General features: G+C 35.9%; 3 protein-coding genes across 3 annotated transcripts; 1 reads left to right on the top strand and 2 right to left on the bottom strand.

Moving 5' to 3' along the window:
• Positions 1–32,389: 32,389 nt before the first annotated feature.
• On the bottom strand, positions 32,390–92,172 carry Nmt (N-myristoyl transferase). The gene is made up of 12 exons (XM_089093581.1): positions 92,019–92,172; positions 82,783–82,885; positions 66,176–66,293; positions 54,694–54,818; positions 52,321–52,412; positions 49,742–49,858; positions 49,124–49,294; positions 44,453–44,633; positions 40,916–41,033; positions 38,905–39,050; positions 38,294–38,431; positions 32,390–32,500 (listed from the first exon to the last, which is right to left on the bottom strand). Exons 1-12 carry the CDS (start codon positions 92,090–92,092, stop codon positions 32,480–32,482), a joined length of 1,404 nt encoding a protein of 467 aa, XP_088949707.1. The 5' UTR covers positions 92,093–92,172; the 3' UTR covers positions 32,390–32,479.
• On the top strand, positions 92,101–93,654 carry LOC148949550 (calmodulin-lysine N-methyltransferase). The gene has a single exon (XM_089093582.1). The coding sequence runs from the start codon at positions 92,232–92,234 to the stop codon at positions 93,072–93,074; it is 843 nt and encodes a 280-aa protein (XP_088949708.1). The 5' UTR covers positions 92,101–92,231; the 3' UTR covers positions 93,075–93,654.
• A 1,039-nt stretch (positions 93,655–94,693) lies between these two features.
• On the bottom strand, positions 94,694–129,359 carry Nubp2 (NUBP iron-sulfur cluster assembly factor 2). The gene is made up of 5 exons (XM_089093009.1): positions 129,165–129,359; positions 111,092–111,180; positions 109,957–110,066; positions 107,955–108,220; positions 94,694–95,994 (listed from the first exon to the last, which is right to left on the bottom strand). The coding sequence occupies exons 1-5, from the start codon at positions 129,273–129,275 to the stop codon at positions 95,797–95,799; spliced, it is 774 nt and encodes a 257-aa protein (XP_088949135.1). The 5' UTR covers positions 129,276–129,359; the 3' UTR covers positions 94,694–95,796.
• Between the last annotated feature and the right edge of the window lie 14,820 nt (positions 129,360–144,179).

The following is a 144,179-nucleotide window of genomic DNA, read 5'->3' as shown; positions in this document are numbered from 1 at the left end:
GTCGAAAACATGTTTGTTATCGTTAATGATTTCCAGAGATGTAAGAAAATTATAGAAAATACAATTCTCTGGTTCAAATCTGAAACTTTAGTCTGTTTTTAGATCAAAAAATAAAATTATTTCTGTTACATTTGAGCTAATTAAGATTTTTGACCGTAAACGCTAGTTTCTTGTAGTAAAAGTACGAGAAATACGATGCAATCGAGTCTCTCAAACCCCGTAAAGCCATTTTAAAAGATACAAAAACTACATATCTAACACAAAAATTTCGTTTTTAATGGGCACCAAGTAAAGAAAAACCACACGGAATCAGGCAACCGAGTTTCTCAAACCCCTTAAAGCTCTTTTAACAGATACAAGAACTACTTATTTAACACAAAAACTTCGTTTTTAATGAACGCTAAGTAAAGAAAAGCCACACGGAATCGGGCAACTGAGTCTCTCAAACCCCTTAAAGCTCTTTTAAAAGATACAAAATCTACTTATTAACACAAAAATTTCGTTTTTAATGGGCACCAAGTAAAGAAAAACCACACGGAATCAGTCAACCGAGTCTCTCAAACCCCGCAAAGCTCTTTTAAAAGATACAAGAACTGCTTATTTAACACAAAAATTTCGTTTTTAATGGGCACCAAGTAAAGAAAAACCACACGGAATCAGGCAACCGAGTCTCTCAAACCCCGTAAAGCTCTTTTAAAAGATACAAGAACTGCTTATTTAACACAAAAATTTCGTTTTTAATGGGCACCAAGTAAAGAAAAACCACACGAAATCAGTCAACAGAGTCTCTCAAACCCCGTAAAGCTCTTTTAAAAGATACAAGAATTAATTATTTAACACAAAAATTTCGTTTTTAATGGACACCAAGTAAAGAAAAACCACACTGAATCAGGCAACCAAGTCTCTCAAACCCATTAAATAACATTTAATATATAAAAGATCAAAAAATATATCAACTAAATTTCGATTTTAATTTTAAAATTGTACATTTCGAAAACACGGACTAAGCATACAGATTCTCTAAAAACCCGTAAAGCTCATTTAAAAGATACAATAACTACTTATTTAACAAAAAAATTTCGTTTTTAATGGGCATCAAGTAAAGAAAAACCACACGGAATCTGGCAACAGAGTCTCTCAAACCCCTTAAAGCTCTTTTAACAGATACGAAACCTACTGATTTAACACAAAAAATTCTTTTTTAATGGGCACCAAGTAAAGAAAAACCACACGAAATCAGTCAACAGAGTCTCTCAAACCCCGTAAAGCTCTTTTAAAAGATACAAGAACTAATTATTTAACACAAAAACTTCGTTTTTAATGGACACCAAGTAAAGAAAAACCACACGGAATCAGGCAACCGAGTCTCTCAAACCCCGTAAAGCTCTTTTAAAAGATGCAAGAACTACTTATTTAACAAAAAAGTTTTGTTTTTAATGGGCACCAAGTAAATAAAAACCACACGGAATCAGTCAACCGAGTCTCTCAAACCCCGTAAAGCTCTTTTAAAAGATACAAGAGCTACTTATTTAACACAAAAATTTCGTTTTTAATGTTCACCAAGTAAAGAAAAACCACACGAAATCAGACAACCAAGTCTCTCAAACCCCGTAAAACTCTTTTAAAAGATGAAAGAACTACTTATTTAACACAAAAATTTTGTTTTTATTGGGCACCAAGAAAAGAAAAACCACTCGGAATCAGGCAACCGAGTCTCTCAAACCCCGTAAAGCTCTTTTAAAAGATACAAGAACTACATATTTAACAAAGTAAAGAAAACCCAAACGGAATCAAGCAATCGAGTCTCTCAAACCCCGTAAAGCTCTTTTAAAAGATACAAGAACTACTTATTTAACACAAAAATTTTGTTTTTAATGCGCACCAAGTAAAGAAAAACCACACGGAATCAGGCAACCGAGTCTCTCAAACCCCGTAAAGCTCTTTTAAAAGATACAAGAACTACTTATTTAACAAAAAAAAATCGCTTTTAATGAGCACTAAGTAAAGAAAAACCACACTGAGTCAGGCAACAGTTGACAACACTGTCCAAACGTCACTTGTGTATTATACAGTACACAATCAACCCATCTCCCCCAAAAACACTTTTCAGCCATTTCTTGTTAATTTTTTTATTTCTAAACTATTTTAAATTGACAACACTTCGAATTATTTGCAAATGCTAAACCCTTTTCTTTTTTTCTCCACCTTAATAGGATCAAATTCGCAAATCCTAAAGAAATGGAACTTTGGATAACACATGAGTGATAGACAGCTTTCCCTACAAAACCATTCCTAAATACGCAATTTGACAATCTCTAGTTTTCGATTTAAAAAAAATAATGTCTGCGTCAAACTGTGTGAGGGAGGACTGACCCTCTTTGAAAAGGTGTAGAGCTGCCATAGAAGTATTACCTATATGCATGGGGCTACTCACTCTCTTTGAAAAGGTGCAGAGTTGACATAGAATAACAATGGAAGGAACATAGCGCTATAGAATAGCATGGGAGGGAGCATAAACCCTTAGAATAGCATGGGAGGGAACATAAGCCATTAGAATAGCATGAGAGTGAATATAAACACTTATAAGAACATGGAGGGAACATAAGCGCTTTTAATATCATGGAAGGGAACATAAGTCCTTATAATAGTATGGGAGGGAACATAAACCCTTAGAATAGTATGGGAGGGAACACAAGCCCTTATAATATTATAGTAGTGATCATAAGCTCATAGAATAGCATGGCACGTAAAATGCGCCCGTAGAAATAGTACGGGAGGGAACAGAAACTCTTAGAATAGCATAAGATGGAACTTGAGCCAAGCAAATAGCGTGGGGTGACCATAAGTCCTTAAAAAAGCATTGAAGAGACTATAAACCCTTAGAAAAGCATAGGCAGGAACATAAGCTGCTAGAATAGCATGGGAGGGAACAAAAGCCCTTAAAATAGCATGGGAGGGAACATAATCCACCCAAATCCATAAGTACATGCTCTGGAAATGTTTTTCCTATGGCAGTAAGCAAATAGCATGGGAGTTCCTATGGCAGTAAGCAAAATGGAACCTAGGACTCTACTCATATAAGGTTCTTATTGAAATCTTTGTCGTAGAAACTTGAAAAAGGGCTTATTCGATTGGAAATTCAAAGGGCATGTGCCATTTTTAATAGTCCAAAGGGATTGGAGGGCAACTAACCCCCCTCTCACGCCCACCTTTCCCCCAACACATCCAATCAAAATTTTGTGATAGCCATTTTATTCAGCGTAGTTTTAAGTTCTTTAAATTAGGTCTTTGAGGATGACAACCCCCTCACAACCCTCAGGACAAGGGTTTTTAAAGAAGGCATTGTCGTAGAAACTTCAATAAAAGCTCATTTTACTGAAAAATCAAAGGGCTAGTGCCCTTTAAACAGTAGAAAGTGATTGTAGGGCAACTAGCCCCCCCCCCCCCCGCATTCTTCCAAAAACATCCAATAAAAATTTTGTGATAGCCATTTCGTTCAGGGTAGTTGATTTCCAGATAGAAAACATATTTTTCAGGAGGACACTCCCCCACAACCTTCCGGGCAAGGATTATAAGTTATGCCTTGGGGGCATATAAGGTTATAAGCATCGACAAATAAATGAACCCCAAAACGAAAAGAAATGACAATAAATAACCAAGTCAAACTCAAAACGAGCAGAAATTGATATAAGTTGGGCTCTAAACCCCTATGCCTTCCCAAGGCCAGAACATAATTTGCACTTTACTGAAAAAATACAAAGGAATGTGGATTGTCAGTTTAATATACATATACTGGTATTTAGTAATCAAAATCATAATTTTATTTGATTTATTAAAGTTATAAAAGTAAAAACATTTATATTTTTTCAGTAAAGTGCAATTTATGTTCTGGCCTTGGGAAGGCATAGGGGTTATGAGCTCAACTCATGTTAATTTCTGCTCGTTTTGAGTTTGACTCGGTTATTTATTGTAATTTATGCTCGTTTTGAGTTTCATTTATTTATCGATGTTGATTCGTGGTAGTTTCACGCTTGGTAGATTATTTGATTTATTTTTGCTAATTTTTTGTTTAATGGAGTTCTTTACTTTTCTTTGAAAAACTTATTTTGTGGAAAGTTTTTTTTTAATTATTTTTTTTGTAAAAGCCAGAACATATTTTGTACTTTACTGAAAAAATTATTATAAATGTTTTCACTTTTATCACTTTAAGAAATCAAAAATTAATTAAGATTTTAAGGAATAAATATAAGCATATGTATATTAAACTGACAATGCACATTTTTTTCAGTAAAGTGAGTGCCTTTATCTGAAAAAATATTTTGTGGAAAAAATTGTTTTTAATTAATTAAGAAGTATAAAGTAATTTTTCTGAGGGAGGGGATTTTCGACGGGGAGGATTTTCTTACGGGAGGGATTTATTTTTCGGAAAGTGAAAGTTTCTGGGGATGAGGTTTCCAGGGGAAATTTTACACAAGGGGAATTTTTGGGAATTCATATACAGAATTCATTTATTTATTCTACTTTCTATTTGGTGCCTTCATTTTACACGTGAAGATGTTCTCGGGGAATTTTTTGGGGAAAGTCTCATCGGGGTTGGATTCTCTTAGGAGATCAAAAAGTTCGTGGTGACGAACTGTAAGTAAGGAGAGACCCGGGTCAATGGTGACCGGAACTCTAGAAAACGGTATTTTGATACCAACAGATACATCAAAAGAATCAGATTTTAATGCTGATTTCAAATATATAATTTTCATCAAGTTTAGTTCTACTCATCAGAAGTTACGCACCTGAGAAAATTTGGCTGATTTTCGAAAAAAGGGGGAAAGACCCCCTAAAAAATATAGAAACTTAATGAAAATCACACCATCATATTCAACGTATCAGAGAACTACTATAGAGGTTTCAAGCTCTTATCTACAAAAATGTGGAATTTTGCATTTTTTGCCAGAAGAAAGATCATGGATGCGTGTTTATTTGTTTTTTTTTTCCCAGGGGTGATCGTATCAACCCAGTGGTTCTAGAATACCGTGGAAAGGCTCATTGGAACGGAAATTAAAAGTTCTAGTGCCCTTTTTAAGTGACCAAAAAAAATGGAGGGCAACTAGGCCCCCTCCCACGCTCATTTTTTCCCAAAGTCTCCCGATCAAAATTTTGAGATAGCCATTTTGTTCAGCATGTTCAAAAATATGGGAAGTATGTCTTTTAGGATGACTAAATTCCCCGAAGTTCCCGGGGGGAGGGATGAAAATTATGAACTTTACCCAATATTAACATATAGTATTGGTTATTGGGAAGTATACAGACATTTTCAGGGGGGATTTTTTCTGGTAGTAAGGGGAGGGGGTCGGGGGTTATGCGGGAGGATCTTTCCATGAAGGAAGTTTTCATGGGGGAAAGGACATTGCTATGAAGGGGACGCCATATTTCCCAGCACTATTTAAAAAAAGATCAGAAGTTAAATATATAAAAAAACAAGTTTTTCAACTGAAAGTAAACAGCAACATCAAAACTTAAAACGAACAGAAAATATTACATATATGATTGGGTTCATCCTCTAGTCAATACCTCGCTCTTTAAGCCAAAGATTTTTTAGTACTTTCATTAGAGCTATTTATTCTAATTAACGGCCTTTGTGATTAAGCGGTCATTTTTATAGAATTGGAACAAAATCTGAACTTTAGCTTAAAGAACAAGGTAATGACTAGGAAGCGAACCCCCTAATATACGTATTAAAAATATGTAAATATAGAAGTTTGTTACGCAAGTTAACTCGTAAGTTACGTATATTTATTATTAATAAAAACATTCGTAAACGAAATTAAACAACTTTCGAGATAGCCATTTAACCAAATTAAAGTAAAATTAATATGCAAATTTTGTTTTAATTATTCATGTACGGTGAGCTAAAATCAAAACCTCCATTAATTCAAAAACCTTCACAAATTAAGTAAGAAAAAAACAAGTTTTTTTTAACTGAAAGTAAGGAACGACGTTAAACTTAAAAGGAACAGAAATTATTCCGTATATGAAATGGGATGCCCCCTCCTCAACGCCTCGCTCTTTGTGCTAAAGTTTGACTTTCTCACAACTCTTTTTTTTAAACAATAAAATCCATGTATTAATAATTGAGACTAGTTGAAAATAAAGTAACAGCAAGTAGAATAATAACTCGTGACGGGAGTCCTTATATGGGCATAGAATACTGACGGGAGTCCATATATGGGCATAGAGTCCCTAGGGAGAAAGATTGCGTAATCGGTCAATGACCTCTTTTTCCAAGGTCGATGTTATTGTTGTTGTAAGTGCACGCTCTCAGCGAATGTCAAGGTCGATTTATTTGTTGTTGTTGTTGTTTTTGGCATGCTCGAGGTGAATGTCATGGTTTCCAGAAATAGGATTTGTTGTTGCTGCTCTCGAGACAAATGTTATGACTGTCCCGGATACAGCTAGATCACATGGTTCCTTCTCGGCCAATCAGTGGTCTTTGTTTACATAGTAGTGGTGGAGTGAATATAAGGAAGGGATTTTTTGCCAAATTTTTTTTAGTCTGTGAATAGAATTCACTAAGTTTTTAGTTAGCAGTGTAATAACATGAGTGAACAAATTGAGTTAGAAATATTCTTTTATTGCAACTGTTCTATTTGTAAAGGACATTTTCATGATTTTGAGTATTCACATGAACCTACTGAATGTTTAGATAGCTTAGAGGCAGAGACAGATGAGAATAATCTGGATGAAACGATAATAAAAATTATATGTGAATTGGAGAGAAATTTATATCGATTGCAAGTAAGCTCAGATAAAAGAATGATTGATATGATAGAAAAGGAGGATCTAAAGAAGAGACTGGTAAAAGAGGGCTTTCTCTATAGTGTAAAAGACAGCAGTGAAAACTCAAGGAAAAATGTGTATAGTGCAAGATATAACTCAGATTATTATGATGATTATGCTCCAAGAGAAGAGAAAAAGTGGCCCTTTAAGAGACAACATAAGAGGTCATTCTACGAAAAGGATTTTAAACAACGGAAACCATGGTGGAAGTGTTCTCATATAGCATTTTACGATAAATCCCATTTTTAATATGCTTGAAAAGTTTTATACCATAATCATACAATAAATTTGTTTCTGCTATTTTTATTTTCTCATACTAGATATGTATAGAATAAGTATACCAGCAGAGACTTCTGTACATGAATAGTTCAGTTTCATTAAATCACTCCATAGAGTAGGCCTGCTATCAGTCCACAGCCAAGTTTTTTATCAGTGTTATAAGAAAATCATTCTTCTATATATTTTTATTCAACTGTCAAATCAATATATAATACTTTTTAAATATATGACCTCATCATCCTCCACTAACTCGTCCTCAATGGTAATTTCTTCAATTTGAGGTGACGGTATTGTATGTAGTTGAATGCTATCATCAACATCATTGTATGTTTCGATATTACTCAGAGTGGGCATATTAACATATAGACGATCATCATCTTCTACACACAGTCTCCCTGAGGGCCCCCTCCTCACCAAATCATCTGATGTTTATGATAGTCCAGATGATGTATAATGAACTTCTACCACGTCGTCATCATTATCTGAACTAACAATCTCAGATTTACACAAAAGAAGCTCCTCATTTTCTGTGAACTGCCACTCGGTCCATGCATCCTAAAAAAGGTCGAGAACACTATGGTCAAAAGCTCCGTGGAAAGGCATAGTCTTCATTAATATACTGAGGGCTGTTCTATAAATGTAATAAACAGGGTTACTTATTATTTTTAATTTTATCTATAAATTTGTATGTCTAAAATTCATCAATTAGCCAGATGTGGGTTTTTTTAATTATTTTTTACATACGGAGCGAGATTTAATGTCATTGATAGAAGCCTGTATGAGATTTAATGTGTTTGATAAAACCAGGAAAAAAACCTTTCCAAGAACTATGTTTTTCAATGAAAAGTAAAGAGCTACGACATTGAATCAAAGAGATCAGAAATAAAGTTGAATAATTGCTTAAACGTAAATTTTCTGTAAACATACTTCTAATTAATCACTTCTAAAAAGGTAAGTATAGACCGCTCATCCTCTATGGTGGGGGAGCATGCACAGCTGTGTGCTTCTCGGTCGACTAGGTGCTGTAGTGAGTTGTTTTTAATAGGAGTACATTATTTTTGAAGATTTAAATGAATCAGATTAGTTAAACAAAGCTTATAAATAAAAATTCTATTAACAGTTAATTTTGTACCGACTACATAAATATTTAAGACCAAGTGTACCATGATGCACCATTTTGGTCTGAGAAATTCAAAAACTCAGAAACTCAATACATAGTTTTCGATAATTTCAAGTCGATTAATATCTAAGAATTTTATTTCTACAACACTTATACCTTCCTTAGGTTGAAGTGCTGTTTTAAACCACAAAATGGTAGAAAATCCCGCTTTACTTGAGTACATTATAAGTTTTGCCTCTTACAATTTGCCCCATTAGCTTGATATGTTATCTCGTGAGAAAAAAACTATCCAATAAACACGCAGACTAAACTTGATGAAACTTATATATTTGAAATCAGCATTTAAAGCTGATTCTTTGATGTATCTATTGGTATCAAAATTCCATTTTCTAGAGTTTCGGATACCATTGAGCTGGCTCGCTCCTTACTTACACTTCGTTACCACGTAATGTTTTATTAATTAAAAAACTTTCCACAAAATAAGTTTTTCAAAGAAAAGTAAAGAGCTACTAAATTAAATCAAAGATGAACAGAAATAAAGTTAAATAATTGTTCAAACGTAAACTTATGTCCAATGCCATACTAGTTAAAGTGACAAAAACTCTTTCCCACAAGAGGACACTTTTCAACTAAAAGTAAAGAGCTACTAAATCAAAGATATGATGAAATAATAACGAATAATTGTTCAAACGTAAACTTATGTTTAGCGATAAACTTATTAGAGTAATGAAAAACTTTTTCTCACAAGAGGACACTTTTCGAGTAAAATTAAAGAGCTACAAGACTAAACCAAAGCTATGATGAAATAAAAACGAATAATTCTTCAAACTTAAATTTTTTGTATTACGGGAATAGTTTATATTCGAACCAATATATCTACCAAAGGTTCAATACCTGATTTAAACGAAGAGGTTTCAATTTCAGGAAAAAATTATATTTTGACAACATTTGACAATTTACCAAATTTAAAGTTTGTTTAGTTTCAAAATGTTTTCTGTCACTCATCACCTTTTAATCATTCATCTCTGAGACAAACTTTTACAGTGTTGAAAAATAGTGAAAAAGAAAAGACAAAAAAACATTGGAAGAAATAGAAAGGTAGGAAAAAATGCTTACATTGGCATAAGCCGTCTGGGCTGGGGTGCCCGACGGACCTGGTAACGTGTGTTGGAGGGCGGGCGGGGCGGCAGCGTTATGTTCTTGCGCAGCTGAGCTGGCTATTTTACGATCGTGCTTAGCTTCGGCATTGTATTTATCCGCCCACTCTCTCTTTAACTTTCTGCCAGGTTGCATTTGGGCTGCCTCGTCATATCTTGCTCTCTTGGAAGGTGGGGGCACGGGCTAATATCCCGCTGCGATATGTTTATATTGGGATTGAAAAAGAAAAAACATTGGAAGAAATAGATAGGTAGGGAAAAATGCTTACATTTGCATAATTCGTCTGGGCTTGGATGCCCGAAGAACCAGGTCGTGCGTGTTGGAGGGTGGAGAGACCGGTGACGTTACATTCTTGTACAAATTGGACTGCGGCTTGTACAGGCAGCGTCGGTCTTGAATAGTCGATATGAAGGTTGGATTGACCAGTGTATTTGGGGGGCTTCGGCCAGTGACCAAACTGCACAACTGTTGCCTTCACAGGGGGCGCATTATTGGCCCTCGCTTTATTAGTGGGTGACGGCGACAGACATTTTTCATAATTGGCCTTAAAAAGAAGAGAAAAAAGTTAGTATTGAAATAATTTGCCCCTTTTCACAGAAGGAAAAATGAAGAAATCATACAGATTTTCAACTAGCTAAGGGTAAGTGTTTTAAATATGAGCCCTTCTGTTGAGAAAACACACAAAAGTTAGAAAAAAGACAAAATATTCATTAATTACCTCTACAAAACGGATAAAAATTAATAATTCATACAAAGTTTCAACTAGCTAAGGGTAAGTTTTTTAAATATGAGCAAGTCTGTTGCGAAAACACACAAAAGTTAGAAAAAATACAAAATATTCCTTTATTAGCTCTGCAAAACGGCTAAAAATGAAGAATTCATACACATTATCAACTAGCTAAAGGGTAAATGTTTTTAATATGGGCCATTCTATTGCGAAAACACACAAAAGTTAGAAAAAATGCAAAATGTTACTTTATTACCTCTGAAATACGGCTAAAAATGAATAATTCATAAACAATTTCAACTACCTTAGGGTAATTTTTTTTAATATGGTCCATTCTTTTTCTAAAAAAAAAAAAATTTATAAAAAAATACAAAATATTTATTTATTACCTCTGCAAAACTTCTAAAAATGAAGAATTAATGCAAATTTTCAACTAGCTAAGGGTAAGTGTTTTAAATATGAGCCATTCTGTTGCGAAAACACAAAAAAGTTAGAAAAACTAAAACATGTTCATTTATTACCTCAACAATACGGCTAAAAATGAAGAATTAATACACATTTTCAACTAGCTAAGGGTAAGTGTTTTAAATATGAGCCATTCTGTTGCGAAAACACACAAAAGCTAGAAAAAATACAAAATATTTCTTTATTACCTCTGCAAAACGGGTAAAAATGAAGAATTCATACACATTTTCAACTAGCTAAGGGTAAGTGTTATAAATATGAGCCATTCTGTAGCGACAACACACAACAGTTAGACAAAATACTAACTCTTCCTTTATTACCTCTGCAAAACGGCTAAAAATGAAGAATTCATACACATTTTCAACTAGCTAAGGGTAAGTATTTTAAATATGAGCCATTCTGTTGCGAAAACACACAAAAGTTAGAAAAAATACAAAATATTCCTTTATTACCTCTTCAAAACGGCTAAAAATGAAGAATTCATACACATTTTCAACTAGTTAAAGGGTAAGTGTTTTGAATATGAGCCATTCTGTTGCGAAAAACACACAAAAGATAGAAAAAATGCAAAATGTTCCTATATTACCACTGCAAAACGGCTAAAAATGTAGAATTCATACACATAATCAACTAGCTAAGCGTAAGTGTTATAAATATGAGCCATTCTGTTGCGAAAACACACAAAAGTTACAAAAAAAACGGAATATTCCTTTATTACCTCTGCAAAACGGCTAAAAATGAAGAATTCATCCACATTTTCAACTAGCTAAGGGTAAGTGTTTTAAATATGAGCCATTCTGTTGCGAAAACACACAAAAGTTAGAGAAAATACAAAATGTTCCTTTATTACCTCTGCAAAACGGCTAAAAATGAAGAATTCATACACATTTTCAACTAGCTAAGGGTAAGTGTTTTAAATATGAGCCATTCTGTTGCGAAAACACACAAAAGTTAGAAAAAATACAAAATATTCCTTTATTACCTCTGCAAAACGGCTAAAAATGAAGAATTCATACACATTTTCAACTAGCTAAGGGTAAGAGTTTTAAATATGAGTCATTTTGTTGTGAAAACACACAAAATTTAGAAAAAATACAACCTGACCCCCTAATTGAAGGATATAAATTAGAACCTTGGGAACGTAATTTCATCATATTTTGCATTTCCCACAAGAGGACACTTTTCGAGTAAAAGTAGAGCTACCAGACTAAACCAAAGATATGATGACATAATAACGAATAATTGTTCAAACTTAAATTTTCTGTATTACGGGAATAGTTTATTTTCGAACCATTATATCTACCAAAGGTTCAATACCTGAGTTAAACTAAGAGGTTTCAATTTCAGGAAAAAATTATATTTTGACAACATTTGACAATTTACCAAATTTAAAGTTTTGTTTAGTTTCAAAATGTTTTCTGTCACTCATCTTATTTTAATCATTCACAAACAATACTAAAGAAAACCACTTCCCACGATTTATTGATTTTAAATTATTAAGAAGGCTATTATTTCATTGAAATATACATTTTACATTTTTAATTTTCATGCTCTTGATAAGTATCTTGTCCTTTTGATGTAAATTGCAGCTGAAGGCTTATTTCATCATATTTTCCTTATTTTTGATGGAAAACACACTGAAAAGACATATTATTGAACTCACATCAAACATTGCCGGGCTTGCATTTGAAGAACCTTCCATTATTTTCTATCTTGTCCTCTATTTCAGCATATACTGACTTTTAAAGCTGTTCAACACTCTTAAATATACTAACCTAACGGTTATTTATTTACGAAATTGTGAAAACTGTTGATTTAGAACAATAATTACCTTTCTATATATCAATTAACACTCACTAGAATTGCCACTTTTCACTCGCGGAGAATGGTTTCAAAACAATACTTCTTACATCGCATAGACTAAATGTGTCAAACGAGACATCTTCAATGCAGATTAATTAATTGTTACGTTCGATTTTGTTTTGGACATAGGAGAGCATCAATGGGTAGTGAGAATTTCTGTAAAACTATCAAAGATTGATTAGGTGTATGGTTAAGCTAGGTTAGATTATGTTAGGTTAGGTTAATTTAGGGTAGACTAGCTTAGCCTACGTACGAGAAAGAAAAGTTCTTAGGTGTGGAGCTCCCCCACCACCTCAACCATCACTCTTGAAATCCATTGAATTAGGTTAGAGACAGACAAAAAGTTAGGTGTATGGTTAGGTTAGGTTAGATTATGTTAGGTTAGGTTAATTAACGGCAGCCTCTTTTGTTAAGGTTTTTTATTTTGGGGTGGGCGGGAGCCCCCCCCCAAAAAAAAATAAAAAACCTTACCAAAAGAGGCTGCCGTTAATTAACCTAACCTAACATAATATAACCTAACCTAACCATACACCTAACTTTTTGTCTGTCTCTAACCTAATTCAATGGATTTCAAGAGTGATGGTTGAGGTGGTGGGGGAGCTCCACACCTAAGAACTTTTCTTTCTCGTACGTAGGCTAAGCTAGTCTACCCTAAATTAACCTAACCTAACATAATCTAACCTAGCCTAAACATACACCTAATCAATCTTTGATAGTTTTACAGAAATTCTCACTTCCCATTGATGTTCTCCTATCCTATGTCCACAACAAAATCGAACGTAACAATTAATTAATCTGCATTGAAGATGTCTTGTTTGACACAATTAGTCTATGCGATGTAAGAAGTATTGTTTTGAAACCATTCTCCGCGAGTGAAAAGTGGCAATTCTAGTGATTGTTAAATGATATATAGAAAGGTAATTATTGTTCTAAATCAACAGTTTGCACAATTTCGTAAATAAATAACCGTTAAGTTAATATATTTAAGAGTATTGAAAAGCTTTAAAAGTCAGTATATGCTGAAATAGAGGACAAGATAGAAAATAATGGAAGGTTCTTCAAATGGAAGCCCGGCAATGTTTGATGTGAGTTCAATAATATGTCTTTTCAGTGTGTTTTCCAACGAAAATAAGCAAAATATGATGAAATAAGCCTTCAGCTGCAATTTACACCAAAAGGACAAGATACTTATCAAAAGCATGAAAATTGAAAATGTAAAATGTATATTTCAATGAAATAATAGCCTTCTTAATAATTTAAAATCAATAAACCGTGGGAAGTGGTTTTCTTTAGTATTGTTTGTGAATGATTAAAAGAAGATGAGTGACAGAAAGCATTTTGAAACTAAACAAAACTTTAAATTTGGTAAATTGTCAAATGTTGTCAAAATGTAATTTTTTCCTGAAATTGAAACCTCTTAGTTTAACTCAGGTATTGAACCTTTGGTAGATATAATGGTTCGAAAATAAACTATTCCCGTAATACAGAAAATTTAAGTTTGAACAATTATTCGTTATTATTTAATCATATCTTTGGTTTAGTCTGGTAGCTCTTTACTTTTACTCGAAAAGTGTCCTCTTGTGGGAAATGCAAAATACGATGAAATTACGTTCCCAAGGGTCTAAGTCTTATCTTTCAATTAGGGGGTCAGGTTGTATTTTTTCTAAATTTTGTGTGTTTTCGCAACAGAATGGCTCATATTTAAAACACTTACGCTTAGGTAGTTGAAAATGTGTATGAATTCTTCATTTTTAGACGTTTTGGAGAGGTAATATAGCATTATTTTGAAAATTTTATAACATTGGTGATAATTCTAATTTTAATGGTTACTATTTTAAACTCTTTCCCTTAGCTTGTATAAAATTTTTATGATTTTTTAATTTTTAGTCGTATTTCAGAGGTAATAACGGAATATTTTTCATTTTCTCAAACTTTTGTTTGTTTTCGCTATGGAATGGCTCATATTTAAAACACTTATTCTTCGATAGTTGAAAATGTGTATTAATTCTTCATTTTTAGCCGTTTTGCAGAGGTAATAAAGGAATATTTTGTATTTTTTCTAACTTTTGTGTGTTTTCGCAACAGAATGGCTCATATTTAAAACACTTACCCTTAGCTAGTTGAAAATGTGTATGAATTCTTCATTTTTAGCCGTTTTGCAGAGGTAATAAAGGAATATTTTGTATTTTTTCTAACTTTTGTGTGTTTTCGCAACAGAATGGCTCATATTTAAAACATTTACCCTTAGCTAGTTGAAAATTTGTATGAATTCTTCATTTTTAGCCGTTTTGCAGAGGTAATAAAGGAATATTTTGTTTTTTTTCTAACTTTATTCTGTTTTCTAAAAATAATGGCTAAAATTTAAAAAACTTAAACTTAGATAGTTTAAAATGTGTATGAATACTTCATTTTTAGACTATTTGATGAGGTAAAAAATGACTATTTTGTATTTTTTCTAACTTTTGTGTGTTTTCGCAACAGAATGGCCCATATTTAAAACACTTACCCTTAGCTAGTTGAAAATTTGTATGAATTCTTCATTTTTAGCCGTATTTCAGAGGTTATAAAGGAAAATTTTGCATTTTTTCTAACTTTTGTGTGTTTTCGCAATAGAATGGCTCATATTTAAAACATTTACCCTTAGCTAGTTGAAAATGTGTATGAATTCTTCATTTTTAGCCGTTTTGCAGAGGTAATAAAGGAATATTTTGTATTTTTTCTAACTTTTGTGTGTTTTCGCAACAGAATGGCTCATATTTAAAACACTTACCCTTAGCTAGTTGAAAATGTGTATGAATTCTTCATTCTTAGCCAATTTTCAGTTGTAATACTGGTACATTTTGTATTTTTTCTAACCTTTACATGTTTTCGTAACAAAATGGCTCATATTTAAAACACTGAACCTTATCTATTATTCAATTTTTTTTTAGTCTTCTAAGAGATCAGATGTTTATTTGTAATTTATTGTATGTTTTTATTTTTTCTAAATTTTTAGTTATTTCGAAACAGAATTTCTAATATTTAAAACAATAACACATAGCTAGATGAAAATTTGTATGAATTCTTCATTTTTAGCCATTTTGCAGAGGTAATAAAGGAATATTTTGTATTTTTTCTAAATTTTGTGTGTTTTCGCAACAGAATGGATCATATTTAAAACACTTAAACTTATATATTTTAAAATGTGTATGAATACTAAAATGTAAGAAGTTTTGCATAGGTAATCATGGAATATATTGTATTTTTTCTAACTTTTGTGTGTTTTAGCAACAGAATGGCTCATATTTAAAACACTTACCCTTAGCTAGTTGAAAATGTGTATGAATTCTTCATTTTTAGCCGTTTTGCATAGGTAATAAAGGAATATTTTGTATTTTGTCTAGCTTTTGTGTGTTTTCGCAACAGAATGGCTCATATTTAAAACACTTACCCTTAGCTAGTTGAAAATGTGTATGAATTCTTCATTTTTACCCGTATTGCAGAGGTAATAAAGGAATATTTTGTATTTTTTCTAACTTCTGTGTGTTTTCGCAACAGAATGGCTCATATTTAAAGCATATACCCTTAGCTAGTTGAAAATCTGTATGAATTCTTCATTTTTACCCATATTGCAGAGGTAATAAAGGAATATTTTGCATTTTTTCTAAATTTTGTGTGGTTTCACAATAGAATGGATCATATTTAAAACATTCAACCTAAGATAGTTGAAAATTTGTATGTATTCTTCATTTTTATCCGTTTTGCAGTTTTTGTGCGTGTGTGTGTGAGTTTTTTTTCGTGTTCATGTGTAAGTTTGTGTGTGTGTGTGTAAGTGTTTGTGTGTGTGTAAGTTTTGGCGTGTGTGTGTGAGTTTTCGTGTGTGTGTGTGTGTGTAAGTTGTGTGTGTGTGTGTGTGTGTGTAAGTTTTTGTGTGAATGTATGTTTTTGTGTGTATGTAAGTTTTCGTGTGCATTTGTTATTTTGTGTGTGTGTGTGTGTGTAAGTTTTTGTGTGTGTGTGTGTGTTTTTTTTGGAGTGTGTGTGTGTAAGTTTTTAAGTGTGTGTGTCAGTTTTAATGTGTGTGTGTGTGTAAGTTTTTTTGTGTGTGTGTAAGTTTTTGTGCGTGTGTGTAAGTTTTTGTGTGTGTGTAAGTTTTTGTGTGCATGTAAGTTTTTGTTTGAATGTAAGTTTTTTAGTTTGGGTGTATGTTTTTGTTTGTGTGTGTTTTAGTTTTTTTGTGTGTTATCTTTTGTGTTTTGATGTAATTTTTTTGTGTGTTTGTGTATGTTTGTGTGTGTGTGTGTGTAAGTTTTTGTGTGTGTAAGTTTTGTGTGTGTGTGTGTGTGTGTATAAGTTTGTGTGTGCATGTTATTTTTCGTGTGAATGTGTAATTTTTTGTGTGTGTGTGTGTGTGTGTAAGTTTTTTTGTGTGTGTGTAAGTTTTGGCGTGTGTGTGTAAGTTTTCGTGTGTGTGTGTGTGTGTAAGTTTGTGTGTTTGTGTGTTAGTTTTTGTGGGTGTGTGTCAGTTTGTGTGTGTTTGTTAGTTTTTGTGTGTGTTTGAGTTTTTGTGTGTGTGTGTGTGTTTTCGTGTGTGTGTGTGTGTGTTAGTTTTGTGTGTGTGTGTGTGTAAGTTTTAGTGTGCATGTAAGTTTTCGTGTGCATGTAAGTTTTCGTGTGCATGTGTAAGTTTTTGTGTGTGTGTGTAAGTTTTTGAGTGTGTGTGTAAGTTTTTGTGTGTGTGTGTAAGTTTTAGTGTGTGTGTGTAAGTTTTTGTGTGTGTGTGTAAGTTTTTGTGTGTGTGTAAGTTTTTGTGTGCATGTATGGGGCCCGGGGGAGGGCCTTGGGGGCCCTGGGTGGGCGTTTGGGGATCCGGGGCCCTTGCGGTTGGGGTGGTCTTTTGGGGGCCCAGTGGACCTTTGGGGACCGGGGGAGGACCTTTGGGGGGCCCGGGGGACCCTTGGGGGCCGGTTGGCCCTTTGGGGGTCCGGGGGCCCTTTGGGGACCAGGGGAGGGCCTTTGAGGGTCTGAGGAGAGCGTTTGGGGTCCGGGGGACCTTTGGGGGTCTGGTGGGCCCTTGAGGACCAGGGGAGGGCCTTTGAGGGTCTGAGGTGGGCGTTTGGGGGGCTGGGGTTCTTTGGGAGCTCGGGGGACCTTTGAGGACCGAGCGCTTCCTTCGGGGTTGGGATGGTGGGGATCGGAAGCCTTTGGGGTCGGGGTAGAGGACCTCACAACACTGTTCAAATGAAACTTGTGTATTATAACGACCACAGAGTTTCACCCTCAAATCGTCTTCTAAAACCTTTCCTAAAATCTTCTTTTAAAATGTCTCTATCTGTTTCGCCGAAATAATTCCATAACCTGTCTAAAACAGTTTTGCCCAAATAATCCCTAAACGTAATTTCAGCGTGTTCCTTTTGTTTTTGACATCTCTGGGCTAATGCATTTCAAATTAATAAGAAACCTGATTCCCGCGCTAAAACAATTCATCGCTAAGATGTTTCTTTGGAGAACTGTTTCCATGGCAATGTTTATTAATATCTTTGGAGTTCGACCAAAAGAGTTGTTTCCGAGGCAAAGACATTAATGACTTGGATCTATTTCTGGAGAATCGTTTCTAGGCGAAAATTTTTAAAGTCTGACAGATGATGTCATTGGTTGATTGATCTGTCAAGAAAGGGGAATTAATTTGTTGTTTCTAATGTGAATTATTGATTCACGATATGTGAATTGATGTCGATAGCACAGGTGTTCCAAGGTCGATGTTGTTGTTGTTGTAAGTGCACGCTCTCAGTGAATGTCAAGGTCGAAGTTGTTGTTGTGAAATTTAGGTCATTGACCCCATTAACCACGTGTTCTCCCTAATGACTCTATGCCCATATATGGACTCCCGTCAGTATTCTATGCCCATATAAGGACTCCCGTCACGAGTTATTATGGCCATTCTACTACAGCATCCTTGTATTTTTCTTGCTCAACTTCATTTAATATTGCTTCTATGTTGCTATCAGCTTCTCTACGTTATTCACATTATTACTCAGTACCTCTTGCAACAGCTCTTTATTGGCTTCCAAAATATTTTTTATGTGTCCTTGTTGGGCATAATGAAGAGGTCTATTATCATCAAAGTATAAACACATACAACAAGTACTGAAAAAACCTATTCTCTCCACACAAAAAAGTGACCCTTTGTCTGCGTCTCCGGAGACGATTCCATACCTATGCGAACCTGGTGCCTAAATTTTTCAAGTTCCTTAGGTGATTATACTTGTTCCGTAAAAGTTGTATTAAATTTAATTTATTGGCTCGGAGCGATTGAGTAGTACAACATATCCCCTCTAGAGGCGCTGAGGTACACGGGGTCACTTTTGGAGAGTTTTGTCAGTACTTGTTCAGTATGTGTTTATATTTTGATTATCATGTAGATCTTCAGCATCAATACTTGTACCGGCCTTTAATAATGCTATCATTTCATCTAGATGTCCCTCCTGAACTGCTGCATGCAATATTGTCATACCTTCTTCATTACGAACATTTGTAATTATTTTCATATCAACTTTTGTTGAACACATACAATTAGTATGGCGAAATATTTCTCTAATTGAATTGAATACGTCAAATATATAATGCGAGAAGCAAAATAAGAAGGATCAGAGCTCTTCTTTCTATTAAAGATAGCACCATGCTGTGACAAAATTTTAGCGATAGCCCATATTTATTAACAAATTCTTGGATTATTTGCATACAATTTCCATCGCCGACATTAAAGAACATGTTAACTGATTTTAATAGCTAATCAACATTATGATCATTTGAAAGTTCTTTGGGAGTCTGACCTTCATCATTCTTAGCATTAAAAATAGCTCCTCCATTTCCTAAAAGTAAGTGAACAATGTCATCATTACCTTCTCTTGCTGCAATATGTATCGGCATATTACCTTCATTGTTAAAGGCACTTGTCGATACTGGCTGATGACTTTTTAATAAAAGAAAAAATCGCTCTTCTGTCAAGTAATCACGGTTAGCTTCTAATAAAAGTGTCAAGGCTTGTCTGTCATTCCTCTTAGTAGCTAAGTTTAGCAATGAATTCTTTTGATTATCTTTGAGGAATTATGTCTTTGAGGGTGAAACTCCCCCCCCCCCACAAACCTCAGGGCAAAGATTGTAAGTTATGCCCTGGAGGCATATAAGGTTCTTATAACTCAATTTCCAATCTTATGAAAACTTTTTGAAGCTTCTACGATAACGCTTTCTATATAAACCTTATATGCCCCCAGGGCATAGCTTACAACCCTTAACCTGAGGACTTTGGGTGGGGGGGGGGGTGTCATCTTCAAACACATAATTTCTAAACCTTTCATCTACTTTGAACACAATGGCCATCTAAAAATTTTGATTGAATATGTTTGGGAAAATGGTGGGCATGGGAGGGGTGTTAGCTGCCCTCCAACTACTTTCGACTATTAAAAAGGGCACTAGCCCTTTCAATTCCCAATTGAATGAACCCTTTTTGAAGTAAAGATCTTGTATGTCCTCAGGGCATAACTTACAACCCTTGCCCTAAGGGGTGGGGGGTTGTCATCCTCAAAGACATAATTTCTCCAACTTTCAACTTCGTTGAACAAAATGACTATCTCAAAATTTTGATATGTTTGGGGAAATGATGGGCGTGAGAGGAGGGTTAGATGCCCTCCAATCACTTTTGACTATTAAAAAGGGCACTAGTCCTTTCAATTTCCAATCTAATGAGCCCTTTTTGAAGTTCCTACAACAGCGCTTTCTATAAAAAACCTTATATGTCCCAGGGCACAACTTATAACCATTGCCCTGATGCTTTTTTTTTTGGGGGGGAGTCATCCTCAAAGATATAATTTCTAAATTTTCAACTACGTTGAATAAAATGGCCATCTCAAAGTTTTGATTGGATGTGTTTGGGGAAACGGTGGGCGTGAGAGGGGGGTTAGTTGCCCTCCAATCACTTTCAACTGTTAAAAATTCGTATTTTTAGGAATTCCGTCGAACGTAGTTGAAAGGTCCGTATATTATTGCTTTGAGGATGAACCCCCCCCCCCTCAGGGTAGGGGTTGTAAGTGTTTAATAGCCCACTCACGCCCACCATTTCCCCAAACACGTCCAATCAAATGTTTGAGATAGGCATTCTGTCCAACGTAGTTGAAAGGTCCGGAAATTATGTCATTGAGGATGACACTCCCCCCAGAGCCTTTAGGGCAAGGATTGGAAGTTATGCCCTGGGGCATATAAGTTTTTTTTTATTGAAAGGGTTGTCGTAGAAACTTTAAAAAGGGTTCGTTCGATTGGAAATTGAACGGGGCTAGTGCCCTTTTCAACAGTCGAAAGTGATTGGAGGGCAACTAACCCCCCTCTCACGCCCACCATTTCCCCAAACACATCGAATCACAATTTTGAGATAGCCATTTTGTTCAAAGTTGTTGAAAGTTTTAGAAATTATGTTTTTGAGGAGGACAACCCCCCCCCCCTACACCCCTTAGGGCAAGGGTTTTAAGTTATGCCCTGGGGGCATATAAGATTTTTATATAAAACTTTTCGTAGAACTTCAAAAAGGGCTCATTCCATTAAGAATTGAATGAGCTAGTGCTCTTTTTAATAGTCAAAAGTAATCAGAGGGCAGCTAACACCCCTCCCATACCCACCATTTTCCCAAACACATCCAATCAAAATTTTGAGATAGCCATTGTGTTCAAAGTAGATGAAAGGTCTCGAAATTATGTCTTTGAAGATGACAACCCCTATCCCCCAAATCCCTCAGGGTAAGGATTGTAAATTATGCCCAGGGGGCATATATGGTTTATATAGAAAGTGTTGTCGTGTTCAAAAAGGACTCATTGGATTGGAAATTGAGAGGGCTATTTCCCTTTTTAAGTCGAAAGTCATCGGCTTAAATCATAGTACATAGTACAGAAAATCATACTACAATTAGTATGGCGAAATATTTCTCTAATTGAATTGAATACGTCAAATATATAACACGAGAAGCAAAATAATAAGGATCAGAGTTCTTCTTTCTATTAAAGATAGCACCATGCTGTGACAAAAGTTTAGCGATAGCCCGTATTTATTAACAAATTCTTGGATTATTTGCTTACAATTTACATTTCCGACATTAAAGAACATGTTAACTGATTTTAATAGCTGATCAACATTATGATCCTTTGAAAGTTCTTTGGGAGTCTGACCTTCATCATTCTTAGCATTAAAAATAGCTCCTCCATTTCCTAAAAGTAAGTTAACAATGTCATCATTACCTTCTCTGGCTGCAATATGTATCGGCATATTACCTTCATTGTTAAAGGCACTTGTCGATACTGGCTGATGACTTTTTAATAAAAGAAAAAATCGCTCTTCTGTCAAGTAATCACGGTTAGCTTCTAATAAAAGTGTCAAGGCTTGTCTGTCATTCCTCTTAGTAGCTAAGTGTAGCAATGAATTCTTTTGATTGTATTTGAGGAATTATGTCTTTGAGGGTGACACCCCCCTCACAAACCTCAGGGCAAAGATTGTAAGTTATGCCCTGGAGGCATATAAGGTTCTTATAACTCAATTTCCAATCTCATGAACACTTTTTGAAGCTTCTACGATAACGCTTTCTATATAAACCTTATATGTCCCCAGGGCATAGCTTACAACCCTTGCCCTGAGGACTTTGGGAGGGGGGGGGGTGTCATCTTCAAACACATAATTTCTAAACCTTTCATCTACTATGAACACAATGGCTATCTCAAAATTTTGATTGAATGTGTTTGGGAAAATGGTGGGCATGGGAGGGGTGTTAGCTGCCCTCCAACTGCTTTCGACTATTAAAAAGGGCACTAGCCCTTTCAATTCCCAATTGAATGAACCCTTTTTGAAGTAAAGATCTTGTATGTCCCCAGGGCATAACTTACAACCCTTGCCCTGAGGGAAATGAAACTCAGAGAGGAGAGAAACTAACAAAAAGAAAAATAAAATCAAAAAGGGTGAAAAAACGAGGATTTTGTCAGCCAGTGGCAAACCATGAAGATGAACAAAATATAGGCAAATATTTCGACAAGGACCTCCGCCAAGTCGTCCTCAGTGCTAAACAAAAAAGAAGACAAAGAAAAAAAACGAAAATCTAACCTTTCGAAGTTTACTTTACGAAGACAGAACTGACACTGAATAAAAACCAGGCAGGAATTAATGAAAATGAATTTACCAAGATGATTGGGCAAGGATCTTTTGCCTTGCAATCGTTTTAGCTGGTGTACAATTTCGGTTTTCATTAGATATGCAAATAGGTTCTTTTAAGTTATACCGGGTGAAAATATTGGTTGAGTCCTTCAAGATTAAACTGTCGTAAATTGGGCTTAATGAAATATCTCCAGTACTCTATTTATTGCTAAATTTTGGTTAATATATTTTTTTTTTATCTCAATTACCTTTTTAAAAGTTTGTGGTACGCCATTTACAGCTGATATTAACAGCGACGGTTGACCTCCAACTAGACCGATCTTGTGCCAAAAACCAAACTTCGTTCAGAGTGGTTCGGAATCTCGTCGCTTCTTTCTTCAAGGACCGACCAAGTGTGTTGCGTTGTCTTACACTCCTCCGAATGCTAGATAGGGTTCAGCACGATACATCATGTGGGAGGCGTCCTTCACTCATGCGGGTCATATATCCCCAGTACTTCCATCCTCTCATTCTGATCTCGTCGGTCACCAGTGGTTGTTCGGTATCAGCTCTTATCTGGGCGTTCGTTGCTCTATCGGTCCAATGTACCGCAAGGATTCTACGCAGGTCATTAGTCTTGAAGCCAAGTAGTCTTTTCTCGGCATTCTTTGAAAAGTTCCAGGACTCGCATCCATAAAAAGTAAAGCGAGTACATTCTCTTAAACAATTGCAATTTCAACTTCTGAGGCCAGTTTCTACGGTTCTAGACGAATACCCCCCTCTCCCCCGTAGAAAACACCCCACCGGAAAATACCCCCCCCCCCGTAAAATACCCCCCGTGGATAATAAGGCTTTCCAAATTTGAGAATTTTATTTGAGTTTTATTTTCTTAATTTCCGTAAGGGGAAGGAATTTTGGTACTTATGTATTATGTGCCACTCACGCAAGTTTACGCTGTGTAAAATTCGAGAACACACCGGTTTTTTGTTAGTTTCTTCGTTACTTTGAAAATAAATTCCCGCTATAGATTTGCAAATTAGGGGGGAGGGGCAAGCATACGGGTTTGCATGCAAAATGTGTTTATTACAATTATTCTGCATATTAGATAGATAGACAAATAAGTGTATTTTAAAGCCAAATATAAGGCCATGAACACAGTAAAATAACATAAATGAAAGGCATAAATAACATAAACTTTGAACAGCGATCAAACAGTTCGTGGTAAACGGTAAGTAAGGAGCGACCCGGCTCAATAGTAACCGAAACTCTAAAAAAAGGAATTTTGATACCTCTAGATACATCAAAAGAATTGGATCTTTATGCTGATTTCAAATATATAAGTTTCATCAAGTTTAGTCTTGCCCATCAGAAGTCACGAGCCTGAAACAATGCGGAAAAAAGGGGGAAACACCCTCTAAAAGTGATAGAATCTTAATGAAAATAAAACCAAAAGATTAAGCGTAACAGAAAACCCTACTGTAGATGTTTCAAGCTCCTATCTGCCAAAATGTGGAATTTTGTATTTTTTTGCCTGAAGAAAGATCACGGATACTTGTTTTTTTTTTTTTTTTTTTTTTTTTCTCCAACCAAATCATATAGAAAATTTGTTTGTGGAAAACTTGTTAGGGGTCACTCAGTCACAAATTAGAACTTATATTTTTCCTTATTATGGGTCAAAATCTATTGGTAGGCAACCAACAATGGGGCAACAAACATTTTTTCCGTGCTTTTCCCCTATTCTGCTTTTTTTCCTTTGGTTTCTTTATAATTACTATATAGTCCCAAATTTCTAGATGGAGGCCATGGCCCCCTGCCCCTCCCCCCTTGCCGGTGCCCATGGCCTCGTCAAGCCAAAAATGAGTAGAAATAAATTCAAATAATTTTCCAAGCGTAAAACTACCATCAAACCCCATAAATAAATGAATTGAACCCAAAACGAACAGAAATAACAATAAATAACCTATTCAAACTCAAAATAGCAACAATTAGCATGAGTAGGGCTGACAACCCCCACACATCCTCAAGACCATAAATAAATGAATTGAACCCAAAATGAACAGAAATAACAATAAATAACCTGTTCAAACTCAAAATAGCAACAATTAACATGAGTAGGTCTGACAATCCCCACACATCCTCAAGACCCTAAATAAATGAATTGAACCCAAAACGAACAGAAATAACAATAAATAACCTGTTCAAACTCAAAATAGCAACAATTAACATGGGTAGGGCTGACAACCCCCACACCTCCTCAAGACCAAAAAGTAATTTGCACTTTACAGAAAACAAAATTCATTTTAAATGTTTTCACTTTTTTGACTTCAACTAATAAAGAAATATTAAAACTATAAGGAATAGACATCAGAATATGTGTATCAAACTGACAATATACAGTTTTTTTTTTCAAGTAAAATGCAAATTATTTTCTGGTCTGAAGAAGACATGGGTGTTGTCAGCCATACTCCTTTTACTTTTTGCTCGTTTTGAGTTTGATTAGGCTTTCTATTGTAATTTCTGTTAGTTTTGGGTTTCATTTATTTGTTAATAGTGATTTTTGGTAGTTTTACACTTGGAAGATAAGAAGAACAAACTTGTAGAATGTGACTTTAAAAAAATTAGAATGTGTTGGTTCCCAAAGCCAACTAGCCTTTCAAAGGATAGCCAAACCTTCTTAAACTTTTGGTGCCATTTGTTTAACTTAATTTTAATGATTGTTTGCCTAATTTTTTTTTGCCAAAAATTGCAGAAGTTCATATGGAAGTCTTTTCAACACAAATGGATTTGTGTTTTTTTTCTAACTTTTTAAGACACTTTTGGTGTGTAAATTCCTCTTTTTCCCATTCCTTAGCACTTTTCAACGAAACTAAAAAAAAAACTCAAATAAAAGTTTCAGATTTAGAAACCTTATTTTCCACAGGGGGGAGGGTATTTGCCGCGAGGGTATTTTTCAAGGAGGGGGTATTTTCTGCGGGAGTTACTTTCCGTGGGGGGGGGGATTTTCCGGGGGTTTAAACACCCCTCCCATTCACTGTATTCATTTATGTTATTTTACTGTGTTCATGGTCGTATATTTGGCTTTAAAATACACTTATTTATCTATCTATCTAATATGCAGAATAAGTGTACCAAACACATTTTGCATGCAGACCCGCTATGCTTACCCCCCCCCCCCCCCCGATGTGTAAATCTATAGCGCAAATTTATTTCTAAAGTAAGGAAGAAACTAACAAAAAAAACGGTGTGTTCTCGAATTTTGCACAGCGTAAACTTGAGTGAGTGGTGCATGATACACAAGTACCAAAATTCCTTCCCCCCTACAGAAACTAAAAAAATAAAACTCAAATAAAATTCTCAAATTTGGAAAACCTTATTTTCCACATGGGGTGGGGTATTTTTTTTTTTTTTTGGGGGGGGGGGGTATTTTCCGCGGGGGGTATTTTACGGGGGGGGGATAAACGCCGGTCACCAGTTTCTACATCTCCAAATATTCTCCAGCTGAGAAAGTGTCCCGCCTCCATATGCTATATATTGCGTGACTTCTCTACCACAATTCCCATCCTAGGTCATCGTACTACCGAGCAACTTAAATCTTCTAACTCCATCTATATTAGTGTCTTCTTAACAAATGTCAGCTGTAATAGCTATCGGTACCCCGTTTGACATACTTTTCGTTTTATCAACATAAATCTTCAGGCCCATGGGTTCAGCTTTCACTGCAAGTTCATTTAGATTATGGTGAATGTCCTCTTGGCAGTGAGCTTTAAAGGTGATATCGTCAGCAAAATCGCAGTCGTGTACTTGACGTTTTGGGCTTAATTGTATGCCTCCTCTAAAGTAGCAAGCTCGAAGTACAAAATCTATAAGTGTTGCGAATAATATTGGAGATAATAAACACCCTTGACGTGCGCCTGGCTCGACAGGGAACAACTGTGACAGCCCATTTTCCGTCTGGACTGCACAAACCTGCGTAGCGTACAGGGCTTTAATCATATTCACAATTTTCGGAGGCATTCCATACGCTAGGAGAATTTTCCACATTGCCTCTCGGTGCACAGAGTCAAATGCTTTCAAAAAGTCTATAAACACTAAAATAATCTGCACTAGCCATTCGTTTGATTCAACCAGTAGAACACATCAGCTAAATATCAGGTCGCAGCCACCGAAACCATGTTAATCATCTCTTAAAGTTAAGTCCACTTGAGTCTGAATTCTACTGAGTATAATCTGACATAGAACTCTACTTTCGACTGTCTGGAGTGTGATACCTCTCCAGTTATCGCATGATTTCTTTCGACCTTTCTTGAAGAGTTTCACGATAATGCCTTTATTCCAGTCAGGAGGGACAGCCTCGTTGTCCCACACCCTACCAAGCAGCTTAAATAGTGAGCCGGCGAGAGCTTTTTTCCCATATTTCAACCAGCTCCGGAGATACTCCGTCACATCCAGCTGCTTTCCAATTTTTTAGCGACTTAAGGGCTATTACAACTTCCTGAAAGAAGATGGGGCCCGAATAGATATCCAAATAGTGGCACGTCAGAGACCAATAGTGGCTCATTTGGTATCGGCTGGTTCAGAACATCCGAGAAATATTCACTCCAATGGTTCTTTACATCTACCTGATTGGTAAGCAGCTGCCCTCTTTTATCTTCTATAAAGGGGCAAGGGTTTGTATGCGCGCCGGGAAGCTTCTTAGTAAGCATAGAGATGGTCTTACTATCACCCCCACTGGCTGCTCTTTCTGCCTCAGTGGCTGTGTTCTCAGCAAATATTCTCTTGTCATTCCTGGCAGACGTTTTCACTCGTTTATAGGCACATTTATGCTGCCTTTTTAAACTATCACAGTATATCTATCGGTAGGCTGACTAGATAAATGACTAGGTGAGTATATATCAACAAGAGCTTTCAGATTTGTTCTTTCCTGAATCAGCTGCCAAGTTTCTTCACTAATCCACTCTTCCGTCTTTCGTTTCTTATATCCAAGAACTTTCACTGCAGCATCTTTTAGGGACTCCGATAGTGATTTCCAAAGACAATCTGAACTTGCTTCGTCGGACTCGTCGAGGCTGAAAGCTGCGAACCTTTGTTTTAGCGCAATATTATATTTTTAACGAATAGTCTTATCGTGGAACTTATGGATATCAGATTTCTTAACTGCAACTGACACTTTCTTCACCACCTTCAACTTAATTTTGCACTTGCCTATAACTAGTGTATGGTCAGAGAAACAATCGGCTCCGCGGTAATCTCTGACATCCTCCTCAAGGGACCTTCTTCTGCACTTGCTGACAAGTATATGGTCGATCTGGTTTCGAGTGGTACCATCAAGTGAATTCCACGTTTAGTCTTAATAGGAACTTTTTTTAAAAATACTAAAAACTTTAGTATGAAGAGCAAGATATTCATGAGGGGGACAAAAGGAGCTTGAGAGGGGGCTAGTTGCCCTCCAATATTTTTTCAAAAAAAACAAAAAACAAAAAACAAATAAACACGCATCCGTCATCTTTCTTCTAGAAAAAAAATGGAGCATTCCAAATTTTTGTATATAGGAGCTTGAAACTTCTACGGTAGGATTCTCTGATACACTGAATCTGATGGCTTAATTTTCATTAGGATTCCTTTAGTTTTACCGGATGTTCCCCCACCCCTTTTTCAAAAATCAGATAAGTTTTTTTCAGGCTCGTAGTTTTTAATTGATAACACTAAACTTGATGAATCTTAAATATTTGGAATCAGCAGAATAAGCCATTCTTTTGGCGTATCTATTGCTATCAAAATTCTGTTTTTTATAGTTTCGGTTACTATTGAGCCCTCGCTCCTTACTTACAGCTCGTTACCACGAACTGTTTGATAACGCACTATAAGAGGTATAATTATTGATGATGGTGATGCTGCAATGGGCAATGAACATTGTCATCCGTCAGGAGAAAAGACGAATGTATGCATCTCATCACGGTAGTAGGCTCTATGATGGTGACATGCTAGCTCTCAGCAGGGCGTCAATAGAGAACATTTTCGGGGGTTAGGGGGACAGGGAAGTTTAGGTTTAACTGAATGTCGTCAGTAGATAAAGGCCCAATGCTTCATTGGAGACTTCTCTGGGGTTTCTAACTTCCCCTAGTTAGTGTGCCTCCTAATAGTCACGCAATAACTCATGATCTAATTAAATAAAAGAGGGAAGTTTTTTTTCAACTGAAAGTAAGGAGCAACACTAAAACTTAAAAAGAACAGAAATTATTATATATATGAGGGGGGGGGGGGGTATCGCCTTCTCAATACCTCGTCCTTCACGCACAAGTTTTTAGTACTTTGAAAAAAACTTCCTATTGTTCTAATTAACCAACCCTTCTGTTTCACGAGTCGTCCGAATTTGAAAAAAACAAACAAAAAACAAACAACTTTACCGTCAAGAGTGAGGTATTTAGGATGGGACCCCCCCCGTATACACGTAACAATTTCTATTCGTTTTAAGTTTTAATGTTGCTATTTACTTTTAGTTGACTTTTGGTTAATTTAAGTTAAAAAAAACTCGTTTTTCATTTGTGATCGTTCTTTTTAATAAGGCCGAGAAATCCACCCCCCCCCCTCCAAGCAATGGTTCTCTAGACTCTGGACAATCCAATACAAGAGAAAATTTACTCCAAGAAATTACTATTAACATTTTTCACACATAAATTGAGTCGGCAAAGAGAAAGTAAGACAAATAAAAATAATTTCGTTTAGGAATTCTGGCAAATTCCACCAGTATAAAATTCCATCTGAAAAGTTTACCCCCAGAAACTTCCCTCCCCATGGTGAGTATCTACGTGAACATGAGTGTCACAATCCCCCCACCCAAAAAATCTATGAATGCTTCCCAAACTTAAAAACCTAACATCAGGGTCTGTGGGGGGTCATGTTATCTCCACGGGCACAGTTATTGGACCTTTTAACTATGCTCAACAATATGAAAATCTCAAAATTTTGATCGCACGACTTTGGTGAAGAAAGAGGCTAGCTGCCCTCCACTCTTTAAGGTCACTTAAAAAGGGCACTAGAACTTTTAATTTCCGTTTGAATGAGCCCTCTCCCGATCTTCTAGGACCACTGGTTCAATACCATCACCCCTGAAAAAAAAAAAACAAGCACGGGATTTTTCTTTTTGTCTACAGTTGGGTTATCTGATACACTGAATCTCATGGTGTGATTTTCATTGAGATTATTTGCATTTTAGGGGTGAAATTCCCCATTTTTCGGAAAGTAGGCAAGTTTTCTAAGACTCGTAGTCTTTGATGGGTAAAATTAAAGTTAATGAATCTTATATATTTGGAATCAGCATAATAAACCGATTATTTTGATGCGTCCACTGATATTAAAATCTCGTTTTTATAGTTTTGGTTACTATTGAGCCGCGTCACTCCTTACTTACAGTTCGTTAGCACAAACTGTTCTAGGTCGTTCTATTGATTTATGTTTTTTTTTAATACAAATAGCTAAGACAAGAAAAATTTTCCAGGACATTTTTCCTAACTTAATTAATATTACTTAAGATATGTAATAAGAACATTTCACATTTTTCTTGCTTCGTCGATTTCTAATCCGAATGTCTTTATTTATTCCAATTCTAAAAGATCCAAGTTTCCGACCGCAGATAATAACTTCAGCGCATGTCTTGAGAACTCCATTGCTAAGATGCAGCAATATAAAATTTCACATTTTCTTGCTTGGCAGTTTTCTTTGACAATTTCATTTATGAGCTGCTGATAAATATCTAAATTGACAGTTTTGTTTTTAGGTTGTGACAGACAAGACGGTGACCAGGCTTGCCGTTTAATTACTTTTAAACAGCGCATATCGGAGAAATTTCCTCAATATGACCCCGTATGGGATTGACGCACACCCTTACACCATTCAAAAATAAAACACGCTGGAAAGGACCACATCAAGCAGTAAGATAGTAAAGGAAAGGGAAAGGAAGTCGCATGAGTGTAAGGAGGGCGAGGTGAACTCAAAAATGTTGGGAAGGATAACAATACCCAAGAAGAGTCAGCAAAGTCCTGAGGGACTAAAAAAGGTTAAAGGAACCAAACAGAGTTTGGAGAATCAGAAAGTACTTTAGGAACTCCAAGCATGTTAAAAAGGTCAGAAAAGAGCAACATGATCTCAAAACTGATATGACTCTTCGAATACTTCTGTCTTTTCCCCGAAGCCCCTTTTTATTTAGTTTCCAAGAAACTAGCTGGTTTTAACTGCTTAAATAGGTCATCTTCTCTCCAACCCCTTAATTGGACCTACTTGGAAAGAAGAATACTATGCCAGATTTTTTTTTATCTTCTGAATTTTGTTTTCTGTAATTAAAGTCTTTATTATCCAAAAAATTTCGATTAACTAACTATTTGAACTTTTAACTATTTAGACTATTCATTGAAATTAAATAGCGAAAGCCTTTTTACATCAAAAAATTTTATTTTCTTAAAATTTTTGGAGCATTAGCACTTTTAAGATTTAAAATTTTCTAATAAATCCTGTTTTAATTAATATTCTAAGAAACTAAGGTCGTATCCTCCTCCCTCTCAATCGGATGTAGTTGAAGAGGGGCTTACAATCCATTTTTTCTTCTTAATTTCGGATTTCTGTATCTAAGGCTTTTATTATCCAACAAAATTCCATTGCCTAACTGTTTAAAACTTTTTATTTATTTAGAAATAATAGTAAAACATTTTTAAATAAAAGTTCAAATACGGATAAAATCCTTTTAATAGAGTGATAAAAATGATTTTATCCCTATTTGAACTTTTATTTATCGTCATGGAAAAGCAGTGTGGTCTCCAAAATTATGTAAAACATTTTTCATATCAGGAATCTTTATTTTCTTAAAAAGTTTGAAGGTTTAACTCTTTAAGATATACTTTTCTCAAGTAAAGCCTTTTTAATTAATTTCTAAAAAATGGCTGTTTTTTAAATGCTTAAACAAACATTCCAAAGCCTAAACTTTTCCATCGCCTTGCATCTTTGGTGTTCCTACACCAGGGTCAAAGTCTGGGTCCCATAAGCGCTCCTGATTATGGATTTTTCTGCATTGTTGGTGCGACTTAGATCGGCTTGTGAGGAAGTGTCCAGTTGAATTAGGTTTTGCCCCTTCAAGTTGGAAGATGTCGTTTTCCTTCGGACTCCACCTACTTCGGGCATGGGAGAAAAATTGGAAAAGAGTAGATTTTCAGGGCCTCTTAGGGCAATGAAGGTCTTTAATCATGGATTAGATTATAAGATTCAAACAACTGAACCGAAGATCCAAACGCTGCATTATAATCGTTTGATTAGGACACGCCTTTTGGCCCCAATTGGTGTATGCGCCAGAATCACCTGAGATTGCGGAAGAAGGGGAGGTGCCTTAAACAGAGGAGTCTGTCTGAGCTGGTGGAAGCTCTTAATGCCTCAGCTGCTGTCAGACCCTTAATACCGTCATACCGACCCTCAAACATGGCATCAATTCAGCCTCGTTGGGTTCTCCCTTGATTTGTAGAAGTATCCCAACGCCCTAAGCCTAGCGGTGAAGCATAGGAAAACCATGCTTCGCATTTCGATGATTGGACGCAGTCGAATACATAAAGATATAAAATTTATTAATTAAACTTGAAACTGCGGTTTTTTGTTTGACGCAGAATGGAATTTCCTATCGTTATTTGTTAAGAGGTCTAAACTTTTTGTCAGTTGTTATAATGTCAAGGAAATGGAGAGAAAGGGGAGAGGGCACTCAAATAAACCCAGAAGTGTCACTGATTACATGTACTACAGAAAGTATGAATAAATCAAATTAAGATTGATGACGTAACAATCAAAATTTATTTCTATTTTCCTTGAAAACTGGAAATCAAACATAATTAAAACAAGCAAATCTTACAAGGGCGGGAATATTACTGAAGAACAAGGCCAACCTGAAAAAGAAAGAAGTTTTTAGAATATTTACACAAATAAATATGTTTTTAAGTACCTATATACAAGAAATGTCTTCTTAGAATTGTGACGTAATATATATAATAGCGCTCTGAGAGGCAATTGATCACAATACCAGAAAATAACTAAGATCATCCTTAAAGTAGTTCACTTAAAACAAAGATGCTTAAAAACGTTTATTATTAACTTATTTATTTCAAATAAAAATGCTATGTTGAAATTTAGCAAGTCTATTATTGGCCCATCCACAAGGTTTTCAGAACAGGCTGGAATAGATTGGGGTGAGGCCGGGGCGAAGAGTGGAAAAAAATCCTTGAAACGAGAATCAAAGAAAAAAAGACTAAATGACTCACTATTATATGACATTAATGACCATACCCGCCTTACGTACGAGCTTGTTTACGGACATTCAGAAAACTGAAGAAACATACTCATATTAAATAAACAGCCAATGAAAATTTTATTTCCAGGAGAAAAAAAAGTCTCTGTTCAAAAGAGACGGACACACAACTGTCTAAATTATCTAAGTGGTTTCCAAAACTCAACAAACAACCCCTATTCCCATCTGAAAGATATTTTTTAGTTCTTTTATACTGTTTAAATACACCGTTTTAATTAATTAATCTGTGCTTGATCTATCCTAAATTAATTAAAAAGCTCTTTTTATAAAAAGAAGTTTTCAAAAAAAGTAAAGGGTCTAAATTAAGCAAAGATGAGCTGAAATAAAGCCATATAATAATTGAGCCTTAATACGGACAGAAATAATTATCACGAATGACTAGAGTCTTTGCACTTTATTGAAGACAATTTTCATTTCGAGCAGTGTGTTTAGTTGTCACAACATAAAAATAAAACACAGAAAAAAAACAATCAAGGTTTACAAATGAGGGTGGTGTTACCTGTTTCCTTCCCTTACTATCATAACTAATAGCGACTTGAATGTCACTTAACAGTATGACAGTTTTGACATAAAAACAGTGATTCTTATTTGTAAAAACATCAACAACAAGGAAAAGAATTTCCATAATAACCAAGATTGCCAAAAAGAACTAATGAAAGTAGAGTGATAGTTTAATATACAATGACATTCATTAATAGTAGATTCAGCAAATCTTGGATTCATTAACGTTATAAGAGAAAATGTTTAAAAATGTGTTCTATTGTCGGTAAAGCGCAAATGACACTCCGGCTTTTTGAAGGTCGTAAGTCTTAATGCAGTTTGTGGTAATTACCGCTCATTTTTTAAATTATCAATTTAAAAAAAAAACTTTCAGAAAAATAAGTTTTCTAAAGAAAAGTAAAGGCCATATTAAACTTAAGATCAGAAGAAATAGAAACCTACAATAACTCAAACTAAAAACGACCAGAAATTACTATTAAAGAAGAAATGAAACCCAAAACGAACAGAAATTAAATAAACAATCACAGCAAAAGAACATGCAACAGGTACTATTATAAATGAATAAATAAATCTTAAAATGAATAAAACTAGAGTATGCAAATCAACCTTAAAACGAACAAAATATTTTGCTATTGAAATATAAATGAAACCCAAAACGAACAGAAATTAAATAAACAGTGCCAGCAAAAAAACATACAACAGGTGCTAATATAAATATATAAATAAATCTTAAAACGAGTAAAGCTTGAGTATACCAATCAAGCTTCAAACGAACAAAAATATTTTGCTATTGAAATATAAATGAAGCTCAAAACAAACATAAATTAAATAAACAATCATAGCAAACAAACATACAATAAGTACTAATATAAATAAGCAAACAAATCTTAAAACGAGTGAAATTTAAATTGAATATGCAATTTAAGCTTGAAACGAATAAAAACCTCTACAGGCAAGAGTTTGGATTTTGCCTCCTTCTTTCACTTTAAAATTCTAAAAGCTACTGCTTGATTTGGGCTTTTGGGGAAAACATGGTGGGGGGGGGGTATATACCCTCCGATCACTTTTGGTGACTCATAAAAGGGTAAATAGAAATTTTAATTTCCAATCAAATGAGCCACCTCTGTTGTTTATACGACCACCCCTTACAAAAAACCTAATCTTACCCCGGGGCATAACTTACAACACTTCCCCCGGGCTATGTGGGGTTGTGTTGATCCCTAAGTTTTTGATATTTGATCTTTAAACTATTTTGAACAAAATGGCTATCTCAAAATTTGAATCACATGAGCTTAGGTTGAGGGGCCTTGGGGGGGGGGAGGAGAGGAGGGCTAGTTACCCTCCAATGACTTTTGAATCTTAAAAAGGGCACTAAATATTCCGATTTATAATCGAATGAGCTCCCTCCGAAGTTTATGCAGCCATCCCTTCCATAAAAACCATATAGGCCCCCGGGACATAATTTACAACACTTACCCCCAGGTTCTGGTGGGCTGTTTTATCCCTGGAGTCTTTCTTATATGATATGTGGTCTACTTTGAATAAAATGGCTATATAAAAAAATTCGATCGGACGTATTTGGGGAAAAGAGGGTTGGCGGGGGGGGGGGGGCTAGTTGCCATCGGATCACATTGACTCTTAAAAAGGAAATTAGAACTTTTAATTTCTAATCATTTGAGTCTCCTCTGATGTTTATACGACCACTTCTCCCATAAGAATTTTATATACCCCCAGGGCATAATTTACAACCCTTCCCCTGGGCTCTGGGGGGGGGGTGTGTGTTGACCCGAAGCTTCTGTAATCTTATCGTTGGACCATTTCAAATAGATTGGCAGTCTCAAAATTTCGATCCAATGCATTTGGGGAAAAGAGAGTGTGTGTGTGTGCGCGGGGGGGGGGGGATAGAAGCCCTCCGATCCCTTTTGAATCAAGAAAAGGTAATTAGAACTTTCAATTTCCTATCAAATGAGTCACCTCTGAAGTTTATACAACCTCCCTTTACATAAAAAGCTTATATAACCCCGTGGCATAACTTAAAACACTTGCCCCTGGGCTCTGGGGGTTGTGTCGACTCCGGAGTTTTTATTATCCGATTTTGAACTATTTCTAACAAAATGGTGGCTATCTCAAAATTTTTATCAGAATTTTGTTGAGAAAAAAGGGCGTGGGGGGGGGGCTAGTTGCCCTCCGATGTCTTTTGACTCTTAAAAAATGAACAAGAACTTTCAATTTCTAATCAAATGAGCCCTCTCTGAAGATTATACGAGCATCAATTCTATAAGAACCGTATATGCCCCTAGAACATAACTTACAACGACTGAGAACCGTTATATGATCTTTGAACTATCTTCAAAAAATGGCTAACTCAAAATTTTTATCGGATGTATTTTGGGAAAAAAGGACGTGGGGCTAGTTGCCCTCCGATCACTTTTGACTCTAAAAAAGGGCACTAGAACTTCCGATTTTCAATCGAATGAGCCCCCTCTGAAGTTTATATGACGACCCCTTCCATATGAAGTGCCTTTAGGAAAATTAAATAAATAAATAATAATAAAACATTGGAGCCGTATGGCTTTTAGTATAGGCAACGCTATAGCATTGCCTCTGATTACATGACTTTACTTCTATAGCCTTGAGACAAGTAGCAACTACCTGTTACAACCTTGAGTATAGACGAAATTTGATGGACAATTTTTTTTGTTTAAGAATTATATTGTATTATATTTTTTTTAAAGTGGTTTTGGGAGAAATAAACACATTTTGAGCTCATTTATTAAAAAGACTTCTTTTTATTCTAAACCATTCCGGAGATATTGCAGATATGCCGTTTTAACAACCTGGATCCACACAGTGTATTTTGATTTAGCTCTACATCCCCATCAACAGTCACTGGAAGTTTTAATTTAACACCCTTAACCATTCCTGATGTATTACAGATATCCTTGTTTGACAGTCTAAATGCACATAATTTCTCTTGATTTAATTCAACATTCTCTGAAAATTTCAACTTAAAACCCTTAGCTGTCCCTAAGAAATTGCGAACACGACTCTTTGACATCAGTGCAGCACCCCCCTTAACATTTCCTGAAAGTTTTCACTTAATACCCTTAGTATTTCCTGTGGTATTACACATACGATCTTGTGAGAACCCATATGCACATAGCAACTTTTGCCTATTTTGGCACATCCCTCAACACTCCCTGAAACTTTCGACTTACCTATTCCCTTAGCTGTTCCTTAAATATTGCATATACACCTTTGTGATAGCATGCAAATAGCGTCTCTTTATTTAACGCAACACCCCGTCACGATCCACAGAAAGTTTCAAATTAATACCCTTAGCCGTTCAAGAGATATTACAGATACGTTGTTTTGACAACATTGATCAACAAATCTTTCGATTTACTTCACGATTCTTTCAAAGTGTTGATTTAATACCCTTATCCGTTCCTGAGATATTACGCATGCACCCTTTTGACTACCTACATGCACATATCGTCTTTTGGTTTAATTCAACATCCCTCTGAACATTCTTTTAAAGTTTTAACTCAACACCCTCAGCAGCTGTTACCGAGATACTGGACAATTAATAGGGTGTGGGAGGGGGCTGTTTGCTCTCCAATTACTTCTGACTCTAAAAAAAGGCACTAGAAATTTGAATTTCCAGTCGAATTTGAATTTCCCTTTGAAGTTTTTAAACTTCTTCCATACCCAGAGGCTTGGGAGAAAAAAATAACACATGAAAGCCACTCCGCTCGCCTGCGTCAATACTAACTTGAGTTTGCCTAAGATTTTATGGTGCGCATTTCAAGATCACAACCTCCTCTTCTAGTGACAATATTACCTCAGTTTCTAAGGATGTTATGGATTAATATATTCGTATATACAGATCGCTCCACATATCACTCACAAAGGCTCAATTGTAATTGTATTTTTATCAACCAGTTGAATCCCTTTATGAATTTTACTAGTTTGTATTGTTTTTAATTTTTGACATGTTTTCTTTTGTTTCAGACCCCATCTTGTCATATTTGTTTCTTCTTTTTCCTGCATTTTTTTTTAAGTTTGACTTTGAAGTGCGAATTCAGTCTATCTAGGCTTGTTATAACCGTTTTTTTGGGAATAAATCTTACGTTCTCTTAAAAACTAATAGATTGTTCATCAAATTATCTAAAGAGGGATGAACTCTTCCCATGCCCCTTCTTAACGATAAAATCACCGTTTTAAAAAGTCTGGAGGAATGTTTGTAAAAAGAACAAAATTCATAGAGCAAAATTGAAAGTTCATTTTGTTTTGGAGGGGGGAGGGGTGGTAGTTCAGGAAAATAAAGTTTATATCCATATATATAGATAGCTAAATATTTTAATAAGTTTTCAATCATATTACTTATAGAACGATGAATTCACCCCCTATCCCTTGTTTGACATGCTAGGAACATAACAATATATATGCCTATGTTCCTCAACATAGTTCGTTCCATATGCTCGTTCTCCGTTCAACAGCTCATGGTGGCCTGACAGTTCACAGTCATGGACTCCTTAAGAAAACTGTAAATTAGTTTAGGCAGATTAGAAGATTGGTCTACTTTAAAAGGGCAAGTTCAAATTTTCTCAAAAAATCTATTGTTTGGTTTCTAAAATAGTGTTCCAACTGAAAAATAAGAGGCGCAGCCCCCTCTTTATATGATTTTCATTCAGAGCTCCAATCCTCCTTCAGTAGAGAAATATATTGGAAGTACCTACACCATGTTTATTGCACTTGGTTAAACTACACATATGATAAATAAGAAATAGAGGTCAATGTAGAAAACCCACACATCCAACAGTTATGAAGCTGATACAAACTAAAAAAAAAGAAAAATAAAACAACAAACCTTTTCAGATGGCATAGTAGGACACTTCCAATTGTAAATATAATAGTGAAGTTCTCCGTCGCCAATTCCAAACTTCAAAGCCTCTAAGAATTCTTTATTTTCCATTAAATCTAAAGCATTAAATACGTCGTACCCATCCTAGAAAAAAAATACAGTCGAATAAAAGGTTTAAACTTTACAAGTACCAACTATACCTCATTCAGCCACTCGTATAGTTTAAAAGGCTCTTCTTCGGACACCAAAGTGAAGATTCATTTTTAATGACCCTTTCCCAATAAGTCCTACAAAATAAAAGTTTGAACATTTATTTTTAGGAGAAAGGGATTAGTTCATACTTCGAATGCCAATATGTACATTTCCTGACATCATACGAAATTTACCGATTTATAGGGCGAGATACCAAGGTATGTAAACCAGGGGGGGGGGAGGTTTTTGAGTATATATATTTATCAAGATATATATATTTTCCAGTGAATTATGGAACACCTTCTTGGTTTATTTTTATTATACTGGAACAAAGTAAAAAGAAATATCAATGAAATAACTGTACAGTCAAATTTTCAAAGTTTAAATATCTTAACAATGTCAAAATATACCAAATATTAGCTTACGTTTTTCGCCACTATTAATGCATCATTCATCAGGTCCGTCCATTTTGTTTTTGTGGAGACATTCATAAAGGAATAAGCAGCTTTTATACTTTTGTGTGTCGGATGACTCATCACAGTCGATGGGAGAGTGTAATAGCTTACCATATCTACAATAAGAACATGAATTAATCCCAGGGATGAGTGGTATTTTACTTAAATTTGTTTGGTATATGTATTACCTTTACCTTGTATTTGAATTTCAAAATACTTTGACATCCAGTGTTAATTCCAATCATGTAAGAACATACCGAATTTTATTCTGACCAGCATATGACTCGTCGTTCCGGGCCGCTTCGGAACGAATTTTATGTGTTCAAATCATCGGAGCAGCGAAAAAGTTTAAACTGCAATAAAGCATGATGGCCTAAATTTAAGTTTCAACAATCCTTGAAGGAAAATATTTCAAAATTAAGATAGTTGAAGAAGCAAAGTTTCTGCTATTTGTAAGAACTGTTTGGACGTGTTCTTGAAGGGAGCCCTTCAATCAACATCTAACTTCCTCTCGTACTTGATGGTAGGTTAGGTTAAGTACAGGAACACTACATAAAGGCCCTGTAAGGATTATTATTTAGCTAGTGACGCTCAAGACTCAGGTTCAGTTGTTTCCTTTGAATTCCTAGAGGATTAGGATCAGTTAGAGGTTCTAGTTTCTTAAAGCAGTACTTTTCTGAACTGAAAACTTTTCCTGAAGACCACTCTGTATAGAAAAGAAATAGCAAAATATTATTTAAAAAAATTTGACATGGACAAGAGAACATAGCCTAGCTTACAAAAAATAAGGACAATTATAGCCAATGAATGCAACTTTGTCAAGGGTTTCAGAGAATTTGCAGCCCTGATGATGTTGCAAGTGTGAATGCTGAACCAAATACAAAACCAACAGATGAAGAGGTTCTGTCAGAGCATTAACAGACCAGCAATGGTAAGTTAGGGATGCAATTTGTGGCATTCATGTAATGGCCACGCCCATGAATTTATTTCAGATATCACTGAGCTGCGTAAGTGTCTCGTGCTGATTTTTAGGATCCGTGTAAGAAGTTATCCGCGTTAGGATCCAATAATAAGAGATATAAATTCACTGGATCTACCAAGACATCCTCCTTCCTTTTTTTCAGGAATTAGGTGCGACACACAGACAGGCGGTTATGATACCTTACTCCGAAAATCGTAGGTTTAATACATTAAATTTCTTTAGTTTACACCAATTCGATTATAATTCACAGGAGAAATATTAAAAATTTGCAAAGTAGAAAAGTTCAGTGTTAAAAAAAGAAAAAAAGATCTTTAATCAAGAAAAAAAAAATCCCAGTTCGAAATCATAGGTAAAATACATCATAATTGACTCAGTAAACCGGTTCTAGCGTCCAGTCATTTAGTTCTTTAAGCATAGAACTTATCTGAACCATTATGGTCCAAGAGGTAAATGAAAGCCCAAATTTTGTTTTTTAGTGTTGTGCAAAAGAAAGAAAAGAAAATTTGGGTAATGATATGAAATACTAACACAAAAAAGGAACTTAGAAGCTGTTCAAAATTTTCCTTTATTTCCCTTTGAAAAAACAACGTATTTACCCACGGGGAGTTGCAATATTGTGCTATTTCACTGTTTTCCTTTTAATTTCTCTTGCTTTTAGCGTTTAGCAGTTGTGCTATTATATATTTTTGACACCTGAGGCATTTGTCATGGGCGCCAAGTGTCTATTTCCCAAGGGACAGCTTGAAATCCCAATTTTGCATTCAATTGAGCTTAACAATACATTCTAAAAATACGAAGTAAAACTTCTATATATTCCTTTTAATCATTGTGTCAGGCTAAAACTAATCCCGGAAAGTAATAAACGGTGGGAAAACCAACGGAGATGGCACCTGGAAATTTAAAAGCGATTAAGCCAGAGACGAAATTGATCCACCTTCAGCTTATTCCAAGCAGGAACTTATTTGTCCTAAAAATTGCCTATATCCACAATAAACTAACCTGTTATTGCACCATCTTGTTGAACAATATAGGAATTAATTACACCTGGACGAGGCAGGAACCAATGAGCAAATTCTTCATCATCTATTGTGGGAACTAGGTCAAATTTCTTTAAATACTGGAAGAATAAGAACAAGAAAGTTATTGAGAAGATTCCAAGAAACAGTTTTTAGATTCGTTATCAGCATTAAAACTGCAGCAGAAAAAGTAAACGTCATGCGATATATCTATGGCTTGTCATGTGTGTAATCATCGTGAAAGGAGAGATAGACAAGGGAAAAAAGTAAGAAAGAGAGAGAAGAGGGACAAGAAGGGAGGGAAAGATAGCAAGTAAAAGAATTGTAGCCTGCTTCTTTTAAGTAAATGCAAGGGTAGGTCAGATCCTAAATAATGACACAAGTATACCAACTTCAAGATTAGCTCAAATTAAACATGGTCGAAATAGTTTTAGGAATAAAAAACAATGAGATAAGGGGGGGGATAAGGCGAAGCGGTTATAGCCAAGCATATATGAATCCCCAGTCGTAGAATGTAATGCATCCAAAAATTTGAATTTAAAGACGTAATAATGCATTGTATTCTATCATACTTAAAATTATAAAATATTACAATTATAACACGAATATTGAGTGCCCTAAAACATTCAGTTTTAGCGAAAAAACTTGTCAAAACATTATCATATCCTGGAAATAAATAGAATAAAATGAAATGTGCTCAGACAACTTCTCTTTGTAGAATAATTTTTTTTTTTTTTTTTTTAAGACGAACATGAATTTTTAATTTTTTTTTTAAGGAAACAAGCTAGGGCTTTATACTTTTTCTACAAATGAAATGAAAAAGCAACAAAAAAACTGAAAACGAACAGAAAATATCCTGCATATGAGGGGAACGCCCCCCCCCCCGCAACTCTCACTCTTTATAATAAATTTTAACTAGTATTTAACTGAATCCATTTCATGCCATACATATTGCCAGATAGTAGCTGCAACTCTTTATTTACAACATCTTTACTACCCTTCAAAATCTTGAAATAAAAACTTTATCACTATTATTATCCTTATTTATTGTAAACTTGTCATAAAGTAAATACAGCACACAGTGAAAAACAAAGAACGAAAAGAAACAGCGCTTGTAACAACAAGTTATATTAACATCACATAGATATTCTCACTACCCAAATATACACACAATAGCTTCACAATGTGCGATACGCACAATTCTTGCGTATCGCAAACAACACCCTACATAAACCCTGGACAAATTACTGTTTCCCAAGCCAATCCCTCCCCCTTTGACCTCACCTCTTTCGTTCTGCTTCAAGAAATATCCCCATTCTTACCCCAATAAAATTGTCAACTGAAGGATATAGAAGAACTTTTAGCCCCCTCTTTTTTACCCTAAATTTGTTCAATGTTTTTTGCCTTTTTTTTGCTTTCTCTTCAGTTAAAGAAAAACAAAAAAACAACCAAATTGTGTTTTGTAGGTTTTAGTCGCAAGACTAAATAATCCTTGTATTTTTTACTTAGTTTATTCCCTTTTAATTTGGTGAGTTTTAATTATTTTTGACATTTTTTACAACCTTTTAGGCATTTTGATAATTTTTCTGACACATTTGCTTGTTCTTTTTTGTATGTGTTTTTTTACTCTAAAGTGTGAATTCGGCAAACACTGGCAACGCGATACACTGGCAGAGGCTACCAAGCAAAAATTCACTTTCTTACTGTTATGTTTTTTTTTAATTAATTGAGTTAGAGATTACTCAGGTTCAACTACTCCGAATCTCCAAGCTAAGTTTAAATTTTGGGACGACGGAGGGAGTTGACACAGGTATTTAGCAAACCTACAAAACGCAAGCAAAATGTTAAAGCATAACTAGATAAATCGAATCTTCGATTTCAAAGGAACTGTTAAGTAATGAATGGCCTTTATATTACATTTTTCTTCTATTAGAGAATTTGTTCTTGAACCATTGGTGGAAAAGAGTCAAAATTTAGCATAAAGATTGGAGAAAAAGGGGGGAGGTTGAATGGACGACAGCCCCCTCAAAAATATGATCATTTCTGTTGTTTTTAATATTATCACCACCCTTTACTTGCGTAAAAAAAACAACTTGTTTTAGTTAAATTTCTGCTCCCTATAATACCCTCATTTGAATCATACTGAGGATATTATAGGAAGTTTGCTTCTCGATTCTCTAATTATAATTTTTTTCTGATTGGAATGACAATTTTGACTTTCATCAGTCACACTACGTCTTGGCATGATGGGAGTTGGAACCAAAAAGGGAAAGAAAGGACATTGTTAACCCCACTTCCTCACTTCCAATGCATAAACAGGGCACCAAAACCTAAATTTTGTACGATAAATTGCTCTTCCAATATTCTACGACCCTCTATTCTATTTGAGCGGCCCTTCTGATCGTGGTTTGAGGGTGATACAGGGAAGAGGTGAAGTATAGAGCTAATCGATTATGCTTTACTTGCTTCGCTCTTAACGTTGATTTCTAAATGTGTCACTCTTTTCAGATCCAAAATCTCACTTTTCTAATTCATTTTCTTTAAAAAACAATTCTACTTGAAATTATTCATTTGGATAAGCAGGATGGTTTTCCTAAATGTTTTCGAAAAACCTAAAATACTCTTTACCAAAATATCTGCAAGATCATCAGTTCAACAATATGTCCCAAGCCAATATTTTGCTCATCATCATCTGTAATTTTTTAATCTTAATTTTGTTCGTTTCAAGCATCATATTCGGAGTATTTCAGTGCGTTTGCCTCTAGAAACATAATTTCATACATTTTGATTTTTCTCACTCTAAAGTTCCCAATGTACAATCCATATTCTAAACAGGAATAAAATTCTCAACTTTCAAACTCAATTTACTGATAAACTTTTTCACTTAAAAATAGCCATTTGCATAAGCTAGGGTCGTTTCGAGGGAATTTCCTTTGAAAAAATTAAATATTTTTGAAAAAAAAAAAAAAAAAAAAAAAAAAAAAAAAAAACACACACACAAGATCCCAAGTTCAGCAATGTACAACAGGCCTAAATTTCTCCGAAAATTTGTTTATAAATCTTCCTCGAAATTAGCTAACTCGAAATTTCTACTCGACGCCACTTTCGGCCACAAAGGGCAGAGGTGCCAAAATGGTGGGGGAGGGGGTCTAGTTACCCTCCGAACTCTTTCGGCTTTTCACTAGAACTCATTACCGTTCAAATGACACCCTTTCAAAATTGAAAGACAACTACTTGAATTTGATCAACCATAGTTAAAAAAAAAAAAAATGAAAACAAATTCATTTGTATAATTGAGCAATAAGCATTGTTTTTTTTTTGTAATATCAATTATTTCGATTGCTTTTAAAAACAACCAATCCAGTGTTTTCTTTATTTTTCTCACCATAATTATTAAGATTTATAAATCTAATGAAAAAAAAAATCCAAGGTCAAGAAACCCCGCTAATAATTCTACCCGACCCTTATAAGTTCATAAACCCTGGTTGGGAACAGTCAAACTACATATGGAACAACCAACCGTCATTAGTAATTTTCTCGTCGCTGGAACGTCTTCTTTTTCTAAAGACCTAAAACCAACAGTTTTGGTCTGTTCAGGAAGTCGATATAATTTAATTGTTCGTTGCATAGTCATGTTCCTAGATAAGTGCGAGAATCCAACTTCTATCAACTTCTTTGGATTTAATGAACGGTGCCAGTATCTAAAATAGTCAAAGTGAACGATTTATTCCTGAAAATAAAATTTTTAGAAGCAAAACCTTTAATACACACTTTTTATAGCACATGCTTGACCCTCCCCCTCCATGATACAGGTCCCGTTGCTCTTCATATGTGTCTTCATACTATTATATTCAAAGTTTCTGCACTGAGATATCATAGGCAGCGCAATAGACCGTTATGCCCTAGGGGCATATCAGCTTTTTATAGATAGCGATGTCGTAGAAACTTCTAAAAGTGCTCATTCAATTGGAAATTGAAAGGGATAGTGCCCTTTTTAATAGTCGAATGTGATTGGAGGGCAACTAATTCCCCTCTCACGCCAACCATTTCCCCAAACACAACCAATCAAAATTATGAGATAGCCATATTTTCAACGTAGTTAAAAGTTCTGGAAATTATGTAATTTGAGGATGACAACCCCCCCCCCCCCCACACAGCCCTCAGGGCAAGGGATGCAAGTTACGCCCTGGGGGCATATAAGGTTTCTTATAGAAAGTGTTATTGTAGAGGCTTCAAGAAGGGCTCATTCAATTGGAAATTGAAAGGTCTAGTACCCTTTTCAATAGTCGAAAGTAATTGGAGGGCAATTAACCCTCTCTCACCATTTCCCCAAACACACCCAGTCAAAATTTTGAGATAGCCATTTTTTCAACGTAGTTTCAAGTTCTGGAAATTACGTCTTTGAGGAAGATGACCCCCCCCAGCCCTCAGGGAAAGGGTTGCAAGTTACGCCCTGGGGGCATATAAGGTTTCTTATAGAAAGTGTTATTGTAGAGGCTTCAAAAAGAGCTCATTCAATTGGAAATTGAAAGGTCTAGTACCCTTTTCAATAGTCGAAAGTAATTGGAGGGCAATTAACCCCCCTCTCACGCCCACCATTTTTCCACACACACCAAGTCAAAATTTTGAGATAGCCATTTTTTCAACGTAGTTTCAAGTTCTGGAAATTACGTCTGTGAGGAAGATGACCCCCCCCCCCGCCCGCCGGGAAAGGGTCGCAAGTTATGCCCTGGGGGCATATAAGGTTTTTGTAGAAAGTTTTATTGTAGAAACTTCAAAAAGGGCTCATTCGATTGGAAATTGAAAGGGCTAGTGCCCTTTTTAATAGTCAAAAGTGATTAGAGGGCAACCACCACCTCTCTCATACCCATCATTTCCCCAAAAACATCCAATCAAAATTTTGAGATAGCCATTTTGTTCAACGTAGTTTAAAATTCTGGAAATTAGGTCTTTGAGGATGACAATCTCCCTCCACAGCCCTCAGGGTATGTAAGTTATGCCCTGGGGGCATATAAATTTTTTTAGAAAGGGTTTTCGTAGAAACTTAAAAAAAGGGCTCATTCGATTGGAAATTGAAAGGGATAGTGCCCTTTTTAATAGTCTAATGTGATTGGAGGGCAACTAAACCCCCTCTTACGCCCACCATTTCCCCAGACACATCCAATCAAAATTTTGAGATTTTTTTCAACGTACCTGAAAGTTCTGGAAATTTAGTTTTTGAGGATGACCCCCCTCCCCGCAACCCTCAGGGTAAGGATTGCAAGCTATGCCCTGGGAGCTTATAAGGTTTTCATAGAAAGCGCTGTTGTAGAGACTTCAAAAGGGGCTCATTCGATTGGAAATTAAAAGCACTAGTGCCATTTTAATAGTCGAAAGTGATTGAAGAGCAACTAGCCCCCCCCCCCTCTCGTGCCCATCATATCCCAAAACACATCCAATCAAAATTTTGAGATAGCTATTTTGATCAACGTAGTTTAAAGTTCTAGAAATTAGGTCTTTGAAGATGACAATAACCCGTAACCCTCAGGGCGAGGGTTGTAAGTTAAGCCCTAGGGGCAAATAAGGTTTTTCATAGAAAGTGTTGTCGTAAAAGCTTCAAAAAGGGCTCATTCGATTGGAAATTGGAGGGGCTAGTACCCTTTTTAATAGTCGAAAATGATTGGAGGACAACTAACGCCCCTCTCACGCCCACCTTCAATCAAAATTTTGAAATAGCCATTTTTTCAACGTAGTTAAAAGTTCTGCAAATTATGTCATTGAGGATGACACCCCCCCCCCCCACACACAGCCCTCAGGGCAAGGGATGCAAGTTACGCCCTGGGGGCATATAAGGTTTCTTATAGAAAGTGTTATTGTAGAGGCTTCAAAAAGAGCTCATTCAATTGGAAATTGAAAGGTCTAGCGCCCTTTTCAATAATCGAAAGTAATTGGAGGGCAATTAACCCCCCTCTCACGCCCACCATTTCCCCAAACACACCCAATCAAAATTTTGAGATAGCCATTTTTTCAAGGTAGTTTAAAGTTCTGGAAATTACGTCTTTGAGGATGATGACCCCCCCCCCCCCAGCCCATAGGGAAAGGGTCGCAAGTTATGCCCTGGGGGGCATATAAGGTTTTTGTAGAAAGTTTTATTGTAGAAACTTCAAAAAGGGCTCATTCGATTGGAAATTGAAAGGGCTAGTGCCCTTTTTAATAGTCAAAAGTGATTAGAGGGCAACTAACACCCCTCTCATCCTCATCATTTCCCCAAAAACATCCAATCAAAATTTGGAGATAGCCATTTTGTTCAACGTAGTTTAAAGTTCTGGAAATTAGGTCTTTGAGGATGACAATCTCCCTCCACAGCCCTCAGGGTATGTAAGTTATGCCCTGGGGGCACATAAATTTTTTTTTTAGAAAGAGTTTTCGTAGAAACTTAAAAAAAGGGCTCATTCGATTGGACATTGAAAGGGCTACTGCCCTTTTAAATAGTAAAAAGTGATTGGAGGGCAACTAAACCCCCTCTTACGCCCACCATTTCTCCGGACACATCCAATCAAAATTTTAAGATAGCCATTTTTTTCAACGTACCTGAAAGTTCTGGAAATTAAGTTTTTGAGGATGACAACCCCCCCCCCCCCACAACCCTCAGGGTAAGGATTCCAAGCTATACCCTTGGAGGTTGCAAGGTCTTCATAGAAAGCGCTGTTGTAGAGACTTCAAAAGGGGCTCATTCGATTGGAATGATACGTTTTTCTTAGTTCTACTAAACAAGCAATGTTTTCAAATATAACGATGTACTTTTTCAAATATAACAATTGCCACAGTTACAAATCTCATTTACAGTGCTTGATTGCTTGTTCAGTAGAACTAAGAAAAAACGTATAATTTGGTAGAGAAATCAATAATCTGTTAATATTTGAGTCATTTTTTCCACATGAAAGTTCTCCTACGATTAAACATGATTAACGTCTCAATTTAACTTGAAATATTTCAATCTTGCTTCTCCATCTTTGCGCTTATTGAACAATTGACAGCGTTGAAAATGACTTTAATTAAAAATAGCTTAAAATTAAGGATTTTAATGAATAAGTCCATGTGTTTGGAGTAGATGACTATAAAATATCAGCTTTGTATAGAGTTTTGAATTGAATTGTATGTTTTCACAGGCCTACTACAAAAAAATATGAGTAATCCTGTGTCACTTCGATTGTCCATTTAAGAGTTTCATTGGGAGTCGTGATGGTAGCAATTATTATATTTGGAAAAGGTGATGAATGGCGAATATGATATGAATTTAATTGTAATATAATCTAAATAATGTGTCATTCCCAACGCCTATTTTAAAACATACTTGAACCAGTCAATCCAATGTTCTCATTCAACTCTGTAGAATCAGGCATGCACGCAGTAAAAAGACAAAAAGCACAGAGAGCCCGAGAAACTTCAGAAACAATAACACACCTCAGCATTTCCTAAGGAGCCGAAGGCCCCTCCCCCCGGATGTACAGCCTTATATACGATAAAAATCAGCTTATAAAAGAATATTAGCACGTCACCTTTTAAATTACCTTAGCCGAGTTGTTTCTGATAAAGTAAGACGTTTAAATAAGAAGAACGCCATATTCAGTTTAGTTTAACCAATATTAGTTCGAGAATTTTGGAAATGCGAAATAAAAACCCATCAGTAATAAACCGATAATCAGGACATTGTATCAAAATCCTAATTTCACAAAAACCAAATTTCGTCACGAAGAATCCTTGGCAGCGAGTTTAGCGTATTCTCTCGTAGCCAAAGACAAACCCATATCCAACTTCAAATGAAATTACTCTATATTTTGAGTTTTATGCCTATGTTTCATCGATAAACTATATCACCCTATTTCATTTTAACTGAAACTGCTTGTAGATTTATACGTATCAGTAAAAACGGCAATTTTGTGGGAAATGATGAGGCCCTAAGATTATTTATCCGTGGATAAAAGCAGGGTTATATCTCTGTCCTATGCCTGCAACAAAAATAACATTTTTTAAGGGGAAAAAAATCAAATCAGTTGACAGTTTAAACTGTCCCTTTTAGGAGTATTCAAGAATATACTCAGATGATTGCCAGAAGGGAACTCGCGCTTCTGCTCTTTCACGGCTATTCTCCTCTTTGCAGATATGTTCATGCTATATTCTTAGACACACAAAATGGAAAGACGTATCTTACCTGCAAGTCGCCAAGGGTTTTGGAAGCAGAACGCCAGCTGTATAAACTGCTTGGAAACAACCTGTTTGGTGAACTCTTCTTGTGATTTCCTTGATTAATACTGGAGCAACTCTTTTTGATCTAAGCTTCTTATGGACACATAAAAAATTGATTTCTACCATCCGCTGCTCACTAAAAGGACATAAGTTTGGAAAGTTGAAGAGATAGAGATATAGACCGAGAGAGAGAGAGGGGTGAGGAAGACAAAAGAAAGAGAGAGAGAGAGAGAGGGGGACAAAGAGAAAGAAGGAGAGGGGGAAAGAGAGAGAGAGAGAGAGATGGAGAGAGAAGGGGAAAGACAGAGAAAGAGGAAGTGAGAGAGAGAGAGAGAGAGAGAAATAGAGGGGGAGAGAGAGAGAGAGAGGTCCAATACACATACTTTGAATTTAAAACCTGTAATAATAATGTTTCTAGGGCCCACAATTTCCGCGTAATAACTTTTGAAGTTTTTTTTTTTTTTTTGAACACCCACAAATCACACCCTCCCCTAAAAATTACACAAAAACGATCGCGGAAGTTAAATCCCCCCCCCCCCCAACAAAAAACACTCCGAAATACCATTATGTAAAAACAGCTTACTGGTCATATATACGAATTGTAGCTGGAACGGCAGAAATGAATCCTAAAAGCTTTCCATTTTTGGTTCCCCGAACTCCAACATGCCAATCTCTTCGCCATCCAGGCGGCTTCAAAGCCCTAAATACAAAAAATAAACATATTATTAGTTAACTTATATATCGTTCGCAGAATTGTTACCCAAGAAAAGAAACAGCAGAAAAAAGATGAAGTGTGCACCCCTTGCTCCCCCCCCCCCTAGAAAACAAAATGCAACACAATTTTTGATTTGATTATTATGGCTAAATGTAAGGCAAAAGAAAGTCAAAATAAAATTAACGTATATGTCATTATTTTAATTAATTAATTAGTTTAATTTTCAAAATTTTATAATTTGAGCTGGTAGGAATCAAGTAAAATTAAAATTGAAATAAAATTGAAAAAAAAAATAAAATTGAAAAAAAAAAATCAAATAGGAATAAATCAAACTAACTTAATTGCAATCACCCCAACTAAGGCATTCTATCTGGTTTTAGAAGTCAAAAGAAAGTTGAAGTAACAATTGATACACTTTAAAACTCTTTATTGAATGAATTAAGAGTAAATAAAATAATAACATAGGTAGAAATTCGCCGCACTAACTAAGAAAGTGCAACAGTTAATGCTCAAAAATATCGATTGTGGAAACAACATTAATATTATTCAGTTTTATACTTGTATTATTGACTATTTGTGTGAGAGAGAAGAGAACATAACTTATTTCGAAAAAAGAAAGGATTCTTCTGAATATCGTATAAATTAAAGTCAGTAAAAAATAAATACAAAAATTAAAAAATAAATAACAGAGCAGTTAGGATTAAAAGCAATGAGTTAACCATTAATATTTGAAACAAATAATAGTACGGATCTCTTATTATAACTTTCTGTTTTCCAGTAAATTTATGTGATTTTAGGAGATTTCTAGCCTTTTTCCATCGGGAGGGACTCCTGATGGGCCTGTGGTAGGGATGAAATCAATGGCGTCAATTGAGGAGAGGGGTGAGGCAAGGGGCCTGTGCCTCCCCTTAGATTTTGAAAAATACCTTTCTAGGGGTATTTCCATTAAAAAATACTTCTTTTATATTTTCATTGAACAAGCTAAAGAAAAACGAAAAAAACTGACCCCTCCCCGTAGATATAGAAAAATAAAGTTTATCCCCTCCCCCAAATTTTCGTTAATTGACACCACTAAAGGAAATAGTTCTTGGGTTCAAAAATTGATTAAAACCTTTCGATCGAAGCTGACGCAAAGGCCCCCTCGTTTGTCAGTTAAGGTGAACTAACCTACTGTCTTAAAAAAAATGAGCATACGCCAATAAAATGCTTTAAAAACAATCTCAAGAGCTGTCTTGTGAATTTCTTTGATTTTCCCTTATTTCCTTCAGTTAGGCTATAATCCCAAAGAGGAAACACATGTTCGAATACAGGCCAAACAAAAGATATGTAATATGCAGAAAACTGGCAGAAGACTGGCAAAAAAAATTTTAAACCTTCCTTTTAAGAATTTGAGCTTGAATGCAAAAGGATGAGTTCACCAGAAAAATTCATTTTCCAAATAGAAATACCATAGTCGTATCCAAAATCTCATACCCAATGTCACTAACTTCTTTTCGAAATAATTCCCGACTAGAAGGCACTATAAATTTAAGTTACTTGTGCCATTGCTGCTATTCATTTAGGGTTATTAGTAGAGAGAGAGGTATACCCAAAAAGAGAATGGGAATTTCACTCCTTCCGAGAGTACCAAGAGCAGGTTCTATATAACCAGAAAAGAATATTGCAAGAGAAATACAACATTTTTAGTATTAGGCTAAATGAAAAAAAAAAGGTGAAATGCCTGTTTCAATGGCCCTAACAAAAAACAGATAAACATAAGTTTAACTAAAACTGTAAGTGAAATCCTCAAATAATTCTAACTTCATAGGAGAAAACTGTTAGATTTTGGGTGCCAGGAAATTCAAAGAATAAAAGTCAAACTTGCAAATTTCTTCATTGGAGAAATAAGTGTGGACCTCTTTTGTGCTTTATACTAGTTTCGTAATCTATATGGTAGTTTTGGAGTTTGAAACGGATCTTGGTCTAGTTTTTAAGGTTTCATCTTCAAATTTTGCGGCCTATCATTACGTTCCCATGAAATGCGTTTAATCAATTTTTTCCAGTTAACAACTCAGTTTCGACGGACAAACAGAAAATTGTTAGGAAGAATTAGACTGTACAAACGCCTGAAACGTAGGCTGAATGATGCTAATTCTTGCTTTGTTATTTTCAAATTACTCAGCAACATGCGGCCAAGATGCCTACTACTTTCCTTAAAATCACCAAATTTTGTAAATAAGAAAAAAACGAGGCATTAAAAAATTACCAATTTCGGCGATAAATCATGGGTGGTGACATATCCAGCTTTCACTGTGTGTGAATATGGTATTGTACTGAAGATCATCAAGGCAAGTTATTCAAGTCGATAATGTGATCTTAAGTTACAAAGAAATATGGATCAAGCAGTATTTGTGGGAATCTCATTTGAACTAAAACAATTCAAAAATAATAATAAAAAAGATTCTTACCAAAGGAGAAATTCTGGAGAATAATCAAATCTAAACATATTGTCGCCATCTTCAACATAATTTTCATTGAGGAGAAGATAAACTTCTTGAAGCTAAAAATGAAGAACATTATTTAATTATCTGGACAGATGAAAATATATTTGTCAATACATATTTTTTACCTAGCCCTCCAAGACAACAATTAAATTGACCCCTTCCCTCAGAATTGTATCTGTGGTATTTAACAAAATTACTAAATTTCACCAAATCGTCCCAATAGCATGGGTAGTTTCTAGGGTGGGAAGTATAAAGACAGCAATATAGAAGTATACAGACAACTATACAGATAAATATAGAAGTATACACAAACAGCAATAAAGTGGCAAATTCTGCTCTATATTTGAAGCTGCAACTACTTTTATAGAAATTCAATCATATAAATACCGATTTATCTCTTATTTGGCTACAACTACACATTATTTACATCTTATTCACTATCCAAGATTTGTTAATGATTCTTTTCACATAAAACGGATAAGTGAGCCCATCACAACCGAGATTAGATAATATTAACTCTGTGAATGATTTGTTCAGAGAGAATTTATTAAAACAAAAACCCAAAAAAAAAAAAAAAAAAAAAAAGAAACATTTGCCAAAAAGCTCTACGGCTTGTGCAGCCAAAAAAGTTAGAATAGTAGTTGTAGGAGCCACAAATCCATCTGAATTTCAGCCAATCACAGTAAAGCCGAGATTACAGAGGCAAGTGATTGTTATACACCTAACTGTGGTTAATTCATAATCTTACATAAAAACTCCCAAACATACAAAAGAGAAATTAAAAGCTTCTCAATCTAAACAAAACAACCAAAACTAAAAGCCAAAAAATTTGGCTGCTCAATAATCAGAGGGGTTCACCAAATCTGTTACTCACATGAAGTTAAGCGCAATATCTAGGCTTAAAGCTCAGAAGTATATACACCAACAACCACAAAAGAAAATTGTTTGATCTTCTTCTATTCTTGTTATTCATCTTGACTACTGAGAAAGGCTGAAAAGAGGGTCAAAATATTCAGCATTCGCTTCAAATTTTGTGTATCGTTAGCTGTAAAAATCATTGTTTTAATCGTTATTTTGAAGTCTTTCAAACCAGTGGGATCTTAAAATCTATGAAACGGAGATCACTAACTCTTTCAAATGAGCTCCAAGACTTACTTTTGACTGAGTGTAGATCTGCCAAAAATTCGAACAGCTCCACTTGGTCCAGTCAACTTTATTTGAGAAACTTGCTAAGCATCTTTTCTTTTTTGTTGCAATATAGATCCTAGATTTTAGTAGTCTCCAGGGATAACATTTACAGCGGGAGCTGACACTTATTTAATAGTCACTGATGATGTCAGGCTCTTATGAGCAGCATCACTAGACAAGGATTTGGATCCTTACCATCCCTCTCATTCGGTACATAATGTTATACCCTGCTTTATTAATATGGTGCTATGCTAAGTTCTTAGGAAGGAACAAATCCTTTTGTACCTTCCTTTCCAATCATGTACCTGACCAGTGGCTTTACCAGAGAATACGTAATTAACCTACCCGAATGTTTATGGAAACCAGAAATGTAACATATTTACAGAATTATTACTGTACCTGGATACTAACGCAACTAACGATACATTGCAGCAGCAAGCCACCTAAGGCCAAGACAGCCATGCATGCTCCTCCTCCATTCAATCTGTTCATAGCTTCATCCTTTACTCCCTCCCATGAAGCTCTAATTTCTTTAAATCTTTTTTTATGACCTCTACCCATCCCATTCGATTCACTGTTCCTTTAGCCCCGGAAGGATGGGTTAAAAGCCCAATTTTGCTAATTTGTCATCCTTCATTCGTTAAACGTGACCTTGTCATCGTAACCTTCCTTTCCTTACAACCCTATGAAGATAATATAGCAAAAGTATTGCAATACATAAGCAGATAAACAGCCACCAGGCATTGAAAAAGAGTGGTAGCAATCAGTCAGGCAATAGAAAACAAGAAGTAAATAACTGGTTTTACCAGCTTCCACCACCTTAGGAGAAAATCGCAAGGAGATCACCAAACAAATGCTGTCTGTAGTCTATTATGCTTATATTAATACGTATATGATCGTACCGTAGTTCACAAACCATCTGTCTACAATACAATAAAACAGCAGTATGCATTTTTCTTTTTTAGTTTGTTTTATAGAGCAAACCAATTTGGCGAGTGAACTGCTCATTTTCAAATCCAATATTAGCAAATATCTACCAAATTGACTATGCTTCATACCAGACAATTCACCGCAGATAATTACTGTTGTAAATTGAGTGTCACGAACCATATTCAATTTTAATTTATTGCAACTAAGGGAAACAAATACCGTTTTTGGATCATCCAGGCTTAAAGTATCCCATGAAAATCCGTCGGGTAATGAATATGGCTCCGCTCGAACTTCTGAAATAGGTTTGTCTGGCTCTATAGGACCATAGGAATCAATTTCCTCGTCTGAAATAGATGGTGATTATAAATCCCAAAATGAGTAAATCAACTGTTATTATCACCCTTATTTGATCAGTTTTTATTGCCGTGATTATGAACTAAAATTCATATTATAAGTTTTAAGAAGTCGCGACTCAATTACATACACCTTATCAATTCATCATATACTTTCTGTACAGACAACATAATACGAACTTTGCTAGAGGTAATTTTCCTTTCCCCATTTATATGCAAAATAGCTTCTATTCTTGTTGATTTAAACTAAATATATTTATTGCTTTGCTGCTTCGGTTTTATTACTTTTGATCAGGAGCAAGTCCTACTCCAACTTCAGCTTACACTCCAGTCATCCAATTGACTCAAATTTTTACACACAAACTCTAATCCAATGATAATGAATTATAATACAAAATATATATAATGAAAATCTACTCAGAGCCATCTATCTAATTTATTGAACCTTTGAAGAGCTGCCAAAACCCAAAATTCAAAGTTGCGACACATATTTTTATTGATTAGTGGTTTACCTTTCAAGAAATATAAATAACTGTTAATTATAAACTGTTAAATAATATAAACTGTTAATTAACTAACTTAAGTAACAATAAAACTTATGGTTTGGAACTGTTAGAGCGAATTTAAGCTTTCTGATAAAACTCAAAATTACATCTGATATAACTTATGATAACAAATGGTAAAATTTCAGCCTTAATACTATCCAATACACATCTACTCAAAGTTTAATGCTGAATTTTACCTTACTTTTTGGGGTTAAAACCATACATTGTAGCCTATCAAAAAGCCGGTATTAAGCGACACTTTTAAAAAAATAAAAATGGGGCCTTGCTCAAAACAAACTAGTTGAAAATCACGTCAACAAACAGTATATTTATGAAAGCCTGTTAATGCAAAAAAATACAACAAAAGATAAATAAGAAAGAAATAAAAAAGGCATTTGAAGACCATTACTTGCACCAAAGAGCCGAAAAATAATTACATTTATGCTAATTCAGGAAAATATCAATTTTTGCTAATTAAGACTTCTAAATAACGTCTTTTGATCTAATAGAAAAATATTGAGATGTCCAGCATGATTTTGCATGGGAATTGCTTGATAAAAAAATAAATAAATAAAATAATCCTTCTCCCTACATTTTCGTGAATTCCAAACGACTTTTCTACAAAGTAATACATCGATAAGTCAATATTTTTAAGATTAAAAATAAGGTAAAACGTATGATAGCCTAAACTTTTACACATTTGGATTAGCCTACTATGTCTTTGAATTAATATTTTTTTTTTTTCAGAATCTTGCTTCGAAGCAGGAGGAAAACTATTAAATAGAATGGGTGATATTAGGCCTGTTCCCACACTACTCTTTGTTGAAAAGAATTTTCTTTTTTGCCATTAATTCGTTAATAACAGCTCGCAAGAATATATTAATTTGGTTAGAAAAAAACAAACAAAAAACTTCAAATGCAATTTTGAATTTAAAATGGCTTTTCCAGCTCCAAACAAACATAAAAGCACAATATCAAACTTAAAACAAAAAAGTCACCTACTGTCATTTCTTAACTGAGGAAAATTTGCAAGTTCTAGAAAATCACGAACACTATCTGTTAGCCCGCGGAAAGTAAATTCTAATTAGTATTTTTATTCACATTCTTTTTAGGACAGCCAAAATAGTTCTATATAGTGTAATATTTATGAAAGGTGTGATCAAGTCCCAGTTCTCTGTCCTTTAGTACGCTGGTTGCATTAGAGGTGATGGTTTTGCTAGTGCAGGTCGAACAAGAAAGGGGGAATAGTGAAAACCTTCCCGAGGTGACTCTGAGAATAGTGCAGCACGGTCCTAAGGCTAAAGTTTCAGTCACCACCTAGCCACTGGCCGTCCTGCCCAGTTTCTGACTAAGGGGCAGGGTATTTGGTAGACTCCGCTGCCGAGATTGGACAGACTTAAGATAATAAAGGCTTCCAAAATCATGCTCAGGAGTCAATCTCCGTGGAAATATGATACGTCGACCATGGCACAAAAAAAGATTCCTTGAGAAGCTGCCCAGGGTGGGAGAAAAAATTTTCTTGCAACTACCAGTTCTGAGGATCAAGTACCAATCATCACTGTTAGCGGGCAAGTGGTGGGTGACTTTTCCTCTATTTCAAAGGGCAAGTGTTGCCTGTCCCAGGTAGTCTGAAACTAGTGGGTGGTGCTCTTGGGAAGGGGGAAATTATTGGTGGACACCCAAACACTACCAATGAAGGGTCATCTGCAGAAGGGGAAAGAGACAGGCAAGCCCAATCTCCAAATGCCACACCCAAGGGGGCACCACAGAGGCTATTCGTTTTATATTTTTAGGGGGCGTGGAGATAATAATAATAGTAATAATTTATTTATTACCCACTATAAAAAAGAAGTGGAGTACATAAAAAAAAAAAAAAAAAAAAAAAAAAAAAAAAAAAAAGTGCCTATATGACCTGAGCTTCGACTCAGTTCTGTGAGTCCACCCCTAATAAGGACGAAGATAGTGCGGGTTTGTAAAAAGATGTTAACTGAACCTATTCTATCATTAGAGGTAATATGGAAGATTTCTGATTTTTATGGCTCTCGGAAACCTCAACTTGATGTTCATGTTCCTGGTGAAACATGCGATATAGTGACAAGTCGACAGCTGTAACTTGAACTGAAATGGCAAGATACTTATATACTTACTACTACTACTACTAACAACTCACCGCAGCACCAAGCCGCCTGAAGCCAATACAGCAACGCACGCTTCTCCTCAATCCCAATATATTCAAAACCTCCTTTTTTGCACCCTCCCAGGAAGTTCCCATTTCCTTGAAATCTTTCTTTATAACGTCCTCCCACCCCAGACAAGGACGACCTGCTTTCCGTTTAGCCCTAGATGGCTAGCCAAAAAGGAAATCTTCGGCAATCTGTCATCCTTCATCCACATAACGTGCCCTAGCCACCTCAACCCTTCAAGGTCGAGCATTCATGCAGTTAACACCTCTTACTTTCTGAGAGGATTATCTGTTGAAAAAAACCGGTTTTGGGTTATATTGACTGTCAGGCTGTGTGATTGAACTATTTGTACTGTTTCATTTGGATAATTAGAAGGCGTTTATTGGAAAGTGGGGGACCTTAAAAAAGCCCCCCTTGCGGGTGTCTTTGTTTTGCGACTTTACATTGAGATTTGATTACGCTTGGTTTTGATTGGATTTGATTACGATGGCTGAAAGTGAAAAAATTATTTTGAATCCGTCACTGAATTGTGTTACGAGAGCACTTACAGACGGAATAAAATTGGACTGTATCATAAAAGCGTGGGTTGCTTTCTATACACATAAAGATGTTATAAAGACAAAGCGAATCCTTCATACTGAGGTGAATATTACGAATCGTCTTGTGACCTACTCTAAAGATGAAGACAATATCATTGAAATGTGCAAACTTCTAGTAGCAGCTGCGAAAAATAATGTCAGCATGCCAAAATTTGTCATCTTTAACCCCTGCTCGGTTCTGGTCATCGGTGATGCGGTGAATGCAACAGTTACTGCCAAAGTAAATGAACTCTCGGAAGCTTGATAGTTTTTTAGCTACCCAGTCCGCTCCAGCCGTCAGTATTTTCGCAAGCAGTCGTAGTGCACCTGAAACGTCCAAGCCCAAAGATCCTTCCTATTCTGTTGTCTTGAAAAATCCCCCCAAGGAACTCAATGGCCCAAATGACGGGAAAGCTTTCATAGACAGTTTCAGTGAAAATGCAAATGGCATTAGCGAACTTCCCAAATCTGCAAACGAATGGAAGCTTGTGGTCAGGTCAAAAGCTGCAGCAGCAAAAATCGTTGAGAAAGCGAAATCTTCCAAGCCCGATCTCAAAATTGCTGTTCGAGAACCCCTGCACATAGCTGTGCTTCGAAATGTCCCTGAGGATATAAACTGTGAATAACTAAAAAATATAATCCCGAATAGTACGAAGACTGAACAATGCGGAAAATCCCGTTCTTTCAAAGCGTATTTGACACTATCAGTGAGCTTCAACAATTTCTGAGTGTTTCGGTGATTATCAGCTACGAGCGTCTACCTGCTGATCCGTTTAAGTTCTTGCTGCCAAGACGATGCTATAACTGTCACAAAATCGGTCACATCGCTTCCCAGTGTACGGCTGAACCTTTCTGCTCTAGATGTGCCTCAAATGAACATCGTTCTACGAGAGATGAACCATGCATACAGCCGACATTCTGCGTTGAATGCAAAATCAGCAGTCACGCGTCTTACAGTGTAAAATGTCCCTCAAACAGTAATCCACAAACGAAATGACATCTGAAGCTTCTGTAGTTATGTGTTTATCGTGGAACATTAATGGCTCGTTAGCGAATAAAATTCTGATCTTAGATGTAGTATTTGAGCAAAATGAAGTTGTCTGTTTACAAGAACATTTCGTCACAAGCCACAGTAAAAGTATTCTTAGTTTTAATAGTTCAGTATCGGTTTATTCAGTTTCAGAGAAGCAGCTAAGTGGAAAAGGGCGACCCTCCGGTGGTATGGCCACTTTCGTTCGTTCGACTCAAAGATCTAGTGTATTTGAAGTCAATGATAATATTCTAGCAATTCGTGTTGAGGGCTGTGTTTTTATTAATGTATATTTGCCTACAAATTACCATGATGAGCGTTCGGAGCATGGTTTTACTTATTTTAGTGATAAACTCGGCCAATGTATTAACCGTATTAGATCCTTAAGCCTTCAATGCATGTTAGTTGGTGACTTCAATTGCAATTGAATGAACCGCTCTTATCTAGGTGTTTACGTTATACGTTGTTGCTTAGTATTTTTGGAGACCAGTTTGATCTCAAGTGCAAAGATTTAAATTTTACACACGTACACACCTCAATGTCTACATCAGATCTCGATCACGTCGTTGCGTCCCCAAATCTCAGGATTTTGCCTGTCAAGGTTGTGCTTGATGTTCAGCTATCTCATTACTTACCAATACATTCCTCAGCTGAGATTCCTTGTCAAAGCTCAGATACTCAACCGCAAACAACTTCGAAAGCACCTCCTAGGTCTCGCCGTGATTGGCGTAAAATTAACCCTGTTTTATTTTAAGAAGAAGCCGCCAGAATCCTTCGTAAGATCCGTGTCCCTTTCCATCTTCTTTCTAGATTAACTGCTCTTTCAAAGGAGGAAACACAACTACCAGTCGATATTTATTGCGCAGAAATTGGCCATGCCCTTCGCTGTGCTGAAAAAGCTGCCGTCCCTCTAAGTAGACCCCGTCATCCTACCCTTCGTGGCTGGTCTGAAAATCCAGATTTAGTGAATACCTATTCTAAGTCTAAATTTTGGCTTCAACTTTAAGATTTCTTGTGGACGACCCCGTTCAGGGGTAGTCAATTCAATCCGCCTGCTCACAAAAAGAAAATTCGTGAAGGAGCTAAAAGCTCACAAAAAAAAGATGATTGATATCGAATCTACAAGGGCCAAAATTAATTCTTCTCTCCTTTGGCGTTTTCTGTCCTCTAAAAGCGATGAGTCTTTGTCCGCATCTGCTATCCCTGATTCTGAATGGTACGCGTACTATGGGTCAGAATTTTTGCCTCCTGACCCAGCCCTCAACAAAAGATATGAAGCTGAGTTGGACGACTTCTTAGATAGTTGTACCCAGGGTGATTATGTTGTAGCAGAGGGAGCTGTATGCAATGTCATCTCTTGCCTAAAGCCTAAACAATCTTTCGGAATCAACGGGATCAGCGCACACCATCTAAAAAGTTGTGGGCCCGCTCACGTTAGTCACGTCACTCTCCTGATGCAGATTATCCTCATTCAGGGTATTGTCTCAACCACTTTATCAATTGGAGATCTTACGCCAGTTCCAAAAATAGGGAAAATTACCATGCAATGCTCCTCTTTCCATCCAATCACGATTGCTACTTCTCTTAGCAAGTTATTTGATTTTTTATTCGTAGATGAGTTTGAGAAACTATATTGCAGTCCACCAAGACAATTCGGTTTCCAACGCGGTATTGGTTGTGCTGAAGCGCTCCATGTCGTTGCAAATGCACTCCTGGATTCAAACAAATCAGGAAAAAGCCTAGCAATCAGTGGCTTAGGCCTGCAGAGAGTGTTTGATTCTTTGATTCACGTGCTTATGTTGCTAAACTCAGCTAGAAGAGGAGCGAACTCAAATATCAATCAGGCTTTCCGTGATCTTTACTCTCGCCTTCGCGTGCGACTCAAGCTCCCTCCCGATCAAGGACTTCCACCAGCCCCACGGTCAGCTTTGATACCAGTCCGTAAAGGTGCCCGTCAGGGTGCAGTTTTATCCCCCAATTTCTTCAACAACTACATTATAAAGCCTCAAGACAACTGTCCTTCATCCTACATTCTCAGTTCCATTGACATCTCCCTAGTATGATATACTGATGACACGCTGAATCTCAGCCGGACGCTTAACCGCCTTTCAGAAATATTCTTATGTCTGCAGTCCAATTACGAGAAAGTCGGTCTGAGATTTAACTCCCAAAAGTTGGAAGTCTTGCTTTACAATTGGAAGAATGACCCTCCTACTAATGTCACACTAGGTGATTGCTCAGTAAAACCAGTTGATACAACAGCGTGTATGGGGTTACTAACAAACTCCTCGTCAAAACATACCCACTCCCTCCTGCTCTCACTGCTTGAATGATGAATTTCCAGCTCCTTTACTTTGATCGTTAGTTAAATCCACTCTGAGATTTAACCATCCACTTCTGGCAAGTATTTACAACGCTACCGCTCTGCCACATATATTATATGTGACTCCTTTCTTGAAATTATTGGTAAACCGTGAAAAGTTTAAAATCTACTCTTTATTTTTCCGTTTTGCCTAGTACCTACTAAAATTGCCACCTTGGACAAAACATAGTTTTCTGATTTGCCGCTATAATCTAGCGGACCCAAACCTAGCTGTCGAGACACTTATTAGCCGACAAAAAACAAAACCAGCAATTCTAAAGCACGAGTGAGTAATATTGCCTTGTTTAATTTTCCCTCCTGTTTTCCTTTTTTTTCTCCTTTCAAAAGTTGTTGTCCTTGCTGCTCTTTTCGACGATTTCTTCGTTTCTGTTGGTATTTTTTTGCACTCTATCTTTCTGTTTTCACTTTTCATATTATTTTGTATAATATTAAAGAATTTGTTGCTTTTGATGTTATTTTTAGTATGTTTTCTTTTTGTTTCCTCTTGTCGCATTTTTGTATACTCTGTCATTGTACATTTTTTGTATACGACGGGTTTTCAATATATTATTATTATTATTATAGCCCTAAAAAGCGGTATTGAACCACATTTTTCGTACAACCTACTGTTTGAAATACGATCAGTCGACTAGGTACCCAGAACAATCCATAGGCACTTTTTCTAGAAAATATCAAACAATTATTCATCCGCTTTTCGGAGTACTTCTACTTCAGAGTCATATTTAACATCTGTCGTCATTTTAAGTTCAAATATTCAAATGTTGGTTTGCAGACTTATCTTCCTATTCTTCCAAACTTTTTTTTAACTGTGAAAAAACACCCTGAGCCTTGGCTATTCTACTTTTAACATCTTCAATGCTTCCACCATCTTTACTAATCATACTACCAAGGTACGTGAAGCTGCCCACCTGATCAATCTTTTCGTTACCCAACGACACCTTTTCATCTTCACTTATTCCTTGTCTTAGTGACTTAGTCTTCTTAACATTAATTTTCAAACCCATTCTAACACCCTGAACTCCCAAAACTTCTAAAAGTTCATTCATTTTGCTCACACAGGATGCTTAAATCATCAGCATAATCTAAGTCCAGGAGACTTTTTCCTCCCCATTTGATTCCGTGGTCTCCCATTGCCTTTCTTGTGCTCCTTAAGACAAAGTCCATCAAAGTACAAAGTACATACAAATGTTATTCGGTACGTGTACAGAGCTAAAAATCAGCTACATAGCAAATGATAGCAAAACTGTCGTCCTTTGTTAAAATTAATCAAAAAACTTTTTCCACAAAACAAGTTTATCAAGGAAAAGTAAAGAACTCCATTAAACTAAAAATGACCAAAACTAGAATCAAATAATCTACCAAGCGTAAACTACCACAAATCAGCATTAATAAATAAATGAAACCCAAAACGAACAGAAATTACAATAATTAACCGAGTCAAAACTCAAAACGAGCAGAAATTAACATAAGTTGGGCGCAAAACCCCTATGCCTTCCCAAGGCTGAAAAAAGATTTTTTTACTTTTATAACTTTAATAAATCAAATAATATTAACATTTTGATTACTAAATTTCAGTATATCTATATTAAACTGACAATGCACATTCATTTGAATTTTTTTCAGTAAAGTGCAAATGTTGTTCAGGCCTTGAGAAGGCATAGGGGTTTTGCGCTCAACTTATGTTAGCTTCTGCTCTTTTCGAGTTTGACTTGGTTATTTATTGTAATTTCTGTTTGTTTTAGGTTTCGTTTATTTATCGATGATGATTTGTGGTAGTTTCACGCTTGGTAGATGATTTGATTTTATTTTTGCTCATTTTTGGTTTAATGGAGTTCTTTACTTTTCTTTTAAAAACTTATTTTGTGCAAAAGGTTTTTTAAATAATTTTTATTTGTTTTATATTGATATAGTCTTTTAAAGGAAATATTAAATACTACATAAAATCTTTTCGTTTTTTTAGACTATATAGATCGTCCTGCTTTTTGTAGACTGGAGAAAAATTTTCAGCAATATTTAACAACATACACCCTTTTAAAAATCTGGATACAAACAATACTGTTCAATTTAGTTTCATACCTCCACTAGCTTACCTGAAATGGAAAACTTGACACCATTCGCAAAAAAAATCTGCTTACTTTCTTTGATAGCTTGGATGCACCTAAGCTATGTTGATTAGGTTAAATTTTAAGAGTAGAAGTAGCCCCAAAGGTTTGAACATAATACCCTCAGTCGTTTTTTGGATACTGCTGAGATTCCTTATTGGGAATTGGCATTAAAACAGTGCATTTCGATTTAATCTTAAGGCAACATTTAGTTTTTAAACATATAAAAATTGGATTTGAGGAAGACTAAAATATATTCTGTAAATCATATGCAACAACTTTCTATATAAACCTCATATACTCCCAGGGTATTACTTACAACCCTTCAACTGAGGGCTCTGAGGGGATTACCATGCTAAAAGCCTTACTCTACGGAACATTCAACTACATTGAACAAAATGAATATCTCAAACTGTGGATAGGAAGTGTTTTGGGAAATGGTTGGCGTTCGAGGGGAATCAGTCGTTATCCAATTACTTTCCGCTATTACAAAAGGCACTATCCGTTTCAATTTCCAATTGAATGAGCCCTTTTGAAGTTTCTACGACAACGCTTTCAATAAAAACTGTATATGCCCCCAGGGCATAACTAACAACCCTTGAGCTGAGGGCTCTGAGGGGGTTATCATCATAAAGGACAAAATTTCAAGAACTTTCAACTACGTTGAACAAAATGGATATCTAAAAGTTTTAATTCGATGTGTTTGGGAAAATGGTGGGCGTGAGAGGGGCGTTAGTCGCTATCCAATCACTTTCAAGTATTAAAAAAGGCACTATCACTTTCAATTTCCAACTGAATGAGCCCTTTTGAAGTTTCTATGACATCACTCTCGATAAAAACTTTATATGCCCCCAGGGGATAACTTAAGACTCCTTCTCAGAAGGCTATGGGGGGGGGGAGGGGTTATCATCCTTAAAGACTTAATTTCCAAAACTTTCCACAACGTTGAATAAAATGGCTATTTAAAAATTTTGATTGGATGTGTTTTGGGAAAAGATGGGTATGAGAGGGGGGTTAGTTGCCCTCAAATCACTTTTGACTATTGAAAAGGGTACTAGTCCTTTGAATTTCAAATCGAATGAGCCCCTTTTCAAGTTTCTACGACAAAGATTTCAATAAAAACCTTATATGCCCCCAGGGCATAACATAATCCTTGCCCTGAGGGTTGTGGGGGAGTGTCCTCCTCAAAAATATGTTTTTTATCTGGAAATCAACTAACCTGAACAAAATGCCTATCTCAAAATTTGTATTGGATGTGTTTGGGGGATGGATGGGTGTGGGGGAGGGGCTAGTTGCCCTCCAATCACTTTCGACTATTAAAAAGGGCACTAGCCCTTTGAATATCCAGTCGAATGAGCTTTTATCGAAGTTTCTACGGCAACGCCTTCTTTAAAAACCTTGTATACCCCCAGGGCAAAACTTAAAACCCTTGCCCTGAGGGATGTGGGGGAGTATCGTCCTCAAAAAATATTTTCTATCTGGAAATACACTACGCTGAACGAAATGGCTATCTCAAAATCTTGATTGGATGTGTTTGGGGGAATAAAGGGCGTGGGGGGTGGGGCTAGTTGCCCTCCAATCACTTTCGACTATTAAAAATTCAAAGATGGGCGTTGGGGGGGGGGCTAGTTACCCTCCAATTACTTTCGACTATTAAAACGGGTACTAGACTTTTGAATTTCCAATCGAATGAGCCTGTTTTGAAGTTTCTACGACAACACCTTCTATAAAAACCTTATATGCCCCCAGGGCATAACTGAAACCCATTGCCCTGAGGGTTGTGGGGGAGTGTTCTCCTCATAAACATATTTTCTGTCTGGAAATCAAATATGCTGAACAAAATGGCTATCTCAAAATTTTGATTGGATGTGTTTGGGGGAATGATGGGCGTGGGGGGGGGGGGGGGGGGGAGCCTAGTTGCACTCCAATAACTTTCGACTATTAAAAAGGGCACTAGCCACTCCAATTTCCAATCGAATGAGCCCTTTTCGAAGTTTCTACGACGACAAAAAATGCCCATGATTGAGACCAAAATCATGTTGTCATGCCTAAGACATGAGGGTGTATCTCACTTCTTTTTTTTTTCTGTAAATTGGCCATTGTTTCCCTAGACCAGCTGGGTCCTTATCGACAGGTGACGTTTAAAAAAAGACGAAGTTGGACTGCTTCATACAAGAAAAGGGAGCGACATCTACCGATCTGGACAAAAATGACTATGATTGGGGGACAAAATATTCCAGCTTCACAAGCTCAAAGACTATTATTCAGCTACAAACTGTCATTTTTACTAATTTTTTCTTACTTTAAACTGTTGCAAAAAAGATCACATATGAAGCATAAAAACCTTATTTTTGCTTCCCTGCAAAGCAGGAAAATACAAGATACTCCCTTTGATTTTGGGCGCAAGGGTATGAAGCTCTTACAAATAGCTAATTCAGCCATCTCTAATGTACAATCACGGTATAAAAGCCTTACTAAAAACACTAAGGAACAATTTCACAAGAGAATACAACAAAATAAGAATTACGGAGTTTTGGTACTGGTTGTGTATTCCAAAATTGGTAGGCCTTCACTTTGGCAGTATCTTCGTTCTTCGGTGCGGTTGGTAAATGATTAGCTATAAGGCCCACAGCATCCCTTAGATTCTGAAAAACGAATCCCTCTATAATAATTGCGTAAATAATCAGTAATTACTCGTATTAAGCACATTATTAAGACAGAGGACATCACTCTTGTAACCCTAATGAGCTGACCTTTAGACCCTGCAGCATAAGAGAGGATTAATATCACCATTTTGACAATTATTTATAGGTAAATATTGGTGTTGTAAGGTACGGGTGTCACCACTTATTGGTGCAAAAATGGTGTTATACCACTTACTAGCGGGGGGGGGGGAGCCCCCTGACTGCGCCAAATTAGTAGGATGCCCGCGCTTACCCCAACGGTTCTGTATCTATCGGGTATGTCATTACCCAATTTACAATATACCCTGCCTTAGGGTACGATAACCTGATCGATCGGTAAAAGGGGCCATTTAAAGGCCAAGAGTACCCATCCTGGGTTACCTCTAATATTTCTAACTATCTCCTTGGACTCTACCTAGGCTAAAAAGTCAAAGATTATATAGTATAAAAAATCTTACTGTATTCAATCACGCATATAACAGAACCCAAACGGAACTAAAACCAATAACTCTTATAATTAATAAAAACACTTAGAGACGCGCCCTTGCGCGCGCACCTCTGACCAAAGGCGATGAATGGCTAAATCAAACTAAATTTCCAGCATCCTTTGAAGTTTTTTAAGCTGTAAATTTAAGCTGTATGAGTCATTGCTCACCTGGCTTTTTCAGACACTAACTAATTAGTGGATTTCTTCAGACGTCTCGTAATAAAAGCTTTCCCGGGGTTTAGATATTGAAGATAAATGAAGTTAAATTTATAAAAAGGGCATTTTTCTGAAAAAAAAGGGGCCAAAGGTCCCAACACCTCCCTCCTAATAAAAATGACCGCCACCAAAACACCAAACTTGTTTATCTTTTCTTCTTTCTTCTACCAATGCCTGTGCTTCCACCACTTGGCTCAGAATATGCCGTCATCCACACATCTCTACTGTAGAACCACCATGGTCTCTATCGTATGGTATCCAAATTTGGTTTTGAAAATTGAAGTTCCCAAGATTCGCAGAAAATGATAATGCGCAGCACAAAAAATACAAATTTTCTCGCTCTCCCGAATTTACATTTACGAGGAGCAGCGAATCAGTTTCTGAAACATTCGATGATGCCAGGTATCATCAAAAATAGGCTGAACAACCCTCTAAGTTTCCGTCGGGAAAACAAACCCACATCTCAATTAAAATGTAAATTGCCCGTTGGCATAATTTCAAACAATTCATGGCCGATAATACATAGGCCTCTGAAACGATAGGGGCTCAGAAAAATGAAGTAAAAATCTGAGCGAACCTTGAGTCGCTTTTTTCTAGGTATCGTCCCCTAAAATAATCAAATGAATAATGCTCGGCAATGAAGGATGAAGATAAAATTGAAGACTGAAAGAAGAGTCTTCAGTAAAGGGATCACAACTTGTCCGCCAGTTGTGCATTGAGGAAAAGGGCAATCTTTCACGTCTTCCCGCTGGGGATCTTCCCCAAGGGATTCCTCCCCCTCAAAATGGAACAAATCCCCTTTTGAGTTGATAAGACCAATATCAGATTTTTTCCCAAATTTCTTCCATCCAACCCAAAATCCAGTACCCTTCAATCTTTCCGTAACCCTTTGTTGACAGGTTGATTCTATGTCATGATTATCTGTAGTTTCTCTTAATATATCGTGGGTCTTCTCCTCCCTCCTAGATTTTTTCGTCTTATTGCAATGTTTTAATTTTCCCAGTGGATTTTGGACCTCTTTGTCCCCCCTATTATTTATGTTATCAAGGCACAGCCCATCCAACATTTTTTATTTTTCTCCAAGCAGGCTGAATCTCAAAATTTTATTCTTTTGTACACTTTTCTTTTTATCTCTACTTTTCTCAGTTCTGTCATTGACGCAAAATAATGAATCATCGTTATATCCGATTTTGACTACATTGATCACCGTCCTTAATTACATTAGTTCATTTTAACTTCGTTTAGTATTTCATTCCACTCTCTTAGTTTTCTTTACTTTTACCTCCACACCAAATAGCTTGTTATCAAATGGGAACTGCATTCTCACATTTGGTTTTTCGTATTGCACTAAAATTTCTCGAACTTTCCGAGGAAAAGCGCGTACAATAAATTTCGTCACCTTATTCTCTGGTACAATCAGCGCTTCATTTTGGCAAACATTTTTCGGCGTCTCACACTCGTTAAAAGTGTTCTCAAGTTTTCCATTTTCTGAAAATTTTACCGAAAAATAATTTTCGCGCGTCTTATTTTCACTATTATGTTTTCTTTTTACTTTCGCATCCCATTTTTGTGGATTATCAGGCTTTTGAACACGCATATCAAGTATTTCGTTTTTTCGACAGGGCGGCGAAGCCTCCCAATTTGTTCTGTGGGTCGGTCCACCTCCCCCCGTAGTCAACGAAGTTGTATATTTTTCCGTCTTAGTGTAATTTTTTAATTTTCCCACTGTTAAAGAAACCGCTTTTAACGATAGATTTCCCTTATCCCCAAAGTCTCCTCCTACTAAAACATCCACTGCTAGAGTAGGTACTAAGCCTACTTTTATCATTTTTCTCTGGACCGTACCGTCTTTCTTTGCAAGTTCTATTCTTACCCAAGCAGACGGGCATGGGTGCTTGTCTCCATAATAACATAATGTTGAAATTTTATTTTTATGGTCTATCTCCGTTCTATTAATTAGGTCAGTTGTGTGTAATAGTTGTTGTGTCATATCTATTTGAGTACTTTTTCGCGAGCCCCTGCTGGAAATTGAGCTTCTACTCCTGGTGCTACTTGGCCTACTATGATTCTCTCTGTCTTGATATCCTCTTTATTCGTTTTTTGAGTCTCTTTGTTCTATAATTATATTTGCTTTTACCCTCAACTCCTCTATATTTTGTACTTCATCTGAAGCGTCAGTTTGTTTTGTTTTACTCATAATTTCATATAATGATTTTTCTTCATGTATTATTGCCACTGTTTCCTTTGTCTGGGTTTCTCTATTTGGGAATAAGTCTTTCTGAATCTGCCTTAAACTCTTTTCTTCTTCCATGGTTTGTACCGGAGATCGCTCTATTACTGATTTCGCTTTGAAGATTTCCCCTTCACACGTGTCAGAACTGTCTATTTCACCCCCTGAGTGTTATAAGATTCTATCTGATGGTGTTTTTCTAAAGGCATTTCCAGCGGGAGTCGCATACAATTGCGATGCGTTTGAATACGATTTTTGTCTCACCGCGGTAGTTTTTTTCCAATTCCTATCCGATTCTTCGAACTATCCCTTTCCTTATCTTGTCTGAATTCTCCGTTTGTCCGCCATTACTTCAAAGTTTACGTAACGTATCCTTTTACCAATGTTCTTTTTATCTTTTCGTGAAAAATTGTTGCGTTTTAATTTGCCGATTTTAAGTGGGCAACACAGCCTCCTTTGTTTCAAAAGTTAATTATTCGCGTGGTTTATTGATTCTTCAATTTTATTACTTATTATTATTTAACTAGGCACAGCCCAGATAATTAATATAATTTTATTAATGTAATCACAATAGGCTACTCTGTAGGCTAAATTAATTAATTTCTTCGAAAACGCGGAATTCTTTTACTATTAATGCTGTTAATAGCTCCTTTTCTTGCTGCCACCAGTATTGGAGGTGTAACGTACGGGTGTCACCACTTATTGGTGCAAAAATAGTGTTATAACACTTACTAGCGGGGGGAGCCCCCTGACTGCGCCAAATTATAGTAGGATGCCTGCGCTTACCCCAACGGTTCTGTATCTATCGGATATGTCATTACCTAATTTACAATATACCCTGCCTTAGGGCACGATAATGTGATCGAACGGTCAAAGGGGCCACTTTAGGGCTAAGGGTACCCATCCTGGGTTACTGCTAATATTTCTAACTATCTCCTTGGACTCTACCTAGGCTAAAAAGTCAAAGATTATATAGTATAAAAAATCTTACTGTATTCAATCACGCATATAACAGAACTCAAATGGAACAAAGACCATACATTCTTACGATTAATAAAACACTTTGAGAGGGGCGCTTGCGCGCTCAACCCTGACCAAAAATGATAAATGGCTTAAACAAATTGAATTCCCAGCACCTTTGGAAGTTTTTCAAGCTGTAAATTTAAGTATCGTGAGTCATTGCTCACCTGGTTTTTTCAGACACTCCCTAATTAATGGATTCTTCAGATATATCGCAATAAAAGCTTTCCCGGGATTTAGATATTGAAGATAAATGAAGTTAGATTTATAAAAAGGGCATTTTTCTGAAACAAAAGGGGTCAAAGGTCCCAACAGTAAACATAAAGTGCTTTTAAGGCCCAATAGTGCGAAATTTCAATTTCACAAATTTTAGCCTTTCCCTGAAAATCTTTCCGTAAACGGGTGGGGGGGGGGGGCTAAATCTAATGGGCAAAGCATTTGGATTAATCCTGGGCCAAGAGGTGTATCTATGACACCCTCTGTGAAGGCAGGAACAGAGCCTGATATCTGTATTAACTTGAGTGTATTAAAATCAATTATGTGGTTCAATACTAATTGCCTGGCATTAAATGTTGCAAAGTTGAGCTACTGGATTTCTTGCAAATTTCATAGGCTTGCCCCCCACTTTTGTAAATTTATCTTTCAAAGGGTTTTCTCGGTAGACCTGGTGATTGCTATGTTTGGTTCCTGTGTATTTTGCTTGATGAGAATCTCCCCCTTGGATAAGGCTGCACCCATGGGGGGGGGGGGAGGAGTTTGTTCCCCCCCCCCCCTTAGTGTTTGTCTCACTCGTAAAAACGTAAAAAAATGGATATAAAATAAAATTTTTAAGCGTTTTTCGAGTTTATTTTGGCGTGTACCCTTCCCCACCCCGGAAAAAATGCTGGGTACAGCCCTGCCTTCAGGGGTCAGATTAATCAAATTGAAATGAAGGTATTCTAAAAAAATTTATTTAACAGTTTAATGTTTTAATGTTTAAGGTTTTAATGTCCAAGTTTTGTGTTTTTCTTCAATTACATGTTAATGTTCCTCCAGCCCTTGAAACTATATCGTCTTTTGTCTCTGACCATTCTACGTATTATCTTTGTAATTATGACAATATTTGGATTCCCTTCAGTCCATCATTCAGATCAGATTTAAGCCCAGTGATTGCTTGTCAGTCTGCCTGGAATACATTACCTGAGTTGGCTAGAAAATATTATTCGTTTGTGCTAGAAACGAAAGTATCTAGCCTAAGCTGGCTAGAAATAATCCAGCCGGAAAGATACCTTAAGACAAGGATGCGAAAAAAAACGAGTTAATAAACGAGACTATACCTCATTAACTCACTTCCCTCGTCATTATAATTAATTGGTTTTCAATGCATCCTCGCGGAATTACAAACGAATTATGCTCAAATTATCCTGTATGCTTGTCACAGTTCTTCAATTCACAATCCTTCTAAAGATTGCAATCTGCTCAAAGCCACATATACTTGACTTTTTAAAAAACTTCCTTACTCAGATAAACAACCCTTTGATCGAGTGTGTATCCTTGTATTTTATTCACCGACCAAGACCAATAGAGAATTAATGGAAGTTATCTTCCCTCAACAGTTCCATAGACTCTTTTTTGCAGGAAATAGAACATATTCCAGTTCTATTAGACGAAATCCATTCCTTCCAAAATCCACGCAAACACCCTGTACATTATCAGTGTACTTTTGTGCCCTGTGAAAATTCGACCAAATTATTTCTGTTGTTGTTTCAACTGTACCCATAACTAAACCCTTCCCAATATTGATATTTGACCTAAGCATAACTTTTGCACCTTGAAATATTTTAAGCAATTATGGCAAGCCCCTAGTTTTACTTATGTCATTTGAGACAATATCCTTCATTTCAGCATTAGAACCACTTTGAAATTCTTCAATGAGACAACATTGTGCCTTTATTTTGGCAGGTTCAGAACCTATTAAAGAGTGAATCATGGCGCATAGTAATCAACATTTTAAAAATGTGTTTAAAAACCTCTTTTGAGATAAAAAAAATTATCATTTGTAGCTAGTTCCGGAATGGTAAATATTATTTCGATTAGTCTTAATAGTAAAATGTTATTTTGAAAAAATTTTTAATTTTGAAAATCGGAATCAAGCTTTTGAGAGAAGCACTATTGTGGGCTTCTACTTGGCCTCTTGTAGGATTAAATAAAAAAAAACAAGTTTTTAAAACTGAAAGTAAGGAGCGACATTAAAACTTAAAACGAATAGAAATTATTCCGTATATGAAAGGGGCTGTCCCCTCCTCAACGCCTTGTTCTTTACGCTAAAGTTTTTTATTGTTTTAAGAAATAGAGTTGTGAGAAAGAGTCAAACTTCAGTGTAAAGAGCAAGGCGTTGAGGAGGGGACTGACCCTTTCATATACGGAATAATTTCTGTTCGTTTTAAGTTTGAATGTCGCTCCTTACTTTCAATTTAAAAAACTTGTTTTTTTTATTTAATTTCTGATCGTTTTTTAGTTAATGCAGCTTTTGTTTTGGTGCACTTTCATTGAATAAGTAAACAAAATTTTGTTCCAATTCTTTAAAAATGACCCCTGAATCACAAAGGCCGTTAATTAGAATAAATAGCTCTTATGAAAGTACTAAAACATTTTTGGCTTAAAGAGCGAGGCATTGACTAGAAGGTGAACCCAATCATTTAGCTAATACTTTTTTGTTCGTTTTAAGTTTTGTTGTTGCTCCTTACTTTCAGTTGAAAAACTTGTTTTTTATCTTTAATTTCTGATTTTTTTTTCAAATAATGATGGGGAGTCCGGCGCCCCCTTCATAGCAATGTCCCTTCCCCCTTGAAAACTTCTTTCATGAAAAGATCCTCCCACATAACCCCCGCCCCCCCCCCCCCCCCCTACCAGAAAAAATTCCCCCTGAAAACGTCTGTATACTTCCCAATAACCAATACTATATTGGGTAAAGTTCATAACTTTCAGCCCTCCCCCTGGGGGCTTTGAGGGATTAAATCATCCTAAAAGGCACAGTTTTTATATTTTTGACCATGCTGAACAAAATGGCTATCTCAAAATTTTGATCGGGTGACTTTGGAAAAAATGAGCGTGGGAGGGGGCCTAGTTGCCCTCCATTTTTTTGGGCACTTAAAAAGGGCACTAGAACTTTTAATTTCCGTTCCAATGAGCCCTCCCACGATATTCTAGGACCACTGGGTCGATACGATCACCCCTGGGGAGAAAAAAAAAGAAAAAAAAGAAAAGAAAAAAAACAAAAAAAAAACACGCATCCGTGATCTTTCTTCTGGCAAAAAAAGGAAAATTCCACTTTTTTGTAGATAACATTGGTCTTATATACCCCCAGGGCATAACTTCAAACCCTTGCCCTGAGGGTTGTGGGGGAGTGTCTTCCTCTTTACTTAGTCCCCATTTCTTGTCTCGTTCTCGAGTGTCCCCGTTCTTTACTTAAGCAGCGCGATCGTGCTGCCTATGATTTATAAAACAACTTTCTATATAAACCTTATATGCCCCCAGGGCAGAACTTACAACCCTTACACTGAGGGCTCTGAGGGGGTTATCATCCTAAAAGACCTAATTTCCAGAACGTTCAACTACGTTGAACAAAATGGATATTTCAAAATTTTGATTGGATGTGTTTTGGAAAATGTTGGGTGTGAGAGGGGCGTTAGTCGCTATCCAATCAATTTCAACTATTAAAAAGGGGACTAGCCTTTTCAGTTTCCAATTGAATGAGCCCTTTTGAAGTTTCTACGACAACGCTTTCCATAAAAACATTATATGCCCCCAGGGCACAACTTACAACCCTTGCACTGAGGGCTCTGAGGGGGGTATCATCCTAAAAGACCTAATTTCCAGAACTGTCAACTACATTGAGCAAAATGTATATCTCAAAATTTGTATTCGATGTCTTTGGGAAAATGGGGGGCGTGAGAGGGGCGTTAGTCACTATGAATTCACTTTCAACTATTAAAAAGGCACTAGCCCTTTCAATTTCCAATTGAATGAGCCCTTTTGAAGTTTCAACGATAACACTTTCAATAGAAACTTTATATGCCCCCAGGGCATAACTTACAACCCTTGCCCTGAGGGCTGTGGGAGAAGGTGTTTTCATCCTTAAAGACCTAATTTCTAAGACTTTCAACTACGTTGAATAAAATGGCTGTCTAAAAATTTTGATTGGATGTGTTTGGGGAAAAGGTGGGCGTGAGAGGGGGGTTAGTTGTCCTCTAATCACTTTCGACTATTAAAAATGGCACTAGCCCTTTGAATTTCCAATCGAATGAGCCTTTTTAAAGTTTCTACGACAACACCTTCTATAAAAAACCTTATATGGCCCCGGGGTATAACTTACAACCCTTGCCCTAAAGACTGTGGGAGACTGAACTCAGAAACACAATTTCTATGTAGAAATCAACAACGCTGAACTAAGTGGATATCTCAAAATTTTGATTGGATGTGTTTCGGGAAATGTTGGGCGTCGAAGGGGTGTTAGTCACCTTCCAATCACTTTCGACTATTAAAAAGGGCACAAGCCTCTCCAATTTCCACTGGAATGAGCCCTTTTTGAAGTTTCTACGACAACTTCTTCGATACGAAGTGCCCTGCTCTAAAGGAAAAAATTAATAAATAATACATTGTGCCAACATTGTTCTTATATGCCCCCAGGGCATAACTTAAAACCCTTGCCGAGAGGGTTGTGGGGGAGTGTCCTCCTCTTTACTTAGTCCCCATTTCTTGTCTCGTTCTCGAGTGTCCCCGTTCTTTGCTTAAGCAGCGCGATCGTGCTGCCTATGATTTATACAACTACTTTCTATGTAAACCTTATATCCCCCAGGGCATAACTTACAACCCTTGCACTGAGGGCTCTGAGGTGGTTACCATTCTAAAATACCAGTTTCCCATAAATTACAACTATATTGGACAAAATGAATATCTCAAATGTTTGATCGAATGTATTTTAGGAAATGGAGGGCGCGAGAGGGGCGCTTTTCGCTATCCAATCACTTTCAACTATCGAAAAATGCACAAGCCCTTTCAATTTCCAATGGAATGAGCCCTTTTGAAGTTTCTAAGACAACGCTTTCAATAAAAACTTTATATGCCCCAGGCCATAATTTACAACCCTTGCAATGAGGGCTCTGAGAGGGTTATCATCCTAAAAGACCTAATTTCCAGAAATTTCAAATACGTTGAACAAAATGGATATCTCAAAATTTTAATTCGATGTGTTTGGGAAAATGGTGGGCGTGAGAGGGGTGTTAGTCGCTATCCAATCACTTTCAACTATTAAAAAAGGCAATAGCCCTTTCAATTTCCAATTGAATGAACCCTTTTGAAGTTTCTACGACAACACTTTCAATAGAAACTTTATATGCCCCCAGGGCATAACTTACAACCCTTGCCCAGAGGGCTGTGGGGGAGGGGTTGTCATCCTTAAAGCCTAATTTCCAAAAATTTCAACTACGTTGAATAAAATGGCTGTCTAAAAAATTTGATTGGATGTGTTTGGGGAAAAGGTGGGCGTGAGAGGGGGGTTAGTTGTCCTATAATCACTTTCGACGATTGAAAGGGCACTAGCCCTTTGAATTTCCAATCGAATGAGCCTTTTTTAAAGTTTCTACGACAACACCTTCTATAAAAAACCTTATATGTCCCCAGGGTATATCTTACAACCCTTGCCCTAAGGGCTGTAGGAGATGTCCTCAAAAAAATTATTTCTATTTGGAAATAAACTACGCTGAATAAAATGGCAATCTCAAAATATTGATTGGATGTGTTTCGGGAAATGGTGGGCGTTGAAGGGGTGTTAGTTGCCTTCCAATCACTTTCAACTATTAAAAAGGGCTTGAGCCACTGCAATTTCCAATTGAATGAGCGCTTTTCGAAGTTTCTACAACAACTTCTTCGATACGAAGTGCTCTGCTCTAAAGGAAAAAATTCATAAATAATACATTGTGCCAACATTGTTCTTATATACCCCCTGGGAATAACTTCAAACTCTTACCTTGAGGGTTGTGGGGGAGTGTCCTCCTCTTTACTTAGTCTCCGCTTCTTGTCTCGTTCTCGAGTGTCCCCGTTCTTTACTTAAACAGCGCGATCGCGCTGCCAATGATTTATCCAACAACTTTCTATATAAACCTTATATGCCTCCAGGGCATAACTTAAAACGCTTGCACTGAGGGCTCTGATGGGGTTAGCATCCTAAAAGACCTTATTTCCATAACTTTAGAATACGTTAAAGAAAATGTATATCAAAAACTTTTGAAAGGATGTTTTTTGGAAAATGGTGTACGTGAGAGGGGCGTTAGTCGCTATCCAATCAGTTTCAACTATTAAAAAAAGGCACTAGCCTTTTCAATTTCCAATTGAATGAGCCCTTTTGAAGTTTCTACGACAACGCTTTCAATACATTTTATATGCCCACAGGGCATAACTTATAACCCTTGCCCAGAGGGCTGTGGGGGGAGGGGTTGTCATCCTTGAAGACCTAATTTCCAAAACTTTCAACTACGTTGAATAAACTAGCTATCTAAGAATATTTATTGGATGTGTTCGGAGAAAAGATGGGCGTGAGAGGGGGGGTTAGTTATTCTCAAATCACTTTAGATTATTAAAAAGGGTACTATCCCTTTGAACCTAAAATCAAGCGACCCCCTTATCAAGTTTCTGTGATAAATATTTCAATAAAAACCCTATATGCCCCCAGGGCATAACTTATAATCCTTGCCCTTAGGGTTTTGGGGGGAGTGTCCTCCTCGAAAATATATTTTCTATCTGTAAATCAACAACTCTGAACAAAATGGCTATCTCAAAATTTATATTGGAGGTGTTTGGGGTAATGATGGGCGTGGGGGGGGGCTAGTTGCCCTCCAATCACTTTCGAGTATTAAAAAGGTCACTAGCCCTTTGAATTTCCAATCGAATGAGCTTTTTTTGAAGTTTCTACGGCAACGCCTTCTTTAAAAACCTTATAAGTCCCCCAGGGCATAACTTAAACCCCTGGCCCCGTTGGCTTATGGGGATTGTCCTCCTCACTAACCTAATTTCTCTAGGAAAATCAAGTCTCCTCACCCTAATACCTGTAACACTTGATGTATTAGATAGATGGGAGGAACTGATAGGCGTGGTGGGGTGGGGGCTAGTTGACCTACATTAAATTTCGACGATTAAAAAGGGTACTAGCACTTTGAATTTCCCCTCAATTGGACCTATTTTGAAGTCTCTATGACAACACCTTTTATAAAAACCTTATACGCCCCCAGGGCATAACTTAAAACCCTTGCCCTGAGGGGTGTGGGGGAGTGTCTTCCTCTTTACTTAGTCCCCATTTCTTGTCTCGTTCTCGAGTATCCCCGTTCTTTGCTTAGGCAGCGCGATCGTGCTGCCTATGATTTATACAACAACTTTCTATATAAACCTTATATGCCTCCAGGGCATAACTTACAACCCTTGCACTGAGGGCTCTGAGGGGGTTATCATCCTAAAAGACCTAATTTCCAGAACGTTCAACTACGTTGAACAAAATGGATATCTAAAAATTTTTATTGGATGTGTTTGGGAAAATGGTGGGCGTGAGAGGGGCGTTAGTCGCTATCCAATCAGTTTCAACTATTAAAAAAAGGCACTAGCCTTTTCAATTTCCAATTGAATGAGCCCTTTTGAAGTTTCTACGACAACGCTTTCAATACATTTTATATGCCCACAGGGCATAACTTATAACCCTTGCCCAGAGGGCTGTGGGGGGAGGGGTTGTCATCCTTGAAGACGTAATTTCCAAAACTTTCAACTACGTTGAATAAAATGGCTGTCTAAGAATTTTGATTGGATGTGTTTGGGGAAAAGGTGGGCGTGAGAGGGGGGTTAGTTGCTCTCAAATCACTTTCGACTATTAAAAAGAGTACTAGCCCTTTAAATTTCAAATCGATTGAGCCCTTTTTCAAGTTTCTACGACAAAGATTTCAATAAAAACCTTATATTCCCCCAGGGCATAACTTATAATCCTTGCCCTGAGGGTTTTGGGGGAGTGTCTTCCTCAAAAATATATTTTCTATCTGGAAATCAACTACGCTGAACAAAATGGCTATCTCAAAATTTTTAATGGATGTGTTTGGATGAATGATTGGTGTGGGGGGGGGGCTAGTTGCCCTCCAATTACTTTCGATTATTAAAAAGGGCACTAGCCCTTTGAATTTCCAATCGAATGAGCCTTTTTTGAAGTTTCTATGACAAAGCCTTCTTTAAAAACCTTATACGCCCCCGGGGCGTAATTTAAAAGCCTTTCCCTGAGGGCTGTGGGGGAGTTTCCTCCTCAAAAACATACTTTCTATCTGGACATCAACTACGCTTAACAAAATGGATATCTCAAAATTTTGATTGGATGTGTTTGGGGAAATGATGGGCGTGGTGGGGTGAGGGCTAGTTGCCCTCCAATGACTTTCCACTATTAAAAAGGGCACTATCTCTTTGAATTTCCAATCGAATGAGCCTTTTTTGAAGATTCTACGACAACGCCTTATATAAAAACCTTATTTGTCCCAAGGACACAAGTTAAAACCCTTGCCCTGAGGGTTGTAGGGGAGTGCCCTCCTCAAAAACATATTTTATAACCGGAAATCAGCTACGCTGAACAAAATGGTTATCTCAAAATTTTGATTGGATGTGTTTGGGGAAATGATGGGCTTGGGGGGGCTAGTTGCCCTCCAATCACTTTCGACTATTAAAAAGAGCACTAGAACTCTCAATTTCCAATCGAATGAGCCCCTTTAGAAGTTTCTACGACGACCCCTTCCATATGAAGTGGCCTGCTCTAAAGGAAAAAATAATAAATAGTAAATTGTGCCAACATCGTTCTTATATGCCCTCAGGGCATAACTTAAAACCTTTGCCCCGAGGGTTGTGGGGGAATGTCCTCCTTAAAAACATGTTTTCTAGCTGGAAATCAACTACGCTGAACAAAATGGCTACCTCAAAATTTTGATTCGATGTGTTTGGGGGGGGGGAGGGGAAATGATGGGCGTGGGGGGGGGGCTAGTTGCCCCCAATCACTTTCGACTATTAAAAAGGGCACTAGCCACTCCAATTTCCAATCGAATGAGCTCTTTTCGAAGTTTCTATGACAACTTCGATACGAAGTGCCGGGGTATGGAGAAAAAAAAACCAATTGTGCCCCCACCGTTCTTTACTTAGGCAGCGCTAGCGCGGTGCCTATGAAAAGTGGCACACAGAGTAAAATTAACCTCAACCCCCACCCCCTTGAAAATTTTATATGAATTAGTAACCGACTAATACCACCACCCTGGAAAAAAAATTGTCCACCTACAGCAGTGGCGTAGCGAGAGGCAAGAGGGGACATCATGCCTTGGGCGCTACTCACAAAGGGGTGCCAAATGGCCTACAAAAAAAAATAGCTGGATAATTTTATTTTTATAATAATTAATTTCTGGAAAATATACTTTAAATTTAGTCTACATAATTATATATAGGGGAGATGGTCCCTTTATGAAGAGTTTTTTTTTTCCAAAAGGTCCGTCTTGGTTACATGTTGGTGATAGCAACCTTGAAATATGTTGCAAAAATTTGGGTGAATTTTATAATACAGATTTCAATGTCAATGGAATAGAACTCTGTCGAAATATGTGAATGCAAAATGTTACTCCGCAGTACAAAAGAAATTGAACCTAAAACTCTCAACTACATTTTTTATCTCAAATTTAAAATGTAGCTTGAGGCTATGACTGTATGTATTTTACTTATTTATTTATTAATTTGTGAGTATATTTTACATATAATATTATATGGTTTTCGAAAGAAGGGGGTAGGGGGCTAAAAAGGTATTGTACCCTGTGTGCAAGTTAATTTTGCAACACCACAGGCCTCCAGTCGGTTCTAGCCGTTTACCCCCCCCCAGAAAATGACCCCACAGAACCCCCCCCCCCCCCGAAAATACCCCTCCGTAGAAAATAAGGCTTTCCAAATTTTGAGAATTTTATTTGAGTTGCTTTTTTTTATTTTCTGTAGGGAGAAGGAATTTTGGTACTTTTTTTATTATAGACCACTCAATCAAGTTTATGATGTGTAAAACTCGAGAACAAACCGGTTTCTTCGTTAGTTTCTTTCAGCTTAGCGCGAGACAAGACAAAGTGACAGAATAGATGGGAAATATATAATTTGGGCTATATATTTGCACATCAGGAAGGGGGGTAAAGGATTTGGGCAGTTTGAAGTCAGAAAACAATTCTTACTTCATAATATGCAGAATACTTTACCTAGTAGTCTACATTTTGCATGGAGACCCACCATAATTTACCCCCCCCCCCCTAATGTGCAAATATATAGCCCAAATTTGTTTCTTAAATAACGAAGAAATTAGTGAAGAGACCGGGTTGTCCTCCAATTTTACACAGCATAAACTTCAGTGAGTGGCGTATAATACACAAGTACCTGAATTTTTCATGGAGAGAGAGAGCCGGATTTCCCGGCAATATTTAAAAACGATCAGAAGATAAATAAAACAAATATGTTTTTTCAACTGAAAGTAAAGAGCAACATCAAAACTTAAAACCAACAGAAATATGAAAGGAGTTGCCCCTTCCACAAGACCTTCCTCTTTATGCTAAAGTGTTAACTTTTTGTCCTAATTCTTTAAGAACGATTCCTGACACACAATGGCCGTTTAATTAGAACAATAAGCTTTGTTCTAAAATTCCATAAAAAAAACTTTAGCGTAAAGAGCGATGTCTTGAGAAGGAGGCAACCCCCTTTCATATACGTGATAATTTATGTTCTTCAAATTAAAAACTATGGAGTCAAATAGAAAAAAAATATATATAATATTTTTTTCTATAAAAAAGACTATGTCAGTAAAAAATGAACAGAAATTAATTTCAAAAAACTATTTCGACAAAAAAAGTTTTTCAAAGAATAGTAAAGAGTCTCATTAAGACAAAAATAAGTAGAAATAAATTCAAATAATTTTCCAAGTGTAAAACTACCACAGATCACCATCAGTAAATGAATTAAATCCAAAATGAACAGAAATTACCATAAATAACCGATTCAAACTTAAAACAAGCTAAAACTAACATGAGTAGGGCAGAAAACCCCCACGCCTCCTTAAGACCAGAACATAATTTACACTTTACTGAAAACAAAATACTTTTAAATGTTTTCCCTTATTTGACTTTAGCAAATAAAGAAGTATTAAGACTATAAGGAATAAATATCAGAATACATATAACAAACTGAAAATACATGGTTATTTGTTTTTTTTGTAAAGTGCAAATTATGTTCTGGTCTTGAGAAGACATGGGGGGTACCAGCCCTACTCCTTCGAACTTTTCTTGTTTTGAGTTTAACGAAGCTATCTATTGTAATTTCTGTTTGTTTTGGGTTTCATTTATTTATAAATAATGATTTGTGGTAGTTTTACACTTGGAAGAGAAGAAAAACAAACTCGTAGAATTTGACAACACTTTCGTCCATAAAATCTTGAACAGTAAGAATTTGTTGGTTCCCAAAGCTAACTATCCTTTCAAAGGAAAGCTAAACCTTCTCAAACTTTTTGGTGCCATATGTTTTTAGCTTGATTTTATGATAGTTTTCCTACATTTTTTTTCTTCTTCAATTTGGAGCCCACTAGCCTACTGCCAAAAATTGCAGAAATTCATATGGAAGTCTTTTCAAAAAAAATTGATTTGTGGGTTTTTTTCTAGGTTTGTAAGATATTTTTGGTGTGTAAATTCCTCTTTTTCCTGTCCCTTAGCACTTTTCAATGAAAAAAAAAAAAAAAACTCAAATAAAAATCTCAAATCTGGACAGCCTTATTTTCCATGAGGGGGGGGGGGAGATTTCCGGGGGGAATTTCCGTGGGAGGAATTTTCTGGAAGGGGGGGGGGAGACTCCGGCCACCCTCCAGCCATACCACCTAGGACGCTTTTCCTGTTCCATTAGAACAGCTCTGTCTATTGAGTAGGATCAACATTAAGATAAAAATCCTAGTTGTGATTGTTTTACAATTTAAAAAGTTTATCCATGGTAGCAGAGTAGAACTTTTTTTTATCTACTGCAAAAGCATCTGTTCAAGACACAATGTGGAAAATAATTTAATTAAAGAAAATATACTTAAATAACTTCAATTACATTAAGTGGAATTTAAGTAATACTAAATAATGATTACCCATCAAATCCTGTTAGGTATTGGTTGTCGAATTTAACTACCCTTAGACTGACTTGATACCCAAAAGAGTTTCTGGTTAACCAAAGCTATCACTTTAGCAATGGATGCTCTCTCCTGCCCAATAAAGTTTGGCCAGTTGGTAAAACAATGGGTTGCTTGTCCATAAAACAGTGCCATAAAAGGGCTGTTTTCTAATTTATTTTACAAAAATATCAGATAAAACATTTAGTAAAAATTACAAGCAAGTTAGTAAATCCCCCAAAGTCCAAGATTAGACAAAATAAAATGAAATAATCATTAAAAACAAAAGCAACAATACCTGAATACTAAATGAATGACCTGAGGCTGATGGCGCAGCATCACTGGTTTCAGTGGGAATGCTTGATTTAGATTCTGCAGGCTTGGTCTTCTTCTTTTTCTTGCTACAAAATAAATATTACTATTTATACAAGTATAGACAGGGTGATGACAAGGCTGAAAACATCCAGGGGCAGGATTTGAGAGGGGTGGGGCACATTATTTTGAAAATATCTTTTTTTTTGGTATTTTCATTGAGAAGACCCCCCCCCCCATAAGTTTTTAATAATATCTTTTTTATATCTTCATTTTAAAAAATTTAACCCCCCTCCCTACGTTTTCACGAATTGGCACCCCCTTGAAAACATCAATGAAAACTTGATTTATGCATTTCAAATCCTATTCCAAAAGGAAATTAGAACCACCAGAATTTTTTTTGAGTCCAACTGATCAAAGTTTGTTGCAAGCATCAACTTTAAACTTTTTTTGAAGCATAAAGGGAATAGAATATAAATTGTAAAAAAATTTCTGAACATATAAGACAAAAACAAGAAAAATTACATACAACTCTTGGCCTAAAAGGTTCCATAACTAATGAATACAAACACAAGCAAAAGGCTTATGAAAAAGAACAATAATACAAAATGAGAAGTAAAGATATATCTTTATGTATGTATGTAGCCTATGTATAAATTTATTGCCCATCATAAATGTAAAATACAACACTGATGAAGTATAAAGAAAGAAAATAAAAAAAAAACAAATAAATTCTGACAAATACAAACAGAACCAAAACAGAGGAACAGACAAGAAAAAAAAATTACAAATAGGGGCAATTATATGTAAGAACAAACCTATTATCAAAGACAGACAATTTCAGAGGTGCTTTCACCAATAATCTGCCTCCGATATCTCTCATTTCTTTTTTGTACCACGGACACTGCACTTACAACTCCATACCGTAAGGATAATGAGCTGTTATTAGTCCAGAGAGGCAGCCTTAGCAAATATTTTGCATACTTGTAGAAACACTTCCATATATCCCTAATATCTGAAGCAGTAAGAAGAGACCAAAATGGTGCAAGGGCAAGTAGATGCAGAACAGCAAATGCATTATAAACGCTAGCTAAGATACCATGGGCGTAGGGAGGGGGGGGCAGCTCCCCCCCCCCCTAGACCTTCAAATTTAAATTAGATATGGCTGAAAAGGCAGATGGTTTGGAAAAAGCAGTTGATAAAACTCCATCACACTATCGACTGCCCCTCCCCCCCCCCTAGACAATATGCTGCCTAATGCTGCCTACACCCATGTAAGATACTGTGGTTAAATTTAAACTTTAACGCAACTAGTAAACCATGCGTATTCCTAGCTTTTCTGGCAAAAAATCTTTCAAAAGTTGCCGCATGGCACAAAGATTTGACCCAATTGGTACACCAAGATATGTCAGCGTATCTTGTGCTTTAATAACATGTTCACCTAACTGAACATTTGTTGGGCAATCTGAATGGTGATTGAACACCAGGAACTCAGTCTTACTCTCATTAAATCAAAGACCAATACGTTTATACTCCCTATCGGGAATTCGAAAATTTTCCTCAATTCCAAAGGCTGTTCTACTAATATCAAGGATGTCATCAGCATAGTTAGCTAGCGAAATATCAATACCATTAAATATACATGTGGTTAGAACTTTCTGTTGTGGCACAACGGCAGTATTATAAAACAGGGGGAGAGAGAGAAGTAACAGTACCCTGTCTAATGCCCCTTTTTACTGAATCGAAGGAGTGAGTTCTAGCGTACTAGGTGAGATGGTAACCATAACTTTGGCATTTAGCTTTTTATACATATCACGTATCGATTTGATGACAGAAATATTGACTCCACGCTTATAAGCAGTCAAGAAGATATGTGGATGTATACCTGTGTCGAAAGCTCTAGATACGTCTAACCCGGGAAAATATACTACCTCATTATTTTCATGAGCATGTAGAAGTAAATTAGTAATCAAATGGTGAGCATGGTCACGGCCTAGTCCTTTCTTGAAGCCAAATTGGTTATCTGGTGCATAACACTTAACAGATATCTCGTCAATAATTAGTAACTCAAAAACTTTGCATAAAACAGGTGACACCGTAATTGGTCTAAAAGAAGAACATTGGTCCTTGGGCTTTCCCCTCTTTAATACCGGGGTTATTACACCAGTACTAAAATAATCAGGAACTATAACACAACAGAATATCATCTGAAAGAGTAAGGTCAGATGCTCAATCAGGAGAGGGGACCCACATCTTAGATGCTGTGCACAGAGACCATCAACACCATGAGAAGTTTTCTTTTTTAGCTTAGAAATGCACTCAGTAACTGCAGATCGAGTAACAATAAAACTTATCTCATCAGTTGATTGGCCTAAGCAAGCATCAAGCTCCCTTACATATTGGTTTGACAATGATGGATCAGGCTCGGAAAATTCACTTTTAAAGTAACCATATCACTGGTCACTGTTAATTTTGAAAGCATTATAGGCTTTTGAATTATCTCTTTTGAGCAGTTTCCATACAAAATTAGGTTCACTTGTGGCTTTACTTGATAGTTCAGCTACTGATTTAGCCTGGTGTTGCCTAAGTACTTTCATGAAATGTTGCTTTGTTTTCAAACGAATTTCATTTATCAATCCTTGCCGTGGCATACCACACTCCTTCCAGACATGAAACCAGAATTTCGATTTAGCACAAGAATCAACAAGGTTTACCTGAAAACCATGCTTCTCAGTTCCAAGACGTACTCTTTGTATGGGTAAACTAGCACGCTCAGCAGAGCATAGAGCATTTATACTATTTTACTCATTTTTTTTTGGGATAGAAAAAGTTTAAATTCTTAAACTGGGTATGGACAGAAAAGAAAAGAGAATCACAAATCCTCTTGCCATAGTCTCACAAAGATAAGCCTGTAACAACATGCCATTAATTAGGTTACCATTATACTTCTAGTCTAATTAATGGTAAAACTGAAAGCTCCAAATTTAAACCTGCTACTAACCAAATACAGACAATTATAGGATTTAATACTGCATGAGTGACCCAATCTAAAAAAAATTATATTTTATCAATTCATTGGTCATTCAATTGAGGGAAATGGCCCATTCAAATAGAAATTGCAAGCTCATTTGCCCTTTTTAAGAGCCCAAAAGATGTTAGTGAGCACCCATTCCCCTATCAATCTTTGGGACCCATTGTGACTGAACAGGGTATTGGGTCAAAATTTTATCAGCAACTTTAATTGGAAAGCTAAAAAAGAGTGTCCAAGGGTATCTCTTGTGCAGGTCTATGGGAATGACCCAAGGCTATAAAAAATGCTCAGTTTATATAGATGAATTCAGGAATAAACTTTCATTATTGAACTCAGGACCTTACACATATTTTTTTATCATGAGTTTTTTAGCCTAGGTACCTTCACTCAAATGAACAAATCATAAAAAGGCTACAGCCCTAATCTAGGCCCAAAGCTCATAAACTTCAGGAGAAAGGTGAATACATTGTAAAGTGTTTAAATAAAAACTATGAACAATGTAGTCATTCATGATTGAAGGTCACATATGCAGTCAGCATCATCAGCAGTTTTACTACTGATGACAGTTGCTACATATGTGACCAAAATATCTGGTATTTTAATGAATTTCTATCACTGTTTGTGAAACACTGTTTATTAAAAGGATTTTATCCCTATTTGAACTTTTATTTATCATCATGGAAAGGCAGTGTGGTCTCCAAAATTATCTACATACAGAGCAAGCAATCAGATTGCTGTAGGTTGCAGTTTTAGAATGTACCCACATAGATCGGGATTTACGAAACATATGTATACTGATTATAGTCTAATTTGTCATTAATTGGCACAATTTGATTGGTCTTTTATTGAATGTATGCATGTAGAAGAGTCATGGTCAACTATGAAAAGAATATAATTGGGAGCTATTGAAAATCACTCTTCTATTAATTGGAAAAGGAAACAAAAAACCCTCCCATATATACCAACTGCAAAATCTTACTTGAAAAACAACCAAAAGATATGAGGAATCAATAGCAGCCACAACAAAAACTAACCCAAAGAAATTCTGGTGGTACACATCATGTGGTAACCCTGGCAGGCATTCCATTACAAGACTTCTACTAGATGGCACACAAATTTGTGACCCAGGGGCAATTGCCAATACATTAAATAAGCAGTTAATCTTGGTATTTACCATCCCTGATAATACTCCATTTCCATATCCCCCAAGGTATGAAATTTTAAATGGCATGGCACCCATTAATATAACCAAAAGTGATGTAGATACCCAATTGAAGAAGATTAACCCAATTAAATCTACAGGACTGGATGTAGTACACCCCCCCCCCCTAGCTGCTTCATAAAGACATGTGCAGTGTTGTTGCATCCTCTCACTCTACTTTCCAAAAGTCCCTTAGTACTAAATATATTCCACAAAATTGGAAGGATGCTGAAATCACGCCTGTACACAAAGGGGACAATAGAAATGAAGTTAACAATTATCAACCAATTAGTCTTACCTCAGCAATTGGAAAACTACTTGAAGGTATAGTCAATTCAGCCATTATGGTTCATTTAAATACCAATAATCTACTATCACCTAATCAACATGGATTTGTCCCAATCAATCAGTTAACACTAATCTTACTAACACATACAAGCATGTCTCAAAACTTATAAATGAGAAATCTTTTGTTAACATGTTATTACTAGATATACCCAAAGTATTTGATCAAGTTAGTCACAGGAGACTAAACTGTACACTATGTGCAATGGGCATCCATGAAAATGTTGTCAACTGGATAATGCAATTTCTTACAAATAGAAAGCAGGGGGTAAGGGTATTTAGAGACAATGGATCAATTTTCTTCTCAGAATCAACAGATGTAAAAAGTGGAGTACCCCAAGGAACAGTATGCATTCTCAAAGTGTGCAAAATCCTGGCAGCTTGAGTTTAATATCCAGAAATGCAGTTGTTCATTTTAGAGCAAATAACCCTCTGTGTCAGTATATTATGGAATCTAGTGATGGTTCAAAACAGCCACTTATATGCAGTCATGGTGAAAAAAAATCTGAGAGTCTTGGTTGATGATAGGCTTAAGTATAATTTCCACACACAATCTGTAGTAACCAGTGCTAACCAAACCCTTGGCTTAATAAAAATAATATTTTGCAGCAGATCTCCAGCTGTGATCACCAAGCTCTTAAAGGCCCTAATAAGACCAAAATTAGAATTTGGGATGTATATTGCTACTCCAGTCAATAAGGGTGATATATCAAATCTGGAATAAGTGCAGCAACATGCAACTAAATGCATAAAGGGACTTCAACATCTTCCATATCCTACTCAATTACACAAGCTGGAACTACCATCTCTCATATATAGGCATAGGTGAGGAGATGTATTAATGACATACAAGTTAGTATGCATCCAGAGTGTGATCCCCAACTTGTTCCATATAGTCAGTTTGCCAAATAGTAGAGGCCACCCCTTGAAGCTCTATTGAAAACATGCAAACACCAGGCTGCAAAACAAATTCTTTTCTAACCATGCAGTCAGACTCTGGAACTCCCTTACCCAGAATGCTATTGTCTCCCAGTGTTGAAGCCTTAAAGCCTGCAGTTGACAAAGACTGGTGCAAGAAACCTTGGCTAGCAGTATGGGATGTACCTAACAAGTTGAGTTATCATCATCAGTGACCAGCATTCATAGGACTTGTCCTTATTGCTGGCAAGTATGATATAAGTTAATAGGACAAGGTAAATGATAGCCAGTCAGTAACAGGAGAAAAACATAAGATCAGGATTTCAGCTATTAAAGAAAACAGTGTCCAAGAAGTGGCATCTACCATTGGATATAACTAAAGTCTATCTTACCTTAAACTGCATTGTCCAGCAAAATAAGGAAAAAATCCTGTAGAGTTGCTGGTCAGTGATGATGGGGAGCCATTGGTTTGGCAGTGTCCCACTCTGTTTTCCATGTTTGTTGGACTAATTCTTATCAATAGCAATCTTGGATGCATCAACAGAGGAAGTGGTAACAGTTGCATTGGGAAGACTGTTCCAGGGAGCGACCACTCTATTGGAGAAATAGTGGTTGTGGAGTCTGCTGTGAGCTTTCTTCTGAAGTATCTTCTTATAATGGCCTTTTGTTCAAGATGTTTTATCAAATTGGAAAGACTTCTGAGAAGAGGAATAAGTCTTCAGTAGCCTGTAAGCCATGGAGCCATTACCCCTCTGTTTGTCTGTAGATGAGTGCTTGGAGATGTAGTTTGTTATGCGAGATGGATAGTCAAGGTTCTTGCATCCGTCAACAGCTTTGGTTGCGGACCTTTGAACAGACTCTATTTTATGTTGGTCACCCTTATTCAGGGGCATGGCAACATACATCACAAATTCTAGCAATGGTCGCACAAGACCATTGTACAGCTTCATCATGACTTTGGATGATCTGCTATGAACTGTAAGCTTATCTTGTTTTCACTAGTTTAGATTGTTGTTGAGCTGGACAATTGAAACTCCCAAAATTAGTTTCAAGGGAAGTGTTTTCAAACACTCACTTCTATCCCTCCATGACACTGACTTTGCATGAACTGGCTTTTTCAGAAATGAATTTACAGCCTAAATAAGGATCTGAGAAGGTGCTTCTGATCACATATACCTACTCCTTCTTTAACTCTGAAGCAGCCAATTCTGTGATGAAGGGTGGGGGGCTGAAGTTATATTGGCAGCTCACAAAACCTTACATTGCCAGCATGTTCTATCATACCTATGAAACCTTAATTAATAAGTAATCACCAAAAATCATGAATCATCAATAAGCTTCAGCATTAGTCAATCTCCTTGGATTAGAGCAAAATCTTTCCAAGACATTATGGATAATTGCTTCTTGTTTGACTTTTATTCTGTCATTCCAGCTCTTTATTTCCACCTTTTTCAACCATCTACCTTTTATTGACTGTTTTTTTAACCATCTAACTTTTTTCAACTGCTTTTTTAACCATATCTAATGTAAATTTGAAGTTCTAGGGGGGGGCAGCTGCCGCCCTGTAAGGTATGCAGCATTATAAGATTCCTTTTGGCAAAAAATCACTCAGTAGTCATTATTTGTTGTGATTTGTGCAAAGTTTATGGTCCTAGCATTATGAGTGAAGACACTCTCTGTGAATAGGTAAGTTTTTTTTAATGGATAGACAAACATGCACAATGAAGACAGGAGTAGTACATCTTCTCTTGTCAGTGATGACCTGGTGAAAAAAATTGATGAAAAAAGTTGACATTTTTAAAATTTCTTTAGCCTCTAGTGACTTTCATCTGTTTGTATACATGAAACAATGGCTTGCATCTCAATGCTTTGAAACGTTAAAGAGCATCAAAATGCCATGACATGTCAGCTAAATTCCCAGGGGGTATATTTTTATGGAGAAAAAATTTCAAAAGCTGTTAAATGACATGATAATTGCTTGAATTTGTTTGGGGATTATGTAGAAAAATAGAGAAATGATGTAGTTTTAAAATGTATATAGGCTAATAATATTTTTGTATCTCAAGTGTTGGAATTTTTATTTCCAAATAGAGGTGGTTTTCTGGATGACCCTTGTGAGTGGAGGCAAGTACTTCAAAATACATTCCCAGGACAAACTTTAGCCTTTAGACCCATCCCTAAGAGTTTCATTTTCCTAACCTAACCCCTTTCCAAGATAGCCAAAAGTAGCCTAGCTGAAGTAGAATTTTACTAAATTTTACCCCACCCCTATATATACCAAGGGTATATAGGCTATTTGCAAATTGGGAGGTGGGGTAAAGTTTAAACTTGCCTCTCATTTGCATCAGCAATAAAATTTATACGCCCACCCCTCTAATGTGCAAATATATGGCCTGAATTGGTATGCATAAGGGTGGGGGTAAAATTCATTTACAGCAAAAGTGATTATTATATTTGGAAAGAGCATATGAACAGCAAAATATTTACCTTTAATTGAATTGATTAAATAACATAGCTATTTAAAACAATCAGCCTGTACTTCATAACATAGCATCATGTCATTGTGAGAGAATGAGAATAATAAGGATAGGCCAACATAGGCTGTTATTAAAAAAAAATTGAAGAAATACTGAAAGTTTGATTTCATAGAAACTTTGCACATATATACAAAGTAAAAATTATAATACAGAAGTGTTTCCTGCAGAAGTTTGCATAGGCTATATCCCTAGACTATCTGGTCCTATTACAGAGGAGTCATTGTATTGACCATTATATGGAAGATACTATTGAATAGGGAATAGAATGGTAGGCCTATATGATCTTTGGTAAAATTCTACCATAGTTACTTTTGGCTATCTTGGAAAGGGGTTAGGTTAGGAAAATGAAACTTTCAGGGATGGGTCTACAGACTAAAGTATTTCCTGGGAAGGTATTTTGGAGCATTTATCTCCATTCCTTCTCCCTCTAGAGGGTCTTGACCTTTGATGACCTTTAAAAATCTGTGTGTTATAAAAGCGAAACCCTGCAAAATAGATCTTCTGCTTAAACGAAGTACAACACAATTGTTTTTAGCTCTCACAACATTGCTCAATCCCGATTTATAAGGTTTTAAAGATATGCAAATACATTTCCTAAATTTTGAAAATAAACTATTGATATGTCTTAAAATTATGCTCAAATAACTGAAATTGCATTTTCAGAGCTAAAGCCAGAGAAAAATAAACTGATAACTGAAAATTAAGGTAAAATGTTGTTTTGTCAAAATTTCAATGGGTATAGACCTGTCATGTAGGCAAATTTCATGACCCTTTAGAGGGAGAAGGAGTGGAGGTAGGTACTTCAAAATACCTTCCCGGGACATACTTTAGCCTGTAGACCCACCCCTGAAAGTCTCATTGTCCTAACCTAACCCCTTCCCGAGATAGCCAAAAGTAGCTAAAGTAGAATTTTACCTGATCTTTTGTTATTAGACTATACTATTTTTTCTCAGGGTAAATAGGCTATGCACAAAGTAGCTTAACAACTTGCCTAAATCTGGATGTTATAGCGTAGATGATTTGTCAACTACTATTGATGAAGAAGGCAAAAACAGGATGTGTTATTGCTAATAATCCTCATTATTTTCTTCGCTGAGGGGTAAAGATCAATTTAAGCCAGCCTAGCCTACCCATTCAAGATGTAACAGGCCTGAATTATCAATAGTAATCTAACTGCCTCAATATTTTACCTCTCGGTACTTTTTGGCACGGATTCCGTCAAACCATTCTCCAGACTAGTATCATTAACATTACTATTTGTCATCTCTTTTGTCACTTCAGTCTATTAAAAGGTAAATTTGAGTTTATAGGACCTATTTATTTACATTTGATGATGATAGTAGTGAAATCTAGAAATGAGTAGAATTATCTGTGATTAAAATTTGTGCAATCAGGATATTAAAATGTCAGCACCTAAAAAGAGATGGAAAATTTTAGCTGATGCTTTGCTGACTAGATCAATAACTTCAGAATCAGAGGAGGAAGTTTCAGTTAGGCGATTCCGATCATTTGATTTGTTTCCCGTCCAATCTAAGATTTTAGATGGTGATGTTACATGGCATTATTTTCTGTTAGGTAGCACTGTCTTAAAGATACGAGAAGTTGACAAAACCGTCACTAAAGAAGATCTTGCCGGCTTTAACAACTCAGGGAACGTTTGTATTTGGCCATCTGAAGAAATCTTAACCTATGTCTGCTTGAACAATGAACAATTATTTGAACGAAAAACGATTATTGAAGTTGGCGGAGGTATGACATGTTTTGCAGCACTGGCTGTAGCTGTGAAAAGTTTTCCTAAATATGTTTTGTGTACTGATGGAAACGAAAGATCCGTCCAAAACGTGGACAATATTATCAAAGCTAATAATTTTCCCACACAAAAAATTGCCACCACTACTTTTGACTGGACTGACATAGAAAAAGTAGAAGGCCTTCGTAATCAGTTTGATATTCTTTTAAGTGCTGATTGTTTATTTTTTGAAGAAAGCAGAAAGGCCTTAGTTAAAGCAGTATGGACAATACTAAAAGACGGAGGATTAGCATTTATTGTTGCTCCAGCTCGTGGAGGTAGTCTTGACAAGTTTATTTCAATGTGCCAAACGTATAATTTTATTATTCATCGGGTTGAAACTTATGATTCAATTATTGCAAATTGTCATGAAAAATTGTGTTTGGAGAACATGTCCTACAATCCAGACTTACATTATCCAATACTTGTGAAGCTTTCCAAACCAATCCAAAAATGAATCTCCATTCCCATCCAATGTGTGACTTAAATGTGCCTACATGTTTCAAAATCTAATGTTCCAAAGTATATGTGCTGTTGTCCTGTGATTGTCTTTAAATGTACTCGTTTTGTCCAAAGCGCAAACGAAAATACTCTTTTCTTTTCTTGATATTTACCATTTGCCGTTGTTTTTATTGAGCCTCATGTCATGGGACATATCAGACTGTATGAATACCTAAGCGTAAGGACCGTCCAATTTTCACATATTAACTCACTCTTAGCGTAGTCCAAAATAATATATTTAATGTCAATCGGTTTCATAGAATCTCATATCGAAATCTTATGCACTGCAAAATTTTTAAGTTTCACTAAAAATTGAAGCTATTGTTTTTTAACTTTTTGTCCAGGTTTATAGCCTTCTAAAAATCGTTTGTGCTTTCAGTTGTGTCAAACCTTGATTTTGATACCATTACGCCATTCCATTTTCGACCTACGATCTTTGCCTACACGGGTGTTTCAGTGTGTTTTTTCCTTTCCTTTGTCCTGACATTTACTTAGATTTTAAACTTGTATTGGTTTTCGCCCTTTAATAAAATGTTCCCGAGCATTACACTATGGTTACACTACTTTAGAATTTCCCATGCATGCTTGCAGGATCTGTTGTCAATGAAATCAGTAGGAAATTAGCATTTCAATCTACACCTTCCTATACTTTTTTAATAGATGATAGAATTAAGTAAGAAAATAATAAGTTTATAGCTTGTATCAAAATCACAAAATAACCCTCAATTAAATAAAATGAATTTGAGCTTCAGTATAGCAACATTTTGGATCATAAGGAAAATAATTTAACTCCTTTTGCTAAATAATAATGCTAAAGCTGTATTTTAACTCCTTTTGAACGGAGTGTCAGGAGGAATGTTTTACTGTGTTAATATAAAAAAAAAATTTTACACCAAGCAAATAATTCCTAAAAACAGCTGTCTAAAATAAAAAGAACTAAAATAAAACAAACAAAAGAGAGTACATCAATCATGAGGCTTTATTTTATTTAATTCTTAAGAATATTTTCTCTAAAAATCCCAAGGAAATCTTATTTGTTTACGACCCTTTGATGAATTAGAATACATTGGGAACAAATTCCTTGTAGATGGTCAAGAAAACTAAAACAGAAGATATAGTAATATTTTGTCAAGCTACCAGTGCGCTACTTATCCCCTTATAAAATGTAAAACAACATGATTTAACTTTTCATTATCAGATTTTGTCCCAAACATGATACCATACTATTTTAGCTGTTTTTGCAAGTAACCTGAAACCACATACGTAAGCCAGAATATTTTTGGTTCATTTCCACCCTCCTGTTTCAGGTCACTGTCAAATTATTATTCTCTGGCAATTGGTGAATTTACTAATGTAGACAGCATAATCTGTCTTGCAAAAGAAGACATGTTTAAAGTAGTTCCGGCTTCAGAGTTATGAACTCTGATAATATGAAAAACAACTATTAATGTATTGGAAGGATATTATTGGTAAAATGGTAAAACAAAGCCAAATTTCAGATTGAATGGTCCAAAAGCCAGACGGGTATCAAATTCGAAGCACCGAAATTATCAGTCACTTCACCCCCCCCCCCCCGGTTAGATTTTTTCGCCCCACGCAGGTTTTGAGAAATCTTTTTGAGGGAGGTATTTTCATTGAAAAATGCCTTTTCTTTATGTTTTCATTGAAAGACCAGGAAATAAACGACAAATTGCCGTCCTTCCGCTAGCTAGATACTTAAAAATACATTTTGCCGCCCCCACTAAACATTCATAGATCGACGCCAGTGCATTTCACTATCAGAAAATAAGTAAATTTTGATCCTTTCCCCTATTTCTAATCGTAATTAAAGATTCAAGTGATATAAATATATCAAGCCAAAAAAAAATAAAATGATATTTTGCATCGCGCAAGAACACAAGAGGAAAACGTAAATGCGTGTGGATAAAAAAGACAATAACCAAAGAGTATGCGAAACTGATAAGACGGGAATTTTCGGCATTTTAAAATTGGTTGAACACGAACTGAAAACTATTAGAATCACTGAGAGTGCGGCGTTGCCCAGCGGAACTAGAAAACAGGCTTAATTGGATTTATTAGAACCCTGATTTAAAGCTCAAGATCTAAGTTTATTTGGATCCAAGCAAAAATATTCTGAAAGCAGGTAACATTATTTTTATGATTATTTTTTTGTGATTATAAATTAAAGCTATTATTTTATTTTGAGAGCAGTATAAAGAAAAAACATAAATTAATACATGTAGTATCTTTAGCTAGGTTTTAATTACTAACTTTACGGGTATGATTTTATCGGACAATACTAGATAAGTTATCTTACCAATAGCTAGATTTCTTATCAATATCCGATACAGTATGCCTATAAATTTAAAAATCGAAGACAAAATTTAGCAAGAGCAACGCTTGATGTTTCTCAATTCAAATCTTAGATCGTGTCCAAATGTATGTTTGTTTTGGGAAGTAGGAGAAACTCACATTTTTTAAGGCTGGAAAACGAATATGGCCTTATGATAGCTAAACTGGGTACTTTATTCAAGTAGCGCAATAAACTTCGATCTAATGAACATTATAACAGCTTTTCGAGGCAAAATTAAAGTTTATAGGTTAAATTCTATAAATTTCTTATTTACATCCCTCATTCCTAAAACACAAATTTCAGTTAACTTAACGATGAACAACGTCTAAGAACTTGTTATCTGAGTAGCAATATTTCTGAACGTTTCTGTAACATTCGAACCTTCAAATGCATCAATAAAACTAACTCCAGACTCGAGAGCTTGTGTAAGTTGAGGGTCGATAGGAATGCATCCCAAAAATGGAACTTTGGCGTGAACTGCCAGAGCTTCACCTCCTCCCTTCGAGAAAATATTCGTACATTCCTGAAAGAAAAGGCAATTCAGTCCATGGCTTTAAAAAATCTCTATCTTTATCAGCATACAAAAAAACACCTAAATATCACGTATACAGTAGGTTTATGCACAAAGACCATAATACGGAAGCAAAAATAGACATTCCCATACTTCTGTGTTTTTATTATTTTTCAAAGTTGGCATTAGCCTAAAAAGACTAATTCAGCACCTTCAGTGGACTGGAATCATTTAACAGAATAGTAATTCAATTCAGTATAAATAGCACCTTTATTAAATGCGGATTATGCAGTCATATGTAAAGTAGCTGAGTATATAACTAAAGGAGTAGTTTTTACCAGGTCTAGAGTACGAGTAAATAGCTTTAACCTTGCGTTGTAGTCAGGATTCTCTATGTAAGAAGACTAGGGTGGTCCTTATTTTTCAAAGTTGGATTTCTTCAGCAGGCACCCCCTAATCTTGTTTTTATTGTTAAAATACCAAAGAATCCCAAAAAAGAACCTAATATATTGACATTAAGAGGTCCCTACCAGAGGTTAAAATTTTTGGTTACTGCATGCTCATTGCTCAATGCTGCATGTCTTGCACAGTTTCCAACAGTTTCCAACAGTCAACACTACACTATAGTACAGCTTGGTAGCTTTCTGAACTGCTGGACTTATTTACTTATTTATCTGCAGGCTTCCCACAATGCATTTCAACACAGGACGCCATTTTTGTTGTATGCAATGTGAGTGAAAATGCAAATTTCAGTTTTTTTTAGTTTTATGAACTGCAATATATTAATTATGCTTCACACTGATATAGGTAACTTTATTAATCCGATACTTTGTTAAAGATACACTGACACAGCAATGAGTGACAGCATGGACTGCATGGTCTTTACAGGTGATAGTAATGATGCAATATTAAAACCAACTACAAGAAGTGAAACAGACTTATGGCTCATCGGGCAATCATCAGACACTGATTTCAACAAAACTACCGACGAAAAAGGAGGTCATGGCGCTATTCTATCACTACAAGCAAGTGACAAACAAGACAGTCCGTGAAGCTGAATATTCCACAGCCAATGACGTTCTTGCAGTATGGGCAAAGGCACACATTCCAACAAGGCTCAAGAAACATTTGGTAAACAAAATTCAGTGTCTCTTTAAGGAGTGTGACAACCTGAAAAGAAATAACGAAACCAAAGCTAAGCATTCTGAAACATTGAAAAAGAAGGAAGAAGAGTGGAAAGTGGGCCTCGACGTTTTGTTTGACATTGCCCACGCCAACGCAATGGAGATGATATGTATTCAAGAAGACCGTGAGTTTCTGTTAGCGCAGCGGGAACCAGGAGGCAGTGGAAAGATGGGCCGTGTCGAAAAGTTTTTATAAATAAAAAGAGCATCATCTCTTAAAAGGAAAGAGTACTATGACATAAGAATTGAGAAGGATACGCAATAAAAAACAACAAGAGAAAAGATAGTGACACTGGAATCATCATCTGACAGCGACACTGACAGCAAAAAAGGGCAAGAAATTAAAGACCCTGAAACAGAAGATATGAAACTGTCAACCTCAGCAAAACGTCAAAAAAGAGGACGAGTATACATATTGAATGATAAAATGTCAGCTTGTCTGGATGTGGCTAAAGTTAGTGTCAGAAGTGCTGTATTACCTCTTGTTCCGACTCTGCAACCCCATGGTCATGATCCTGCTGAATACAATGTCAATTGCTCTTCAATTTGCAGAGACAGGATGAAGCGGCGCCAGGTAATAGCCGAAAATCTACAGCAGGAGTTTAAACCATCAGTTCCTCTAACTATTAACTGGGATGGAAAACTCCTAGAAGATATCTGCAGCAGACAGATTGTCGATCGCCTTCCAATTTTGGTCTCCGGAGCAGGTGTAGATCAGCTTCTTGGTGTTCCAAAGCTAGCCTCAAGGAACTGGCCAAGCTTCTGCGGCAGCAGGTTTTGAAGCAGCTGCGGCTTGGAACATTACAGATAATGTAAAGTGCATGTGTTTTGACACCACATCTGTCAATTCCAGTCCAAGAAATGGTGCTTGTATCCTTTTGGAACAAAAACTTGACAAGGACATGCTTTGGTTTGCTTGTCGACATCATATCTTAGAAATAGTCTTACAAGCAGTGGTTCTTGATTGCCTTGGTCCTAGCAAAGGCCCAGAGATAACAATTTTCAACCGGTTTAAGACCACCTGGCAGTTTATTAACAGAGCAGACTTTCAGACAGCTTCATCAGATGAGTGTGTGTTTACAGCTGTTTCACATGTAATCACAGATATCATAGCATTTGCTGAGATGCAGACACTACTGTATCAACCCCGTGATGATTACCGTGAGCTTTTGGACTTGACAGTCATATTCCTCGGTGGCAAGCCCTCTAAGGGAATCTCGTTCAGAGCTCCAGCTGGGCTGCATCAAGCAAGGTGGATGGCAAAGGCCATCTATGCAGTAAAGATCTGGATGTTCAGAAATCAGTTCAAACTTACGAAAAGGCAAGAAAATGCTCTTGCTGATATTTATCAATTCACTGTGATCATCTATGTGAAAGCATGGTTTCAAGTATTGTCAGTACCATCAGCCCCTCGCATTGACCTCCAACTTTTAATGGACATCTACAGATACAGAAAAATATCAGAATTGATATCAAAAAATGCCTTGAAAAACATAATAAGACACCTTCGGAACTTATCAGAAGAGTTGGGGGCACTCGCCTTCTTTGACGACGAAGTATCAAATGACACCAAACATCATATGGTTACGGCTCTGCAAACATCAGGAGCAGAGCACCCGCTGAAGAGGATAACGGTGGACCCATTGACACTCGGGGAGAAGAAGTTAGAAAACTTTGTCACGCAGAATACCAACAGATTCTTCAGCATTACCGGACTGCCTTCATCATTCCTAAATAAGAATATTGATTTGTGGTCAGTTGAAGAAGACTACCAGGCAGTTAAAAATATAGTGCACAGCATGAGGGGAGCCAATGACATTGCTGAACGTGGTGTTGCACTGATGGATGACTATAACCAACAGAACACAACAACTGGAGAACAGAAACAGGTCCTGTTGCTAGTTTTTAAGGAGCACAGACATCGTTACAGTGATCGAACCAAAAAGACACTGATGAACCAGTCTGAAGCCCATATATGAACTGTGTTGTTTGACAATTGAAGTAACTGGACGTTATTACTATTGCTGGACACTATTGCAAATCACTTATTTTCTGTTTATTGTACTGCAACTCAACAGTCATTTTTGATATTATTTAATTCAATAGCATTATTGTGCGTTTTTTTTTTATCAAAGCTCGCTTACACATTTCTAATAGTTATGGTAGGGACCTCTGAAATTGAAAATAATGCTAAAATTTTTTTTTATTATTCAATTATAATCAGAATGAAATCAATTCATACCGTGCCCCATAAAAAAATAGTAAAAAAAAAATTTCCTTTATTGCTCACTTAAACATTTCTAATATTTATGTTAGGGACCTCTGAAATTGAATATAATGCTAAAATGTTTGTTTATTATTCAATTATAATCAGAATGGAATCAATTCAGACCGTGCCCCATAAAAAAAGAGTAAAAAAAAAATTTTCCATCTCTTAAGGACCACCCTAAAGAAGACATGTAGAACAAATAAACGAGGAAAAAAAAAACTGCCAGTAAAAACCAGAGAATAATGCAAATGTTTCAGCCTCGACCCTCCACTCGTCTGTCCTAAGTCCAAAAAGAAGCCAAAATAGAATAAAATAAGAAAAACAAAATGTAAACGAGCCTTAAAAAATTGAATAGAAGAGCCACCTTGTGATTAAGAATTTCAATTTATAATGGTTTGATTAGTTGGCTCTCTTATTGTATTTTCTTCTACTTCTTCTGTTAGAAATTATGCACTTTTTAGTCAGTACTATTTAGCCCCTTTCCTTTTTCTTCGTCTTAATGCGACGTTTTAAACTATTACAGCTTACTGCAATTTACATTTCTTGAACGAGTTTCTCAGATGAAAATTATTTTCTGGTTTTCAATTGGCTAAAAATTTCATGATTTATTTGCTCATCATTTTTATATCATGTTTAGCTGATTTCGAATAAGAACTTACTTAAGGACTTTAATTATATATACTCAGAGTTGAGATTCTTTGCTGGAGACCATTTCGAAGTTATATTTTTATTTTACAATTTATAAACATTTAAACCCCTACTTAATCAGCAAATTCAGCATTCCAGACAAAACGGAAGTTATTAATTTTAATTTTGATAAAACCAATGAAATAAATAGTCTTCCAAATTTGTTGAATTTTTTTCTTAATTATAATGCTGTCTATTCCCTTTTTCTTTCTCGATTTATTTTCGCTCGATTACCAAACATATTTTCCTTTATAACCGCTTTTACCAGGTCCGGAGTAGGAGTCGATAGTTTCAGTCTGTAGTAGGAGTCAGGATTATCAATAGATTTATTCTGAGCTATCCTTTATAACATTGCTGGAGACCAATTCGCACTCGGATTTTTTAATTATTATTTGTATTTTCTTTTACTCTCTTCGTGATTAGGAACGTCTGAATAATGCAGTAATAGCAGTTAAAAATGAACTTTTAGATTAGAGTTGAAGAATCTGCTTTTCTCAAGAATCAGAAATGGAGCCAAATATTTTCAAAATAAAGAGATGCCGTTCAAGCCATGAACACAAGCAGAGTCGGAGTGAAAAATGCTTTTCAGAAAATCCAGAACCTAAATAACGATATCATTATAAAACAAAGAAAGAGATAGGATATAAATAGAAAAAAATATCACTCATTCGCTTTAGTCAACCTAGGAACCAAATAAAACCAAAAAGTTTTGAACAACAAAATTCAGAGTCCTTTTAGAGGCATTGATATGAACTCTTGATGAACTAGTGGGAGAAACAATTTTAATACACCATTCGTGAAAAGAAAGCGAAAATCATTAACAGCTTTTTTTTCCCAGATTTACTTTTTCTTCTTGTGCTTCTAGCACCAGCTTAATATCAGATCAATCGAGATAAACACCCACCACCTAAACCTACACCACCTAAGATACTCTCACAACTCCTAGGGATAATATTACCAACTCTAGAAAAGATAATTCAGGTTTATAATGAAGGTCGAAAGTCAAGACGGCTTTAATAATGCAAGAATAGCCTCCTACAAATTTCAAGAGAAAACTCTTTACTTCAATCGAGATAATGACTGAGAAAACTAGCTAAAAGGAAACTAGATCTGCTCACTAACAAATATATTTGCCAAAATGATCATTTAAAAAAATAATTTGACAATTACTTCCCATATTTTTGTTTGTAAGTGTAAATCGCCATGTGTCTTCAAGAAGAAGTTAATAGTAGTATAACTATTTGAATTTTTTCTCAAAGTGCTTCAAACACCACAAAATCTCACTATCAGCCAAGAGCCTAGCCAACTATACCTGCACACAGAGCATAGAAATCGACATCTATCATCTTATATTTGTACTCCTTGAGTCGAAAGATCTACTGACAGATATCTAGAATATCTAATAAATAAGAGACATCCAAGCCAGTAGCTCTGTAGCCCACAGAGTGAAGCAAAAGGAAAAGGGCTAAATGGTATCTACTGAAAAGCCCGCCAGCTGCAAAATAGAAGAAGAAGAAGAAGAACATAGACAAATAAGAGTCAAATATGTAAAAACACAATTTTATGCCTATTGAACATGTCGAGTTTGAACGCAATTTAAACAAATTGTCAAATAAACAAGCCTAAAATCACTGCACAAACCCCTATAGTCCTCACGGTCTCAGTCAACACTGCTTCGCTTTTATTAGACGACCCCTGTCAAAACGACTAACTTTCTAAGTCGAGCTCGTGCCATACTTTAAGTCAGATAATAAACCAAAAATTCTTTGATTCTGTCTTCTGTTAACCTGTATTTGACATGTTATACAGACAACATCCTGACCCTAGCCGAGCTCTTCAGCAGAAAATCAGAATTTTCGAAATCCTAGAAGCTGATTATCAGAAAGTTGGACTTCAATTCAACTCTTCAAAATCGATATAATCCGATTTAATTGGAAAATAGACTCATGGTTTCCTTTTATAGTCCTCGTTTCTATCTCTTTACAGTCTATTGATCACTTTAATTATCTAGGTCTACCCATAGATTCGTCAATCCGCCACACCCGAAAACTTCTCCTCGACCAACTTAAACGACAGATTTCAGCATCTTACGTTTCCATAGTATCATTCAAATTCCGATTAAACCGCCCACTTCTAGCATGTTTATACAACGCTGTCGCTCTTCCTCACAAAAAATGTATGCTATTGCTATGATACGCAATGTATGCTATTCCCTTCTGGAAACTTCTTACTAAAACTGACCAATATAAAATTAGATCAATATAGGTTAGTTTTGCGAAATATTTCCTCCATTTGCCTCCGTGGTACAAGAATACGCAAGTCACTGCCAAATTCTAAGTGACTGATCCTGACGTCACTGTGTCTTGACGGATAGCGAAGCACAATACAAAATTTGATTTACCTGATTAGCCCCATCTGCTGATTTAGTGATTTACTTCTAATTTTCTTTTATTTCGTATTTTGGATCCCCTTTAAGTTTTCTCTATCAGCTCAGTTGTTGTAGTTTGTTTGTTTTCTCTTTTTTCTGAAGTCCTCCGTCTTGTTTTGTGTCAATTTGACGGATTTTTCAATAAGAATAAGTAAAAAATAAATATTGTGCAGATGTTACGCATAGTGACGCATTAATCATTTTCCCATAATGCATCCATAATACTGATCATTCTCAACGAATTTTTTCATTGTTTTTGCTTCTTCAAAATTTAAAATAGCTCCCAGTAATCAGGTTTCCATAATGTTAAAAAAAATTAAACTTTACTATCGTCATGTGAATCATCTATCCTCAAATAACGAAATTAATAGACATGAAATCCAACCCGGCTGAAGAAAATCACGTTTTTTTACACCTGAACACAATAGATAGAATCGTCTCGAACGAAAAGTGTTAATCTTAGAAGTTTTCAGGATATGCTTCGGTGTTGTTTTTTTTTTTATTTTGGGACTAAAGTGTTCCAAATAGACAGTTCACCAAGTACCAGAGGCCACCACTTGAAGCTTCTATTCTAACCGCATATGTCGCCCAGTGTTGAAGCCTTAAAGTCAGCAGTTGACAAAGACTGGTGTAGGAAACCATGGCTCACAATATGGGAAGCACCTAACGAGTTGAATTATCATCATTAGTGACCGGCGTTCACAGGACTTGTCCTTATCGCTGGCAAGTGCGATTTAAGGTAATTTAAGGTATAATAGTTCATAAGACAAAGATTTTCAAGTGTAATGAATAAATGCAAAAGTTAGTTATCCTTGCATAGTCCGAACTCTTCTTACACTATGTTGCCTGCTTTTATTATATTTTTACATAACTTAGCAAAAAATGAACAATAAAAAAGACACTTAGCAAAATTGAAAAGAGGTACTGTTCTCATCTTTCGATGAAAAAAAACCTCATAAGAGAGTAAAAAATTTCAGTTTGTTAATTTTTACAGACGTACTCCCACGTCCTATCACGCGCGTATCTTTGGGAAAATTATGGGAAAAAATTTGGGAAAAGTTATGGGAAAAGTCAGGACCACATTTTATTAAATTAATTAAAAAACTTATTCGACAAAATAAGTTTTTCAAGGACAAGTAAAGAACTCCATTTAACCAAAAATGAGCAAAAATAAAATCAAATAATCTACCAAGCGTGAAACTACCACAAATTATCATCGAGAATTACATGAAACCCAAAACGAACAGAAATTACAATAAATAGCCGAGTCAAACTCAAAACGAGCAGAAATTAACATGAGTTGGGCTCAAATCCCCTATGCCTTCCCAAGGCAAGAACATAATTTTGCACTTTACTTAAAAAATATAAATATTTTTACTTTATAACTTTAATAAATCGAATAATATTAACATTTTGATTACTAAATATCAGTATATGTATACTAACTGACAATGCACATTCATTTGTGTTTTTTTCAGTTGACCTGAAATAGAAACTTGATACCATTCGCAAATAAAAATCTGTTTAGTTTCTTTGATAGCATGGATACACTTACGCTATTTAGATTTAGTTTAATTTTAAGAGCAGAAGTAGCCCCGAAAGTTTGAACATAATACCCTCAGTCGTTCTTGGTATACTGCTGAGATGCCTTTTTGGGAATTATAATTAACACAGTGCATTTTGATTTAATCTTAAGGCAACGTTTAGTTTTTAAAAATAATAGGAGGGTGGGCGTGGGAGGGGGACTAGTTGCCCTACAATCACTTTCGACTATTAAAAAGGGCATTATCCCTTGTATTTTCAATCGAATGAGCACTTTTCAAAGTTCCTTAGACAACTCCTTCGATATGAAGTACCCCGGTCTAAACAAAAAAAAATAAAATAAATAAAAAATAATAATACATTGTACCCACATCGATCTTTACTATACAAATGTCAAGCCTTCCAATCACTTTCTAATATTAAAATAGGCACTAGTTATTTTAATTTTCAATCAAGTAAGACCTTTTTGAAGTCTCATTGTCAATACGTTTTATGAGCACCTTATATGCCCCCAGGGCATAAATTACAACCCTTGTCCTGAGGGCTGTGAGGGGGTGTCTTCCTCAAAGACTTATTTTCCAAAACTTTGAACTACGCTAAACAAAATAGCTATCTCAAAATTATGATTGGATGTGTTTGGGGAAATGGTGGGCGTGAGAGGGCTCTCCAATCTTAGTAGCTCTCCAATCACTTTCAACTATTAAAACGGCACTAGCCCTTTCAATTTCCAATCGAATGAGCCCTTTTGAAGTTTTTACGACAAAGCTTTCAATAAAAACCTTATATGCCCCCAAGGCATAACTTAAAACCCTCGGGCTGAGGGCTGGGAGCATCCTCAAAAACCAAATTTCCAGAACTTTCAGCTACGTTGAAGAGAATTGCTATCTCAAAATTATGATTGGATATGTTTGGGGAAATGGTGGGCGTCAGAGGGGGGGGGGGGTAGTTGCCCTCCAATCACTTCCACCTATTAAAAAGGGCACTAGCCCTTTCAATTTCCAATCGAAGAAGCCCTTTTTGAAGTTTCTGCGACAACGCTTTCTATAAAAACCTTATATGCCCCAAGGCATAACATACAACCCTTAACCTGAAGGCTGTGAGGGGGTTGTCATCCTCATGTAAGACATAATTTCTGGACCTTTCAACTACGTTGAACAAAATGGCTATCTCAAAATTTTTATTGGATGTGTTTGGGGAAATGGTGAGCGTGAGAGAGGGGTTAGTTCCCGTCCAATCACTTTCGACTATTAAAAAGGACACTAGCCGTTTCAATTTCCAATCGAATGATTCCTTTTTGAAGTTTCTACGACAACGCTTTCTATAAAAAAAACCTTATATGCCCCCAGAGCATAACTTACCACCCTTGCCCTGAGGGTTGTGAGGGGGAGTGCCATCAAAGACGTAATTTCCAGACTTTTCAACTACATCGAACAAAATGGGTGTCTCAAAATTTTGATCGGTCGTGTTTGGAAAAATAATGATAGTGATAGTTGTGTTAGTTATCCTCTAGCACCTTTTGAAAGTTAAAAACGGCGCAAGCCCGTCTAATATTCAATATAGGGAGACCCTATTGAAGGTCCTACTGCATCACTATCCGTAAAAAACCTTTTGTTCTCGCATGGTATAACATACAATCCTTGTGCTAAAAGCACTGAGGGGGTTATCATCCTCAAAGACCTAATTTCTAAAACTTTCAACTACGTTTAACAAAATGACTATTCAAAAATTTTGATTGGATGTGTTTGGGGAAAAGGTGGGCGTGAGAGGGGGGTTAGTTGCCCTCAAATCACTTTCGACTATTAAAACGGGCACTAGCCCTTTGAATGTCCAATCGAATGAGCCGTTTTTTAAGTTTCTACGACAAAAATTTCAATAAAAACCTTATATACCCCCATGGCATAACACAACCCTTGCCCTGAGGGCTGTGGGAGAGTGTCCTCTTCAAAAACATAATTTCTGTCTGGAAATATACTACGCTGAACAAAATGGCTATCTCAAAATTTTGATTGGGTGTGTTTGGGGAAATGGTGGGCGTGGAAGGGGTGTTAGTTGTCTTCCAATCACTTTTGCTTATAGAAATGGTACACGCCGCTCCAATTTCCAATCGAATGAGCCCTTTTCTAAGTTTCTACAAGAACTCCTTCGATACGAAGTGCCCTGGTCTAAGACCAAGAACCAAAAATAAATAATACATTGTGCCCACATCGTTCTTTTACTTACGCAGCGCTATGTGTTTTCTTAGAAAAAGAACAAAGATCATTCATTCTGCTCAAAAGTCTTATACTATATGTAAAAAACAGTGCAATTTCTTCAAAACACAGAAAAAAAAATGATTTTCAGAACTCAAATATCGTTAATAATAATTTAATTTTTATATTATTTTCTTCCCAAATCAATATGTAGAAATAATTTATAGGCAATTCTTACCGCTGTAAGTGCAGAACAGGCTACGATATTAGCCCCTTTTATGCATTATAAGGCTTTTAAGGGGTTAATATTTTGTTATCTGTCATTTTAGGTTGAAGGTAACTACAAATAAGAGGTACATAAGCGGTACTTTTTGACGTGGATTCTTTAAAACCATTCTGCAGACTGGTATAATTAATATTACTATTTGTCGTCTCATTTGCCATTTCAGTTTAAAGTAAATGATTTATGTAGTTTATATATTTATTTACATGTGATGATGATAGTTTGATGATAATCACTGATGGTAAATTAGTCCTGGAGAACATCCGGAATTTAAGGCAGAAAAATTCGTTTCACCGGCACAATTGAAAAAAAAACCCTCAGCGCAAACAATAAAACAGCAGAATTGAGATAGTATCCAAATATAAATTAAAATATGGAGTTGAGTTTCTACTATCCGATCCGGAACTTAAGTCACATTTTTCGGTTAAAATGCTCCTTCACATTCACCATAGTTGGTCAGTTTGGCTTTGTACTATTCCTTGGTCATAGAAGGGTTTAAATTTCAGGGCTACCACTATAACTTTAATAATATACTAGGATTGACTTGCAAAAAACTTCCAACTTAAAAAAATAAGTCCAAATAGAAAATAAGTCCCTAAGTTGTCAAGATACTGAAGCTTTGACAGAATGTATTGCCCCAAGCAATAAATTCAAGAATGTATCAAGCTCGCCTTGTCATCCACCATAACACTTTCCATTGTCTCACTGTCTTCGTACCCCCTTGCGTGGTAAGAAGTTCAATTAAAATATCATATGCTCAAAAACCATTAAAAAACGGTTTCCCAGCTATGAAAAACGACTGCTTGGCCTGGAAAACAAATCACGAAAATTTACTTTTACACACATTTACATCATCCTGTTGAAAAGAGTACGCTGAAACAATAATGCTTAAATAAAAACAAAGTCCCCACCGAGTTATTTACAGAAATAGCACACAGATGAAGAAAATATTTTTATCGTAAGTAAAAACGTAGCTGAAATGTTTGCTCCACCTCTGGTTCTGAAACAAAACAAATTCACATAATCGGAAAATGTTCAATTTCAATTCAAAATTAAGCCAAACTATAAATCGTTGTAAACTTGCATGATCTTGAAGCTGCAAATTTGATAGTGTTAATTACCAAAATGTAAAGTTTCTTCAGACATACCTTATAAGCATAGTACAGCAGTAAGGACGCAGATTTTATCAATTAGTGTTCATATCTAAAACGCTCATCTATAGAGTTCAGGTATTTTCCTTTGATATGTTTGTTATTCAGCCTAAAGGTTCTTCACACATTTGGATTATATTGACATTGAGTGCTATAGTGTTTAAATAAGAGAAAAAATTCAGCTCATCAAGCTTTAACTGCATTTCACATATTCTAATGGACAAAAGGATTAATCTTACCGCACAGGTTGGACAGACGAAGCCACTCATATTTTCGATGATACCTAATATTCGGATTCCAGTTTTTCGACAAAAAGTCACTTCTCTTCGAACATCACCCACTGCCACTGCTTGTGGTGTTGTGACCAACACAGCTCCAAGCACTGGCAAAGATCGAATGTTTTCCATGACTGAGATATGCTCATCTGATGTTCCAGGAGGTGTGTCAATAATTAAATAGTCCAGGTTTTCCCAATATACGTCTTCCAAAAATAGCTTGATCATTGCTTTAAAAATAAGAGATTATCTTGGTTAATGTAAAACTGAATACAAAACATGCTCATCTGTGCTCAAACATAGCTTGACATAAAAAACACAATTAGTGTTCGGAGAAGCGATTATTAAGGTAACTTCACTCTGACTAGTGAATTATTTTAAGATGACCGATCATTGACCATTTTGCATTCTCACACATCAAATAGCTTAATTTACAGAATGGCAATGTGACAGCTATAACATAAGACACTAGGGTACATAGAAGTGTTGTTACTGATTGTAAACGAGAAAGATAACCATCTAGTAGCATCTAGAGTTAATTTAAAGCTTACATTTAGGAAGTATAACTACCCTCCGGGTTGTTATGAAATTTCATAGAATTATATTGTCTAAGGTTAGCTCTATGGTAAAAGGAGTCTTAGGATAAGAATTTGAGAGGAACTCTCCAATAGCAGTTGGAAATGGAACAGTTTAGAATTTGAAAAACGTAAAAGATAGATGGAATAATACTCCGAAAATTGTTTGCAAAGTAGCAGAAAATGTTATAGGGACTAAGGTTAGAAACACAGCTGAAAATATGCGATAGTGCGATAGACCACACAAAAAAGGTGGAAAGTAAGGGAAGTAGCGAAGGCATTAAGGTATGAATTAAGGAACGCGGAATTTAGAGCATAGACAAAACTGCCAAGGATCTGGAAGATGGAGCCAGATGGCATATAGTGAAAAATTGCATTGACATGTTGAGATATTAAGAAGGATTGGTCAGTCAGGACTTTTCCCAGTTAAAGATCTCAATTGGATAAAGTGGCTAGTTTCACTTTCATTCGCAGTATTATTAGTAAAGATGGTGGATGCAGTGAAGACTCCTTCCGCATGTGATGGATAGAGGACATCAAAATTGTTTAGCTTATGCTTTTATAGCTTGAGTAAGATTTCGAAAATATAAAATAAAATACACCTTCACAAAATCAATAAATTTACTTTGAGAATAACTCCTTCGGTTCAGGTTTCATTTAACTGCAAAATATTTTGAATCAATTTGTTTTCTTGTTTTAAATTCTAATTGCTGATCGAGAACTAGCGCGGAAATACCACTTACCGAGACTTTCAAACAAATCATTAGCAATTAGTCCAATGCGTAATGGACTGTTTTTTTTTTTCTTCATAGAAATCATAGATTCTATGAAACACCTTTGTTGATACAAACACCAGTTTGTATCTAGTCCGAAAGCGTCACATATCCATGGTTCATAACTAAAAAATTTTGAATAAATTGTTTGTGTTTTTGTTTAATAGTTTGGAACACCCATCCAGACGTTGCAAAAATAATACTTAGCAAGACTTTTAAATAAATTAAGACCAACTGTTCCCATTTAGACTTGTAGTGGGTTTAAACTTTTTTTTTTTAAGTAATATTAGATAACCTCAGTCTCAGTTTGTGGTCCGTCAGTGGTTGGCAACTGGCTCCGCTATGTGTATCTCTTGGTTTGAGGCTTCCATTATATATGTTAAGCAGACATAAAATTTCTTTAGTGCTTTCAATTCTTTTTTTCTTTCTATCCCTGCTCATAGTATTTTTTAATATAATTTTTTAACATTATACCCGTATTTGAGTTGTGCACTACTACAAAAACAGCTTTTAAAATTAGATCCTGATTTAACGTACAAATGGGCTTCATTGAAGGATAAAGGCGTAAAATAATTTGTCAAGAATACTGTTTTGTCAAGTACTCTCTTAGCAGCTTACCTGTCTTTTTGGGTCCTCTCCAAATTACAGGATCATCTCTATTTTTAAGAAGGAATCCAATTGACATAACTGCCAAAGTCTGCTCAACATCAGCATAAATTGGCACCCACCTTCAAAATTCAAATATGATAATTTTTTCCAACATACCTAAACACAGGGGAGCGAGTATGGGGCTTTTTTCGCTCCTCAAAGTCTGAACCCTCTCACCTCTCCAGAAAGCCATGGCTCTAAAATACAATTTGTTCACCTTTAGAACCCCCTTCCCCAGGGAAAAAGCCCTTGAACCCTTACCCAAAGGTTGTGTATGTGCACACATACACTTGCCAGCATATAACAGAATAGACGAATTGAAATAGTTGATTGTTGGTTAAAAACATAACAGAGAAGCCAAATACAGACTGCACGGCCTTTTGACATTTTTTCCCGACCCTGCAACTCAACTAGAAAATTTTTCTTACTGCTCATGCCCAATATTACATACTTATTGATTTATTTTTCTTTATACCACGAGCATCAAATATACAGCCTAAAGGCAATGATTACCTCCAAGAGTTATAAAACTTTTTTTTATTTTATTCCATTGTATGTGAGGAGATAAATATAATAACTGAAGTTTCATCCTTTTTCAAATATGACTGTATTCTCTTATTCAGGAACCAGAAGAGGACAAAGAGAATAATTTTTCCTCGCAGGGGACAAGACTATACAACAACAATTTTTTTTTTACCAATTAAAGAAACACATTTTAAGAGATCTTCTTTCTTTTAACTCTAAGAGAGATAGGTACACTCCTGACAATCTCCATGGTTTCAAAAGAAGCTATATACCATCTAATAGTAGGCTATATTTAACCTTACTAAATCATAGAAAATTATAGGCTAACATTTCTTAAAAGAAAGCAAGCTGAAATGAGATCAAACAATAAGTAATATTAAAATCATCAATTTTATCCGACTCAAAGAAAACAAAATTCTATAATGACTATTGAAACCTACAATTTTTACCAACTAAACAAATAAAATACTCTATATTCTAATCAAAAGCTTGTGTGAAATAAAAAAAAAACAAAAAAAACAGAAAAGTTAATCTTATTTTCAGTCTGTGTCTTTATTACAAATATTTGAAAGATTTTTACCCTCTAGGAGACTGAAAGACTGATTTCCCCTCAAGACCTAACATCCTGGGAATACTGGGGCCACAGAAATCAACATCCAGAAGACCTACCTGAAACACAAATAATAAAGACGTAATAAAATTACAATAATAATCGCGGTAATAATCATAGGAATTTTTTTCTATACACATCTCTTAGCAAACCCTTTCTTCTAAGACATCTATTAAAGGGAAACACCAAAGAAACAATAGAGTTTTTAAGAAAATTTCAGCAAACTGAATAGTATATATTCTAAGACTTAAACACAGAATAGGGTAGTAAGATGGTCCAGCAATGTCAGTAGATTAGCTAGGCACAATTCTGCCTTTCATGAAATAACATTAAATCTTTTTAGGCATATTGGCCTTAAAATGAAAAACACAAAACGGGTAAAACTTTTTGTGAAGACAGTGAACTTAAAAAACACTATTTACGCTAAAACCAATAAAGTCAAAATATTTCAACTTCACCTCTGAAGTCTTTATCAATAAAAAAAAGAAAATTAAAAACCCCAGATTAAATAAAACAAACGTCTGCTAGAAATTAACATAAAAAGATAAGAAAAACACAAATACTATACAAAGAAAAAGAACAAATGAAAAGATTAGATCTCATATGAGTAAATATTGTTATTGTTTTTTTTTTCTTTCTTTTGTTAAAATCTGGTATTGCAATCAAACACAAGCACGAGACAGGGAAACTACTGTACTATAGGGAAATTGTTGTTATCTTCGAATCCGACGAGACAAAACGATCTTTTTATTAAAAATTCTTACATTGAATTCGAGTTTAATTAAGCAAACAGTTCGTGGTGACGAACTGTATGTAAGGAGCAACTCGGGCCAATAGTAACTAAAACTAGTAACTATAAAAAGAATTCTGATAACTATTAAAAATAAAAAAAACAGGTTTTTTTTTATATGAAAGTAAGGAACGACGTTAAAACTTAAAACTAACAGAAAGTATTCCGTGTATAAAAGGGGCTGTCCCCTCCTCAACGCCTCGCTCTTTACGCTAAAGTTTTTTATTGTTTAAAAAAATAGAGTTTTGAGAAAGTCAAACTTTAGCGTAAAGAGCGAGGCGTTGAGGAGGGGACAGCACATTTCATATACCGAATAATTTCTGTTCATCTAAAGTTTTAACGTCGCTCCTTACTTTCACTTAAAAAGACTTTTTTTTTTTATTTAATTTTTGAACGTTTTTAAATTAATGAAGGAATTTATTTTGGCTCACCGTACATGAATAATTAAAACACAATTTGCATATTAATTTTATTTTTATTTGGTTACATGGATTTCTCGAAATTTGTTGAATTTTATTTACGAACGTTTTTATTACTAATAAATATACGTAGCTTACGAATTAACTAACGTAACGAACTTCTATATTCATAGATTTTTAATACGTATGTTAGGGGGTTTGCCCCTAGTGAATACATCTCTCTTTAAGCTAAAATTCGAAATCTGTCTCATTTTTTTAAAAATAAACCCTTAATCACAACGCCAGTTAGTGATAACTTATTGCTATTATGAATGTGATAAACAATCTTTGAATTAAAGAGCGATGCTTCGACTAGGGGGCGAACCGAATTATAAGAGTAATATTTTCTATTTATTTTAAGTTTTAATGTTGCTGCTTACATTGAGTTGAAACGCTCGCTTTTTCTATAATTTAATTTCTGATATTTTTCTTTAATAATGCTGGGAAATCCGGCGCCCCCTTCATAGTAATGTCCCTTCCCCCATGAAAACTACCTACATGGAAAGATTATCCCATGTAACAAACCGGCCCCCCCCCCCTACCCGAAAAAATTCCCCCTGAAAACGTCTGTATACTTCCCAATAACCAATACTATATGTTAACATTGGGTAAAGTTCATAACTTTCAGCCCTCCCCCCGGGGACTTCGGGGGATTAAGTCATCCTAAAAGACATAGTTATTATATATTCGACCATACTGAACGAAATGGCTATCTCAAAATTTTGATCGGATGACTTTGGGAAAAAAATGAGCGTGGGAGGGGGCCTAGTTGAACTCCATTTTTTTTGTCACATAAAAAGGGAACTATAACTTTTATTTTCCTTTCGATTGAGCCCACCCACTTTTTTATTGGACCACTGGTTCTATATTAACACCCCTTAAAAAAAAAAAAAAAAAAAAAAAAAAAAAAAAAAAAAAAAAAAAACACGCATCCGTGATCTTTCTTCTGGCAAAAAATGCAAAATTCCACATTTTTGTAGATAAGTGATTGAAAACTACAGTAGGGTTTTCTGATACGCTGAATACAATGGTGTGATTTTTATTAAGGTTCTATAACTTTTAAGGGGATCTTTCCCCCTTTTTTCTAAAATCAGCCAAATTTTCTCAGGCACGTAACTTTTGATGGGTAAGACTAAACTTGATGAAACTCGTATATTGAAAATCACCATTAAAATATGATTATTTTTATGGATCTATTGGTATCAAAATTCCGTTTTTTAGAGTTTTGGTTACTGTTGAGCCGGGTCGCTCCTTACTTACAGTTCGTTACCACGAACTGTTTGATATTCAAAAGAATTAGCATTTTTGTTTATTCCAAATTTATAGAATTCATCAATTTTAATGTTACCCATTAAAAGCTGCAACCCTGAGGAAATTCGCCCCAATTTTCAAAAAAGGAACACCAAAAAGGCAAGGAAAAAGACCCCAAAAAGGCAAGTGGTCTTAATGAAAATCATATCATTAAATTCCGCATATCAGGTGACTCGTACAGTAGAGTTTTCAGGTTCCTATCTAAGAAATGTGCCATTTTGCACTTTATCCTAGAAGAAAGATCATGGATGCGCGAGGAGTGGCTCTAGCGCGGCCATCTTGGTGTCTGGGCGTTATACTCAGGGTTTGCCAACTGGACGCATTCCTATGTGCCAGGAGACAATGACATAAAAAGGCCAAAAACTTACACATTTTGTAATTTATGACATAAAACTAAACATTCCCCAAATGGATATATATTTTGGTTAAAAAGAGTCATTGTTCCAGTATTTTTTTCTTTTTGAGAATCCAAGTCTTGCCAGAGATGTCGTAAGTAAAGGGTTTTCTCCAAAATAAGAGATTTACATGTTTATATGAGCTTTGTGCTTTCCCACTAAGTCATTTTGTATGTTTTATATGAACTTTTTTTGTTTTTCATTGTATTTGATATTAACTGAACGCCGCTTTGAAAGAGGTTTACAAAGCGTCTTTCAGTCAATAATACAACTGGAAAAAAAAAATTAACCTCTGGTTCTTGAGATTTTAAGATGGACACATTTTAGCTAAATATGATGCATTTTTGGATGCTCATGGGATACATTCATGGATCTTCCTGTGCTAGTGAAAGGTTCGTGTTGTAATCTGTCAAGTTACAGTTTGAAATGTCTGCCTTGACTGAAAATACTGCAAACTATAAGGTGCATGCAGTAATAAGGTCAATGTTACTTATTATTGGACTATTATTATTGGATGTAAATTATTGGACTATTAGGTCAAATATGGCGAATCACAACTCGATCGCATCGTAACTAGTAATGAAACATGGGTTAATCATGTGAACTGTTCACTGCAGCTAATGGATTGAGGGCAGAAGTACCCCCCCCCCCCAAAAAAAAATGTTTACAAACAATGTGGGCAAGGAAGGTTATGGCGACCGTTTTTGGGACAGGAAAGGTGTGCTTCTTGTGGACTTCCTGGAATGAGACAACATGACAAACTCAGAAAGGTATTGCCAAATCTTGGAAAAACCTTAGAAGAGCTATCCAAAACAAGCATAGAAGAAAGTTGAACACAAATATTTTGCTCTTTCATGACAACACCAGATTCCCACTGCTCGATCGTATCGTAACGGGTGATGAAACACAGGTTAAGCATGTGAACTGTGAGATACAATTACGGTTAAAGAAGTAGGGGCACACATATCCCCCCCCCAAAAAAAATGCTCGTAAACAATGTTGCCAAGGAAGGTTATGGCGACAATGTTTTGGGCAGGAAAGATGTACTTCTTGTGGCCTTCCTAGAACAAGGCACGACGATAAACTCAAAAGGTATTGCCAAACTTTGCAAAACCATAGAAGAGCAATCCAAAAAAAAATATAGAAGAAAATTGAGCATGAACATTTTTCTGTTTCATGACAACGCCCAACCTCACACGGCAAATCGCACACATAAAGCTCTAGTACCTTTTAAGTGGGAGTTGTTGCCACATCCGCAGTGCACTGCAGACCCTGTGTTGCCAGATGGGCTTGTTTTCCGCCCCAAGGGCTTGTTTTAGCTGTCAGGGGCGGGCTGAATTTTGGAGTGGGCGTGAGGGCCGTGGGGCGGGAAAATGGTTTTTTTTTGTAGAAAAATGGGCTTATTTTGGGCTTATTTTGACTGAAAGTTTGGAACCAAAGAAAAATTCCAAAATCACGGTGGCTCAGCCTTGGTTATGCACCAAAAAGACAAGAGCCCTCCCGTAGCACGTGGAACACTTTCTATTCTGAAACGCTTCTCCATTAGGAATTTATTTCTGCATGGCTGAGATGGCTCTGCGTTACGAGTCTTACAAGTTATAAGGAATTTTAGTGCTGCTCAGATTAAGGCAAGACTTGAATTTTATGCAGATCTATCCTTTTTTATATATTTGACAGATCTGGCCCAATCTTTTTTTGTGGCCTAGGCTTAGTCTAGAATTGGGACTGTTGCGAAAAATTCATGTCAAGAAAACAATTTATACTTTGTAATATGCAGATTTCCCTACTTGTAATGGTATATACCTAGAGAAGGATAGCCTACATGTTAAGAAAACAGTTCATACTTGATAATTAATATACAGATATAACTGTTGCTGATATCTTGCTTTTAGCCCTGCTATACATTACCCCCAGGCCATCCCCCTTAATTTGCAAATACATGGCTGAAATTCAATCCATTGTACCAGTAAATTTAATCAACTGTGACAAAACAAAAACAGAAAACAAGTTACTGATGGGAGGCAGAATGCATTGGAAATATCTAATTTGGGTTTAATATTTGCAAATTAGGGGAAGGAGTTAGGGATAAAGTAGAGCTGAGATACATGCACTATGTGTTATCTACAATTATTCTGCATATTATGAATTGTTTTCTTAACATGTTTCCTTCTGTACATGTCCTTCTCTAGACTTGTAATTAACACTTTTTAACTGCAAGTTTCTTATACTTTCTCTCCCCCCCCCCCTTATGTGTAAATATACATGGGTGCCCATAGGCTGAATTATAGGAGGGGCTTACATGGTCTAATTGCCACTTCCAGTGCTGTATAATTAAAATCTCAAGACAAAATATTATAGGCAGCACAATAGTGCTGCCTAAGTAAAGAGCAATGTGGGCACAATATATTGTTTTGTTTTTTAGACCAGGGAACTTCCTATAGAAAGAAATGTCATAGGAAATATAAAAAGAGGCTCATGGAACCAGCTCCCCCTCCCCCACGTCAATTACTTCCCCAAACACATCCAATTACAAATTTGAGATAGCCATTTTGTTCAGCATAGTTTAAAGGTCCAGAAATTATGACTTTGGGAATGCTCCCCCCCCCAACCCTCAGAGCAATATTCGCAAGAGAATATAAAAACATACGCATTAAGCAAATGCAAGAAATATTTAGGCAGATATCGAACTAAATCAAAACAATATATGAACGTGTGGACTTTCAAAAAGGTGACAAAGCAATATCTCAAGAACAACTTATATTAATAAGTTAGATCTTTAAGAGTACATTGTGGGGGATTTTGAACTAGCCAGAAGGCACTATGTGTATACTTTTAGTCATAATTTCTAAGTCTCCATGAATTCTGGGGTTGTAGCCATGTTTCTTGAAAGCATCCAACATCAATTTTTTCTTTTTCTAAATAGCACTCTAATAAATCCTTTTTCCTTTCATAACAGATTGGATGTTAAAAGATAGCAACTTCATTCTGGTTTATTTGCTAGATTCCAAACTTCTTCTACATTGATTTCAATTTTGAACAGTGAGTGCATAAGTTGACATAACTTCACTATCCTATCTTTCATTTCTAATTCCTTGATGTCTATCACTTCTGGCACTTTGGATACAAATAACACTAGATGTTGAAGGGTGTTTTTTGGTTTAAGGGGGGGTTGCTCTTTCACAGCCTTCTTATTTAGTGCATCTGCATAACTCCGGTATGCATTAGCTGCTCTTTTCATTGGTACGTTTTGGGCAACTGCAATTTTTATGATTTCACGGCTTTGTTGGCGGGCTGGGCAGCTACCAGATGTTGTTGAACGTTTTTTCCCACAGTTAGCACAGACATACTTTTGGTATTTTCCTGACTCTTTGGTTTCTAGTTTTAAGGGACACTCATTAGAAGAGTGTTTGTTTGTACATCTCAAGCATACAGCATGTGGCGACCTACACTTTTCTTGAGTGTGGCCATACTTTTGGCATTTAAAGCACTGAATAATTGGTCGGTTGTATCTCTCAATACTTCTTTTTCTTCCATATAGCCAAATGCACTGGGGAAGAGAGTTGCTCTCAAATGTAACACAAATACTCAGGCTATTTTCTAATTTTTTGGTTTCTTGATTATATATATTTAACCTCTTTAATTTCTTAATCTCAATATTTGTTTCTACCCTGAGGTCTGTCAGCAGTTCTTCCTTTGAATAATCTAGTGCTATTTGCTTGATTACATCATAGCTGACCTGTCTTTTCTCTTCAGGTGCTACATCAACAACATCTAGCTTCAGAATTTTGATTAAAGTCTCCAATGCAGTTTGTGATTGAACATATACTGATAGTCTATTTCTATCATAGTTTGAGTAAAAGTAAAATTTTTCAGTTTGGAGAATTTTCTTAAGTTCTAGAGTGATTGCTCTGTCTGATGGAAGTTTTACCTGTGAGGTGAAAACCACTGTTAGACTAGTCCCTGATTCACTGCTTATAAACTCACCAGCTGCCTCTATTGTATTATTTCTAACTCTGAATTTTTCTGGAAATCTTTCAACTATAGTAGGTTTTACAGTCTTTGAAGTTTCTTGCTCAAGAGATGAGCCACTTCTCTTACCACTCCTTTCCAGGAAACCGCTGATCCCATCGGCATCCATATGGTTTACAACATTTGTGAGTTCCTCCTCTTCTTCCTGGGGGAGGGGAGGATAATCAACTAACAACCCTGAAAATCTATTATGGACGCTTACTGAGGGTACAAATTGTAAATTTTGGGTTTGGGGTGCATGGTATAAATGACCTTGATGAATTGGATATGGCAGAGGTGCATAGTAAACTGTAGGGGGCCCTGTAATTTCCTGAAATATTGAGTGAGGAAATTGCATAGGTGTTTCATGGGGCTGTCCAGAGTATACTGGAAATGACTGGGTGTGATATGGTGAGCATGCTATGTAGGTTGCTAGTAATGATATTTGTGGAGGAAACAGTCCTTCTAGTGCTGGTATTGATCCTGTTTGTATATGGTTTGTCTCTAGTGGATGGCTAGTTCCAACTGTGACATTTCCCCCCGGAGGAACCCCCATTAGAAGGTGGGAATTCATAAAATAATCCTAATACAACTATTGTAAGTGCTCTTACCCGAAATCAATACTTCAGAATGCGAAATAGTCTAGAAAATAAGCCTTGGCAACAATCTTTTAATTTTACCGCGTTGTTCGTTTTCCTCGATCTTGACCATTCCTTTGTAATTGGGTCTCAATTTTTCATAAATTTGCAATGATCTTTTTCCTTATGAGATTAAAAGTCTAGCTAGGGTTTTTTAAATTTTGCACCAGGAATAAACATTGCGCAATGACATAAATTCAAAGGGTATAGTGTTGTTTTTTTTTTAAAGAATAACAGATGGCTAAAAAGAGATAACCCTTGAGACCTATATGGAAAAAACAAAATAGTGTTTTATTTTTTATAAGTAATTATTTGTAACAACCAGTATTTTTCTATCTAAACTAATTACTTATAAATCTTTTTAGTGGCCTAATAAAAATTATGATATAAACCGAAATGAATCATACATATTGTACATATAAAATTGTGAGTTTTTTTCATGTATGTAATAATTTATGCTTTATGTGTATATTTATTTTAGATATGTGTATATCTAAAACTAATTTTAGAATCAAAGTCTTTGTTTTTTGGAAAAAAAAAATTTATGTAATTTTTTAAGCAGTTTCTTTCAATTTTGGTGATTTTGGAAGCCCTTACTTATTAACAAATTCCAAAACCAAATCGATGGTACCAGGCCCAAAGGGGAAATCAAACCATAACTAATACATCCAACTGATAAATCGACTTTTAAGCAATACATCGGAAGTAGCCTATGCAGTATGAGTGAGAATTTAACTAAAATTTAACTACAAATCAAGTGAGAACAAATCGATTTTATTTTAGTCCTACGGAGTGAAAGCAAGCTTTGCTGAATAAGGCTTTAATTGAATGTTACTGCAAAAATGTTGTTGCAATGCTTTGTTTTAAAGTGAAAGTTTGTGAAATTTCCAAAGTTAAATTGAAAAATGTTGTGTTTAATTTAATCAAAGCATTTCTAACTTAAAAAAGAGGAAAGTTATATTATAGGCCAATCACACTATCCAAATAAATCAAATATTATTCGGTAATTAAATTAATTCAAAATTGGATAAGTCAAATAGTTTCTAAATAACAAAAAAATCTTTAGTCTTATTTTAATAAAGACGCTAGTGCACATGCTTACAGCTATCAGTCAGTCATAATAGAAAAGAAGATATACAGAATATGCGGTAGCGCAGTTGCGTTATACAACCTAGCTAAAATCATGCGATTAAAACGGAGTTTTTTGCCACAATGTTACCATGTGACGCCAAAATACGCTTTAGCAAGTGGCTAACTATGAGCAAGCGGGTAGCTCGCACGGAAGTTCTGACAGGGAGGCCCAAATAAGTTAACGAAGACACTACCTTAACGGTAATATCACGAAGTCTAATAGATACATCAGTCAAATCATTCTAATTAAAGACATAATTTATCTCTAAGACAGCATTTGTAGTATCTAACGGTACAGATAGCGCGAGAACTCTTCTTTTGGTTTGCAATGGCTCTGCTGTTGCTCGATCAGAGACAATTAAGTATATCGGAATTCAGTACGGATCTGACTTTAGAATGCTACGCAGACTGGTTTCGTCCTCGGCATATCGAGGAATGCGCACCGGGCACGCAAAAGCGGTAACTCTGAAAAATACTGTGAGTAAAAGGATTCTGGCGAGACTTTTTAACCCAATGGTAACATCGCATTTTTCTTTACATTTCCTCTTTATTTGATCTGCTTACACAGTCCGAAAAACGACAACTTTGTACTAAACACTTTAAGCTTGCAAAATCTGTTAGGAATCATGCCCTGGACGTCCAATACATCCTTATGCTAAAGGTTCGGAATTATTGATCCTACCGCAAAATGCAAAGAAATTGAAAGCTGTTTGAAAGCTTGTGCCAAAACCCTGAAAGCTTGTGCCAAAACCCTGACGCACCTGTATTTTTCCTGAAACCCTGAAAGCTTATATATATATATATATATATATATATATATATATATATATATATATATATATATATATATATATATATATATATATATATATATATATATATATATATATATATATATATATATATATATATATATATATATATATATATATATATATATATATATATATATATATATATATATATATATATATATATATATATATATATATATATATATATATATATATTAAAAAGAACAATCTCAGACATAGCTGCTTTGGCGTTGAAACTAAGACCAATTTTCTGGTATTCATCATTTAATATTATAAAATTCTCCTCAAAGCACGCAATGGTCCGACAAGACTTAGATTCAAACCACAAACTATACATGAACATTCAATATGCGATCGTGGCTGTATTATTGAATTATTGAAAAAATCAGGTGAAATAATAAATCCCTGTCTCACTCCCTTATAAACCGGTAAGACAACATAAATATTACTCAAACCAGGAATATAAATACGGACCACGAAATTATCATATAAATACCGATGCGCTCCTATCACTGAAGGGTTGAACCCCCTTGTATATACTGAATACAAAATATATTCATGGACGTGCAAATTCAATGCACGGTGAACATCATGGCTACCAAGAACTAGAGATTCACTAGATGCATCAGCATACAAAAGTATAGCACATAGAGCAGACAGAGCATGATCAGACCCCAGTCCCTTCTGAAATATACATATATATATATATATATATATATATATATATATATATATATATATATATATATATATATATATATATATATATATATATATATATATATATATATATATATATATATATATATATATATATATATATATATATATATATTTTTTTGTTATATAAAAAAATCTTATCAAAACAGTAGTTTAATATTGATATACAGACATGTACAGGATGAAAAGACAAAAAAAAAACAAAAAAAAAAAACAGAAACACAGGGATAGATACCACAGTCGTTAGTCCTGAAGATCAGGCTGGGCATTCCCTGCTATTCTTGCCATGAAAGTAAACCTCAAAAATTGAGGTTGTAGGCAAAATAATGACCCACTAAATAATGATGGCATACAAAGCATGTTTAAAAAGTTTAAAATTTATTTCTTTAAATAAAGTATAAAGAGTTGAGGCCAACTCTTATTAAGGAGGGAAGTACTGTAGTAAGCTGACTATTAAGTCAGAAATTGAATTTAGTGGAATAAATTATTATGACAGAAATACAAATTGCAGTTTGGAAATTACCACTTTTTACTAAGATAAGTGTATGGAAAAGAACCACAGATCCTAGAGCTCAGGATATGTTATGGCATTGGAGGAAATTGGAAAATATCCACATGCTGGCTTATGCACTTGTGTAGCCTGGAAAGCGCGTTGGGCCTAATCTATAAAAGATACATTTTATTGTAACTAGCAACTTTTTATCTATTGATACACAGGTAACCTCTGGTTTTTGTAAAAAAAAATTCTTAGGAGTGTTTTAGAGTATCATAATTATCCTTCATTTTCTTATAGTCTATAGATATATCTTTCTTTTCTTGTTGTTCTGTGGGTCAATAGTCCCGGTACCGAGATTAGTAAAACCTTGTACAGTTGTTGAGTTCAATAAAAAACAATCAATATTTATACCAACTTCCCTATACCAATATTTATACCTTTCATCTATGCCCAGTAGGAATGCCTAGTATAATTAGTCAAGCCAACCCTAAGTGGAGATACTAACCTAGCATAAATTACTGCATAGACTTACCCCCTCTAGCCATACAATACCCACTCCACTATAACTTTAAATAACAGATTTCTATGATTTTAGCAAATCTGCATATCAATTTCAAATTACATGGAGTGTTATGGTTTAACTATCCTAATTTTTTTTATACCCTCTGACATCCTGCATTACCCACCAATAGTTGCAGGGTATGTGAGCATATAAATATGTAGGCCCCTGGACAATATAGTGACAAATTGTATAAATGGTGGCTCTGCATTCTGCATGCTTATTTGTTGCACTGTTCTTACTTGATGAACATTACCTATTTATCTATTGCTTGATAGTAAGTTTTTATTTCGAGGTTTTATTTCGTGATTCTTCTTTGAAAACAAACACTGAGCTTCTTATCAGAGGTGTTATGTATAAGCAGGTGAAGACTCCCTCCTAACATGTTTAATTGGCAGGTGAAATAATAATGTCAGTAAAACTGTAGTGCAAAATGTTGTATTATACAATCTCTATGTTTCAAGTAGCTAAATAACAGTAAGAAAATAAACGGTATTAGTCTAAAAAGGCAAGATATTCATAACCTAGCTCTACACCACTTTAATCATCATTAAAATGGGAAGCAAGAAAATATTTTATGGCTAGGGTACTTTACCTGTTGCAGTACAGTAAAACAAAAGACAGTGTCAGTAATGATGAGAGAGAAATATAATTTGAGTTCTTGAAGAGCAATTCTGGCAGAATTGTGACCAAGGGGAAACCTACATCTTTAAAAAAAAAAAGGAGATGCCTGAGTTAGGCTATCTTGAGTTTTTATTGATGCTTATTCCTTTTGAGTGTTTCTACGTTTGAAATGTTTATCTTTATCAAATTTCCCAAATACAGTGGCTAAGCATCTTAAACATCTGACAATTTTCTAGAAAACTTGACAACAAATACAGATGGTGGAAAATTATGCAAATTTTTAAAGCCAAAAAAACAAACAAATAGTAATATGAAAAAAATGACAGTTTTCAATATATCAACAAGATTGTTTGTTAAAACAAACAAACATGAAAATAAAATCAATAGAAATTTTCTGCACTATATAGCCTAGGCTAACTATATTGACTTGACAATTATGTCATGATTTCTAAGGAGAAATACCAAGCCATTGCTACTTCAGGATTGGGTAAATTAAGCAATTCAAGCTTTCATTTTTCTGTACTTAGTACAGTGAAACTTTTCTTTGCACACTTTATAGAGTCATTTTTTCAGCAAATCAAAATCATTGGATGCATAATGTTAATACTATTGAATGCCAAAGAAAAAGAGGAATCAATGGTAAAATATTTTCTCTAAGACAAGAAAAAACTAAGCAGCGTGGTATTTAGTTTTGGGAAATAATAATTTTATGATAATGGTGCCAGCAAGAAATAAATCTTTGTACCCATCTAGCTACTGTTGGTTAGTGCCAGAGTTTTAGACTGGTAATTTTGGTCCATAAGACTTTAGTATGGTTTTTAGTAAAGGAACTGCTTTTTACCTAATTATCTAAATGCTAAATGACTATTTTCTCAATCGAAATTTTTCTTGTAATTTAAGTTTGCCTAAACATTTGCTGATTTTCTTTTCTTTTTTTCTTTTTTTTTATTAAACACAGGAGAAAGCCATATGCTTGTCACAATACAAATACAAGAAATGACAGCTCAACAGCAACACTACAAAACACAAAACAAAAATATTCATCAGTAAAAACAACTAAACAACTAACTATATTACAGAACCTGTTTTTCATAGAACTGAGTTTCAACAAGAGCACTCTTAAATGTTTGTGCAGAAACTATGGCATCAGGTAAAGTATTCCAAAAATTTTGTTGCTCTGTTCATAAGATTACATTACCTATTTTCTTGTGCACTGCAGCTGATAATGTTTATCCAAGTTTTGTTGAGTGGCTGAGTAATGACTAAGCTTGAAGAAATCAGCCTAGTCCATATTATCAACACCCTTCATAATACAGTACATATTGACCAGGTCAATCCTGTCCCATCAAAACTGCAGAGAAGGAAGTCCCAAACATTGCAGTTAATGCTGATATGGTAAATGACTCAAATATGGCACAAATTTTGACACCCAATGTTGAACCTTTTCAATTTGCAGTAAGTCATGTTTTCATGTTGGATACCACACAGAGGAACACTATTCTACCATCAGGGTGTACTATTGTTATGCATAGTGTCATAAAATTTTGAAAGTTAAATTTCCTGAAACTTCTCTTAATTTGAAGCGTCCCCAGGGCATAACTTACAACCCTTACCCTGAGGGCTGGGGATTTTATTATCCTCAAAGACATAATTTCCAGACTGTTCTGATATGCTGAACAAATTGGATATCAAAATTTTGATTGGAAGTGATTGGGGTAATTATGGGCGGGGGGGGGGTCATTTGCCCTCTGATCAATTTCTAGTAATAAAAAATGCACTAGTCTTTTTAATTTCCAATCAAATGAGCCCTTTTTGAAGCTTTTACAACAAAATGTTCTATAAAAACCTTATATGCCCCAAGGGAATAACTTACAACAATAGTCCTGAGGGCTATGGGGGGAGGTTTTTCATCCTCAGACATAATTTCCAGACCTTTCAACTATGTTGAACAAAATGGCCATATCAAATACTGATTGATAATGTTTGGGGAAATGATGGACCTTGGGGGGGGGGGATTCTCCCTCCAAATACTTTTAACTATTAAAAAGGACAATAGCCCTTTCAATTTCCAATCAAATGAGCCCTTTTTAAAGTTTTTACAACAGCACTTTCTATAGAAACACTATATGTAAGTTATGCCCCCCAGGGCATAACTTACAACCTTAGCCCTGAGGGCTGTGGGGGGGGGGGTTATCATCCTGAAAGACCTAACTTTCAGAACTTTAAACTACTTTGAACAAAATGACTTTCTTAAAATTGTGATTGGATGTGTTTGGGGAAACAGTGGGCGTGAGAGGGGGGTTAGTTACCCTTCAACTACTTTTGACTATTGAAAAAGGCACTAGCCCTTTCAATTTCCAATCAAACAAGCCCTTTTTAAAGTTTCTATGACAAAACTTTCTATAAAAACCTTATATGCCCCCAGGGCATAACTTACAACCTTTGCCCTGGGGAGTCTAGGGGGTTTGTTATCCTCAAATACATAATTTGCAGAACTTTCAACTATGTTGAACAAAATGGCTATCTCATAACTTTGATTAAATGAGTTTGGGGAAATGGTGGGCATGAGGGGGTTAGTTACTCTCCATTTACTTTTGACTATTAAAAAGGGCACTAGCCCTTTCAATTTCCAATCAAACAAGCACTTTTAAAAGTTTCTATGACAAAACTTTCTATAAAACCTTATATACCCCCAGGGCATAACTTACAACCCTTGTCCTGAAGTTTCTGAGGGGGTTATCATCCTCAAAGACCAAACAAAATGGCTATCTAAAAAATTTTGATTGGATGTCTTTGGGGAAATAGTGGATGTGGGAGGGGGTGGAGTTGCCCTTCAATCACTATTAAAAAGGCACCAGCCCTTTCAATTTCAAATTGAATGAGCCCTTTTTGATCATCCTCAAAGACCTCATTTCCAAAACTTTTAACTATGTTGAACAAAATGGCTATCTAAAAATATTGATTGGATGTGTTTGGGGAAAAGATGGGCATGAGAGGGGGGTTAGCTGCTCTCCAATCACTTTCAACTATTAAAAAGGGAAGTAGCCCTTTGAATTTCCAATTAAATGAGCCCTTTTTCAAGTTTCTACAAAAAATCTTTCAACAAAAACCTTATATGCCCCAAGGGCATAACTTATAACCCTTGCCCTGAAGACTGTGGGGTAGTGTCCACCTCAAAAACATAATTTCTAGAACTTTCAAATAAAATTTGATTGGATATGTTTGGGGAAATGGTGGGCATGGAAAGGGTGTTAGTTACCGTCCAATCACTTTCAACTATTAAAAGGGCACTAGCCATTTCAATTTCCAACTGAATGAGCCCTTTTTGAAGTTTCTACAACAATACTTTCCATATAAAACCTTATATGCCCCTCAGGGCATTACTTACAACCCTTGCCCTGAGGGCTGTGGGGGGGGGGGGGTTGTCATCCTCTAAAACCTAATTTCCAGAGCCTTTAACTACATTGAACAAAATGCCTATCTCAAAATTTTGATTGGATGTGTTTGGGGAAAACCTGGGTGTGAGAGGGGGTTTAGTTGCCCTCTAATCACTTTCAACTATTAAAAAGGGCACTAGCCCTTTGAATTTCCAATCAAACGAGCTGTTTTCAAGTTTATACAACAAAGCTTTCAATAAAAACCTTAAATAGCCACAGGGCATAACTTACAACCCTTGCCCTGAGGGCTGTGGGGGGAGTGTCCTCCTCAAAGACATAACTTCCAGATCTTTCAACTACATTGAACAAAATGGCTATCTCAAAATTTTGATTGGATGTGTTTGGGGAAATGGTGGAAGGAAAGGGTGTTAGTTGCCATCCAATCACTTTTGACAATTAAAAAGGGCACAAGTCCTTCAAATTTCCAATTGAATGAGCCTTTTTTGTAGTTTCTACAACAACTCCCTTGATACAAAGTGCCCTGGTCTAAAACCAAAAAACAAATATACATTGTGCCAACATTGTCCTTTACTTAGGCAGTGCTATTGTGCTGCCTATGATAACAAGGAAAGAACTTATCACATGCTCATTTTATAACCTCTTGAATAAACTCAAAAGCAACATCTGCATTACTAATTTGAAGCTCCTCAACAATAGAAACAGAACAGATAAAGTCATGAATTTATCATAACAACCCTTACTGTAATCATGATAAAATTTAGAACCAGAGTTCACCACTGCACTTATATTCATTGATAGAGACATAACTTCATGGTCACTTTTGCCTAGAGGTGGCAGCATCCTAAGGTCTACTATGTAATCTGGAGTTTTGCATTACTTTTTGTACTAATTACTAATGAACAGTTGATTAACATGCTAAAAATTGCCTATTTGACAAAAAATAAACAAGAAAGCAGTAATTTCTTATATAGAGCCCAGGGCTACATAGAGGCATTAGAAGACAGGGGGTCAGGGATACCAATTTACAAAAACGTGGGGAGGGGGGCAAAATGTATTTTTCCAAATCTATGGACAACAATTTTGTTTTTAATTTTTGTTTATATTTGTTTTTTATAATACCAAAAAAGGATATTTTATAATGAAAATGTCAAACAACAATTATTTTCCCAAGTCCAGGGAGGCAACTGTCTCTCTGTCCTTATCCCCCTCAATTACTGCACCTGATGGAGGGAAGGTGGAATGTCATTGCAATTGTAACAAGTATTATATTTGGAGAGAACAAACAAAGACAATTCAAATGGCATAATTATCTTTTGGCTAACAATTTAAGGTAAAATTGTAGTTTAAGGGCTTTTTGCTATCTTGGGAAGTAGTTGAGTCACATGATGGAAACCTTTGGAAAAGGTATTGTCAAGTTTATATGTCTAGTGTTTTCTTATTGTTAGTGCTTAGAAGACTGCATAGGTCTAAACTGTTGGAATCCTGACAAAAAATGCATTGCCTTAATTTTGAGTTTTCAAACTCTTATTTATTGGCATTGGTTTTGAATCCTTTTATAGGTGTCTTGCTAAAGCTAAGAAATAGTTCTACAGGTTTTACAAACTTATAAATTGGCATTGATCAGAGGTGTGGGGCTGAAAACATTTTTCTTATCCTTCATTTTAATATACAATCTATTTTGGGCAAAATTCTACTTTAGCTACTTTTGACTATCTTGGAAAGGGGTTAGGTTAGGAAATGAAACTTTCAAGGATGGGTCTACAGGCTAAAGTTTGGGTCAATATCTACCAAATCATATTATTGAGTTAGGACTAAAGTGAATACACCATTCGATGCCTTTTTTTATGCTGATAATGAATATAATAACCATTTTTATCGGAAATGAATTTCCGCCCCCCCCCCCATAGCGGCCAATTCCGGGTTAGTTTCGGTATAGCCTATAGAGGGGGGGGGGGGCTGAAATTCATGTCCAAAATAAATGATTATTATATTCACAATAAACATAAAAAAGGCATCAAATGGTGTATTAACTTTAGTCCTAACTCAATAATATGATTTGGTAGATATTGACCTAAGTATGTCCCAGGAAGGTATTTTGAAGTACCTACCTCCACTCCTCCTTCTGGGGGTCTTTTGACAAAACAAAATGACAAATTGAAATTTTGACAAAACAACATTTTACCTTAGCCTAATTTTCAGCTATCAGTTTCTTTTTCTCTGGTTTTAGTTCTGAAATGCAATTCCTGTTATTTGAGTAGAATTTCCAGTCATTTCAATGTTTTTTTTTCAAAATTTAGGAAAGCATTTGCATATCTTTAAAACCTTATAAATTGGGATTGAGCAAAGTTGTGAAGCTGAAAAAGATTTTGTTGTACTTCATTTAAGCACAAGATTATTTTCCAGGTTTGAATTTTATAACACACAGAATTTTAAAGGTAATCAAAGGTCAGGACCCTCCAGAGGGAGAAGGAGTGGAGGTAGGTACTTCAAAATACCTTCCCGGGGTATACTTTAACCTGTAGACCCATCCCCAAAAGTTTTGGTTTTCTAACCTAACCCCTTCCCAAGATAGCCAAAAGTAGCTAAAGTAAAGTTTTACCATATCTATTAGTCTAGAGACTATTGGCAAACACCAAAAATTCAGATGATAGGCTATTTCTGTAGACAAATCTATAGTATGCTATTGAGAATAAATATTACTTTTTTGCCAATTTTTCTAAGAGTTAGGGCCAATTGAACAGCTGTTGTTGATTTTCCAACTCCACCCTTTCCCGAGAGTATTAGTATAATATTTGGTGATTTTAAGTCCATAATATACCAGTTCCAGAATTTGTATGAGGGTGATACAAAAAACCGCGAGAAATAATTTGAAAATGTTTTGCTTAATATTCAGCGTTGTCGTTGTGCCGGATGTGACAAGCCTAAAACTAAGCTTTAAATCTTCACCAAAGGAATTTATGCCTTATCACAGACAGGGTCGCCACCGTCAGTAGGATTTTACTATATCTAGAAAAAAAAAAAAAAAATCTAGTAAATTTAGAGGATCTAGTAAATTTCCCAAAATCTAGTAAAAAGTCATGATTTGTAGTAAACAAAACTTTTGTTATTTTCCATGAATCCAGGGGAAAAAATTAGGGTCCATTCATTACAAAATCTGATTTCGATTACGTTAGATATTATGGCTACTATTGCTCTCATTTTTACAATTTCGCGTCAACCCTAGCGCTTAAAAATCTCTACTTATCTCTCGGCTTCTTCTTAATACTCGCTTTGAAAGGCAAACTATTTAAAATCAGGGCTGGCTTAATTTGTTTTCAGAAAATTTTCCCAGACTGTCATAACAGCTGCTACGTTTGTTAGTTAGCCTTGTCTCTTTTTGAAGACGCTGCTGGAAACGAACTTTTTCCATACTTGCCCAAGTTCTTTCTGACTCTCTGCAGATAGCCCCATTCAAGTGCTGGAGCAGAGAGACAGTTCTTGATTTTGCTGGTCATCAAAACTAAAAACAGGAATAGGCTAAATGTCTCGAGTGTTTCGTCCCTGATGAAAACGAAGCAACTTGTTCTCAGGTCGTCAAGTGGAGTACATGACTGAGTGATCCCCAGCGATTTGACTCGGGCTATAAAGAAATGGAAACAAGTAGATCCCTTCATTCAGAATTCGACACTAGTGGATACTTTAAATTCGGATGAGGCCGAGGAAGATTAAAGCCTTTTATGTGCGACTTTTTTTAATTGTGACTACTTATTTTTCTTCTTACTTTTCAATTTGTATGGTTTGCCTGACCTGAAGAATATTGACACAATTATCTATTTTTATAACTAATTATTGTATGTTATATACTTTTCTTTTTCTTGGCAGTCCTAGTGAAGTTCGAGGTGTACTTTTTTATTTATACATTTTAACAACTAAACGGGTAGCCGATTACGTCATTGTCGTTTTGAAGGGACATAGATAGTATTGGTTTTTGATTCCCTTGAATACGAACGAAAGAGAATCCATAAGAAATCAGTTCAAAACATCCTAAATTAATTGCTTTAAAATTTGCCAGAAATCTTTGTAAGTAGCTTGTTCCTTATTTAAAGACCAGCCCAATTAGTGTTTTAGAAGTGGCAAATTTCCTCTTAAAAATGCAAAATTGAAGGGTTTAGATTTCAAACCTAAAAACGGAAAATGGGGGACATATTTCAAAAGCCGTCACTTTTAAACACACCTCAGATTCTAAGCACTCCATCACCTGAACTGCTTGGTGAATATGAGTTGTATCTTTTCATCTTCGTTGATTGTTTTTTAATTTCCAATATATCTGAATTTTATGTCTTGAAGACCATTGATAAATTTAAAGTCTGGCTTCACCAGCAGAATTTCCAGAATCAAAGATTCCAGACTATTGTCTGACGTCTTGGATACACCGCATCTGTAATATGAAGTCTATCCAGTAGTACATCCATATGATAAAAAAAAGGATTTTTGAACTTATAGGTTTCCGGAATTTTCAATCATACTATGAAAACAAAAGAAAAGAGGAAAAGAGAAAAAAAAGAAGAAAAAGGAAAAAAGATAGTGGAAATCCTATTGATTATCCTCCTATAGTAAAAATCGATACTTGATGGTGCGCGTGCGGCGGCAGCCGCACGCGCACCAAAATTTTTTTTAGTATTTTTTTTAAGCAAAAAATTTTTTTAGTATTTAGTAAAAACAGATACGATTGAGTAAATTTTTCTTCTCAGATTTAGTAAATTCTTCCAGGCCAGGGTGGCAACCCTAATCACAGAAAAGAAGGACGATGTTTTACGAATTTTCAATTTAAAAGGATTGTTCCAAACTATAGTTTTCATATTTTAACAGTCTCAAGTACATTTTAAAGAGAAAATTTCCTTCTGTAAATGTACTAAGTGGAGAATACTGGCCATAAGATTTTCAAAGGTTCTAATTATCTATGAATTCTTTTAAGAGCATTTAAGGTTATTTATATCTTATATTATTGAAAATTACGAGTATCAATGATTATTTTCCAACGATTAGATGAGGTTTTGATTCAACGATTTGGTATAAGCCTAGGGTTCCAATCATACATAAAGGAACATGTTAAGAAAAAAATTCGTACTTTATAATATGCAGAATAATCCTAGTTAACATATTTTGCAGCAGGAGAACCTTTATCTCCACATTTTCCCTACATTTCCAGTTTTTCTATCACATTTCTAAATATTTGTGTCTATTCTGAAAGTATTGAAAATCGTTTATAACCAAACATCCAAACGCCAGCTAAATAATCTAATCAAACCTAACTTAGCCTAATTTATCAGTATTTGTCTACTAATATGTTTTAGTGAGAAATTATAAGATGGCACTGATGTGGTTTGATTATGCGAAAATGGATAAATGCAGTCGAATCCATGTTTGTTTTTCAGAATTTTATTTTAAAAAATTGTACAACAGTAAAACAAGTGAAGATAAAGGTTCTACCGCAGTAAAATGTGTTAACTAGGATTTTTATGCAATATGCATATTATGAAGTAAGAATTATTTTCTTAACATGTTTCCTTAAGTAATGCTAGAACTCTAGGCTTATACCAAAGGTTTCTTACAAATTTGCACCGAATCATTTTGCATAGTATCTCCATTTCCTGATTAAAGTCGGTGCTGGGGAAATAGCAGTGTTACGGGAAATACTTTTAAAATGTAGATAAAGGTTCTACCGCAGCAAAATGTGTTAACTAGGATTTTTATGCAATATGCATATTATTAAGTAAGAATTATTTTCTTAACATATTTCCTTTAGTAATGCTAGAACTTTAGGCTTATACCAAAGATTTCTTACAAATTTGCACCGAATCATTTTGCATAGTATCTCCATTTCCTCATTAAAGTCGGTGCTGGGGAAATAGCAGTGTTACGGGAAATACTTTTAAAATGTAATTAATTACAAATTTACATTACAACGTATCTTCATTACAAAATACGTATTAAAAATAAAAATTATTGTAACTACAAAACACCTTTTTCTCAAAGTGTACTGTTTATGAAAAAAATTCTTAAGAAATTCATTATCAAAGTTGGGACTTTGTTTTTAACAACAAAAGTTTCTCAAACCTCTTATTGCCAAGCTTACTCTGCTTTGCAGTAAAAACCAAAGCCCAAACAGAAAAAAGACGTTCCACTGAAGCAGACGATGGTATGGCAGTATTGAACTTTTGAAAAATTCTTGCAACGTCTTGATATTCAGTTAAGCAATCAATCGAGCATTTTTATCGTCCATAAGCCTCAATAACTGAATTGTCATGTTATAGCCAAAAGAAAAATCAGAGCTTGTCGCAACACCATTACTATCGAAAGTAAAAAAAAGACATCAAAACAGATCAACGTCATTTGCTGTACTCGGCATTACAATCAGTCAACAGAACAGATCATCAGCTATGGATAGAAAAATATGTCTCATTACGTAAAGTTGCATCAATGATTCGGCCACGGATATCTCCCGGTATTCATCTTCCCTTGAAATCAGGGTGGATTCTCCTAGCTACTGCTAGCTCCTTAAAATTTTACTCAGCTGCATTTTAAAAGTATGTGCAAATCGGTTCTCTAAACCATCCAAGGTTACTTCCACAAAAGCATATGCGCGCTTGATAGAGTGTTTTTGTTTCTAGTAAATCATTTCCTTTCTTACTGCAATCAATGTGGGCAAGAGCTTTCCCATAAAACAGTTCTTGTCATCCTGTAGTGTGTCAAGTACCCTGGTGACATGCTAAGTTACCTTGGCATTCTCTTCAAGAAACTCAAGCTCAATCGCTTTCCACTTCGGTTTGTTTAGTTTGATGTACTGAAAAAATGTGCGTTGTCAGTTTAATATACATATTCTGATATTTATTCCTTAAAATTAATTTATTTTTGATTTCTTAAAGTTATCAAAATAAAAATATTTAAAAGATTTTTTTTAGTAAAGTACAAATTATATTCTGGATTTTTTATTGGATCTCAAATTTTGATTGGAAGTGTTTGGGGAAATGATGTGTGTGGGAGGGGGGTTGCATTTGCCCTCTGATCACTATTGACTCATAAAAAAGGCACTAGTCCTCTCAATTTCCGATCGATCAGCCCTTTTTGAAGCTTCTACGACAAAACTTTCTATAAGAACCGTATATGCCCTATGGGCATAACTTACGACCCTTGTCCTGAGGGCCATGGTGGGAGGATTGTCATTGTCAAAGGCGTAATTTACAAACCTTCCAACTACGTTGAACCAAACGGCCATATCAAAATGCTGATCGTAAATGTTTGGGGAAGTAATGGCCGTGTGGGGGGGGGGGGGGGCAATGCGCGATTCCCCTCTGATTACGTTCGATTATTTAAAAGGGCAATAGCCCTCTCAATTTCGAATTGAATGAGCCCTTTTTGAAGTTTTTACGACAACACTTTCTATAAAAAACCTTATATGCTTTTGGCATATCTTACAACCTTAGCCATAAGGACTGTGGGGGTCGTCATACTCAAAGACATAATTTCCAGACCCTTTAACTACATTAAACAAAATGGCTATATATAAATGTTGATCGGAAGTGTTTGGGGAAATGATGGGCGTCGGGGGGAGGGGGGGCATTCGCCCTCCGATTGCTTTTGACAAAAATTTTAAAATTTTGATCGAATGTGTTCGGGGAAATAGTGGATGTGAGAGGGGGTTAGTTGCCCTCCAGTCACTTTCGACTATTAAAAGGGCACTAGCCCTTTCAAATTCCAATCGAATGAGCTATTTTTGAAGTTTCTACGACAACACTTTCTATAAAAAACTTTACATGGCCCCAGGGCATAACTTACAACCCTTACCCTGTGGGTTGTGGGGGAGTTTTCTTACTCAAAGACCTAATTTCCAGACCTTTAAACTACGTTGAGCAAAATGGCTACTTCATAATTTTTATTGGATGTATTTGGGGAAATGCTGGGCGTGAGAGGCGGTTAGTTGCCCTTCAATCACTTTCGACTATTAAAAAGGGCACTAGCCGTTTCAATTTCCAATCGAATGAGTCCTCTTTGAAGTTTCTACAACAACACTTTCTATAAAAACCTTATATACCCCCAGGGCATTGCTTAAATCCCTTGCCCTGAGCGCTGTGGAGGGTATTCATCCTCAAAAGACCAAATTTCCAGAACTTTCAACTACGTTGAAAAAAATAGACTTCTCAAAATTTTGGATTGGATGTGTTTGGGGAAATAGTGGGTGAGAGAGGGGGTTAGTTGCCCTCCAATTACTTTCTACTATTAAAAAGGGCACTAACCCTTTCAATTTCCAATCGAATGAGCCCTTTTTGAAGTTTCCGCGACAACCCTTTCTATAAAAACCTTGTATGTCCCGAGGGAATAACTTACAACCCTAGCCCTTAGGGCTTTTCGGGGGGGGGGGGGGGTTGTCAGCCTCAAAGACCTCATTTCCAGAACTTTAACTACGTTGAACAAAATGGCTATCTCAAAATTTTGATTAGATGTGTTTGGGGAAATGGTGGGGATGCGAGGGGGGTTACTTGCCTTCCAATCACTTTCAACTTTTAAAAAAGGCACTATCCCTTTCAATTTCCAATTGAATGAGTTATTTTTGTAGTTTCTACGACAATACTATCTATAAGAACCTTATATGCTCAAAGGGCATAACTTACAGCCCTTGCCCTAAAGGGTGGGGGGGGGGTTGTCATCCTCAAAGACATAATTTCTAGAACTTTCAACTACTTTGAACAAAATGACTATCTCAAAATTTTGAACAAGCCCTTTTTGAAGTTTCTACGAGAACACTATAAGATTTATATTAGGTTTTCTATAAAAAAACCTTATATACCCCCAGGGTATAGCTTACAACCCTTGCCCTGGGGGCAATGGGGGGTTTTCATCCTCAAAGACATAATTTTCAGAACTTTCAACTACGTTAAAAAAAATACCCATCTCCAACTTTTGATTGTATGTGATTGGAGAAATGGTGGGCGTAAGAGGAGGGATAGTTGTCCTTCAATCACTTTTGACAATTTAAAAGGGCACTGGCCCTTTCAATTTCCAATAAAATGAGCCCTTTTTGAAATTTCTACGACAACACTTCTATAATAACTTTATATAAACCCAGGGCATTACTTACAACTCTTGCCCTGAGGGCTCTGAGGGGAGTTATCATCCTCAAAGACCTAGTTTCCAGAACTTTCAACTACGTTGAACAAAATGGCTATCTCAAAATACTGATTGGCTGTGTTTGGGGAAATGGTGGGCGTGAGAGGGGGCTAGGAGCCTTCCAATCACTTTTATTTATTAAAAATAGGGCATAACTTACAGCCCTCACCCTGAGGGCTGTGGCAGGGGGGGGGGGGGGGGGGGAGTGTCCTCCTCAAAGACATATTTTCCAGATCTTTTAACTACGTTGAACAAAATGGCTGTCTCAAAATTTTGATTGGGATGTGTTTGGGGAAATGGTGGGCTTAGAAGGGGTGTTAGTTGCCCTACAATCACTTTTGACTGTTAAAAAGGACACAAGCCCTTCCAATTTCCAATCAAATGAGCCTTTTTTGAAGTTTCTACGACAACTCCTTCGATACGAAGTGCCCTTGTCTAAACAAAGAAAGATACGATGTGCCAACACCGTTTTTACTTAGGCAGCCCTCTTGCGCTGCCTTTGATGAAAAATAGCCCTATGTAACGTTTTATACACTTTAACGTGGGGTGTGTGGATACGATTTTACCACTCCCTACTTGCCAGGTTTGGGTTTTGGTTTGAGTAAAAAGATCTATCACAAACAGTAAGTAGAAAAAATGAGATCTTCGGTATTTAGAAACAGTAGGAACTGTTGTTTTCTTAAAAGTGTGTCAACCAGTTTTCGCGCCCTGAGTACCAAAAGTCAATCCACTAGATAAGGTAAACTTTAACGGGACAAACTGGTCTAAACCATCATCCACTACTTCAAAACAAAAGAAGCATTTTTGATCTTCGTTTCTCAAGAAACGTGACATTCTATTTCGGCATGGTAAAATCATATGTGTCACTTGAAGCATAAGCTCCCTTACTTTTGGCTCCATAGGAAATGAATACAGATGGCTGATTGCAGTTTAAAAATTTACAAATGGTTCTTTTTCTTTTACGTAGTACCCACCATTTTCCTCTTCGGGAGTTAAGAGTCTGCTTATCTCCATTTTATTTGTTTGCTATCTGTCATGAGAAGCCCTTTCTGTTGCAGTGGCTTCAATATTTGGACTGAATCCTTCATAGAAGCTGGGATATTTGTCTCCGAATTAGTTTGAGTAGGCTCATTTAGTATGGGAAGTGGCCAATTCTTTATTTACTTACTGACTTAAAATTGTGAGCAATGAGCTGCTGCAAATTACAGTGGTATAGTGTAAACAAGCTTTAAGATTGGTGAAGGTGAACAGCCCCGGGTATCCTGTTATTCATTTGCTCTTAATTTTGAATGGATTTTGACTTTGTAAGATTTAATTTGTTGCACTAAACTTCCCACTTGGGTTGCAGGAACGTACTAAAAGAGTGAAGATCTCACTGGTAATTGCGGCGAAGCTGGCTCTTGGGATGACTCTCCTTCTTGATCCTACAGGGACCACTGAAACATTGCCTTGGGTCCCTCATTTCCAAAAGATGGTCAAGATGTTGCCATCAACATTGGTGGATGATATTTGTCACAAGACGCTGGTTAGTCATTTTTTATATCTCAATAATTGAGACTCAATATTTCTTGTGCATATTAAGGATTCTTTGGAGAGATACATTTTCAAACACTACACTCTCGCTCTACATTAACATGCCGTGATTTGGCTACGCAGGGCAGAATGTATCATTATCATTATTACAATAGATCAACATTTGATCTATTTTAAAGAGTTCATGAAGTGTTTCAATTTTTTTTGTGTATTTCTCTTGGCCTCTACTCTCCCCTCCCCCTTGACCAATTCGATGGTTATGATGATTAAAACATGTTTAGTATATGTCCGCCGCCAGACTATCCAAAATAACCTTTGATGGAAGGGTCATCTTATACTTCTATATTTCTGTTTTTTTATATTTCTTTTTTTGCTTTTCTCCTTAGCAAGAAGGATACAAAGAAAATACGCTCAGGATATTTTAAGTATTGTAAATATCTGCTGCGTTTGCCTCGGTGGTACCGGAACCATAGAATCGTTTCTAAATTTGATATTTTTGATGCGCCCTCGGGACTGAAACAAATATCTGCAGATCTATGTTTTAAAACTCAGCAAATGATTGGTGTTTTTGACCTTCTTTGGCCATATTTTGATTTGACTTAATTTATTTATGTTGTATTATTGAATTGTGTATTTATGTTTTTTTTTATCCCACAGTTTTTCCATTGTATTTTGTAGGTTTTAAATAAATATTATTATATTATTATTATTATTATGAATGTTGTCATAGTTTTATTAGAGCCATATAGGATGTAAAAAGAAAAACGCTATTATTACGTTAGCTCTGATGACATCGGTATGTTATGACTTCATTACATAAAAGATCGATATAGTTCATTATTCGAGGGATTTGATGTTTTTCAAAATCACCATAGTTGTTTTGGTTATATACATATAGTTTTAAAGTGAACGGTAAAAATAGTTACCATTCATGAATCACGTGTTTTGCTATTCCGCCTGCGTGCTTTAATAACGATAAACTTTTCAGAAATTTTTAATGACGCCTTAGACACCAAAAACATAAGGTATATATAAATTAGAAGTTGCCACTGTACAGTGGAGCAAGAGGTCTCCTTCGGTGTTGAAGGATAAAAGTTGAACGCACTCTGTGGCAATGAGTAGTTCGTTCGGAATGGCAGTTTGGAATGCTTCGGCCTTGAATCCCAAACCTTATCCAGTAGTGCTTTTTGTAGCTTCACAAGATGGTGAAGGATCTTTGTCCACTTTTTTCGGTGGATCCTTTCTTTGACAAAAAGGTTTATAGTTTTTGTTTTCCATGTTTTTTGCATTTTCTTAAATTTGTAATTTTTACATTTTTTTTTAATTGAGGAATTTTGTCGGAACTTAGGAACTAAGTTCAAATATTAAAAGTAGTTACTGTTTAATGACTTGTAGTTCCAATATCTTTTTGACTTTATTATGACAGATTAAACATTCTTTTGTATTTGTCAGTTTGAAAAACAGTCAACGCTTTTTTCATAAAACCATTAACTTGTTCTGAAAATTAATTATGACTTAAGGGGAATTATATTATAATACCTATAAAAACCCTTCAATATTCCTTACAGTGTCATTTTCGTACCCTTTAAAATCTCTTTGTGCTTGCCAAACTGCCCAGAATTTTTTTTTTTCTAGGCTCAAACTTTCAAAATTTCTATGATAGTTGGGACTGATAAATATGAAGAAGGGATTTAACCTCTGACCTCCTAACATGTGGAAGAATTTAGTTTTGTGGAGGATTCTATAACATACAATGGTTATTAACTATTGCAAAGCTGAGTACCGCTTATTAGGATGAATGTCACTTCTATTTTTGTAGGGTGAGGGCTGTTAAGGTAATAAAAAGTGTTTGGTTTTTTAGGCCATCACTTTCAAAATCTATATGATAGATGCTTGAAATAACTATCAAAGGTGGTTTAAACTCTCAACTCCTAACATTTGGAGAAATTCATTTTGAAAAGCGTACAATACGGGTGCTGAGAGTGTTGGATGTTTATTTGAGGGGTTGAAGTCGTTCATTACCCCCCCACCCCCTACCTAGCATATAATTTTTAGGTAGACTGAATTTAGTTTTTATTTTTTCATATTGTTTGCGGGTATTTTCTTTTCTACTTTTCTTTCCTGGCAATTTGCCTTACGGGGGAAACTATACTGAAGTTGTTGTTTTGCTCTTGTTGTAATTTTAATGTTAATTAAAATAACTCAGTATTATAATTAAAGGAGATAAATCCAAGTTTTTTTTCACGGATAACAGCATTACCAAGACACTGCCTCTTCGAAATGCAACGCCTTTCAAACTTTGCAAGCATGGCTCCCAAAATAAATGTGGAAGGATAGCAAAAAATACAGGCAGTGACGTGCAATTACTCTTTAAGATAATGCGAATACAGCAAGCAGAGTCACTATCAAATTGCTCAAAAGGTCATATCATATCCAGCCTCACTGTTTTCTGGTAAAATGAGGTGGAAAACTGGGCAATGGAAAAGCAATCCAGCTTTGTTTTTTTAAACCATATCTGCACAAACTTATCTGTTAGCCTCATCAAATATTTTTAATCGCCAAAATCTGGAAAAACAATTTTAGATCCCCAGCTAGACTTTTACTTGATTGTTAGAACAATGGACAGCCTTGGAGATGTATTTTACGAATGTTGTCTGAAGACCCAAATCATGGATAAGGTCTAAAAAGGTCTAATAAGATCTTCCGTGTTTTAAAATGGAGGAAACGAACATATCCACCAGTATTCTTCGGGTTTAATATACATTCCAAGTATTCTTTAGCTGGCCCATGTTCAGGATTCAGATTTTCCAGGAGATCAATCATGGCCAGGCGTCTCCAGTTTCTATAAATCTTTGTTTTATCTCATCTGGGAACGCTAAATTTCTTGAGAGATATTGATAGAGTTCTAAAGCCCTGCTCTCTGACAGATTTTTATCCCAATAATTTGGCAAATTAAAAAAAGAATCTCTAAAGATGAATCCTGCTTTGATTTGGGCAATTGCTTCAATTTGGAAGTGTCGATTAGCCTTACAAACCTTGTCCAATTATGTTGGCTTGACCAATGGATTACTTGCAGACAAGGTTATGCTTTCACATACTTCCATGCCCAAGAATACTCATCAAAGTGGTTAATATCCAGATTTTTCTTTTTCATCTGTTTTTCTGAATTTTTGAAATGATTCTTATATAGGGCAAGTTCATGAGGTTCTTGAAAAGGGTTATGACTAGCTCTCCCGTCTCTTGTTTTATCAGATATAATTAGTGTGGGTCAAAAAATTGTTATTGAACAAGCCAATTGCAATTATTTGCACCAACTCAAGTAGTGTTCTCAAAAGAGGGATCAGAAGGGTTTTTAAACCCTTATCAGGGTTTTGATAACAGTGAGTCTGGATGTGATATGAGTCTTTGTGCTATTTGATAGTGATACTGCCTTTTCTATTTGCCCACCTTATAGAACTCACTCCACATATACTTTAGGGAATCAGGCCTGCTGACTTTGAAAGGCGTTGCATTTCGGGGAGGCAGTATCTTGGTAATCTGTGACAGAAACTTAAAATTATCTCCTCTAATTGTGTTACTGAGTTCTTTAAGTAACATTAAAATTACATCAACAACAAAACAATAACTTCAATTTGTTTTCCCCCGTAAGGCAAATGGCCAGAAAAGAACAGGAGAGAAGAAAATACCAGCAAAAATATTAATAAAATAAAAACTAAATTCAGTCACCCACCTCAAAATTACAATGCGTGACTTCAACAACTCAAAAAACATCCAACAATCTCAGCACCTGAATTGCCAGCTTTAAAAAAAAAATTCTCCAAATGTTAGGAATTGAGAGTTTAACCACCCCCCCCCACCTGCATATTTACTTAAATTATCTATCATAGAGACTTTGAAACTGATGGACTAAAAAAAAAAACACTTTTTAATACCTTAGAAACCCCTACCCTACAAAAAAAGAACTGACCTTCATCCTAATAACCGGTACTCAGCTTTGCAATAATCAATAACCATTGTCTATTATAGAATCCTCCACAAAACTAAATTCTTCCACATGTTAGAAGGTCAGAGGTTAAATCCCTTTTTCATATTTATCCGTTCCACCTATCATAGAAATTTTGAAAGTGTGGGGCTAGAAAAAAACTATCTGTGGAGTTTGACATACACAAAGGGATTTTAAAGGGTACGAAGATCAAAAAAGATGTTGAAACTACAAGTCATTAAACAGTAACTACTTTTAATATTTGAACTTAGTTCCTAAGTTCCAACAAAATTCCTTAATTCCAAAAAAAAACTGTATAAATTACAAATTGAAGATTATAAAAAAAGCATGGAAAACAAAAACTTTAAACTTTTTTGTCAAAGAAGTGATCCACCGAAAAAAGCGGACACAGATCTCTCACCATCTTGTGAAGCTACAGAAAGCACTATTGGATTAAAGTATCAGGTTTGGGATTCAAGGCCGAAGCACTCGTTGCCACAGAGAGAGTTGAACTCGAATCCTTCAGCACCGAAGGAGAGCTCTTGCTCCACTGTACTGTGGCAACTTTTAATTTATATATACCTTTGTGTTTGTGGTGTCTAATGCGTCATAAAAATGTCTGAAAAGTTTATCGTTATTAAAGCACGCATGCAGATTAGCAAAACACGTGGTTAATAAATGGGAACTATTTTTACCGTTAAAACTATATGTATATAACCAAAACAACCATGGTGATTTTGAAAAACATCAAATCCCTTTAATAATGAACTATATCGATCTTTTATGTAGTGACGTCATAACATACCGATGGCATTAGAGCTAACGTAATAACATTGCGTTTTTCTTTTTACGTCCTATATGGCTCTAATAAAACTATGAAGAAATTAATCATAATAATAATATAATAATATTTATTTATAACCCACAAAATACAATGGAAAACTGTGGGGTAAAAAAAACTTAGACACAAAATTCTATAATACATTATAAATAAATGAACTCAATTCGAAAAATAGCCAAAGAGGGTCAAAAACACCCATTATTTGCTGAGTTTTAAAACATAGATATGCAGATATTTTTTTCAGTCCCGAGGGCACATCAACAATGTCAAATTCAGAAACAATTCTACGGTTCCGGTACCACCGAGGCAAACACTGTAGACTCTTCCTTCCTTTAAGATGACCATCCTTCAAAGGTTATTTTGGGTAGTTGCGCCGGGGACATACGCTAAACGTTTTCTAATCATCCTAACCATCGAATTGGTCAAGGAGAAAGGGAGAGTAGAGGCCATGAGAAATACACAAAAAAAAATTGAAACGCTTCATCAACTCTTTAACATAGATCAAAATGTTGATAAACTATTTTGTCCATTCTGCCCTGCGTAGCCAAATCACGGCATGTTAATGTAGAGCCAGAATGTAGTCTTTGAAAACGTAAGTCTCCAAAGAATCCTTAATATGCACTTCAAATATTGAGTCTCAATTCTTGAGATCTAAAAAATGACTAACCAGCCTCTTGTGACAAATATCATCCGCCTATGTTGATGGCAATATCTTGGCCATCTTTTGGAAATGATGGACCCAAGGCAATCTTCCAGTGGTAACCTATAGGATCGAGAAAGAGAGTCATCCCAAGAACATGCTTCGCCGGAGTTACCAGTGAGATCTTTGCTCTTTTACTTACTTACTACTTACTTAGGTCCCGGCAATCCTCATGGGACATTTTGGGGCCACTCCTCTTGCTAGCTCATGCGTAAGGGCTTGGTATGTTACTCTATCTGGTGCGATAAGTGACAACTGGGCTATCTTGACATTGTCAAAGTGGAAGTTCTCCATCCATCATTTTCGTTGTCTACCTCGTGGATGATGGCCATGGAGGGATCCTTCAAGGGTGACTTTAGGGAGGCGGCTTGGCTCCATTTGCCTGACGTGGCCGAACCAGCGCAGTTGTTGCTCCTTGAGTTTACTTAGAATGGTTTCAGTGGACTGGAGCCTTTGGCGTACTTCCACATTTGTGATTCGGTCAGTGTGTTTGATTCTAGCAATGCGATGGAGGCATCTCATCTCCAAAGCTAGAAGTTTTCTTTCGTCTTCGGTTTTCAGAGTTCATGTTTCGCATCCATAATTAAATATGGGGATTACGAAACTGTCGAATAGGTGCATTTTGAGTTTGTTGGTTAGGTGGTTGCTTTTCCAGAGTTTGGCTAGTCTTCGGAAGCTAGAGTTAGCAAGTGCAAGTCGACTTTTCACGTCAGAGCTATGACAATTATCTGAGGAGAGTAAGCTACCAAGGTACAGGAAGTGGTCAACTGTTTCAACCTATCTCCCGCCTATGCTGATAATGGGTGGGTTGTAGAGTTTACGTCTCGTAGTTACCATGACTTTAGTCTTACTGGCATTTATCTCCATCTCAAACGACTTTGTGGTGTCGTAGAATTTATCAGCTTGTACCTGCAGTTCTTGTGTAGAGTTGGCTAGCTCAACAATATCATCAGCGTAGGCAAGGTTGTCTATCAGCAGCCCTCCTATTTTTGCGCAATATTCCGACTGCATCAGTGACAGAACGACATTTAGAAAGAGGTTGAAGAGATGTGGTGATAAGATACAACCCTGGAGTAGTCCTGACGAAGTTGTGAACTCTTCTGACAGCCCATCAACGGTTATTACTTGGCCTCGGAACCGGTCGCACAGACTCTTGATTACTTGGACTATCTCATAAGGGATCCCGTAGTGAAGGAGGATTTGCCAGAGTCCTTCGAGCCATATCAGGTCAAATGCATGACGGAAATCAACGAATAGTTGGTAGAGCTCTTGGTTGAATTGGATGTATCGTTCCATGAGTTGTCGAACGACAAATATCTGATCAATTGTGGATCTTCCATGGCGGAAACCGACCTGATATTCTCCAACGGCAAAGGTAGTTGTTGCTTGTAAGGGTCGGAGTAGGACTTTTGTCTGGACACGTGACTGATGGCTCGTGAGGCTGATCGGACAGTAGTTTCCGCACTCTTTTTTTGACCCCTTTTTGTGAATAGGTACAATGACAGCCTTGCACCA

The sequence above is a fragment of the Artemia sp. Qi Xiang Cuo genome, chromosome 8 (assembly GCF_049724085.1).
Source record: "Artemia sp. Qi Xiang Cuo chromosome 8, ASM4972408v1, whole genome shotgun sequence".
NCBI lineage: Eukaryota > Metazoa > Arthropoda > Branchiopoda > Anostraca > Artemiidae > Artemia > Artemia sp. Qi Xiang Cuo.
This window is presented reverse-complemented; position numbering and strand designations above follow the sequence as displayed.

What these genes read in the sequence shown, in the direction of transcription:
- Nmt (XM_089093581.1), bottom strand. Translation starts at nt 92,092, where the DNA reads ATGACAAATAGTAATGTTAATGATACTAGTCTGGAGAATGGTTTGACG. An exon ending in TCTCCAGAATTTCTCCTTTG is followed by an intron (nt 49,859 to 52,320) that starts GTAAGAATCTTT and finishes TTTTGTATTTAG; the next exon opens with GGCTTTGAAGCCGCCTGGAT. An exon ending in ACAAGATGGTGCAATAACAG is followed by an intron (nt 39,051 to 40,915) that starts GTTAGTTTATTG and finishes TTCTTATTGTAG; the next exon opens with ATATGGTAAGCTATTACACT.
- LOC148949550 (XM_089093582.1), top strand. Translation starts at nt 92,232, where the DNA reads ATGTCAGCACCTAAAAAGAGATGGAAAATTTTAGCTGATGCTTTGCTG.
- Nubp2 (XM_089093009.1), bottom strand. Translation starts at nt 129,275, where the DNA reads ATGGACTTAAAATCACCAAATATTATACTAATACTCTCGGGAAAGGGT. An exon ending in GTCTTTCAGTCTCCTAGAGG is followed by an intron (nt 110,067 to 111,091) that starts GTAAAAATCTTT and finishes TGAATTTTGAAG; the next exon opens with GTGGGTGCCAATTTATGCTG. An exon ending in TCGTCTGTCCAACCTGTGCG is followed by an intron (nt 95,995 to 107,954) that starts GTAAGATTAATC and finishes CTTTTCTTTCAG; the next exon opens with GAATGTACGAATATTTTCTC.